This window comes from Sceloporus occidentalis, unplaced genomic scaffold, assembly GCF_023333645.1.
Source record: "Sceloporus occidentalis isolate IW3139 unplaced genomic scaffold, rSceOcc1.0.p SCAF_26, whole genome shotgun sequence".
NCBI classification, from domain to species: Eukaryota; Metazoa; Chordata; class Lepidosauria; order Squamata; family Phrynosomatidae; genus Sceloporus; species Sceloporus occidentalis.
This window is the reverse complement of record NW_028317006.1, coordinates 11,245,562-11,381,008: the sequence shown is the minus strand read 5'-3', so window position 1 is coordinate 11,381,008 and position 135,447 is coordinate 11,245,562. Positions and strand designations below refer to the sequence as shown.

Below are 135,447 nucleotides of genomic sequence, written 5' to 3'. Positions count from 1 at the left end.
ATTATTAACATTGTCATAAACAGTCAGTTTAGTGTGTGTTTAAGCATTGAAAGTCACTCGAAATATCATGACTAACAACAATGATGACCTCTTTTTTTATGTAAGAAGAACCTTAGGAATAATATAACTTTTCAGTTGCTATGGCAACCAACAACTGTTTTTGTGTCACCTGACAATAAGCTGTGCCTGTTAAAATTCTGAATGAAACATAATTTTACCTGATTAAAGAACCACATCTAGGAAGGGTTTGGACAGTACTAGGAATGAAGTTTCTAAATCTGTATTTAGTTACAGAAGTGTTAAGTCAGCTGAGTATCTAGAACAGCATCTTTAATTCATATTTTGTTCATTTTCATCATTAGGTCTACGTTCTGAAATGTAATTTATTTTCAAACCGAAGCACTCTTACATTCTTTTAGAATACTTTTATGTTTCTTTTTGTTTTTGCAGGGAAAGGCATTTTATAAATATAATATTCTTGGCGATGTTTAGAGCCTGAGTTGGTTTAATAATCCGCAGTTACGTTTCAAAGAGAAAAGAATGCTTATGAATAAAAAATAAAGACCAAAGGGAATTTGTGGGTGGAATATGTTCTGAATATGTCAATAATGAGTTGCTTATTTACGGTAGCCTGCAGGACAGCGTGTTCATTCAGAGCCAAGAAATAGAGCATGCTAAATACCAATGCAAACTTCTCTCAGCAATGAAAGTGCCTCTTAACCCAAAGAAGACACCCAGATCCTCTGTCTTACTATCCAGTCTATGGGGATCTGAACAGACTTTTTACAATGTAAAAATAAAGCAAAGCTTTTATTAATAAAATTAATTTATTAAATCATTGAAGCAACTCCCCAAACTTGGCTGAGTCCATGTTTAGTGTTTCCATAACCCAAAGTACCTTTTTAGGAGGTACTGCCCCTCTTTGGGACCCAAATCCGTTTTTCCCTCTTTCCTTTCTTGATGCCCCTCGTTTCTAGGAGCTCAGAATGTTTGCTGGGTATAAGTGTACCACGGTGTTGTACAGCTCTAAATGTGCGGAAAAACACATTTTTGTGTAAATAAAATATATAAAGCATCTAAAATTCAAAGGATCTCTCCGTAGCAATATCTTTATCCACATCCCCAAACCTAAAGTGTCCCATTTTGGCATTTTCATATGTTGGGAAGAATGTGTGTATAGAAGAAGTTCTATGTACTGATCATTACCTCTTCTTTTTGCTTGTGCCAGCTGCTTACCTGTTTAACAGGGATCTAGCCTATAGCATGACCGCGTTCAATGTTGAACTTAGACAATTGTGGAAGACTGTTCCACAAACAAACAGGATGGTTGGGAAGTATGCTGATAATATTTCTGTTGTGTAAATGTGGTCAGTGAGACTTTAACCCAATTCAGTTCTGCCATTTTCAGATATGTGATCCAGTGGAAAAATAAATACATTTCGTATGTTTTTTCCCCCCATTTTTTCCAGCTCTAGAAGTAACAATTCAGCTCACTAAACAGACCTAGGTAAGTTTACATACTAAAGTAAGGAATTGACCGGAGCTGCAATAGAGAATCTGCACCCTTCTTCCACCTCTTCTTTTTTGACGAGGGGCACCAAAGATGTAACCCATTGAAGGGGTGTAAAAAGATGTACAATATAAGATGACATTTTTAGGCCTGTATTTTGTTTCTTTTGTAGCTTCGGGTCTCTGGGTCACTGTAGGGAAACTCTGGGTCACAGGGGTGGTGTTGCAGCATGTCCCACACACCGCCCACTTCCCCTTCAAAAATGTTTGGCTAAACCCCCAGAAACATCAACGGGACCACCCACTGAGGTCAGCGGGACCCCTTACTCGCATGCAGCAAGGGGGGCTCTGGGTAGCCTGAGCCAGAGAGTTCTCAGGTATGCACATAACAATTTGAGTTTAGAGATACAAAAGGTGAGTAAGGCTCTGCTCAAATGAGCTTAAACTTCCAATTTGGAAGACAGATGATTTTTATTCTGATCAATAGGGCTGGTCCTTCATGGAATCGGGTATACAATCTGTGTTCACAGGTCTGAAAAATAAACTGTCTTTGAGTCCCCCAGAAAGCAGAATCTCAAAAGTTTGTGCAATGTTTAAAGGCTCATTTATATTTCTAAATCAATAAGAAAGCTGAGTCTGCCCTCCAGTGGGGATATGCCTAAATGCATGTATTTATCCATCCATGCGCATAGACCACAGAATACACAGTCACTCAGAAAGCTCACATTGTATGTGAAATCATGTGGCGTTACAAATGGCCTCCTTGTATAACATATCAAGTTTCGGTCTCGCACAGTATGGTGTGGATATGTGTATTGTGACTCAACAATGTAGCAGGTCTGTCATTGAGGCTTTAGCTGTATTATTTGATAGATATAATTGTGATTGCTATATGGCTCGGTCCAGAGTATTCCAGGCATTTAGCAGATTTTTTGGTATTGAGTTGTGGAAGTGAGAAAAAAAAATTTCACATACACATCCATGCTCACACACAAACACATACACATCCATGCTCACACACCAACATTTACACATCCATGCTCATACACACTTGCATATCCATGCTCATACATAAACACACATATACATCCATGTTGACACATTTAGCCATACACATTGATCATCACACACACTCACAAATACACATCCATGCTCACACACACTTACACATCCATCCCCACACATTTACACATCCATGCTCAGATACACATACATGCTCAGATACACATACATGCTCACACACACTCAAATACATACAGGCTCACACATAAATAAACTCTCACTTTAGTGTACATATAGTCATACATGCATTTTCCCTCCCTTACTCTCTCCTTCTCTCACTCACCCCATTACCTCAACTGCAGCTTTCCCTCCTGCTGTTATTAGCCTCGCATTTAATTGCAGGGTCATGTAAAACCTGGAGTTACATGACCCCTGGGCGTTGCTAGGTCTCCAAAAGATCTGGGGCTAGAGCCCATAGCACATTTAATAACAGTGGAGTCTGCTTTGGGATCAGTCGCTGCCCAAACTGCATATACAGTATATACATATACATAAACACACACATAACCCCGCACCAAGATTCAGAGTCTCAGGTCCCCTCTCAGTCAGGTCCAAAACAGTAATGTATAGACTGTCAAAATACACATATACTCTTACAAATGCCTGCCCATAAACACATACATTCACATGTATTTACCTTGGGTGCTGCCCTATTAAAAGACCCAAGGTACTGCCCCTCTGCGTCCGCTGTCCTCCCTACAGTGCTGGAATATAATGTAATTTCATTGTGTACTGCCGCCTAAAGTATTGCATACTAATGGAGCCTGTGCTGGTGGTACCAACGTATATTGCTTAGCCTGCCACTACGTCAAAGTACCCAAATTTGGCTATTTAATTTTTCATGGCTATATTGCTTAACAAGGACTACTTTGCATTTAAACCCAAATGAGACTCTCAATTACAATTCAGATTCCCGGATTTCTGCCAGAATAATAATGACCAGTAAGTACACAAAACAAAGCAAGAATTCAGCACATACTCAGCGAATGCTATTCAAAAAACACCTATCTAAGGCATAAATATTGTGGATTCTTTCACATGGTGTCCATCAGGCCCGGACTGGCCATCCTTAATGCAGGGCAAAAGGGGCACCTGCCCCTTAAGCCCGCAGCAACTGCGACCGAGCCCGCAGCTCTAGCAGCGGGCCCGCTACTTACCTGGTAGACGCGCGTGAGCAGCGTCTCTTCTACCGCCAGGGGGACGCAGGAATCCAACGGAACCATGTGACGTACGTCATGTACGTCACATGACCCTGCTGCGCGTTTGCTTCCCCTGTGCAGATCTGCAGAAGTCTGAGAGCGGCGTGTACATCATTAGTTCAGGTAAGGGGGTGAGGGAGGCTGTATGGAGTATGTGAGATTGAATGAAATAATGAATTAATGAGTATATGTGAAGGAGTGAGTGAATGAATGTTTGTGAATGAGTATATGTAAATGAGTATCTGAATGAGGGAATTAATGAGTATCAATGTATGAATGAATATCTGAATGAGTGAATGATTATCTGTGAATTAGTGAATAAATATTTGTGAAAGAGTGAATGAATACGTGTGTGTGATAGCATGGATGTGTAAGATGGGGGAAAAGATGCAACAGGCAGGCTGTTTTGGTGGCAAAGATGCCACAGGCAGGCTGTTTTGGTGGCAAAGTTGCCAAAGGCAAGCTGTTTTGGGGGCAAAGATGCCACAGGCAGGCTGAGTGAAACCGTCCGTGGAAACCCTCCGGATGTGGGTGTCAGTGTGGCAAAGCCTGTCCAGGTGTTTGTGATTGGGTGTCAGTGTGGCAGAGCCTGTCCTGTTGTGTGTGTTTGGGTGTCGGTGTGGCAGAGCGTGTCCTGGTGTGTGTGTGTGGGTGTCAGTGTAGCAGAGCCTGTCCTGGTGTGTGTTTGTGTATGGGTGTTGGTGTGACAGAGCCTGCCCTGGTGTGTGTGTTTGGATGTCGGTGTGACAGAGCCTGTCCTGGTGTGTTTGGTTGTCTGTGTGCCTGTCCTGGTGTGTGTATCTCGGTGTCAGTGTGGCAGAGCCTGTCCTGGTGTGTGAACACAGAAAAGAACCCCAGCACTCCAATCAGCTTACAATCCTTAGGTTACTTTAATCAAAGATAGCAAAACAAAAAAGCAACGTTTCGGCCAAACGTTGCTATTTTTGTTATGCTTTCTGTTTTTGTTTTGCCCTTTTTTCCTGCTAGCTCCCAGCTTCCTGGGAGTTGAGTGCTGAACCATTTCTTCTTTTTTTAACTGTCCTGGTGTGTGTGTGTGTTTTGTTGTCGGTGTGGCAGAGCCTGTCCTGGTGTGTGTTTGGGTGTCGGTGTGGCAGAGCCTGTCCTGGTGTGTGTGTCTGGGTGTCGGTGTGGAAAAGCCTGTCCTGGTGTGTGTGTTTGCTTATCTGTTTCCTTAATTTACAGTAGGAACTATTTCATTTTTACTTATCCAGAGATAAAATGCCCTCCTGAATTTGTAGTGACTTCAGGGGACAAAACATTCAAGGCCCTGAAATAATCTAGTGGAAAAGATAAGGTATTGTGTTATTTACTCTAATATTTTTTTAAAGGATTAGTTGTACTAAATTGTGGCTTCAGGCTTCCCATGTTGAATGACCAAGTATTATGTATATGTATGTACATATATGTTTTTTCATAAAAATGGGCTGCTCAGTCTGAAATGCCCGGGCCTATTTTTTGTCCCAGTCCGGGCCTGGTGTCCATAGAAGGCTTTAAATTGGTTGAAATTCTATTTTGAGTTTAAATTAGACTTGGGCACCAGGGGGCTCTTCGTGTTCGTCTTCGTGCTCGTCTTCGGGGGGAAAAAAACCTTCGTATTCCGCGAATATTCGCCCGTGCCTGTCTTCTCTTCGGGCGAATATTCGCGGACATTCTTCGTGCTCGTTTAATCTTCTTTTCCTTCCCGGTTGCCTAGCAGGGGTTAATACGGGGTTAACAACACATCGGAGCAGCAGCAGCTGCCTTGAAGGAACGTGTGTGCAACTCTATTGGTCGTTTCGGCAGGGGGCTGGTCTGGCATCAACAAGTGAATTGCAGAACGCACTTCATTCGTTGATGGCAGGCCAGCCCCCTGCCGAAACGACCAATAGAGTTGCACACACGTACTGAGGTGTACTGTACACAAAATGACCTAGAGACAAATGCTCCAAGGAACTTGGCCTCCGTTTATCATACACAGTCACACATCCATAGATGTTTAACCCCTTGATGACAATTGCCGGTCCGGGCACGTCACGGAAATTCATGTCGATAACGACAAATGACGTGCCAGGACCGGCACGTCATTAAACGGGTGCAGAAAGCGATCTATTTTCGCTTTCTGCACCGAAACAGCGTTGCTGTAATGCCTCGACCTCGAGGCATTCAGCAACGCCATTATCGGCACAAAGGGGCCATCTCTGGCCCCTCCCCGGGGCGTCAACATCCGCCATACTTTGTATGGCGGCGGACGCCCGTTTTAAAAGCGTTTAGGAGGCGATCAACGATCGCCTCCTAAACTTAAATGGTGTCGCTGGAATGCCTCGATCAGGAGGCATCCAGCGACACCAAACACTTACCTTTGGATGGGCTGTGACCGCTCCGGAGAGCGGTCACAGCCGCAGCTGCCGGTGATCTTCGCCATCTGCAAGATGGCGGCGGTCCGGGAAAATTCAATAAAGAAACAATAAAGTCTAAAAAGTTCGCTAGACGGTCTCCAGACCCTCTAGAGAACTCTGGCTCCACTTGCAGGTTGAATATAGGTACTGCATTCAACCATGCAAGTCAATGGAGCTCAGCTTTCTAATCACAGTGTGATTAGAAAAAATAAATTAAAAATAAAATAAAATTAATAATAATTAGAAAAAAAATAGTAAAAAAACAGTAAAATGTAAAAATAATTTCCCACTGATGTCACTATCAGGGGAACCTTCAAGTTGAAAAAAATGTTAAAAAAATAAAAAAAAAAGGCAAAAAAAAAAATATATATAAAAAATATATTTTTGTGAGCAAGTCCTAAAATTAGCATATTAGCTTAAAACAATTCTCGCATGGAAAGAGTTAAAATACTGGCATATTAAATGCCCATGGGGTGTCTACTTTTAAAAAATGTATGATTTGATGGGGTAAATTGAATTGGCTGGGTTCAACAAGGTCCCAATTAACACGGGGGGAAGGATGGCCACACATCTAATTTCCAATTAGAAAAATGCACACGTACCAAATGTGGCCTTTTAGTTCCCCCCAAAAATGACAAACCCATGCATGTGGGGTATCACTGTACTCAGGAGATGTTGCTGAACACATATTGGGGTGTCGTGTGACAGCGGCATATACCAGGAGCTGTAAATTCATACATAAAGTAGGTGTGTGTGGGAAAAATACACACACAAAAATACTACTGCAAACTTTAAAAAAATGCTGGTGGTAAAATGTGTGCATGCAAAGAGTTAAAATACCAGCATTTAAAATACCCTGGGGTGTCTAGTTTTCAAAAATATATGGTTTTGTTGGGCATACTGAAATGGCCCGGCTCAAAGATGTACCAAATAGGGCACAGGCAGTGGATCCCCAAATGCCAAAGTTCAACATTGAAAAATGTGCATGCCCCAAATGTGGCTCTTTTGCCCCCGAACAGCCAGGCAAAATCATTCATGTGGGGTATCACTGCGCTCAGGAGATGTTGCTGAACACATATTGGGGTGTTTTGTGATAGTGACATATACGAGAACTTTTTAATTCATACCTGAAGTAAAATGTGTGTGACAAAACAAATGGAAAAAAATGACTATCACAAAGTTTGACAAAGACTGGTGGTAGATATGGTGCATGGAAAGAGTTAAAATACTAGCATTTGAAATACCCTGGGGTGTCTAGTTTTCAAAAATATATAGCTTTATTGGGCACACTGAAATGGCCCGGCTCAAACATGTACCAAATAGAGCATGGGCAGTGGATCCCCAAATGCCAAAGTGCAACATTGAAAAATGTGCATGCCCCAAATGTGGCCCTTTTGCCCCCAAACAGCCAGGCAAAATCATTCATGTGAGGTATCGCTGTACTCAGGAGATGTTGCTAAACACATATTGGGGTGTTTTTTGATAGTGACATATACCAGAACCTGTTTATTTATACCTAAAGTAAAATGTGTGTGAAAAAACAAATGCAAAAAAATTACTACCATAAAGTTTGACAAAGGCTGATGGTAGAATAAGTGCTTGGAAAGGGTTAAAATACCAGCATTTGGAATACCCTGGGCTGTCTAGTTTTCAAAAATATATGACTTGATGGGGTAAATTGCATTGGCCGGCTTCAAAGATTCCCGAAATGGCACATGGGGGGAAGAATTACCAGATTTGGAAAAAATGGCTTTGAAATAGCAAAACGGTACCTGTACTTATTGCTCCATAACGTGCAGAAAAAAGCAAAAAAACATAAAAACATTGGGTATTTCTAAACTCAGGACAAATAGTAGAATCTATTTAGCAGGTTTTTTTATTACCTTTTATAGATGAGTAAAAGATTTTTCAACTAAAAGTTAGAAACAGTCATTTTTTTCTAAATTTTTCACCATATTTTATACTTTTTTTAATAGTAAATAATACGATACAATCAAAACAATGTCATCTAAAGAAAGCCCTTCTTGTCCTGAAAAAAACAATATCTAATGTGTGTGGGTTCAGTAAACGGGAAAGAAGAAAATTACAGCTAAACACGAGCAGCGCAGAAATGTTAAAACGGCCATTGTCACGAAGGGTACAAAAAGTAAAATCAGCCTTTGTCACGAAGGGGTTAATAAAAGAATAGGGATTATTTTACATTTTTAAATTGATTTTGGACCACTTGTAATACATGCCTAACATTTGCTACCTATTCACAATGGCATACTTTGCAACAACCCAACTTTTACTGGACAGGACTGGAAAAAAGCAGGACTGTCCACCAAAATCTTAGGTGTGTTGGCAGGTATGCGGATGGAAAAATGTTGGACAAGAACTAAAAAATAGCTTAGGGTTAATGTACGGTTATGTTTAAGATTAGTAGCAGTGCACTGGTTTGGTTAAAGATGTATTATGTCTAAATAATAATTTAATTTTAATTTTAATGGGTTTTAAAAAATTAAGGGGTTTATTTAAATGTATTTTAAAGTTAGATTTATTATTTAGTACTTTATTATATTTATTTAATGTTTATACTAGTGCTACCTACCGAGCTATAACTACCAACGTGTATTTGCATACCTAGATAGCTAAATTAGATGGGACAGGACTGGAAAAAAGCAGGACTGTCCCTGAAAAAGTTGGGTCTGTTGGCAGGTATGTGGATGGAAAAATGTTATAGTATGAAGTGTGAGTTATAGCGTTAATGCTAGTGAGTGTAGAAATGAAGGCCAGGACAAATAACAAGAGGAAAGGTCCTTGTGATTTGTGCATTGTACGTGTATGTGTTATGTGTGTTATGTGTGTTGTCACTTGTCACTGTGTTATATGTGTTATGTGTGTTATGTATTATGTCACTGTGTTATTTGTGTTATTGTGTGTGTTATGTTTGGTTGGTTGGTTGTGTATCAGAAGGAAAATAATGAAATGGAAATGGAAAAGGAAATGGAAAAGGCGAATGAGTGGGCAATTGGCGACCCACTCACCTGTTTCACCCCAGAGCAAAGCATCCAAACACTGTCAGTCCTAGACGTTTGGCAGTGGACTTCCAGAGCTCAGACACAAGGCCCTAGCGTAAGCTGGCCACTCCGGCGGAGGTAGCAGGCGTTGCCACACCGCAAACAGACGCAGCCAGGGGGGAGAAACTGCCCTTACCATTAGGGACATTTTGGGCATGACTCTAGCCAGGAAGCAAACTGGCACGGAAGAGATGCTGGCACCACCACCACCAGCAGCAGCAGTGAAAAATGGGAAAGGCGAATGAGTGGGCAATTGGCGACCCACTCACCTGTTTCACCCCAGGGCAAAGCACCCAAACACTGTCAGTCTTAGACGTTTGGCAGCAGACTTCCAGAGCTCAGACACTAGGCCCTAGCGTAAGCTGGCCACTCCGGCGGAGGTAGCAGGCGTTGCCACACCGCAAACAGACGCAGCCAGGAGGGAGAAACTGCCCTCACCATTAGGGACATTTTGGGCATGACACCAGCCAGGAAGCGAACTGGCATTGAAGAGACGCTGGCACCACCAGCAGCAGCAGCAGAATTGGGAAAGGCGAATGAGTGGGCAATTGGCGACCCACTCACCTGTTTCACCCCAGGGCAAAGCACCCAAACACTGTCAGTCTTAGACGTTTGGCAGCAGACTTCCAGAGCTCAGACACTAGGCCCTAGCGTAAGCTGGCCACTCCGGCGGAGGTAGCAGGCGTTGCCACACCGCAGACAGAGGCAGCCAGGGGGGAGAAACTGCCCTTACCGTTAGGGACATTTTGGGCATGACTCTAGCCAGGAAGCAAACTGGCACGGAAGAGATGCTGGTACTACCACCACCAGCAGCAGCAGTGAAAAATGGGAAAGGCGAATGAGTGGGCAATTGGCGACCCACTCACCTGTTTCACCCCAGGGCAAAGCACCCAAACACTGTCAGTCTTAGACGTTTGGCAGCAGACTTCCAGAGCTCAGACACTAGGCCATAGCGTAAGCTGGCCACTCCGGCGGAGGTAGCAGGCGTTGCTACACCGCAAACAGACGCAGCCAGGGGGGAGAAACTGCCCTCACCATTAGGGACATTTTGGGCATGACACCAGCCAGGAAGCGAACTGGCATTGAAGAGACGCTGGCACCACCAGCAGCAGCAGCAGAATTGGGAAAGGCGAATGAGTGGGCAATTGGCAACCCACTCACCTGTTTCACCCCAGGGCAAAGCATCCAAACACTGTCAGTCCTTGGCGTTTGGGAGCTGACTTCCAGAACTCAGACACAAGGCCCTAGCGTAAGCTGGCTACACTGGCGGAGGTAGCAGGCGTTGCCACTCCGCAGCAAGTGCAACCAGGGGGGAGAAACTGCCCTTACCATTAGGGACATTTGAGGCATGACACTAGCCAGGAAGCGAACTGGCATTGAAGAGACGCTGGCACCACCAGCAGCAGCAGCAGAATTGGGAAAGGCGAATGAGTGGGCAATTGGCGACCCACTCACCTGTTTAACCCCAGGGCAAAGCATCCAAACACTGTCAGTCCTTGGCGTTTGGGAGCGGACTTCCAGAACTCAGACACAAGGCCCTAGCGTAAGCTGGCTACACCGGCGGAGGTAGCAGGCGTTGCCACACCGCAAACAGACGCAGCCAGGGGGGAGAAACTACCCTCTCCATTAGGGACATTTAAGGCATGACACTAGCCAGGAAGCGAACTGGCAGAGAAGAGACGCTGGCACCACCACCACCAGCAGCAGCAGCAGCATTGGAAAAGGCGAATGAGTGGGCAATTGACGACCCGCTCACCTGTTTCACCCCAGGGCAAAGCATCCAAATACTGTCAGTCCTTGGCATTTGGGAGCGGACTTCCAGAACTCAGACACTAGGCCCTAGCGTAAATTGGCTACACCGGCGGAGGTAGCAGACGTTGCCACACCACAAACACGTGCAACCAGGGGGAGAAACTACCTTAAACATTACAGAGAAAAAAAATTAACTTTCCAAGCTAAGAGCTGGGTAACCCAACTTGGGCAGATTGAATTTAAGAAAGGCAATCTGCTCCATCAGATGAGGTGCCATGCATGAGCGCTGTGGAGTATGTTTCCAGTCATAGAAAACACGCGCTCACTTTGAACAGTGGTTGGCGGACATGATAGTAGCTGCTGCGCAACCCATGAGAGTGCAGGCCACACACTCTTCTTTTCATCCCAGTAGCTAAGAGGATCAACATTAGGCGCAGAAGGAACTTCACAGAGGTAAAGTTTGACCATTTCAGCAGCACTACTCTCCTTTCTGCTGCTAGCTCTGTCAGATGGTCCAACTATACTCCCAAGTGCCTCTTCCCAAAACGCAGCTGCTCCACTCAGCTGTGTTGTGCTGCTTGTGGCACTGCTGCTGATGCTGCTGCTAGGAGTAGCAGACCACATCATCTCTTCCTCCTCCTGCACCTCTCCCTCCTCGGACAGCATTCCCATTTTATGCTGCCAGTCACGCACCTTGTTGACCAATTGCTCCCGGTAGCTACTGAGAACATTAAATTTCAAAGCTAGCTTTCCCTTAATTCTTGGATCGCAAAGGCACGCTAGCATCATTTCGGGACTCTCTTCCATTCGTTTGCGAAGGTGTACTTTTAGTAGATCCTTCAGCTTCCTGGCTATGGCTGCTACGTCAGGATGTAGAGTGCCACCTTGAACAGCCTCACGGTTTCCAAGGAACACATCCATCTTGCTGCCTAGATGGGAGAACACTGGGATTACCTGGGCCAGACTGGCAGTGTTTGAGCTTAAATTTTCTGTGGCATCCCTGAATGGTTTAAGGACTGCCACTAGCTGGGCGATCACTGTCCAATCCTCCCTATTCAATGGAGAGGTAATCCCAATATTGTGCTCTGAGGCAAGATTATGGATTGCCCTCTGCTGCTCCAAAATCCTCTCCAGCATGTCTAACGTGGAGTTCCACCGTGTACTGACATCCTGGCGTAGGCAGTGTACGGGAAGACCTGACCTCTCTTGCTCTTCCCTCAAAAGTTGGCTAGCCTTAACACTATGGTGAAAGTGCCCAGCGATCTTTCTGCAGCGGGACAGAACTACTGCTGCCACATTAGTTCCTTCTGACATTGCTGCCTTCACTACAAGATGGATGATGTGGGCTGCACAGCGCACACCAACAATATGACCATCTCGCAGCGCTTTCACCATATTGGCACCTCCGTCAGTTACCACAAAACCAACTTCAACATTGGTGCCCGCCTCTGCTCCCACCCAAAGGCTAAACATTTTCCTCATTGCATGCAGAATATTTTGGGAAGTGTGCTTTTCATCCATCACTTCTGCATGGAGAAGGAAAGATCGGTAGCCTGCTGCAGCAGCTTCCTTAGACACACCGGGCTGCCACCAGTGTGCTGTCAAAGAAAGAAAGTCATGCTGGCCGCTAGGTGCACTCCACAAATCTGTAGTGAAATGAACAGACTGACCAGCAGCCTTGGAAAGCTCCTCTTTCACTGCTGCAACACAGGACCGATACAATGAGGGGACAATGTTCCTGCTGAAAGTGGAACGTGACGGAACTGTATATTGTGGAGCCACAGCCGCCATCAATTGTTTGAAAGGCTCCCCTTCGATCATAGAGAAGGATGCCCCTCCAACAGCAATGAACTGACCAATCAGTCGCGTTACTTTATTGGCCTGCTGTTTGGGCATTGACCTTTTGGATTGGAATGCCACAAATTGTTCCAGGGTGGGCTGGACATGCAGTGCTCCAACCTGCCTTGGTCTCTGGCTGCCAGCACTAGCTGCTGCTGCTGCTGCTGCTGCTGCTATTGGCTCAGAAGAAGAAGCTGTTGGGGTTTTTCCACGGCCACCAGCTATGCTGCCTGCACTAAGTTTTACTTCTGCATCTTTCCCCAATAGCACAGCGTTGTGTTGAGTGCTGAGGTGATGCTTCATGCTAGCACTGGTAAAATGGCCAGACACTTTCCCTCTGCTTATTAGCGTCCCACAATGTTTGCACTTTCCATAGCGCCCTTCTTCAACATTTTCAAAGTGCTCCCAAATTGGGGCGCGCATAGCCTTGGAGTGTGCCTTGGGTGCTGCTCCTACTGCTCGGGGTGGATGAACAGAGGCAGAACTAGTGGTGGTGGGACTGGTGGTAACAGTACTGGCCATAGTGGGACTGCTAAATGCTTTAGATTTGCTAGGTTTTGCTGCTGCTGCTGCTGCTGGTGGTGGTGGTGATGGTGATGATCGTAGCGGAGAAGGTGGAGGCTCAGGGGAAAATTGTGCACTAGTCATTTGGACACTGCTCCCTGAGGAATCTGATTCCTGACCACTCATCTCCTCTACTTCCTCTGGCTCATAGTCTAGCTCTTCATTAGCCAGATCGAATGGAATTCCTGCTAGGCTGGAGCTAAGACTGATATCGTCGTGAGACTCGTGACTAGTAGTAGTGCGAGCAGGAAGAATAGACTCTGCACTTGGCCTCTCAGTCTCAGGCTCCTCTGCTACCTCGCTAGGTGGAGTCCCACTATGTGTAGCCCTCTCTCTAACTGTCTTTACAAAAATGTTGTAAGGACTTGGTGGCTTGCTAGAGGTACTAGGAGGACATGGCGTGGCGGTACCAGTGGGAACAGTAGGTGCAGCACTAGTGGTGGTAGAGGCGGTGGGGGTGGTGGTGGTGGTTTTCCCTACAAAGGAATGAGATCGCTTTTGTTTGGGACCCCTCTGAGTCTTGCTGCTCATTTGGCTCTGCTTGGTACCTTGCATGCTGCTTGTGGATGGGGAAGATGCTGCTTGGGGCAAAAGGCACTTCTTTTTAGTCACTGGGCTGGTACTACTTGTGCTACCCTTTAACTTTGAACGTGCTTCTGGTGCTGTAGGCTTTCCGTAAAAAACCATAGAGCTTGTGGGCCTAGCCGCACTACTACTGCCTGCTTTTGGTGCCTTTCCTTTACTTGATGATCCTTCAAGCAATGCTTCCCCAAATGATAAGCGAGAGCTTGGCCTACTTGGCCGACTAGACTGACGCAAAGGCTGCATCTTAGAACTGGTGGTGGTGGTGGTGGTGGTAGATGGAGCTTGTCCCTCCTTAGTCCCAAAAGGAGGATCCATTTCAAATTTTGTGTTGTGTGTGTAGTGTAGTGTAGTGTTTAAAAAACTATAAAAAAAAAAAAAAAAAAAAAAAAAGGAAAAATGAATTAAAGACAAAAAAATTAGAGGAAGTTCTCTTCAGTGCTACTGCTTAAAAAGTAAAACTATGCACTACTGCACTGTGCTGTTGTGTGCAATCTGGCAAAGTGCTAAAGTTATTTAAATTATTAACTATTTAATAACTAGCAGTATTTTATTTTTAATTTGAATTTACACGGGCCTAAGAGCTTAGCCTACTACTATGCTAGCCTAAAGCTATATTTCCTTACTATAAGTCTACCTCTAGGCAGACGCTCTCAAACCCACTAAGCTAAAGTGAGGTTAAATCAGATTCGGTATGATTTATTAATTAATATTAAGTTATATAATATTAATAGATTAGAAATAATTTACTTATATATTATGTATTATAGATAGAAGAATATAGATTATGAATTAGAATTTAGAATTAGAATTACTTATATTATAGATTATGAATTAGAATTTATATTGTTATATATTATTTATAATATATTATAGATTAAGATTAAAGAAGATTAGAATTATTTTAGTACTACAGCTAGTAGCTTGAAGCTTTGCTTAGTACAGCTCGTCACAGTCAATTTTTCTTGAAAAGAATTAGAAATAAAATAAAATGTCACAGCAAAACAGTTAGCTTCACTGCTTGCTGAACAAAAACACACAGCACTTATGCGGCTGCACTCACTAGCCCAACAAGTTCACTTCACTGATGGACTGAGGTGAGCAAAACACTAAGGGTACTTTTAATAAAATTGAAATAAAATGTAAAATAAATGAGAAAATCTTTGCAAAACAGTTAACGTCACTGCTTGCTGATCAAAAAAAACCACAGCACTTATGCGGCTGCACTCACTAGCCCAACAAGTTCACTTCACTGATGGACTGAGGTGAGCAAAACAAATGAAATAAAATGAAAGATTATTAATTAAGAAAAATTGACTTGGTCTCTTGCTGTTGCTAAAACAAAGCACAAACTATAGAGCTGCAGCACCAGTACTAATAAGATTAGCTGAACTATACACTAGTAGTAATTAATTAATATTATTACTTTTATTTATAGCTAATTTAATTAACTATTAAGATAAGAAAGAATTATAGAATTATTGATATTACTGATTTTAGATTAGACACTAGTAGATGTCTTGAATGTCTACAGTACACTCTACACTAGTATACTATTACTAACTATAACTGACAAATATATATATAATTTTATAATGAATTCAATTATTAATTATATTAATTAATATTACTGATTTTAAATTAGACACTAGTAGATGAATGTCTACAGTACACTCTACACTAGTATACTATAGTATATATATATATATGACTGACAAATATATATATATATAATATTATAATGAACTATTAAATTATAGACTCTATTAAATTATTATTTATAAATTCTATTTAATTTATTTAAGCAGGACAGGCAATAGGCACTAGTGCCAGCCCAGGGCAAGGGCACCCCAGTGCCACTGAGACACTGGGTGCACTGTCAACTCAACAGCACTTACACTACAGTTGATGACAAATTAAATAAAAAAAAATTAAATTAATCAAATTATTATTATTAATTATATTAAGTAGCACTGAAGTGAGGATGAAGTACACTGTGAGAAATGGCAGGCTAAGGCTTACCAGTCTCACACAGAACAGAACAATCTCTCTGTAACGCTCGGATGCAGCACAGCAGTGTTGCCAAAGCAGTCACAGCGAAAAATGAATGGATCTCTCAGGCAAGCTCTGGTCTTATAAAGGCGCCTTCAGAATTCAAAAAACAGCAGCACAGGCATTGGACGAGACCCTTAGCGTGACGTCACAAGAGTGAGCTGATTGGACAGACGAAATCAGCTCACTCCTGTTTGAAATTTTGGCGGCTGCGCGGCAAAAACGAAGACGATCACGAAGAATCTTCGATTCTTCGTGGTTGGGAGTCTTCGTCTTCTCCTACGTTTTGCCGGCACTGTATTCTCTTCGGCGTGTCTTCGGAACGAACAAAAAAATGGCCTCTTCGTGCTCGTTTTCATGTTCGCCCGAAGACGAATGCGCAAGTCTAGTTTAAATGCAAAGCAGTCCCAAGATTCAGCTGCTTGCTAAGCAATATAGCCATGATCAAATAGATAGGACTCGGCAAACGTAGTGGCGGGCTAAGCGATATACTGCGAATGAGTCCCCAATATTTATGCCTTAGATGTTTTTTGAATGGTATTCACTGACTATGCACTGAATTCTCGTTTTGTTTTCTGTACTTATTGGTCATTAGTATTCTAGCAGCAACCTGTGAATCTGAATGTTTATGCCTTTTATGCTTTTCAGGTTGTGTGCTCCTCTATTCACATATATTTTTGTGCGTTTCTTTATTCCTTATCCAAATTAGGTGCTTGTAAACCCTCTAAACTTATCTGTTGGTCACCGCAATTGACACTTTTTGTTCCTTACGAATATATTTTAAATGTGTTCATAATGCATAAATACTGTATAAATAACATGATTGATACTTTTTAAACCATGGTTATTACATTTCCATTTACAATTTTTCTGTGTGACTTAATTACGAGCATGTTCTGCAGTACTATGTAGTTACAGAGTCATTTACAGTAGAAGACATGCACTCACTCCCATGACTTCCTTATAAAAGTGCACACGTTAACCTAGTAGATATCACATCAAAGAATGAAAATTCATCCCTTGACCTAATTACACAAAGCTCTCTTTTTCAGATTTATATTAAGACTTTAGAATAGGTGCTGAACCCCACTTTCAAAGCAAAACTATATGTCTGGGAAGAGAGATTAATGGAAAGACAGGCAGAGCCAAATATATTACTTTCTCTTTGATCTTCTTTTAATGCGATTAGTGTTTCTGTTATGAACCAAGTCAGCAGAACATTTCAGTCTGTAATATTAAAGGAGAACTATGACCATGCCTAGTGGAAATGGAGGAAAGGAAGAGGGGGTGGTCCATCTGCGTCAATGAGAATACAAGTGTTATGTCCATCTGTGTTACCAGTTGTTTGCTTCTGTTGTATGCTCATTGTTATTAACACCTGTTACAGATAACAATGGCCATGGCCAGTCTGAGTGAGCCAACGTCCTTCAAGTTTACCTTCCATAAATTGAGATTATTTCTCTCCCTGTGACTTGAGGCTGGAATTAGAGAAAGTAGGCTTAATTCACTAAAAGCCAACACAGGAACTGTCTTCCAATCGACTAAGCTGGTCCTGTAAAAGTCAATGGGTGAGGAGAATAAATCCCACTGATTTAAATATACATCACGCAGGGCCAATCACACTCTTTCTATAGCAGAAGCTCATTGGAGTTGGACGTTGAAAAATCTCCAGTCTGCTCTCCCTTTAGTAAGTAGATCCCAAAACTTGTGTAAGCGTACAGGCACGAAAAAAAATATTTTCTAAAAATACAATTGTATTCCATTAAGCATATTTTTTAAAAAAAGTGATTTGTAGTGAGATTTCGTAAAAAAGTATTTGGTCAAAATTTTCCCTCTGTTAAATATTTATAATGATGAAATTATATTTACCTCTTAACGACACTTGGAGTGCCAGGCACATCATAGAAAAACATGCAACAATTGTCGTGCCCTTATAACATAGCAATGCACTACTTGTTCAACTTGGGGGGAAAGCAAAAATAAAGAACATAAATATTGAGTATTTTTAAACTCAGGACAAATGTTAGAATTTGTTTTAATTTTTTACCATATTTTATTTAATTTTTATAGTAATTTAGATTTGATTTTATAATAATTAAGATTTGATATGATGAAAATGATGGTATCTAAAGAAAGTCCCTTTTGTCCTGAAAAAAAACAATGCTTAATTTGTAAGTACAGAAAATAAGAAAGAAGAAAATTACAGCTACACACAAACATCACAGAAATGTTAACAAAGGGTACAAAATCGGAAAAACAGTCTGGTCACCACGGGGGTTAATATGTGATGATTTGTTTATCGATGTCAGTATATTTAAAGATGATAACAAAAGTTCTAAAATGTTCACTAGTGCTATTGCATAAACAAGTTGCCGGACCTATCCAGCCGGGGACCGCAGGTACATTATTTGGCGGCCTCGTCCCCAAAGTGCCAGGTCTGCTTATTAATCCCCAGTACGGCCATGGGAATGTGTTTAACACAGGCACACACAAAATTATCCTGTTAGACATTTTCATTCAGAACATTATATTATTATTTTACTATATTTTATATTTTTGTTTTATTATATTTACTTTACCGAGAAGGTGGTAGCTAAATGGAATAGCCTCCCATCAGAAGTATTTAGAGGGAATTAAAACATGCATGGGATAGGCATATGACTGTACTAAATCTGAGATAAGACCAAGGATTGATTACGGTCTAAGTCTGTACATCAGGAAAAATGGGCAGACTAGATGGGCCGGATGGGTCTTATCTATGTTTCTGTGTGTCTATTGTTCCAGAATGGGATTTCCTGACATACGAGACAGGTCTGTCTCTGGGAATCTGGGACATGAACTTACTCTATGTAACAAACACCCAAACTATGAAAATAATCCATCAAATGATGTATTTAATATTAAGGCAAAGAAAATGATTTTGCAACAGAAGAATGTAGACAAGCATTTAGTACTGACGATAGAGCACAGTTCACTAGATGGCAGCATGTGACACTGGATTGCATTTCAGTTCCTTTAAACAAGACTAATTATTATCTTCCATAATGTATGAAGATCAGTGGAACTCCTGGATCTTGATAATAAGTTTCTATGATATGTCATCCGAATTTCATTAGGTGTTCTTGGTTGCAACACATTAATGGAAACTTTTTTGTTAGTGTTTCTAATTTGAATGCAGTTCACAAAAACTGTGGATTGAAGCTGCTCACTGGGGCAGTTTTTGACATCAAAGCATCTACAACTCTCACAAAACTAGTTTGAAGTTATTAGTAGAGTCACGCATCATAGAATTCTGTCACAAGAGACTCATTTGGCCAATGTCCCCTTGTCATTTGAAGCCCCTTGGATTGCTTAACAAAAACCAAATACTACTCCATTTCCTCAACAGTCTCAGATCCTGTGGGAAAAGAGAGTATATTATTTTACAGCTTTCCATAGACCATGTTAATCTGTATACCCCATGGACACCCAATTATTATTTATTCACAGACTTGTATTCTGTGGGGATAAAGGTCAAGGTCACCTATTTGGTTATAGGTGGCAATTTTAACCATAAATCTAAAGTGGTTTACTTGCAGCCACCAAACTCCAAACACCAATGACTGTCCGGCCCCCCTTTATATGGACCATTTACAGCTACTGTTACCCACATTTCTCAAGAATCGATTATGTCTTTACTGCAAACTCTCTAGTCTGCCAGATTGTGGGGGTCCATATTGTACCAAATCCCAATATGGATCAATACTAAGCTTGAGTTTCCCATCATAAAATCATCACAGAGGGGTTTCCCTTCGTCTTCCATCTGGCAAGTGGGATGATTATCTAAAGGAAAACTGTATTTACCTGGACAACATTAATCTTTTCATCTCCAAACCAGTTATCCATTAACAAGGAATTATCAGAGGCATATTCCTGAGCCTTCGGGTAATCCAGCCAAACAACCTAAAATGTATGAAATCCATGTATAATGCTTTACTTACAAAACAAACAGGTTTGACTGGATGGAATTAAGATAAAATATTATAAGATGCTACACTTGACTTTAGCTTCCTATTTTTTAGAGTTATAGAACAATATTATCGACGGTTAGCCTCCATGGAGCAATTTTTATGTTGAAAAAGTATAAAATAGTGATTCTTAAACCTGACAAATGTCAAAATGGCACAAAAGTCATAGCATGACTTTATGGATATGCAATTGATTGGTTACAGAATAAAAATATCAATATCCAGAAATGATCTTCGCAAGTACCTTGTTTTTACCGATAGGGCACAACCCATACTTTCATGGAGGTCTCCCAGAGAAGACTCATTCCTTGCTAGATGTGAAATAATCGGGAATAATCTCCTTGTCAGTTTTATGCATCCCACTATGAAACCATCAGAAATAATATAAAAAATTGTATATCTTTTCCCCCGTGTAGCTTAATAGCTTATTCAGTTCAGCAACCATAAGCAGACACTCAACTCTATTTGTTTACACATATATGCATAACACTGGACTTTCAAACCCACTCCTTAGGATTGGTGAAGTGGACAGCAGATGTTGTTGGTTATAGTATTTACTTGTGTTAAATTGCAAGACGTTTTGCAAGATACAATTAGCCATTACAGAGAATTGTCATTTGGCTGTTACTAAGTTTATTTTTAATTTTTAATGTATTTTGTCTTCATTGAAAGGAGATCAGTAGTACATTATTGACAGAAGACACCAATAGACAATACAGGTAAAATAATTCGACATACATTGCAGGGATTATAGAAAATGGTAGAAAGTGTGCCAAAGATTTTCATTGACATATTATGCCCGCATCAAAGCCATATCTACACCGATTGTCAAAAGAACAAAATAGGTGAAAGGCAAAATGAAGAACTAAGATAAAAGGAAGAAAGTAGCAAAGGAAAGATAGAGATAGAAAGAGGTGAGTTTGAGGTATAGTGCTACATGTGACATATAGGAAGTACTCTTCACAGATTTGCTTCAGATAACTCACAATATAACATTGATATCAGAATATTGGACCAATAAAACCATTTCAACTGATTTTCGTAGCCCTGACCTTTAGATGCCATAACACGGCCTTTTATTATTTTAAAACAGTTCACCCTGTGTAGCCAACATAAAAACCTCAGGGTGTTTTCCACTAGCGGCATTTAGTGAGTGAATGATTAGGGTTTTCTTATATGTCTTGGCATTCTTTAAATGTATTAAGAAAATGATCATACAACTGTAAGAAACCTCATTCTTAAAATGTAGTGCGATGTATTCCAGGAACTACTCATAAACTATTTAGATGGTTTCCACACAAGCACAATTTCCGTTATTACAAATTAAAGCAAAATACCCTTACACTTAATTACAGCCGTCCATCACTGGTTCCAGTCTATGAAGCCTTTTCTGCTACGGGGTCGTAAACAGTTTATTTTACAATCGTGTTAATTCTCTTTTATCTGCTGCAACACAAAACTGAAATGACATCATCAAATTTCTTTCATTTAAGTTATTTTAGTTCTTAACCAGACTGAACCCCTCTAGTGGTCTGCAGATTATGAGTTTTATCCAAGTTCTCTGTTTCCAGAAGAAACTAATTAGAGTTTAATTTGATCATATGGGGAGGAACCCCATGGGATTAACACAGTTCTATTACAATCATCTTTAATTAAATTCATTAATTTAAAAAAAGGTGTTCTATTTATTTAGAACTATTGGAGGCATAATCCTATTGTCAGAGGCAATGTTTTATCTAATTAGAAAAGATCTGTTAATTCTCTAGAAAGCTGTCATATTTAATGCAAGTTGGACAGCACAAGGTGAGTTTGACCAAGTCAGACTTTGTCCCGTTGAGCCATGAGCAAGGTTATTCTCAATCAGCTGCCAGCTCACTCATCTCTAAATACACTCCTGCCCGACATCTTCGTTCATCTGATGATCTCCATCTGTCCTCTGTTCTCAAGGGCTGCCTTTCTTCAAAAAATCCCTCAAGACCCACTTCTTTAAGGACGCTTCCCAGTCCCTCTCCTGGAATACTTATACTAGTGCGGCTGCTCCATCGCTAACAACGACATTCTCTTAAGTGTCTGTATAGACCTTTCACATGGCCAAAATCTTAAACTAGAGGAGAAGCTTCAGCTGACACTTGTCAAGACGGCCTGAGCCAGTTGCTGGGTTAAAACCGCCTATTCAGGCATATTTATCGTGGAACTTTCATAAACAGATTGTATTTTGAGACATATGTTCAATAATTCCGTTTTGTCTCGATCTTTGTAAATTCTGTAACATTGAAGCATGAAAGGGTCTTAAGTGAATCACTTATAAATCACAAATTGAGTTTTTCAGTAGGTGGATTTTATGCTATTATGAATGTCTTTGTAGTCCACAACTTGATTTATAATTTCAACCAAATTAAGACGGGTATTGTGTTGTTTCCTTGGTAGCTGTTTTCTAATTTCCCCCTCAAAATGAAATACTTTTAGAAATGCTGTTATGAGTAATGCTTGATAATTACCTACATAATAATAAAATCAAAGAAAAATTGGACAGACTCACTCCTTTTTTTTATTTATATGCCGTTAATAATAGAGCATATTCTTCTAGTTTGGTGCGTGCAACTATACATATTCCCCAACCTTTTTAATGTGGACCCTTATAAATAACTACTAGTGATGTCATTTTACAACTTTATCTAGCCTATTATGGGTGTGCATGTCAATACATTTCAAATTCTAAGAAAAAAAGATATGCATACATATTAGCAAGTAAACTGATGTATGCAGTTCTAGCACTTCAAATGCAACCGAGCAGGGTATTTGAATTGGAGTGCCTTCACAGAGACATCACCTTTCAGCAGAAAGCCTCTCCACTTGCCCCTCAGATCCCTGGGTTGCAAGTCACTGTCAGCCAGCTTCAGTCCCGGCTCACATACAATTTCCGGGGGTATAACAAGATCTTAACCACGCGTATGCACAAAAAGTCATCCATTGATTTGAATGAGATTGCTTTCCTCAAATTGATTGGCTGCTTCGAGCTCTAGAACCACATCTCCTCATTTCCATAGCTAGAGGAGCTTCCTCCTCCTTGAACCTCATGGTAGGTGAGGAGAGACAAGGATAGCCAGGGTGACTGACATGTGTGGAAGTTGTGGAAAATTCTGTCTAGAGAACATTTGTTTTGCATAAGAAATGTAGCACGCGCAATTTGCAAATAAAATCGCCTTTGCCTTCATTTGAAATCTTGTGATTTACAGTTTAGAATAAAATACTACAATAGGCTGTATTTGTTCTAATTCTGGCTACTTATATGGCTGTGCTGATCCAGGAGGCTGAGAGAGATGGGTTATGATGGATTATGATGTCATACCCTTGCACCTTGATCACTACTTTGAGCAGAAGATCTGCCATACCTGGGAATTCTCCGGGTTTCGATGGTTCTCTGGGTTGACACTCGAATCCTCGGGGTCCTGACACGGCCCACTCCCCGCCCATTTGCCCTTTAAATGGGGGGTGCTTTCACAAACGTCAGCAGGACCATCCATTGATGTCAGCAGGAACGCCCTCAACGTCAGCAGGACCCCCCATTGATGTCAGCGGGAACACCCCGTCAGTGGGCAGTCCTGTCTATATCCTGCAAGGGTAGGCTCCGGATGCCCGAAGCCCGCAAGTCCCCACCCAGGTATGCCCACTATACCGTTATATTAGTTTGGATCAATTATTTTTTGGTGTGTGTTAAGCACTTGTAAGTGTGCATTCAGCAGTACCCTAATGCTGTTCAATAAATAATATTATTTACATGTCCCATGATAAATCTTCGAGTTCTAGTTTAGACCATTGGTTTCTAACAGCCCTGGACTGGCTATCTGGCACACCAGGTGGTGTTCTGGGTGGGGGAAATACTTAACAGGGGCAGATCGAGTCCAGCAGTATGCGGATGACAGCTGGATACGAGAGTATAAAAACATAACGTGCAGCCACGCTGCTGGCCTTAAAGGGCTAGGGCTGTTTATTCATCACCCAGACCAGGCTTGGTTTTTAAACTTGTACAGAAGGACCAACCATAATTTAGAAATTACCCAGCTGTCTTCTAATAGGGATATAAATATCACCAGATACCGTTAAAGGCCTGTCTTCTGCACTAGACCACCAGCAAGAGTGGTGCAGGCCCTTTCGATCTCACTATGCAAGGACCCAGGGCTGCAAGGGTTAAACCCTGGCTATCATTGCCAGCTAGCCCTCTTCCAGGGTCCCAGGGAAGCTCTGCTACGGCCTGTTGCTGTCATATGGCTCTTTGTAAGTATTTTTATCCCACAAGAACTGGCTAAGACTTTGTTGCAAGAGGAACTGTTTATTAGGGGAAAACACAAAGCAAATGAGGGCAATAAAACTAGCAGATAAGGATTCAAATGGAGAATTCAGACGAGACAACCAATAAATAATGACAGGTTACACAGAGGGCACATTAAATGTCACTGGGTGTGTGATACCCAATAGGGGAGAGTCCTTTCTTTAAACAGCAACCAATTGCCTACCTTCCATATATGCAATGGGTAAGGGCAACCAATCATGTTAAGCCATTGTGGGGGCCTTTATTGTCGAGCCCTGGTTCACAAATGGACTCACTTCCATCATGCCCATTCTCTCACATTCACCTCCGACAAATCTGCATTCATTAACATTAAGAAAAAAACGACTAAAAAATGATTGTCCCTGTGACATTTAACGTGGTAGCCAATATTTTTCTCTATAATTATACATCTCAGTGCGTGTATGAGTCAGAGATCTCTGTATGTATCAGTATTTATGTGAGTCAGCCTGCTCCATTTTTATTTTATACATAACATAACGCACTGGGTCGTATTTATTTTTATTAAGCTACATTTCTTTGGATCTTTTTAATCTATCTTCTGCCCTTTCCTCACAACAGGCCTGATGTGTGATAATGAGATCCAATTCTCTGCTGGGTATCTTCACAGACGTTTTAAGCTCTTTTAGAACGAAGCGCGCGTCGCTGTGGAGAAGTGTCCGGAGGGGTCTGCGATCAGCACATTCTAAAATGATAGAGGGATTATAGGCAATGGCATTTACTTTCTTCACACAAAAAAAAGCTGCTATGAAAATTCCAACATTTTATTAATTTATGTATGAAGAGCCTATATTATTTTTCACATCACGTTGGCTGAAAAAATACAGATATTTATAGAATAAATAAGAGTGGAACAACATGCCGCATCCACGCCATTGTTGGACTACAACACACATAACACTTAACCATGCTACCTAGAAAACATCCCATCAGTCTCGGTAATTAACCAGGGCCGGACAGGCAATGACAGGGTGGCCCTGGCCAGCGGCCCCCTGATGACATCAATGCCATCATATGTACAGTTTCATGGCATGTAACACAAAGATTTTCAGCATTTTTGCTACATCTTTCTTTAACTGTAATTTCCCACTCTCTCCTTTATTATACCCACACAAACCATATATTAGGACAACTAGGGCTTTCTTCTAAAAAATCCAAACTGTTTTTCCAAGTGTAGAGTTTTCAGATTTTAATGTAACTAATATTTTTTTTAAAACAAATAGAAAACCCAGTTTCCACTCCAGCATCTTCCAAAGTTGGTGGTAAGAAAATAAAATCTTTTTTCAGACTAGATATAGATATATGCATAAACAAAAAGAATCACAATGTGTTTTCTTGATTTTAACAATGTTCCACGTGCATAGGTTTGGCATGGGCACGGGACATTACATGGATTAAATTAGAGCATGCACATTTCTCATTTCAAGCTTGAAATTTCTATCAGAGACCCATTTTTTTATTGTTTTCTATGTGCTTATTTGTGTTCCATTCCAGTTCACGATGGAGAGTGGCAGAGAACAGAGACAATGATCCTTAACATGGTTTTTCTCCATAGAAGGTTGCCATTAATAATCGATCACGTGCACACAAGAACTCTGGATGGCCCAGCGGATCACAGAGGAGAGCAATGCTGGAGACGACCAACTCGCAGGACGTACTGTTATGTCCTGAGTCCTCAACAATTACAGCCTGTGTTGCAATGGCGTTAAAAGTACCTGTAGTTTATGTTTCTGTAAAGTAAGTGCAATTGTTTTGTTTTATCAGGTTACAATATTCAGTGAGTAGTGGTGTGTACTGAAGCAACACTGCGACTTGATATATGGCTCAGCCTACTATATCAGGTATAGAGGAACAGTAACATCAAAAAGATTCCACAAGTGTTCCTTTAAGTTCCTCTGTATAAAAAAATGGCTTATCTGTTATCTATTAAAATATGATTTGCGTTGTTTAACCATAATCAATAAAATGCTCTATTTAAGCCAATCCCTTATGTTGACTTTTCCCAAAAAGTGTTAACATTAACCTTGTGCGCCATTTATGTTCAATAAAGTTAAATATGCCAGGGCAGGATTCCGTTGTTTAAACCTCATTGTGCGTCATTGTCCCTGTATGCTCTGTAGACAGAGGTATTGATTGTTAATTGATTGGTGAACTTGGGTCTGACCCATCTTTGCGAGGAGAACTCTGATCTTACACAGATCAAAGATGGTGTTGGAAAAGTTCACTATAAGTTTTAAAGTGCCTTACAAAGCTCTCAAAAGTAACTATATGTACAAACCTCACTGTACTAACTAACCTAATCTAGAGGAGCTAATTCTAGCGCGCAGAGCCGGCCTTAGGCGTTGTGGCGCCCAGTGCGGACTACTCCTCTGGCGCCCCTTCAAACTACCCCTCCCCTCTGCCCCTTCAAACTACATCCCCCCCCCCCCATTTACCTTGTTGCCGGAGTCCTGCGGTTAGAGCGGGAGGCATCCGTCTTCTCGCTCTGCCACGGTGCCGGCATTTCATGTTGAGCGCCGGAATAGTCCGGCACTCAACATGAGATGCCGGCACCGCGACGGAGTCACGGAGAGTAAGGGGCGCCGAGCGGCTGCTGAGAACTTCACGAGCAACCGCTCGGCGTCCCTGCCAGGGACTTAGATTAAAGCATCGGGATGTTAAATAAAGTTTAAAAAAACCCAAAAACGATGTTTCAAGTTAAGTCCCGGGCAGGCGCCCCTGCTACCATGGCGCCCTGTGCGGTCGCACAGGTCGCACACCCCTAAGGCCGGCCCTGCTAGCGCGCAAGACGTTCTTGTTTCTTGGAGATCAGAACACAGCATGGATCGGGTCACGTGACTCTGTGCAATGTAGCCAATGTAAAAAATGAATGGTACAAATGGAGTTAAACATCCTTACGCAAGCCACTTATTGTCACAAAAATAGCAAAATGCTCTGTCTGAAGTTCCGCTCGGACACATCTGTAGACAACACTGGATGTATTGTCTGTAAATCACACCGGGAAACACAAGCTAAGGAGGGAAAGTGTTCCCCTTTATAATCCGGGCACAAGTCCCTACCCCGTAGCAGTCACAAAATTGGCATCTCCAGTGGAATATTTCAATTCCTTGACAGTGTCACTGACCTTTCATGCAAATAACATATTTCAGAACAATGACTCACAGCGAGTGAGTGTTTGTGTGTGTGATGCAGTGTCTGTTTGAGTAAATCAACACAGATTAACTATTAAACCGGCCCCCCAACAGTCTCATAGTGATCAGGAACTGGGAATCAGCCCGTACCAGCCACATACACCATCAAATGGGAAGCAATAAAACAATCCACTATTGTTAAAAATGTAATTGATGCCATCTGTGCGGATTTTCATTAACATGTATAATTACAAAAAGTACAAAAGCTACCCAGCATTTAGAGGACACTGTTATATATGATTATATAAGTAACATTTCTAGCAGGACCATTACATTTTAATTTAAAAAACATAGTAGATTCTGTGGCTTATTTCTGATGTTTATAATAGCCTTCACTGCAGCAGTGTGTCCAGAGAAAAAAAATGGTTGCTTTCATCTTTTAATACATTTTACATTTTTATTGTCAGTGGCAAAGCTGCATTAGTCACCGTGAGACGGGCTGTTTGACATACCCTGAGCCCCAACAATCATTTGGGTGCCACTGAACAATAGCACATGAGCTGGACCAACAGCCGAGGAATAAACATGTAACTCAAAGAGGGAAATGGCTAATAGGTCATAAGATGATGTCATAACAGGAGATCAAGGATTTATGACAATGGAAAGACTAAAAGACAATGTCCATCAATGGCTTATGGTGAATGTTTGTTGCTAAAGAATAGTGTACATGTTGCATCTATGCAATATTCTATGTAGTGTGCTATACCTTTATACTACAGGTTTTAGATGACATGCACCACACCATTGCTGGGAAAGGATACTTTTGTTGCCACCATGACAGACACAGCAGGACTAGGCTCTCAGGTAAAGGAGGTCTGTGTTTTAGTCTTAATGTTCCCTGGAGGTCAAGATAACAAAGAAAGCATAATTTTGCAATACGTTGTGTTCAATGTAATCCATCCAACATGGAACAATACTGTGTGTATATGGCTCCTCCTAGGTAAAAGACATGCCTTCTGTGTTTGCATATATTGTATAGGTGGTGTAGCGCTATAAACTATGAATAAATCCCATACATGATACATTGTTTAGTACATCCTATGTACATGTGTTATATATCTCTATTACATATTAAATCCTAATCATCTCATTCTGAGCTGATTCTTATAACACATGCTTTGCGTGGTCACGTGGAGCTCTCCCACAGTAAAGGTGATCTAATGATCTAATCCTGCAGGTCTCCCTTGTTACTTAATTCCAGACAATATAAACTGGCCCTGAGGACATTGATCTTCAGGACCCACAAAAGGTCATTGCACCAAATAACAGTGATAGAAACTAGTAGAAATGGGCTGATGGTCACGAGCTGGTCAGTCTTGCACAATAATAACCACTGAGTGACTTATTAAAATCGACAGCCACCTAAAATTCATGCATTTGCTGACTAAAATGTGGCTACTCTGGGAAAAGCGTTGTTACCAAGCTCCTGGCCTTAATAGCCAAAATGTGCTTGTCCATAGCCAGCCATGGTGTATATTCCCGGGGTCTTCTTATATTGTGTTAATCTGTTAATCTATTCCAAACTGTAGGTTGATAAAAATAGCAGAAGCCTAAGGCTATCCATTTCTAAAGTGATAACAGGGACAATAGCCAGCATTTAATAATATCTCTGCAAGGGTTTAGGTTATTAGTCCATTTGTTATGTTACATGCCACTTGTTATTGTCTACCCATTGTACAGCACTACGGAATTTGATGGCGCTATATAAAACAATAAATAATAATAATTAATAATTATAGTCTTGGAATGGGTCGAATGGTTCTGATCTGCCGTCAAGTTCTATGACTGTTTCTAAATTTTAGAAAATCCATGGCAATGTTAATATATTGGGTAAGCAACACAGTACACAAAGCCCATGGTAAATGGTACAGTTAGAGAAAATGTATGTTTTAAATGTTTAAAGAGTGCTAATTATAAAGGGACATAGCATTGACAGCTCCTTACTTACCATTCCTAAGAGACTTGTGAAATATTTACATAGGTAATCCATGTGGCCCAAAGCACGTTTCTCAAATCGATAAGTTTTTAGACACACATTCTTGTTAAGTTATATGATAAAAACTATTGAGAGTAAGGGGCTGTTTTTAAAAGAAAATAAGTCTGGGTGTTTGATGTTAAAAGCTTGTAGTCCACAGATTTTGTGGTTTCCTGGATAAACCAAACTTCTTCTAAAGAAGAATGGATATTACAGTATCTGTATTACTATTTCAATCCCTTACACTATGTTTATTTGTATTAAATTATTAAATATAAATGAAGACATCGCTTGAAAGTAGGATAATAGTATTTTAGGCATTAGTTTAATTCAAAGTAATCATACTCCCCATGTGTGACGGGCACCACATTAGGGCCCACTAGACCCCTACACCCATCAAATGTCCAGTTGGCCTAGGCAGACACTTATTAATAATGAAAGTGGTGTTGTAGGCAGGGATATGTCAGTGCATATGGTCAAGGCATATGATCCCATGTGTTGGGGCAGATGACAAGGCTGTAAGCAAAACTTGACTCTGGCTACCAGTTATTGGCCAGTTGTAACATAATACTCTAGAGGATCCATTACCAACCAAGGGGCAATTAGGCATGTAACATATAAGAACATAGGTTGCAAATAATTTAGTTTAGCTTATCTTTGATGAGTGGTTGTAAGTGGAATAGCCTCCCAGCAGAAGTTGTAGAGGCTAATATGGTGGTGGTTTTTAAGCACGCATGGGATAGGCATACAGTTATCCTGAATCTAAGACAAGACCAAGGACTGATTAAGGTGAGACTAGATGGTCTGAATGCTTTTTACCTACCATCAAATTTTTATTCAGTTTCTATGTTATTGTCAAAGATTGATACGTCCCTAAGAACTTATAAAGGACATGTTGTATCCGTATTAGCAGGGTAGATGAAGGGTAAGTTATTTAGTTGCAGTGGCCAACTACAGCTACAAAATCTAGGAATAATTGTTTGCGCCTAGTACAGGGGCGTCCAACATGCGGTAAGCCCTGCTACTTACTTGTGGGAGGGTCTTCTGGACTGCACAGAGGAAGCGGAGTTCACGTGACATCCTACTTCCTCTGTGCTTTAGCAGAGAAGGCAGAGGGAGGCCGCGCCCCCTGCTGAAGTCTGTGAGCGGCATCGAGGAGCTGCAGTGCAGGTAAGGGGGTGGGGAGGGTGTTTGAATGAGTGTGTGTGATTGAGGGAATGAATCTGTGAATGAATGATTATATGAATAAATGAGTGTGTGTGTGATGTGTATGTGATAGCATGGATGTGTAAGTGCTGGAACCTAGGCATGATGGGACTGTGATTGCTGTTAGCAATCACACTCCTATCATGCCAAGTCAGCCAGTACATGCTGAAACCTGGCCAGCTGCCCCCCTTGTGTAGTGATGCTGCCAGCAGTATGGGGTCTGCACTTACAGCCACCCTGTACCAGCATGTACTGGCTGACTTGGCATGATAGGAGTGTGATTGCTAACAGCAATCACAGTCCCATAATGCCTAGGTTCCAGCATTTACTGGATGGATGTGTAAGTGCTGGAACCTAGGCATGATGGGACTGTGATTGCTGTTAGCAATCACACTCCTATCATGCCAAGTCAGCCAGTACATGCTGAAACCTGGCTAGCTGCCCCCCTTGTGTATTGATGCTGCCAGCAGTATGGGGTCTGCACATCACTTACAGCCACCCTGTACCAGCGTGTATTGGCTGACTTGGCATGATAGGAGTGTGATTGCTAACAGCAATCACAGTCCCATCATGCCTAGGTTCCAGCATTTACTGGATGGATGTGTAAGTGCTGGAACCTAGGCATGATGGGACTGTGACTACTGTTAGCAATCACACTCCTATCATGCCAAGTCAGCCAGTACATGCTGAAACCTAGCTAGCTGCCCCCCTTGTGTAGTGATGCTGCCAGCAGTATGGGGTCTGCACATCACTTACAGCCACCCTGTACCAGCATGTACTGGCTGACTTGGCATGATAGGAGTGTGATTCCTAACAGCAATCACAGCGAGCACAGTTCCATTATGCCTAGGTACCAGCATTTACTGGTTGCCTGGGTATGATAGGAGTGTGATTGCTGTTAGCAATCACACTCCTATCATGCCAAGTCATATTGCTAATTTTGTCCAATTGTGTGTTACCTACTTTTATTAAACGTGAGTTTTTATTATTATTTTTAAAGGTGGGGGTCATTTTCGGTTTTGGCTAAGTGAACCCTGAATGTTTTGGTCCAAAATTTTCATTTTAGTTCATCCCTAGAATAAATCTAGGGAATCCTGAATTTGTAGTCGCAAAACTTTCAAGGCCCAGAAATCAGTGAGAGGAAGAGTAAAGGTTTTGTGTCATTTTACTTTATTTTAATCTGCATATTTTATTAAAGGCCATATTTTTTGTCACAGTGAAAAATGAGTGCGGCCCGCGCACGTATACAATTCTGATGAAGTGGCCCACTGCAGAAAAAACTTGGACACCCCTGGCCTAGTACTTGACCATAAAGAAAAAGAGGCAACCAGACTTTTCCTGGTACCTTGTAGAATTGTTCTGATCCTCTCAAAGAAAGCTGAGCATCTTATGCACCCTCGACTTACTCGATCTACATAAACATTTTTGTATTATTGCTTGGAGTAGATCTGTTCCAAATTATATATTTGCACATATCTAAGAACTAGAAGAGACAGCAGCAAACCATTACATTACATTTATTTATAAAGCGCCGGCCGATTCCGCAGCGCTGTTACATTCATTAGAACAATTTATAAACAAACACAATAACACATACAATAACAAACTGGTGCAAAGGAGAAGAGGGCCCTGCTCTTGCGATCTTACAATCTAGTGGGTGGTTGAGGGGAGTGAGACAATAGGAGAGGACAGCTTGGGTGAGGATGAGTTGATCTGCTTCTGATGTGTTGAAGCCATTTGTTCCGATGGCTGTAATTGGGATGATGGTTGGGAGTACTGTAAAGCAATGTTGTACGCTTCCCTGAACAAGTGGGTTTTCAGAGAGGTTTTGAAAGTTGTGTACGAGGCAGAAAGTCTGACTGAACGGGGAAGGGGATTCCACAGGAGGGGAGCGGCGCGGGTGAAATCCTGAATACGGGAGTGGGAAGAGGTAACAACAGTAGAAGAAAGCAGCAGGTCGTGACAGGAACGAAGAGGGCGGGTAGGGATGTATTTGGATAGGAGGGTAGAGATGTAAGGGGGTGCTGAGTTGTTGAGGGCTCTATAGGTCAAGGTTAGAAGTTTAAATTTGATTCTGAAGGGTATGGGGAGCCAGTGAAGTGATTGGCATAGTGGAGCAGCAGATGAGGAGCGGCGGCAGAGAAAGATTAATCTAGCTGCAGTGTTGAGGATAGATTGAAGCAGTGAAAGGCGGGAGAAGGGGAGACCGGTTAGTAGGGAGTTGCAATAATCCAGGCGGGATATCACAAGGGAGTGGATTAGTAACTTGGTGGTATCTTGTGTGAGGAAAGGGCGGATTCGGGAGATGTTTTTCAGGTGGAGGCGGCAGGATTTGGTGAGGGACTGGATGTGCGGGATGAAGGAGAGAGCAGAGTCGAGGGTGACACCAAGGCAGCGAACCTGGTCTGTTGGATGGATAGTGTAGTTATCAACAGTAATATAGATGTCAGGAAAAGTGGACATAGCAGATGGCGGGATTACCATGAGTTCGGTCTTAGAGATGTTGAGCTTTAGGTAACGGGACGCCATCCATGATGCAATTCCTGATAGACAGTCAGTGAGGTGAGTTAGAAGAGAGGGGGGAAGGTTAGGAGCAGAAATATAGAGTAGGGTGTCATCTGCATATAGGTGGTACTGGAAACCAAAGGAAGAAACACGTTTTCCGAGTGAAGAAGTGTAGATGGAGAATAGCAGAGGCCCAAGAACTGAGCCTTGAGGAACACCAGTAGATAGGGGAGCCAAAACATAGACATCTAAGAACTGTAATTATCACAGTATAAATAGTTCCTGTTAACATTAACGATTAATTAATTATTGATTAGTTATCAATAATATATATGCTAATTAGTAGTGCATATGAAGGTTATTCTTCAGTGGAGAGTGTCAGTGTCAGTGCTTGTACAGGTCACATCAGGATCTAATACCTATAGAAATGCAATCTGATAGGGAGAAATTATGGTGAAAAAGGAAAACATTTTCATCTTTACATCAGCAAAAAGTGGCTAGAATGGATGGTCTGAAAGTTTTTATCTGCCCTCATTCTATGTTTCTATGTACAGTCCTATTAATGATCAGTTAATTGGAGAGCGGCTGCTGTTGTCCCCGTGTGTATTTGTATAATGATATCATGTCCACTGTAAAATGCATTTTCTCTAATGTAAACAAATTCAGCTTCTCATCTCTAGCCTAGATGAGTCCAGACTTGCACTGCAGATTCAAGGTAGGGTCTTACCAATGACTTATTTTCCTCCCATGACACAATACACTTTCTTATACATGACAATATCTTGCTGGCCCTTGTAGAAGCTGACTGACATTGAACACTGTTGCTAAATGTATTGGGTACAATTATTCCCAAATCCTTATTTTCATAACACTACCCTATGTATAAGTATAATTTGCACATTTCATTATTTTCCCAAAATGCATAACCTTGCATTTGTCAACAGTAAATCTCATCTGCCGCTTGGTTGCCCAAGTTCGGGCTGTATTATCTAATTTGTGTCAACTGTAATCAGCAATATATGGTTTTCAATACTCACTGGAAGATTATTAATAAATACATGAAATAACAGTAGGCCTAGGACAGAACCCTGAGGAACTCCACTTACCAGTTTTGTCCAGAATTTTCCATGGACAACTATCTAACCTCTATCTTTAAATCAGTTTCCAATCCAGGTGCCAACAACATTGCCTAAGTCTAAACTTTTTTGAGAAACCATATTGAATGCTTTGGAAAAATCTAAATTGGATATTGGAACCACGTCTACTTTATGCCGGTCTTTTGCTACCACGCCAGACAAGAAAGGTTACCTTAAGATCAAAAGCAATAGTCTGGCTATTTCTTGGGTCAATTCCCTAAGTACATGGGCATGTATTCCATCTTGCCCTAGGGCTTTATCTATTTTACCTTTATGTAGCAGTTTTATCATCTTGTCCTGTGTCACATGATTGTTGTAAGCATTTTGTAGTAAGAATTTGCACACCTGCAGGATGGCTCTTCCTTGGTATACAAAAAAGCCCTCTTCTTACCCTAACCAACCAAAAATTCCAGACTTTAATGGACCAACTGTTTCTTTCTGTTTCGGTCATTAATGTATTTATCTTGTTATTGGCTATCCGATTATATTTACACCTTAGATAAGCGTTTTTTGAATGATATTCGTTGGGTACACTCTGAATTCTTGCTTTGTTTTGTGCACTTATTGGTCATTATTATTCTAGGCTCAACCCGGGAATCTGAATTCTTGAATGACGTTCGCTCAGTATGCGCTTTGTTTTGTGGCTACCTGTTCCTAATTATCTACTTTAGCCATTCTTATTGCCCTTTTTGCAATTTTTGTTAATATCTTTGTATTTTATAACTGAGGCTGCAGATCTTTTCTTCCCACTTCATGACTGACTGCTCTATGAAACCCCATTGTTTTTAATTTATACTCGTTACCCAAAGGGACATGTTTATGAGCGCATTTCATTAATGTCGGTTTGAAGATATTCCACTTATCTTCTGTGCTTCTTCCTGCGAACAATTTATCCCAGTCAAGTAGCTCCAGAGACGCCCTTAACCTCCGGCCTTCCTAAAGTTCGGTATTCTGGTGGGGGGCTAGTTGCATATCCCTAAAATTACTGGACTGCCCCCCTTCTGTGCAGATTTCTACCCATAAGGCTTTGATATATAGTAACCAGTACCCACATATAATACTTCTTTAATATTAGGCCTTAACTCAGGTCTAACTTAAAGGCAAATTAAAGACCTCAGTATTTACTCAGTCCTTCGTAAAAAGTGTATAACCATTAAAACCATTAAAATAATCCAGCCACGTTTCTGTGATACCAGTTAGGTCACAGTGTTCATCACTTGCCAGAAACTAGTTTGTTTCACAAGGTCCTTGCATTTGCTATCAGACATGTCAGGTTACCAACAGTCTTTGTTAATTTGCTTTGTGTTGAGTAACTTTTAACATGTTGTAGTTTAGACACTTCTTTATCTCTGCCGATCCCACCATTCCCTTAATAATTTTCCAAGCTAAGCACTGCAATGAACCTACACTACATTCTCATTTAATTCTGTCTTCACCCTCCTCCCATATCCAAGATCAAACACTTCTGTAGAGTCTGTAGCCAAGTGCAAGGTCTTCCCAGTTCTCTGCTCCTCTTAAGATAAGTATCTGATATACACTGCCCAAAATAATAAAGGAAACACTAAGATTAGACATCCTAGATCTGAATGAATGAACTAATCGTATGACATACTTCCGTCTTTATATAGTTGAATGTGCTGACAACAAAATCACACAAAAATTCTCAATGGAAATCAAATTTATCAAGCCATGGAGGTCTGGATATGGAGTCACACTCAAAATCAGAATGGAAAACCACACTACAGGCTCATGTAATGTCCTTAAAACAAGTCACAATGAGGCTCAGTAGTGTGTGTGGCCTCCACGTGCCCGTATGACCTCCCTACAATGCCTGGGCATGCTCCTGATGAGGTTGCGGATGGTCTCCTGATGGATGTCCTCCCAGACCTGGACTAAAGCATCCGCCAACTCCTGGACAGTCTGTGGTGCAACGTGGCGTTGGTGGATGGAGCGAAACATGATGTCCCAGATGTGCTCAATCGGATTCAGGTCTGGGGAACGGGAGGGCCAGTCCATAGCATCAATGCCTTCCTCTTGCAGGAACTGCTGACACAGTCCAGCCACATGAGGTCTAGCATTGTCTTGCATTAGGAGGAACCCAGGGCCAACCGCACCAGCATATGGTCTCACAAGGGGTCTGGGGATCTCATCTCGGTACCTAATGGCAGTCAGGCTACCTCTGGCAAGCACATGGAGGGCTGTGCGGCCCCCCAAAGAAATGCCACCCCACACCATTACTGACCCACTGCCAAACCGGTCTGCTGGAGGATGTTGCAGGCAGCAGAACGTTCTCCACACTCTGTCACGTCTGTCAGATGTGCTCAGTGTGAACCTGCTTTCATCTGTGAAGAGCACAGGGCGTCAGTGGCGAATATGCCAATCCTGGTGTTCTCTGGAAATGCCAAACATCCTGCACGGTGTTGGACTGTAAGCACAACCCCCACCTGTGGACGTCGGGCCCTCATACCACCCTCATGGAGTCTGTTTCTGACCGTTTGAGTGGACACATGCACATTTGTGGCCTGCTGGAGGTCATTTTGCAGGGCTCTGGCAGTGCTCCTCCTACTCCTCCTTGCACAAAGGCGGAGGTAGTGGTCCTGCTGCTGGGTTGTTGCCCTCCTACGGCCTCCTCCACGTCTCCTGATGTACTGGCCTGTCTCCTGGTAGCGCCTCCATGCTCTGGACACTACACTGACAGACACAGCAAACCTTCTTGCCACAGCTCGCATTGATGTGCCATCCTGGATGAGCTGCACTACCTGAGCCACTTGTGTGGGTTGTAGACTCCGTCTCATGCTACCACTAGAGTGAAAGCACCGCCAGCATTCAAAAGTGACCAAAACATCAGCCAGGGAGCATAGGAACTGAGAAGTGGTCTGTGGTCACCACCTGCAGAACCACTCCTTTATACCTCCCCCGGGTTAGCCCCCCCATATTAAGAATTTTTACAAAAGATCATTGCATTTGTTAGATCTTTGTTAGATCAGGTTTGATCAACTGTTTTTTTCGTTAGATCTACTCTAAAAAAGGCAATATTAACAATCTTTTTCAACAAAAATTTCACCAAAATGTTACTGATTATGATAGCTCTGCGTTAGATCGGGTTTGATCAGACAAAATTTTTGTTAGATCTAGTCTAATTACTGAGATATTGCATATTTAATGAGGGGGGGCTGGCCCCCCCTCAACTGAAATTTTGAAATTTTTTTATGGATTTTGGTAGATATTCGTTAGATCCGGTTAGATCAACAGTTTTTTTTGTTAGATCTATCACGCAGGAGGCGGTATTCACAATCCTATTTTGTGTGCGGGGGATGGGTATACATACGAGTTGGCCCCCCCTCAACTGAAATTTGGATTTTTTTTAATGGATTTTGGTAGATATTCGTTAGATCCAGTTAGATCAACTGTTTTTTTCGTTAGATCTATCACGCAGGAGGCGGTTTTCACAATCCTATTTTGTGTGCCGTGGGTGGGTATACATATGGGCTGGCCCCCCCTCAACTGAAATTTGGAAAATTTTTATGGATTTTGGTAGATATTCGTTAGATCCGGTTAGATCAACTGTTTTTTTCGTTAGATCTATCACGCAGGAGGCGGTATCATTAAATATGCAATATCTCAGTAATTAGACTAGATCTAACAAAAATTTTGTCTGATCATACCTGATCTAACACAGAGCTATCATAATCAGTAACTTTTTGTTGAAATTTTTGTTGAGGGGGGCTGGCTACGGGTTAGCCCCCCCTGAAAAAGATTGTTAATATTGCCTATTTTAGAGTAGATCTAACGAAAAAAACAGTTGATCAAACCTGATCTAACAAAGATCTAACAAATGCAATGATCTTTTGTAAAAATTCTTAATATGGGGGGCTAACCCGGGGGAGGTCTCCTTTATTGGGGGTGTCTTGCTAATTGCCTATAATTTCTACCTGTTGTCTGTTCCATTTGCACAACATCATGTGAAATTGATTGTCCATCAGTGTTGCTTCCTGAGTGGACAGTGTGATTTCACAGATGTGTGATTGACTTCGAGTTACATTGTGTTGTTTAAGTGTTCCCTTTATTTTTTTGAGCAGTGTACACTACCACATGGTGTGAATGATCAAAGTCTACCTACTCCTTTAACAACCCAAGTCAACCCATCTACCTATCATATGTCCTTTATAACTACAGGCAGAGAATGTTAACGATGTACCCTCAGAGTTCCGCTTGTGCAAACGGTGCTACAAAGATAAGACACCAGAAGCATTTATGTAGTAGATAAGGGGTCTCCAACAGGGAGCTCACTAGCTATTGGTAGCTCTAGATGACCGGCGTGCTCCTTATCCAGAGGAAGGGATGTGTGTGCATACATTGTAGGGCAATTACCTTTTAATTGGTGGGGAGCGCTCTGCCCTTTTGTGAAAGTACCTGGATAGCGGAGCTGATAGCGGGGAAAAGCGGATGAAGAAAGAAGACAGAAGAACAAGAAGAGGCGAATAGAGCTGCAGAAAAGGAGACAGGAACTTTGCCATTAAACAAAAGTAGCTGTCGATAAATGTGAGTCAGAGACATCTGAAGCCCATGGAACAGCGCGGCTTAGGTGGAGTGGGCCTTGACAGAGCTAGGTGGTGTGCATAAGGAGTGATTTTAATTTAATTGGTTCAAAGTTGTTATGGGTGGGGTTTTTATCAAGGTATATAAGTGGCAACCATTTTGTAAACGGTCACTTAACTGCTTTTCTAAATCCTGGTTGTCCCACCCTCCCTCCCTTTAATGGTGGGTTGTGGGGGTGACTACCCCGTTTGGTCACAGCGGTGGGGATAGTTGGGGATTATTGTTACGTACGGTGGTTTTTTATGGTTTGGTTTACTAATTTGACTTGGTTAGTTTGAGCTGGCCTGTGGCTCAGAACCTGGGGTGGTGGAGGGGTGTCTCGGTATGCCCCTGCATTGGTGGTTTGGTTAAGTTGGTGGTGTAGGGGTGTCTCGGTATGCCCCTACATGGTTTATAATTTGGTTAAACGGTCTGGTAGGGGTGTCGTGGTATACCCCTATTGTGGTCAATGTGTTAATGCGGAGGCACCTGGTATGTGTTGGTGCCATTGTTATACGGTTAATGTATTTATTATGGGACGTCATTGTTATTTATGTTCTGACCGGGGTGGCTTGTTTTTAAAAATTGTACAATTTAATAAAGCTGTGGAAAATATATTTGCACCTAATAAAGTGTGTGTGTCATTATTGGGTATGGGGTACGGTCTTCCTGGGCAAAATCTCAACTATGCGCTTGTCATGCTGTAGTGTAGCCATCTTGTCAACAATAAGAAAAACATACCAGCCACATTTTTGGTTTTGTAGGCCTATTGCCGATGTTTCATGTCAACATAAACATTTTGCACATCATCTGTGAGGCAACTTAACACCGGAGAATAACCAGGTGGATTCCGATATAACAATGGTCTCCTCTCTCCAAGGTCCTATTACCAGGCCTTTTGTATAATGATACACACTCTGGGGAAAGGTTTCACTAGTGAAATATTTCCCCGGGTACCAGCAGCCCTGGCAGGTGGATGCTTTCATTTTGTGTCACTTTGGTCCATGCCTATCATTGATAGTAACCTGTCATTATCAAACGTGCTGTAATTAAATGCAGTATTAGAAAAGTCTTAATCCGTACTGTTGAATGCACAAATAATGATAATTATTTAACTTCATTGGTGCAGAGGGCCGGATTCTGTCAGACTAACAAGCTGGGGGGCCGATTCACAGAAATGCACTCACTAGCACATTCATACACTTACGCACACTCACACATTTACACGTACACACTAATGCACACTCACACATTTACACGTACACACTCACACTAATCTACACTCACATTAAAACATCCTCACTCTCACCGCAACGCCACTGCTTTACCTTGTCGGGTGCTTGCAATAGAATATTACCATGTATAGGGGGGGTTACACAGAGTATTACGTGACCTCCCCCTCACGTCAGCCCATCCCTGCTGTCTATCTTGCTTGTAGCTCTCAGTCCTATTCTAGAGAATTAAATGAATGTTTTGTCTAAGTGGGACAGCACCTTTAAAATGATAAACTTAAACATACTTTAATGAAAAGCATTCCAAAATGTACAAACATATCAAGAGCCCAATAATTGTGACGCGCATGGTTCCGAATTTTAACAGACATACTGTTCTCAGAGCTGGCTGAGAATATTGAGAGTTGCAGTCATTAGGATGATTATATAGTATCTGGATACATTTCTACACTGTGTGCCAGACTATAGGTTATATTGTATGGAAAAGACGAGAGCATTTTATCAAACAGGAACAGATCAGGTTGCAGATACAGAAGGAGGGAGAGAAGCAGACTCTCCGCCCCAGGAGGACACACCACCTCCACCCAGACTGCGCTCATTTATAAACGCTCCTCTCCGCACCGGGACATCTTCTGCCCCTGATCCCGAGATCTGCCGCAGGTGAGACGTGCTTGGTGGGGTGGGGGGTATCTGCACCTGGTAAGGGGATATAATATATATATATATATATCTGAAATCCGCTAAGGACCCAACTTCTGAGTTCCTTAATTCTTTAAGTGGCTGAAGGCTCGTTATTGTGCAATGAGTAGGAAATACTTTGCTTTCCTATTTTTTGCACAAGCTTGGCGTGGCTTGCTTCGTTCAGGAAGCAGAGAATAGTTGAGTGTGCAGCTGTAATGTGAGGGTGGTAGGTAAGTGGAACAGCCTCCAGGCAGAAGTGGCAGAGGCTAATACCGTGAGGGAATTTAAACATGCACGGGACAGACATAAAGCTATCCTGAATCTAACACAAGACCGAGTCCTTACATCAAGAGAAATAGGCAGGTTAGGTGAGCCGAACGCTTCTTATCTGCAGTCAGACTATGTGTCTCTATTAGGTAATCGGAGGTGAATGTTCGTTAAAGTAGATGCTTTTATTTTCTAATGACATAACGGGCTGCACCTGAGTGCAAAACAGAATTGTGCAATGGAGTCTCTGCTTTGGCAAGTCTGCGTACAGCACTGAGTACATGGGCAGAGTAGAAAGTGTGAAAGGTTGGATTATAACTGAGCGGAAGTGGGGCTGTCAGTAGAATTACATCTTTCATGAACTCTGTTTCAGGTGAGAGTGTTGTGGAGCGGTCACCTGAGAGGCCAGCCAAATCAATGTTTTTGTTTTTTTTTCCCCCTCCATTTTATTGATCCAAAATTCTGCTGGAAAAAAGATAGAATAGTGTGGATTCTGTACAAAGTGGAGCAGAAACAGCCCACTTGTTGCTATGGTAACTGCACCGCTCTGACCTAGAATTGTCACACTGGATCAGTGTGAGGGGTTCAGAGGCTAGTGCCGTGTATATTCCCAGTAACTCCACAGAATAGAGAGCGTCTGCTCTGTGTGCAACTTGTAAGGGGGTGTGGTTCTGTGCTTATGGCTGACATCACCGAGAACACCCTCGGGGTTTAAGAGGATACAGTGGGGTGGGGTGTCCTCGGACACATTGCTGCTCTGCCAAGTGATCGCTTGCTCTCCCCCCTCCCTGCGCATGCTCGCTCGTCTCACCCGTGCAGAGATCAGACACAGTTATGTTCTGTGTACACAGCAAACAGTTACACAATAACCAGTAATCATTGTTTAAACTGGTAGCAAAGCAGACTATGCTAGATTAATAATTCATTCGCTTTTATGTAGTTCTTTACATTGTGCCTCTAGAGTCCATTCCCAGGAGAAGTCACCCAGGGGATGTGACCGCAGATAAGACCCACTCAGCCCGTCTAGTGTACCCGCTTTTCTTGATGTAAAGACTTGTTGATCTTGTCTTAGATTTACGATCTCTTTATCCCATACGTGTGTCGTTTTCCTCACTGAATTAGCCTTTACCACTTTAGCTTGGAGGCATGTATCTACCACCCTCTCAGTAAAGTAAAATTTCCTTATATTATGTCTCAACGTCTGATCCTCCAGTTCTACATTATGGCCTTTTGTACTAACATTTCTCATCCTTTGGCATAAACTTCTCTCCTGTAATGTTTTAAATCCCGTTATGTAGAACGGTGATATTAAGATTCTGTAAAATACTTTACCCTCGAGATTGTAAGCTTGTGAGCCGAGCTCTCTCCACCTCATGCATCGGTTCTAGTTTTGTCAGACCCTTTGAAGATCTGTTCTGTCTGGGGCTTTTGTGTCTGTTGTTGACAGGACGTCACACTTCTAGGTTTTAATGCCTTGGAGCAGAAATTCCCATCGAGTCTTTGGGGATCCAGTCGAGGTGAACAGACGGGCAAAACCGGATATTTGCTGCTATTAAGACCAGCAAACCGAAATGTAGCTTTGTTTTACATATGTAACCATTTAATGGCTTTCAGAACAGGGGAGATGCTGCGTTAACTTCCTTACAATATCTAAAACTGTAATTTAAGGAAGTCTTAATTCACTGAGAGGGTGGTAGATAAGTGGAACAGCCTCCCATCTGAAGTGGTAGAGTGTAGAGTCTGCTACACACCATAAAGAGGGTCATATATTACATGTAAGTTATAATGGGCGCCATAGACCAGTACCTTCTGCATGCTAAGAGTCTACGAGGAGATGGGGAACCGCATGTACGGGGATAATCTGACGGTGATGTGGAGATAGCTGTACCTCATGCCCATTAGGTGGCTTTGGGGCATTTACTAAAATGTGCTTCACAAAACCTATGCGTGCAAAATTTAGCATAATATTATTTTTCCAGGTGTGCAGTCAATGGGGGGGGGGGGGAAATAGAAAGTAAACTGTTAAAAGGCAGTGAAGGGGTTAATTCACACTGCTTTTGTTTCATATGGCAGATTCCCCCCCCCCCTTCTCAATCTAGTAGAAAGCACCTGAGACATGAACCTGGTGCTTATCAGTAGCTTCTGTTACGCACGGACCTGCCAGATGTCTGAACTGGCCCAGCTGGCACGCGCCCATTAAGAACTGGCACAAGTACAAGAACTGGCACACTGATTCAGTCTGTGCTTTGTCCAAAGGGTCTGAGAAGGATAGCAATGATGGCAGTGACCTGAAATAAGTGTGAATAACGTGGTTCCTGTCAATGGGAGCATTAAAGAGCATGCACAGGAAGTGTACTTGAGTATGCTTCCTGTTTTAGGGACATGCCACCAAGAAAAGCATTAAATAAGCCAGAAGTCTAACTTTCAAACTCTGTTCACATCACCTGCTGTCGGTAGAAAAGTGTGACATTGTGAGAGGTATATTCAGTATTCTAATAACTTGAGCGCTGCAGCTTTCTGCATACACATTCTTTTTGTGTTATGGGGTTAAAGAGTAACTTTCACTATTTCCCCTTCCGCTCAGCCCATTGTAATAAGGTAGGAGTCGCCTTGTTTGTGTTGGAGTTGTAACCGGATTAGGACGTTTAGGGAGGCTGCGGCGGCTGCTTTGCTGTTTTGAGATCTCAGTTAGTCGTCTTGTTGCAGTCTAACCCGTGAGTGGTTTTTGCTGTTTTTCCTGTATTTTTCTTTTATGCATCTAGAAAAGGTTTTACCAGGAAGAAAACACAGAGATTCCAAGTTTTATTTTAGATAGTTTTTTTTTTTTTTTTTAACTTTCCACTTTAGGTTGTAAAGCTGTATGAGAGGGTTTTCAGAAATGATTCCCTAAATAGCGTAATAATCCTAATTCACAGTACAGCAAGAGGTTTTCAGCTTTAATGCTAACGCCGTCCTGTTATGTATGTCCGTCACAACTTTTGCTTTTCAGCTATGAGGGAGCAATAGGAGGAGCTGTAGAGTATGGAAGGCCAGGGGGTGCGGGAAGGAGAGGTTTATAGGGGGCACTTATGGTATCTTTCGTTATTAGAGGTGTTTTCTCTCCTCAGTGCCAGGCAACGCAGCTCTCAGTCTAAACCACCTCATACAAGCTTGTAAGGCGGCAGCCCAGCCCCGGTGCCGGCCTCTGCCAGGAGTGTAGGAGTCGCTCTAAATTCTTCTAGCAGATATTTTCCTGGTGTTGGCAACATGTTGTTTCACTATTTCCCAGTTTGGCTTAAGGCTACATTTCCGCAAAATCTTTCTTAACTATGGGTCGGTCTTGGCTTGGAAGGATTAGCCGTTTATAACTAGACACAAAACATCTACAAAGGCAGATCTGCAATGTAATTCATTGTCTTGGATATGCAACCTTTGGCTGAGCTTGATTGGAGTTGTAATCCACAGCGAGTGGGGTGCCAGAATGAGGGGGATGGTCACGGGTGGAAATTGTCGCTCGTTTTAACCCTTTGTCGCCTGGATACAATACTCCATTTAATTGTTAAAGGACTTTCAAAGCCATGAGACCCGTAGATGTATGTCCGGCATTTTTAGAGATCGGCCCCCGTATCGCTCCATTCGTAGTGTGGCTGTTCCTGATTATGTGACGGCAAATGGAATGTCCGGATTTTAGACCCGAGACCTCAATAAAAGTTCATACGTTAAATATTATGGTTATTATTTGTAACAAAGTGTCATGCTACATTTATGTAAAACAAATCGAGTAATCCGCCTCCATACAACAATACTTTATATATGGGTCATAGAAACATAGAATTTGACGGCAGATAATAACCATTCTCTCCCCCATCTAGTCCTCCCGTGTCTGCAGGTGCCGTATGTCTATCCCATGCATGGTTGAATTCCCTCAATGTTTTAGTTAGTCTACTACTTCTGCTGGAAGGCCGTTCCCTTTATCTACCACTCTCTCGGTATAGAAAAACGTTCTTACATGACATCTAAGTCTGATCACCTCTACCATTGGTCTCTGTTATTGTTTACTGGCTCTGGGTGTATATGCATGCGCACAGATTGTCCTTAATCCTGTAATAGCCACCTGCATCTTACTCCCATAATCCTTTGTACTCAAGAGGCTGACGGGGTTCATTCTGTGCTAGTTAAATGTCCGGCAAAAATAAATGAAGGGTCTATTTATTTAGTTATTATTTGTGGTATTTTTATGGCAAACCTAGGTAGCGGTTGTGCTCCAACTCCCACCATGCTCAGTACTATTGCACTTATAGCGCATAGCCGGATAAATAAGGGGAATATATCATATCCAGATGGCTTGTACAACTCTAGATGTATAAACCATACAGTCTTATTCTATAGTTCTTTAGGTTTTAAAGGGAACATAAAAATAAATGATACAATTTGTCATTTATATATTTAGAAGGCCAATGCACACACAAAATTATTTATTTTTAAGCCCTTTTCAGGTGCTGGTGCCTGTAAGAGGCCACGGCAGCCGCCAGTCTTCATCTATGGGGGGTCGCACTGCCTTAAGAGATAGGAAGCCTGCAGAAGGGCCGAATCTTCATAAACTACCCCGGGGCTTCATCGTGCCCTTAGGCTTAAGGCCAGAGGATCAAGCTTTCCCTCTCCGCAGGTATTCGCGTCCAAATGAGCGATGCACACAGAATATCTTAGCCGAGGGCACGCTACCTTATCAATCTATCCGGTTTAATAAATAAAAACTGTGCACAGGAACTGCTGAGGTTGATGGGAGTTTCTGTCCTCAACAGAGAGAACCATACAGGTTGCCTTTAGTCTATATTATGAACGGTAAATGAAAATGCTTGTTTCTGCAGAATAAGCAAAATAAGTCAAATTTGGTAAATCCTTCCTTTTTTATTTGCATGCGTGATGGGGGTACCTGGAAGGCCTAATCTTCACTTCCTTCACTAATCCTTCACTATAGCGAGGAATTTGAGATTCAAATGAGATTTTATTAGAAAAACATCACCCTGCCATAGGTGATTGGCAGTTTAGGGCCCACAATGACCATCAGGAGCCCCGTTAGAGGATGGAATGGGGGGTGATATTCGTGTGTGGTATGTATTCTTCATAATTGCTCATCACTATATAGAGTTCTCAATGGAAACATATACATTGTGTGTGTATATGCACTACCGTTCAAAAGTTAGGGGCCACTTTTCTTTTGTTTTTAAAACCAGGATATTTTTAGCTGTAACATAATTACAAAGGGTTTTCTAATGATCATCAATTAGCCTTTTAAACTAACTTAAACTTGGATTAGCGAACACAGGAGTAATGGGCATACCTGGGAACCGGGTGAGCACCCCTTCTCCGGGTCGAGACCCGAATCCTCCGGGTCGCGGGAGCAGGATCTTGACATGCCCTGCTCCCCATCCATTTTCCCTTTAAATGGGGGTGACATCAGGGGGACCTCCCACCGACATGACGGGACTGCCCGCTGACGTCGGTGTGCAGTCCTGGCTGCGTCCCGCAAGGGGAGGCACCGGGTAGCCGGAGCCCAGAAGTTCCCAGGTACGGTGATGGGAGTGATAAAGGGCCTCTGTACGCCTATGAAGATATTACATTAAAAATCAGCCGCTTCCACTTAGTCATTTTTAACATTAACACCATCTGTATTTCTGATCCATTTCATGTTATTTTAATTGACAAAAGTATCTTTTTACAAAAAACAATTTCTAACTGACCCAAACCTGAGCAGTAGTGTGTGTGTGTGTGTGTGTTCGTTAGTAATTTGCAGTGTAAAATCCATTCATTGTTTTTAAGGACCCTGGATATCTAGGATTTGTGATACCGATAGAACTAGTTTAGCAGGAATAGAAAACATGAGTGGACTCAATGCCCTGGCTATGTTCACTCCACAGGTTGGGGTGTGTGTAGTCTGAGCTGCGGGGTGAAGTTGGGGTGCAGATATTCTCCACTGAGAGGGATTTGTGGTGATACATTTTGTGTTTGTATTATGGTTGTGGTCATTAAGAGGCCCTGAGAACAATCTGTGTTAATTATTTATAATATATTTTTTATTCCAGGAGACATCTGTTTAAAAATCCACTAACTGTTATCAAGTCATGGCAACCGTGAGTATTAACTGCCTTCTGGTGCATATTTAACAAATCCATATGATAAGCATAAACCCACGCTATCGGATACTGATAAGAAGGCAATGATTTCAGATAAGCCGTCCGATCTCCGGCCCATGGCCTCCTGTTACTTACCTTGCACACATCTGTGTTTGAGCCATCCTCATGCCTTCTAAGAACAAAATTGAGATCTGGTCGTTTAATGGCAGGACCATTAGGCTTATCTCTCCGAGAGCATATGATGTTTACACGTCTCCGCCACGGCCACTTTATTGCAGAGCCTAAAATGATTGAGCTTTATTATCCATGCGTTTCATATTACTGTTGGCCCACATCAGCAGTAGAGATAAGATCTTAGAAATGTTTTTATAAAAGCAGATTTTTAATTTTACAGATTGTTTGTTTGTTTCTTTCTGGTTTAGGTGGGGAGTAAAGGCACCATTAAACCTTATGCCAACTTTAATGCAGCTGAAGATGTTCAGAAGTTGAGAAAGTCCATGAAAGGCGCGGGTAAGTACTCGATAGTTCTGATAGAATAAAGAGTAGACTTGGGCGCCGGCCAACTCTTCATGTTCGTCTATTTGGGGGAAAAATCTTCGTATTCCACGAACATTCACCCGTTCCTGTGTTTGGTTTGGGTGAATATTCGTGTACGTTCTTCGTGTTAGCTTGGCACCAGGATTTTAAAGGTCGGTACGAGCACCTGCACTTCAATGGCCGATGGCAGACGAGCCCCCTGCTTGCGACCAATAGAGTCACTCGTACAGACTTTTAAAATCCTGGTGCTGAAACTCGGCCAGGGGAGACCAGTGGTCTCCCTGCTCCAGAAGTTAAAGGTCCGTACGACTCCTGACGGCAAACCTACGGATTTCCGCTCCCATTATCTACGCAGCATCGCAGGGGTTAACGGGAGCGGAAATCCGTAGGTTCGCCTTCAGGAGTTAAATGTCTACAAGTGCGACTCTATTGGTCGCCGGCAGGGGCCTCCTCTAGCATCAACCAACTGGTTAGATGGGAAGGGGCCAGGGAGATTAGTATACGTAGACCAACACGAATATTCTTCCTGTTGTGTGTCTTTGTCTTTGTATATGTTTTGCCTGCCGCCATGTTCGTTTCTTCGGTATTCGGGCTGAACAACGAAAACGCACCCTTCGTGTTCGTTTTCATATTCCCCGAAAATGAATGCACAAGTCTAATACAGAGTCTAGTTACAAATTTCAATGTATGAGCATATAGTCGCATAAGTTGACCATAGAAGTTAATGGTAAAGAAACAAACTCTATCCAACCGTTTCTAAAATGAGGAAGTTCCTTAATTTGCTGGCTGGTGATAGTTGTGTTGGAAATAATAATACTTTGTTGGGCCCATTAGCCATAGCAAGCATTGTAAGATGGTTCTGACGACATCACAGCCACCCACATTTGAAGTGTGCATTTGCATGCATTGGGTCCCAGTTTGGCGCTTGACCTCCCGTGGACTCCTTAATGGCTGGGCAGTCGCAGGTTGGGTTCCATTGCCTTCTTGCGAGGTGTACCCGCATCTCACCCCATATCTCTGTCTAACAGGCACTGATGAAGATGCCATTATCGATGTGATCACAAACAGAAGCCTTGCTCAGCGCCAGGAAATTAAAACCGCCTACAAAGCTTCTGTGGGCAAGGTAAGGCGAGGGAATTAGGGACTCTGCGGGGACTGATTATCCTAATCTTGCCTTCGATGAGGTCAATAATTATGATGCATGTGCTTGATTATATTGTTCTGTATGTGTTTTCATATTAAAGTAATAATGATTAATTTCCTGTTGGAGGCATGTAATCTAACAGAATGTAGGAACACATTGCTTAGTCTGAAGTGACATATATTTCATTCTATTTAATTCTTGGCCTGGTCTTTGTTGTTAAGGTGACAGTCGAGCCTCATTTTTCTTCAGAGATCTGAGCAAAGCTGTTAGTTCATGTTACTGGTGGCTGCATTTAGGCTTCATGGCCACCATCAGAAACTGGGGCTCAGTACAAACTTAAAGCCCCCCCATCCTTGTAATGAGGCCACTGTGCCCTAAAGCTTGCAATTTGCCCATCAGGCTCCCATCCCCAGACAGGGGGTGTTAAGTGCTGTTGTGCAAATGGACATGACAAGCGCATAGTTGAGTTTGTGCCCAGGAAGACCGTACCCCATACCCAAATAATGACTCAGACACTTTATTTGGGTGCAAAATATTTTGTCCACAGCTTTATTAACATATATACAATATTTAGAGGTCATTGTCAACCCAGCCACCCCGGTTAACATAATTAACAGTTTACATCTTATTAACACTGACAATGACCTCACATAACCAATAAATTAACCATATAACAATGGCACCAACACATACCAGGTGCCTCCACATTAACATATTGACCACAATAGGGATGTACCGAGACACCCCCACCAGACCGTTTAACCAAATTATAACTATGTAGGGGCATACCGAGACACCCCTACACCACCGATTTAACCATACCACCAATGCAGGGGCATACCGAGACACCCCTACACCACCCCAGGTTCTGAGCCACAGGCCAGCTCGAAACCTAAACCAATAACTTGAACCAAGTCAAATTATTAACCAAAAACATAACAAAACACCGTATTAGGCAATAATCCCCAACTATCCCCGCCGCTGTGACCAAACGGGGTAGTCACCCCCCACAACCCAACTTAAAGGGAGGGAGGGTGGGACAACCAGGATTTAGAAAAGCAGTTAAGTGACCGTTTACAAAATGGTTGCCACTTATATACCTTACCAATAACCCCACCCATAACAATTCTAAACCAATTAAATTAAATCATTCCTTTTTGCACACCACCTAGCTCTGTCAAGGCCCACTCCGCCTAAGCTGCGCTGCTCCATGGGCTTCATGTGCGGCACCCTCACAAAAAATGTAAAGACTATTGTCCTATATCACCCGGACCGTCCTCTACAGTCCTTTTTATCCTTCATATATTATGTTCTGACTCTTATTGGTGCTGGTACTCTATAAAAAAATAAAAATAAACAAAAGAAAACAAAAAAACCCCATAATATTGTGTGTGTGTGTGTGTGTGTATATATATATATATATATATGTATATATGTATATGTGTGTTAATATTGTTATTGATTTTTTTTGTCTAATTTTGGTGTTACTTTTAATAAAGTATTTTAAAGTTTTTTTTGTTTTTTTTTTTTGTTTTTTTATTTTTTCCAGTTTTTGCCAAGTGAATGCAGAATTTTCAGTTTCAGTCCAGAATTTTCATTTCGTTGCATCCCTACTATATACTATGCCAGTCACTAAAGTGGTAAGCCTACACCACATCAATGTTTGGCTTAGTATATAGTGATAGGGGTTGTCAGTGTCTGGCTCAATGTATAGGCACACATTGACGGTGGTACCGCATAATCCCTAAGTATATAATGATAACAAATATGCTGTACCCCTGTCAATGTTTGCCTAACCATAGAAACTATGCAGTTTTAAAGTGTGTGTGGGGGGGTGCCACATACAGGGTCTGCCACAGGTGCCAAATACTCTAGGTACCCCCCTGCATCATGCGGCTGTCAGACCCAATGGCCATGCCTCAGCTCCTCTTCCCACGTCTTAAAAGTGGTGGGATGAAGAGCTGAGGCATGCGGTGCGTGCACGCCGGCCACTTTAATTTCATTAGGCGCTGGTGGAGTGACTGCCGCACGACGGCCGCTTTCAATGTCGCTCGCAGCCGCTTTGATGGTGCAATGGGCCAGTTGACTAGACTTGCCCCCAGGCCTTAGGCTGCCAGCCCTCCCCTGCGCACATAGGTACATGTGGGTTTCCCACGCTAAGATCAGCATTGTATGCCACTTTGGGAAAGTTTTCTAACTTGCTTTTGAAGTGCTGGGCCTGGTGCAGTGCAGACTTTGGCGCCCCCTATAGGTAGCCCTGCTAACAGCATATAGTTATTGGCGCCATTCTACAAATATGCATTCTCCGCGCCTCTAGATGACTAGGGAGATGCCACACCAAGCTGTTTAGTCTTACCCCACTGTACAACAATGCAAAATTCAGTGTAGGAGACGAGTAATTAGACGACGAAACAAAATATTATTATTACCAGAATAACAAAAATGCTGCATATTTTTGAGGTTAAGATTATTTTAATGTGGTGGTGACTATTACTCTTACGTGCTTTTATCCTTTGTCCAAAATTATATTTCTTCTGATGATCAGGCAAGGAACTGACTCCATTTTTATTTATTTTTTTCCATTTTTGTAATTTTTCTTGCACTTTTCCTTATGTGATCTTCATGCTGGAGTGGCGCTGCTTTAGAAACGTGGGAGTGCTGACGCATCTGGTCTCTCTCTTAATGTGACATGGTTGCTAAATTAAGGGAATCCTTTGAACTGCTAGCCTCTTGGGGATTTTTTTTTTTTTACTTTTTTAATATTTTTTATTTTTTGTGTCTAGGATTTGGAGGATGATTTAAAATCTGAGCTCACAGGAAACTTTGAGAAAGTGATCGTTGGCCTGTTGACCCCAATTACTCTGTATGATGTACAGGAGCTCAAGAAAGCCATGAAGGTGAGTGATTATCTATTTTGTGTATAGTAGGAATTACCCCCCCCCCCCAAAAGCAAATGCATTAAACCGGCAATCCTTTAAATTGTGATATAAAGAAAAAACAGATGGTGAATTTGCGAGCCGGGCTCTCTCCACCTATTGTATCGGTTTGTCTTAGTCTGTCGGTTCTAATCTTGTTATACCCCTTGAATATATATGTATTGTATTAAGCACTGCGTACACTATTGGCGCTATATAAATAAAAGATAATGATGATAATATCAATCTACCCCAGGACGTGTATCTGTTTTGTGATGTTGTGACGGTGACCACATGAATACTAATCAGGTCTTCTAAGCTTACTCCTAACGCATGCTACGGCTTTGGATTGTTTCTGTCTAATGTGTATTTAAGTATGTATATATTCAATGTTTATTGGGTACCTAGATTATATATTCTGTTATACCGGGTATGTTTGTTTTCAGGGTGCCGGCACAGATGAGGGGTGTCTGATTGAAATTTTGGCTTCTCGCTCAACAGAAGAGATTAGAAACATAAACGTGACTTACAGACTGAGTAAGTTGGACTCTCAGCAACTCGCGTCTCTCTATAGTAGATTTGCTTAACTATATAAGTTCCATTTCTGAGCCGATTACTTTTGTCACCCATCCTTCTGCTGCTACTAAGAAAGCTTACATGAACACGCACAGGGCATGTTAGTAGCGTGTTACGGTCATGCTAAGGAGGCTTTGATGAGGAAGAAGAGTAGTAGCGGGTTATGCGCTGGGCACATAAAGTATATACATGGGGGCCATAATATGTAATGGATTATCTGTCTGATGCTCCCTCCCCAGCCAAATACTGCAGACGCACTGTATGAATCTTTGTGATTAGTTGAGAAATAACAATTTCTTAGAAATCTAGTATTAAACATTTTATTTAATCTTTTCTTTTCTTGGTTCATCCATCGGTTTCTCTGTAGTGTGTTGGTGTAATGTGCTGCACGGGTTAGCTTGTGATTGTTCATATACCAGCATCTCTTGTTATCACGCTGCCGGTGACCGATCTTTTATCTTTTTGTGCTGCTTTGCAGAATGTGGGAAATCTCTGGAGGACGACATTTGTTCTGATACATCTTTCATGTTCCAGCGAGTGCTGGTGTCTTTGGCTGCTGTAAGTAAAACCGTCTTTTCAAGGAATTGTAGTTTTATCTATATATGACTGTGTATTCGCACACCTTAATTCTATAATGTTCACTCCAGAAAAAAGGCTAACTTCGTGTAGTGATGATGATGTCATCACCTTCACATAATGCAGTCATCTGACGAACGTAAATAGTCGGGGGGCCTGGAACTAGTGATGACGTGAGATTAGTATGCATAAGTTTCCGCTAGCCATAAAGGCTCTCATATGCTCTAGAATGTTGGTTCTCCAACTACTTCTTCTATTGGCCTCCGATGCATTTGTCATGATCTGTTGCCATACACATTAGTCTATACAAGGTGTTTTGTTTTTTTGTTAATTTGTTTTATAAAAACAAATTACAATTTAAACCACATGGCACAGTCGCATAGTCTCCCATATCGATCTGTTTATATGTTATATACATGAACATACATATATATATATATATATATATATATATATATATATATATATATATATATATATATATACACACACACACACCCTGTGCTCAGAACACACCCTATTTTAATTGTATTTATTTATTTTTTAGCTCAGTAGGGACATTAGATTACATTTGTTTGTTTCTAGATAATGTTACTGTAACTTCATTACATACTTTTTTTTTTTTCCCCCACAGGGCGGCAGAGACCAAAGCAGCAATGTAGACGAATCCCTGGCTAAACAAGATGCTAAGGTTAGTGTCAATCCAGCCATAGGTATTTTGAGTTAAAAGCTAAAGGGCAATATTTAAAGTTAGAGAATGGAAGACAAAGGGGTAATGTGACAATTCTTTGCTACAGAAGGGTAGTACATACCTGGAACAGACTTCCAGGAGAAGTGGTACAGGCAAACACCTGTAAAGGGATTCAAGAAAGCTTGGGATGTGCATAAAGCGACCCTAAAGTAAAATGATTCCAGAAGGGTAGATGAGATGAGCCAGCTGGATATCTTTTTAGCTGTACAACGGTTTTAAAATTTCTTAACAGTAGTATCAGATGTCCTATCCTATGAAATACAAATGACCCCAAAATAAACTTCCATTATCATTTAAAGTAACTGCATTTTAGCTAAATGACCTAGTGTGTGTGTGTGTGTGTGTGTGTACAGTGTATGTGTAATTGGTATAATTGAACTAGCTTTCTTGCTCCATAATATGATCCACAAGTATTTTTCTGTTTACAGTAGTTGTATTATGTATTTATTACACCCTAATATAGTCTGCGGTGCTGTACAACTTTAATATAATGAAGGTTCACGCATACTTAGGAGTTGAGGACCCTCAATCGGGGGGGGGCTGACCTTGGATATCCGCTCTATAAGATTTTGAGAGATATAATTGCACTTTAATCAGAGCGTGGGAGATAAAATAGTTTTTTTTTTTAATTAAATTATACAGCGCTCAAAATAGTTTGGGGTTTTTTGTTTGGAAACATTAATGCTAAGTAAGGGAATGCGTTGAAATGCAAAAATGGAGTACAAAAACCGTGTTAAACTACATATAAAATATAGCCGTTCTGTGTAACATATTTAATGATGAGGTTGCACCTTGTAGAGGGAGGATGTTTCACTTATAGGTGAAATATCTTATATTACAGTGCAGACGGTTAAATATTACATTATAGTGCAGTTGGAGAGCAGACTGAGTTTCTGCATTTGGTGCCACGACCATAGTCCGATGCTATTATTATTATTAATAATAATAATAATAATATACTGCTTTTAAAAAGTGAAGCCTATTGTACCTTGGTCAGTGATTTTCCATTTGGCTTTTCCGGAACCTGTCATCCTTAGAATGGACGGTCCAGAGCGGCGTATGTACCTTGAACACTGCCCTAACCCTGACCCATGGCACCTGCCCCCCCCTCCCAACTTTTAACCACCGGGGAATGGGGCTTGGGAGGCAGAGTGTCAGCGCTACAGTGCATGCGCACCATTAGGTCCTAAATCCCGCTGTCCTCATAAAGTGGAACAGAGGTAGATTTGTGTGGGACAGCGAGGTAGAGTATAAAACTGGTACCGTCCCACGCAAAAATAATGTATGTAGAGAATGTCTCCATCCAGCTTTATTTCAAGTTCCGTATAACATTCAATAGTTGTCTGTGAATTAGTGATATAATTGGCATTAGTCAATGCTGCATATACATAATTCACTTGGTGACAGCAGGAATCCATGGTATGTAAAGATCTTTGGTTCTGAATAGAATCTGACGTGTTTCCCCGTTTCTGAAAATTCATGGTTTGGCACCGAGACGCGTCGGATACAGACACATGCTGTGTTTTACAATACACAAAGGAGTCAGCTGGTTTCTTTTCGCTTAACAATTCTCTCTTGCTGCCGAGAACGGGGGGGAAAAAGTCGCTTTTTAGTTTCATACGGAGCTTTGTGCTATGCTTTTTGGCACTGGAGGTGACATTTGGGTTGGACGCTGGGCAGCGCTTTCCATACCTTGTTTTCAGACCTGTTTCAATCTCAACAAAAGCTGTGAATAACCTTAAAACAAGAATGTCTATTTCATTTTTCTGCCTTTAAAAATAAATAAATAAATAAAAAAATATAATATATATCTCTTCTAGAAAAATACTGGTATCTGCTGTTTTCTTTCAGTGACTTCCAGATTGGCTGCTCTTGGATTCTTTTTGATTAATAATATATTAGAGCCAATATATTTAATATCTTTCACCGCTGTGGCACAATCCTTGGGAGTGGTGATATAGTGTGTGTGTGTGTGTGTGTGTGTGTGTATAAATGCAATTATATATATATATATATATGCGCTAAAACAATATGGCGGACATGCTTTTCCTCCAGGCCGTTTGCCTTGATTTTTGGTACAGCTTCTGAGTGAGTGAAAGAAGGGCAACTGTAAAATGCAACTGTCTAGTTTAAATAATCTTTTCAGCAAAAGCTCTTGAGTAATGTTAACAAAGCTCCTGATTGTAACAAAATGTCCGGTTTGGAGAGGACTCTGGGGAGGGAAAAATGTTTAATTTGGTTCTTTGTTCCTAGGATCTTTATGAAGCTGGCGAGAAGAAGTGGGGAACAGATGAAGTGAAATTCTTGACCATTCTTTGCACTAGAAACAGAAAACATTTATTAAAGGGTAACTACCGTATTTTTAACATTATTGCCCGAATGTTTTATAAATCAGGCTAGTGAGCTTTGGGCAGAACAAGTTCTCTACTCACATTTGGGAAGAACGGGGCTGTTTTTGGTGCAATGTCTCCCTGTAACTGATGCTGCAGCTGCCCAGCATCTTCTGAAACTGGGGCTTCATGAATATACCCAATACATGTGTGTTCTTATACAAAACATTTAAGTCGTACACTTAAAAATCTTTGCAGAAGACTCTGAACCAACTTGACTTTGTCTCGTACTCGATATATAATTATTTAGAATTCTTTACTATATTATCCATCTTCCAATTCAGCTGGAACGTCTTGGGTTCCTACATTACATCTAAGACGTTGTCAATGAATGCTACACCCTTATGTTATTTTAAGCACAAAATAGTTATAGTCTACTTTTTTGATACGCTTGTCCGATTTTTTATTTTTTTTTATTTTTTTTTATTTTTATTTATTTATTTATTTTTTTTTTATTTTTTTTTTGTTTTTTTTTTTTCTCTCTCTCTCAGTCTTTGAAGAATACAAAAAGATTGCGAAGAAAGACCTTGAGGCCAGTATAAAATCTGAAATGTCTGGACACTTTGAAGACGCTCTCCTGGCTATCGGTATGTGTTATTTCATTTTATGCTAATTTTCATTGTGTACGGATTTGCTGAAGAAGCTGTATGGTTCTGTCGCGCAAACCTTTAGAAGACATTGTTGGTTGCAAAGGTGGAGGATGAGTAACAGGATAGCGTTACTTTGTAGTCGTGCACCTGACTTAACCGGTAGTATCCATGTTTTTAGGTAACTTTGAAGGCATATTCACAAAAACGGTGATTTCTAGGATGTAACAGGAAGTATATATTCTATAGTTTGTCATACTGTGTAGTGTAAGGGGAAGCCCAGGGTATTGGAGAGGCATTACTCCAAATTCTGGAGCAAGTACATATTATACAGAAGAAGGCCTAGAACTAGGACCGCATGCAATAAAAGCTTTTTAACTGTTCTGGAGTCAAAACTCTCATCATGCCCAGCTTTAGCATCCTGGAAGAAAATGGCTTTGCACATGCCTAGGTAAACAACACACCCAAGAACTACCTGTAGTTCATTTTCAGCATTAAAAAAAAGATATATCCTATCTATAATCTAATCCATATCCTAAAATGTCATAGGGTGACCATTTCAGTCTATTTTTTTTTTTTTAAAAGGTTATTTATTTATGCTTTTAGTTACCGTGTAATTTTATCTCCTTTATTTGTCTTGCAGTGAAATGTATGAAGAACAGACCGGCCTACTTTGCCGAAAGGTTATACAAGTCAATGAAGGTGAGGCTTATATATTAAACTCTGATGTAATTCATTAATAAGCTAGTATTGGGTTAATTTGTTGACAAATGGGTATTTTATTAAAAAAAAAAAAAAAGGCTGATTAGCTCATTATCCTCCCATATCTTAACCTGTTATACCACATTTAAAAATATTACCTTTTTTATGTCTTTCACTATGTGCACCAGGGGCTAATTTATTGCGTTTAAGATTAAATCAAGTGACGCGAGAGCAGCTAATGGATAAACAGAGGCTCAATCATTTTCTAATATGTGAATTTCCATAGTAACAGTGGATTATTAAACAAATGAATCTTCCGTGTATGATGAGAACACATTTTGTTGAGTTACGCAGGTTAGTCTTTTTTTGCCAGTTAAACTGTTAATGTTTTGCTTTTTCTCAGGGTCTGGGCACAGATGACAGCACGCTGATCAGAGTCATGGTTTCCCGCTGTGAAATTGACATGCTGGAGATCCGTTCTGAGTTCAAGAAAGCATACGGGAAATCCCTTCATTCCTTTATCAAGGTAAGAATTCAATCAAACAATGCTGCATCTTCCAGAACTACGCCCAAGGGCTATGTATGAAGCGTTTCGCGCTGAGAAATCTTCTTCTTTTCCTATTTATACATAAAACCCCTTTGGTTTTCATAGCACTTCTTTTTATTAGGGGTATGCCAGGCCCCTATGCTACCAGAGCGCAACACATTCCATTTAAAAAACGAAATCTGAGTGATATTACACAAAAATCTACAGGATTTCAGCTTTACATCCAAGAGGCTGGTTCTGTAGATCATTTATTTATAAAATATTCGCCCGAAATAATCCATTGAGCTGATTTATTTCAAGTATGTCCTCAGGAAAATGTATTATTGCAGGAAGATGATTAAAAGCTTGCATATTGTAACAAATCCTTTTAGCTGAGGGTCACTTTTCAGATCTTAAAGCCCATAAACCTCATGAACCGCAATGTTCTGATGAACTGAGATTTTTATTTGCAGGTGAACATAGCACCCCTAAACAAAATCATAAAGTAAGACTAGCTCCCAGTTTGGGCAACCTCTGATTTATACTTTGCTGAGGAGCCTAAGTGTCTACTATCTTTATCTTCTCTGCCAGACCCAACTAAGCCAGGCTCTGGAAAACCTCCCTCAGTCTAGGCACTTATTGCCTCGCTTGGCGGGGCTTTAACTTACCCTGGGAACACAGAGAAGCATCCTCTCCCCTTAGACCCCCTGAATGTTAGATTTCAGGGACTTGTCCATGGTCTGCATCTGTTTCTTGAAGGTCCTGGACTGGACAGTCAATGTTTTATGGTCTTTCTCCACGGTGAAGGAGTCTGGAGCATTGGCCCACCCTGATCTCCAATTGCTTTACCCCAGGGACCCATATTCATGATGTGTACAGCACCTGTGCACAAGATACAATGAACAAAATCACCTTCCTGGGGCATCCAGTGTCACAATATATAGACCATTAAATACAAAAAAACTATCAAATTTAACAATTCATACACTGGCAAAGAGATGCATAGAATGCCGGGTAAATATTCTTCCAACGAGTAAGTGCACCCAGCAGTTATGGAGTGAACATGTTGGATTGAAATGCCTTTAGAGTTTCTTAAAAATAATAAAATAAAAATATTTTTTTTCTTTCCAGGGAGACTGCTCTGGAGATTATAGAAAAGCTCTCTTGAAACTCTGCGGAGGAGAAGACTGAATGAATGGAACTACTGCGTCCAGAATACATCTCAACCTATAAACAAACGACTTGATTACAAATAAATCGCTGGTGCCTTTTTATGATTATTTGATTCTGATTATTTTATTTACCCTCTGGGAACGTGGCACTAAACGTACAAAAATTCATACTGGTTTCTATATTGAACCACAGTGCAGTTAGCATTCTTGGGACAGGAATGGCTTCAACCCTATATAACATTTTCTAATATCTTGAATATTAATGGGTTTTACTTTTGCGTGATGGGTAAGATTCCTAAACCTCTGAGCAAATGGGATGGCCAGCAAGCAAGTTTGTGCTGGGGATCTTCTTGCTGAGGGGATCTTCTTGCTGAGGGGATCTTCTTGCTGAGGGCACCATCTTTAGAGGTATAGAGATGACCACACAAGGTAACCGTGAGCTTCATTAATGAGCCGTGTAGACATGCGGCAGATTCGAGCCCAAGATGGCTCCAGAAAAGGCTGGCTTATATTGCCAGTGATAAATTGGCCTTCACTAATTTGATTCCAGTTCTTCCATAGGCTGCAGTATAAGTTATGGATTAGTTTTATAATGCGCTATAAAATGCAGCTTTAATGCTCTTCTTGTCTGGAATTCAGATTTCCCTACCTATGTTCTGCAAAACAAATATAATGACATTCTAGAACCGCAGTAGACTCCATTGTGCTATAACAATGAGAGGATCATTCAGGATATGCACATAGAGGATATAATACATGAGCTAACTTTGATGTCATACTGCCCTAGACTGGGTCCTACTGAGCTGGGGGCTGCTACTGGCCTAACACCATCTGCGGGCTAGGCCTCTATCAGAAGGACTTGGACCCCCGAGCGATGGCGGAGGGGGGACTTCCAGTCTCCATTATCTATGAACACAAGCCATAGATACAAAATTGTGGCCCAATCCGCTAACAAAATATTTTAAACTGCAGCTGGTCTTGAGCACCTACCGACATTCTGGATTGTGGGGGCATTTCTGGATACTTTCCGTATAATGTTTTCAAGAAAATTGTACTTCTTGAGTGAGTAGGCTACTTGTTCGTGCAGCTGGAGGAACAAAGCATCTTTAATATGAATAGTCGCAGAAATAAAGGAAACGAGCATGTTTAGTTTAAAAACAGAAACATAATTGACAGAAATAAATGGAAACAATTGCTTCTCCAGATTACTTTTAGAATAATGCAGCATTTAATGTAGCTCTGCGAATTCCGAGGAGTGCGACGTGAGAAGAATGTCATCCACGTTTTATTTAATGAATAGTATGATCGCGTGCATGTATAAAATAGCAGAACTTAACAGTGTATTATTTTAAAAGGATAGGGGAGTTGGGTTTACAGGAGTAACTAATCCTCATACACATAAATGGCACATCACTTATGCTTGGCCAGGCTGTTGGCCCAAAGACCTTTCTCCGCGGCTGACATGCAATGCGTCGGGACATTACATCACACCCCAGTGGTCAACATGGTAGACGGCAGCCGCGGAGGTTCGCTAGGGCAGAGCCCAGCCAAGATCCATCTCTGGATATATACTGTACGTTGTGTAGTAGGACACTACTCCATACCTCCCAAGTGTCAGAACGGTCCAGATTTCAGACACTGTCCAACTGACCTATCCCACTTCCCTGTTTTTGTGGGCAGAGGTGATGGGTGACAAGGAGGATCTGGAGATGTCCCTTAACAACCCACTTTGCTGTATAATTAATCAAGGTCCTCAATCACAGCTCTCTTGAGGCTTCCTACTTTCTCACAGCGCCTCCATATGATGAAGTCTTCCTGGCGTTCTGATCAATCCAAGGTAACTAGACAGGTAAGGAAGGTTGGTGGTTCTGGCTCCTCCGAACACCTCTAGCTATGACTACTGCCCCCGCTCAGCGAAGATGTCCTGCTGTGGGCACCTGAAACGTTGATGGATGTCCTGCTCCATCAAAATCCAGAGAGGTAACTTCATGATGTGGAACCATAATACAAACATAACGAGAAGAGCCTTTTAATAAACTGCGATTGTTTAGGATGAGTAAAGAAACTCACTCTCAGCTCTCATTTCACCCGTTCTGACCCAGAATATCTGTTCTGGGTATTGTAGGGACGGAGTCAGAGATGGCCCCTGTAAATATTATGTTCTTAGTGCATTGCAGACCTTCGATGACATTTTGTGTCACAAGAGGATGCTGGTGTTGGAGATACTTTTCCGGTTATGATTAAAGAGACATTCACTGGAAAAAAACTAATTTTCTCCACGAGCACAAACCCCATCGCTGCATACAGTGCTGTTGTTTCGGCATTTACACAAATGCCAAAAAGCTCCAATAAACGTTCTTTATATCCAGACCTGGTGGCCGCCATTGTTGTCAGTCATGTGATATTTTGGGTGACTTCCTGTTTAAACACCGCACTGAGCTGATTCTTTATGGCAACGGCAGCAAGATCAGTTGCTCCCTACACATTAGTCAGAGTGTCTGACTGTGTGATTAAGACGGAGCCATTCTATTGCTTCCCGCAGGCAGTATGATGAGTGAGGGTGTTTGGTAGACACATACACATGCCTAATATGCAGATCTCTGAAAACATTATCACCCAAAACAGATACAATGCATAATATTTCCGAAATACAATGGCATGCAGGCATGGAATGTATGAGTTATCCTGGGCATACTGTCAGCCATTGCTGAGGAGTCGACCCCCGGCATTACCGCGGCCGCATGTCACTTTAGGACAAGAACTATAAGCGATCCATTGTTTACAAAGTTAGGGGCGTGGCCTCATGAATCTCCACCTCCTTTTTTCTTACGACACCATGGTATGGGCGTGCCAGGCGAGAGGCGAGCAGTTGGTTTTCTACGCTACTCCGCCAGTGGTTTCGGAAGTTTCCCGGAAGTAGCCGAAGGTTTAGGGGGCTCACGACCGGATGGACCGCTGAGGGCAACGGTCAGGAGAGCAGAACCCGGATAGGACAGGGGATAGTCGGGATCCGTTTGCCGGACGGGAAGGGTGGTGCGGAGAGGATATGAGAGGAGAGGAGGCAGGGTGTCGGGGAGTGTTATAGAGAGTGACCCGAGCTGCTTTGTAATCGAGTAACGCGGTGTGAAATAGAGGTGGCAGCGTTTTGACCCAGAAGGTGAGGAGGGAAGTAGCCACTGAGTACTGACAGCCCTTGTTGAAGAGTTCCCCGATCTGGGTGACGGGAATACCGGGATGTGTTGGATCGGATAGTGGGTGACCCCCTCTCTGTCAGCTGCTGTATAACTCTTCATGGCTCCCCAGCCTGTGACACCCGATCTGACCCGGAAGCACACAGGTGGGTGACACCTCCGGGGAGCACTTACCACCTGTTACTGTACATGAGAGGCATCTCCCCTGCAGAATATCAAGCCTACCCCACAATGCTCTGTCTATTGTAAACTTTTCTATGTGAGTATTCACTCACTCTCTCACTCACTCTCTGACTAACCGTGACCTTACTGTACATGAGACTATTTTTCATGTCACCAGGGATCCCTTCACTACACTTTGTGTTAATCATGTAAGTCACAGAGAGGCAAACACCGGTAACAGGAGGAGACACACTTTGTAAAAAAAAATTTATGTGTGTTACTATAAAACACTGGTTGATGTATTGTTGTCTGTTTTGCACACAGTTCGGGAGTTGGCGTGTTTGTGATGTCTGTGTGTTATCTTAAACAAGCGCGCAATGTCCTTTCCATGCGAGTGACCGCGTGACCGATAGAGGTCTGTTGGGTCATCGTTGGCTCCGCCATTAATAAGCTGAGTGTCCTGAGTCCCCAAATGTCACATTACTACCTGCAGTGGCTGCCTCCAGGTTTGCGGAATACACCCTAATTCCCTCTAGATTGTAAGCCCTTCTCACCTGTCAGGTTGTTATGTCATACATAATTATGTCCTGCCTACCCTTTGTACAGTGTTGTGAAATCTAATGGTGCTATATAAAACATTAAATAATAACCTACCATAAAATCTCGGGTGTAATACGGTGTGTAATAATAATACGCTGGTATACCTTTACTGTAATTTCTCAGGTGTAATATGCTGTGTAATATTATGCCAATATAGATTTGCTGTAAAGATTTGGGTGTAATATGCTATGTAATAATATGCCGATATACCTTTGCTGTAATGTCTCAGGTGCAATATACTGCGTAATAATATGCAGATATAGCTTTACTATAAAGTCTCAGATGTAATATGCTGCTTAATAATATGCCGATATACCTTTGCTGTTATGTCTCAGGTGCAATATACTGCGTAATAATATGCAGGTATGGCTTTACTATAAAGTCTCAGGTATAATATGCCGATATACCTTTGCTGTAATGTCTCAGGTGTAATATGCTGCGTAATAATATGCCAATATACCTTTGCTGTAATGTCTCAGGTGCAATATGCTGTGTAATAATAATATGCTGTAATGTCTCGGGTATAATATGCAGGTATAGCTTTACTATAAAGTCACAGGTGTAATAATATGCTGATATACCTTTACTGTAATTTCTCGGGTGTAATATGCTGCGTAATAATATGCTGATATAGCTTTGCTGTAAAGACTTGGGTGTAATATGCTACATAATAATATGCAGGTATAGCTTTACTATAAAGTCTCAGGTGTAATATGCTGCATAATAATATGCAGGTATAGGTTTACCATAAAATGTTGAGTATAATACAAAGCGTAATAATATGCAGGCATATCTTTAGCTTCAAGTCTTGGGTGTAATACGGTGCGTAATAATATGCCAGTATAACTTTATACACAGGTATGATATGCAGGTATAGCTGGTGACGTGAAGAGATGTCTGGGGCTCCAAAAGCTTACGTGACCCTATATATTTTTATTTTCTTATGTTGGGCCGCTAGACGGTCTCACCTTCATCAGAAGTCTCCGTCTTCTCTTGGATTACAGCACATCCATGAAGTGTCCCTCAGTCGCACATTACATTGCACATAATAAATACATGAAACCCACCTATCGGTTATTACACCCCAAAATAACAGAAATATCTCTTCCAACAAACCATAAATCATATCATGCTCCACTGAAAATAATACAAAGCTGCCTTTTCGGTCACTTTATTAAGGTAGAGATCTCTGTCCCTTGTGTTATCTGGGCAGTAGAAAGAACTATTCTTGGGGTGAGAATAAATATTTTAATATTAATAATGGATTTAATATTTCTTCCCATTATTATGACTGATGTGGCATAAATGAGGCCAAGGGACTGAGAGTCGGCACCGCTCATTACCCCAGCGTAGTAATCACATTTCTGCGTCCAAGATGTTGAAGCAAATTGAAAACCTCTTTATTCTAAGAGAAGATAAAGATAAAGATTCTAGTTGGCCGGGTTGGGATGAAACAGATTTTGGGACTTTCATCAGATAGAAACGTCTTTCACCATCTTCCTGAAGAAGGGACCTCTGTGGCCCTTGAAGCTTATGGGGCTCTATATCCTTTTCTATGTTGGCTTCATAAAAGGTTTCAGCTCTGACTAAAGACACCATAGTTTGCTGAGACGGGAGGTTTGTCACCTACGGCGATCCCTTCCCACGTCCTTCTCATTCTCTGGCGTGTTTTAAGGTGCTTCTTGGTGGAAACATGCTTAAGCTGCACTTTTGAGAATACCAGAGTACCTGCCATTAATGAAAGCATGTGAAGTCTGCTGTTAGAACATCGTGGGCCATCGGTGTAGGTGGAGATGAGAAGCGTTGCATGCGCATACAAGTGCCCTCTTTTGGGGTCAAGTGTATCTCCGGTTTTGCTTACATTGCAGCGCTCTCCTCTAAATTATAATCATCCTCTTTGCTGGCCCACCGGCTCATCTCTGTGCTTTTAGCTCCTACCAGTGTCTTCGGTACGTTTGCGTTTTATTGGGGATGAACTTTTGTTTAGGTCACAGAAATGACAATCATTATTTTCTATTTGTGCTTCTCAGCATTTTAATGAGAAGCTGCATGCAAAAGCCTTGAGATTGCTGGCGGTGGGTGATGTGCGGATGTGTTCACGCGCGGATGTGTTCACGCGCGGATGTGTTCACGCGCGGATGTGTTCACGCGCGGATGTGTTCACGCGCGGATGTGTTCACGCAGGAAGGACATTTTGGTAATAATACCTTTGTCTTTTGCCGCGGATGTAATGCGTCCGTGTTACACACCGGTAAAAGAATCCGAGTTCACACGCAACATTCTAGTTCAGCTTCTCTCTCTAACCCAATCCATCGCTACAGTATAAGAACCACAGGGGGGTCTGTGCCGCTCTCGATCGTTAGTTACAAGACATACGTAAGGAGTTACGGAATTTCTCCCAAAAATAGGACCTTTCTCGATATAAAGCATTTGAAAATCAGGCTGTTCTAATGCCTCTGTCTCTCTTTTTCTTCTGTCTCTCTCATACCTCACCCTCTCTCTCCTCCACTCTCTCTTTTTCTGTCTCTTCCTTCACTCTCCTCTATATTCCTTCAACTCTCTCCCCCCCCCGACCTCTCTCGCTTCTGACCTCTCTCGCTCTCTCTCTTTCGCTCTCATCCGACCTCTGTCTTTTACCCAGAAACGGATCCATGCTTTAGCGATTGTATTGCAGAAAGTTAGACGTTTGAGGAGCCACGGCTGCTCGCCTTATCCCATGGCTGCCCATCTCGAAGCTTTTCCGACATCCTGCTTTATTTTTTTTGTTTTGGAGAGAAAATGCTCTTAAGATTAGTTTGTGTTATGCTCCCCGTTGTCAGTTGTGGGCTGCTGTCTTCTTCCCGTCGCACTAATGTACGTGTTGCATGTTTTAGGCTCTGACTATGGGCTCTTTGGGCACTAAGCTATTGGGCCAGAAGGCAATCGAACAGCCGCTTGGCTCATGTGATTGCAGAAAGAGGAAGAGAAGCTTGGAGTGTCCATGTGACAGCGAGACGGACGAGGAGACGGAGAACTTGCTGAACACTCCGCGGAGGTATTTATTCTGTTAATGTATTATTGTTATTATTATTTTTACTATTTCTACTTGAAGTGTTTATTAGATTTAGAAAAATTTCAGAAAACGTTCTCCAAGGGAAGCGTCGGAGCATGGCAATTTCTTTACTTCATTACCAGGCTGCTCCCGTCTGTTGTTTTTGTGGTTTGGAATCATTTATATTGGTCTGTGTTTAGCATGTCGCTGTATCATTTTTCCACGGGACATTGCGCATGGTGATGTCTTCTCTGGGATTCGTCGTATTCTGTGTTCGTTGTTTCAAAGGGAATGGGTTTAAATTCTGGAGGTCGCTTAAATTCTGGAGAAGCTCTCAAGCCTTGCGCAACAGCTGTTATTATTGTTACCAAGATGAATGGATCCACAGGATCTGAACCAATATTCTATGAGACAAATGTGTATGTGGGTGATACCCGGAAATTAACGTTAATACGATTTATTTTATGCCCCCCCCCCCCTGCTCCCACAGGAAGAAGTTGAAAAGCACATCCAAGTATATTTACCAGACCCTCTTCCTTAACGGGGAGAACAGCGACATCAAGATTTGCGCACTTGACCAAGAATGGAGTCTGCACAAGATCTACCTCTGTCAGGTATGACTGCTCTTGCTTTTGTCGTTTCCTAATCATAAATAGATTTGTTTAAAAAAAATAATAATAAACACCCAATATTCTATGGCTTTAAAACTGTAAAGTTAGTTTATTTTAGACGTGTGTTAATCACGTGGTTGGCCTATATAATGTGCCTTTCTGGAAACAATAGTTCCACTTTTTCTGTTCTGTCATTTTTTTTCAACTGAATTGTTGAAGTTTACTCCCGCCATACATTTTTGGAAAAAGTCTCGTGAATAGAAACTATCTTTTATTTCCACGTTTCGTGCGAGTGCTCACCCGCTCCTGACGCGCCTGCACCACGAGCACGTAAATATTCACGGTGCTGCTGGACGTTTTGTCGCAGAAATGGCAATATGCATTATTTGCCACAATGCTCTGGCTTGACGTACGGTGCATTTGATCGGGTCAGGTGAATCGCACCGGGAGAAACTCCCCGCAGAACCTTATGAATGTCTTCCTGCTCTCCTGCTTCAAATAACAAAATCCTACTTGGCGCCCGCTACAAGTACCCCACTGGCAATATGAATGTCGCATACAACGTTCCCCTTGGGTTTGGGCCGAAGGCAGATTACAAACACAGGTAGCTGATGCAACGATCCATACCTAGTATTCAGGAAATAAATGGTGCGGTCGTTCTTCTAGCTGCTATTTATAAAGGTATCCAAGTACCCTGAGCTTTCTCCAAACACAGTCACTCCAAAATGGGATTATGTGTGAAGCCTGTTTGCCGGTGTTGGATTGAAATAGTCTTTATTGTGATGGGTGTCCTGCGGTGATATTCTGTTGAGTTGATGAGTCATTTGTTTGGCTTAACATATACACGGAGAACGAGTGCGACCAATAACTACTAATATATAACACATAATATACAGCTACGGGCACATTTTGTATCTGTATGACATGGTTTCAATTGTGGCCCCTGGAGAACAAGAAACTATCGCCATAAGAGTGGCGCTCATTACTCAGTTACTGAACCGGTGGGCTGATGGGCCCGTAGGCACTTATGTAGACTTACGTTTTAAAGTCATTTATATTGAGATTTCAATAACCGGATGGTATTATTTTCTTCTTCCAGTCTGGGTACTTCTCCAGCATGTTTTGTGGTTCCTGGAAAGAATCCAGTATGGATGTCATAGAGCTGGAGATTCCTGATCGCAATATTGATGCAGAAGGTAAGAGTGCTCGTGTTACCCCAGGCATTTAACCCCTTAAGGACAAGGGCGATTTTACACTACAGGATCAGAGCGTTTTCGTTATGTCTTTATTCAGCCGTTATTTCCCTCTGTGCGTTTGGCATTTAACGGTATCCATGAATGCGGTTGGCTGTAGAAGCGGTGGCATGCGTTCAAGCGCAGGGGGATTTGCTGTAGACTGACTGCTCCAGTCGGTTACGTTCTTGGCCCTCTTTTCATGATGTACCTGGTAAGTCATTGGTCACAAAGGGGTTTATGTGTGCTTGCCACAGGCCTAAAACAAGTTGCGGAACTGAAACTGCGGAATGTCTGCGGAGGTGAACAATGCTGCGTGCGGGGCTTCCAGAAGAAAAAATGTGCCCTACGGGAAATAGTCAGACCAGGGGCATGATCGCTCACCTTATCTGAAGAACTGCCTCACAGCGCTTAACTTCAGATTATATTATTTTAACCCCTTCGTGATGAAGGCCGTAGCGGTTCGTCCCCAAATCCCTGCAGTTGGTTCCAGAGGATGTACTGTTACGTCACTCGTTACTGTGTGATCGGAAGCAGAGAGATCACTGTAGGGTCCAGGAGGAGCCTGTGGTTGTATGAAAAAATTATAATAAGAAAGTATACAAAAAATAATGAAGTGTACAGTGCTCTAAGAGCACTTTGATGGGAAAAAACGCTGTAGTCATGTCATCATGACATCACAAGGGTTTCCCCGTTTCAAAAAGACCCCGTGTGGGATCTCTAGCTGTAGTGCAAAAAAAATACAATTTTTTTTTTTTTTTTATATTTAAAAAGTTATAAAAGGGACAAAATAAAATAGGAAACCCACAAAAACAATCCTTGATGCATGTGGGGCATCGCTGTACTCTGGGAATGTTGCAGATCACAATTTGTTTCTCTAGGTGGAAATACCCAGGGCAAGAAATCCAAAGCACCGTTACGAAGCTTGTTTGAAAAGTCGATTTTTATTTTATTTTTTTTGTTTTTTTGTTTTTTTTACTGCTAATTTTGGATGAAGTTGTGGGAAAATGAATACGCTAAACATGTCAAAATGACCATAGTGCAATACCCTGTTTTGTCTGCGTTTCAGAAACATGCCATTTTATGTAGAGGTTTTGAGATCTGTGAGCCTCAGTTGGAGCCAAATTTGAAAATATTACAGTTTTCAAATAAAAATAAAATGCACACCTTTTTATATTTGCCGTAAAACTGCCAAACTAAATGAAAATCTTGGGCATATGAAGTATATGAATGTATTTAGTTTTTTTCTCATTTACTTTGTGATAAAAGTGTAAAAAAACAAGAAAATGCGATTGGATTAGCAGCCCTTTATTACGCATACTATTAGAAGTAGATTTGGAAGGAACTTGATGTCGTTAACGTAACTCTGCCGTGTATTTAACCTTCCTGTCAGGATCAAAGTAAAAAGTGTATTTATCTCCTGGTTGGTGGACGTGAGACCTTTGCTGAGAGGCCAATTACCCTGTGCCCGCATTAAATGTACTGACGTGATTTCATAAATCATTTTTAAATGCTTTTCTGGAGATGTTGTAGGAAGGACTGTAACATATCATCACGGCCGGCCCAGGCAGGGAAATGCTCGTGTTTGGGGGGGTCTCTTGCATGGGGCAGTGCTAGAGGCTCCGATGAATCTCTATTGAGTTGGGTAATTCTAACAACCGGTTTTGCGTTAAAGTGCACGTGAGGGCCGGAGCGTAGGTTTTACGTAAATCCCTTTCGGAGCGGATGATATGCGCATTAATGCATATGACGTCTGAGTCCTCCCTTTATATTTATGCGCCCCCCTTGTAAATGCATGGAGAATCCCCCCCCCCCCGTATACATTTGTTTCTTTCCTGCCCCTTGAATCCTGAGTTTGGCCACGTCTCCTGCTCGCTAAAGCACATGCGCGTTTAACTCCACAGCTTGCTTTTGTGTGAGTTCCAGAGGGGTCTAATGAAACCCCTCACGCGCAAGTGCGGAAAGTGCTTCCATTGGCTTCAATGGGAGCTGCTTTGTGCTGCTTATTGGCGGCATACAGGCAGAGCTCCGACCTCTCCTACAGGTAAGTGATGCATTATAATGAATAGAGAAATCGTATGCTTTACGTATGTTTTTTTTTTTTTTCTTTTAAATCTCAGATATACCTTGCATGCCTAAAGCAGAGGCTGTTGCAGAAAAGAGTTGTTTTTTTTGGATGCAGGGCCGCTTTTTACCGTAATAAATGTGACATTTTGTGGCGTACCGTTTCCGGGAGGTGGGGGACTGTGAAGTTAGGGGCTGTAAAGCTCTTTTCTCAGTATTGAAGTAGTATTATTATTAATATTATTATTATTATATTTATAATTGGAATTATTATTATTCTGCATTTACCAATTTCTTTTGTCTCTTGCAGCTCTGCAGGTGGCCTTTGGCTCGTTGTACAGAGATGAGGTCCTCATAAAGCCCAGCCGTGTGATTTCAATCCTAGCCGCTGCCTGCATGTTGCAGCTGGTAAGGGCAGAAATATTGCCGTTGCCCTCGCTTATTGTGGGTTTTCGCTCTTATCTCTTACTGATAATTTCATGTGATTTGTAGTTTCTTATCTACCTGATGCGAAAGCGTAGACACAGATTGTATGCTTCTCATATTGGATACAAAACTTTGGATTCTAGACTTTTTACATGAACGGTCTGCCAGGGGATTGTTCCTTTTCAAAGGGGAACTCTACATATTTCTTTATTACTAGTATCAGTATAAAATATTGAAAATCAAATGTTTCTGCATATTATGTTTTCAGGTAGTTGCAGTTAAGCCATGTTTATATGTTCTAGCACAAGCTACTCGAAAAACACCCTGGCATTGTTAAACAATAGAATGGCTCAGTCTTAATCACAGCAATGAAAGTCTATGTAAAAGCCGACTTCATTAGTACTGCCATAAAGCATCAGCTCAGTGTGGTGCTTGAACAGGGAAAGGCAACCAAAATATCACATGACTGAGAACAATGACGGCCGCCAGCTCTGCAGATAAATGAAGATTATTGGAATTAAGTAAAACCAGGTGTTTTTTTTGCTGCCCTACATTACCATGTGCAGCGCTGAATGTTATACTTGAGAAAAATACATTTTTGCATTATAAGTCTCTTTTAAGGAAACAGAATAGCGATTTCCTTAGTGTTTGCGAGAGAGAAAAATGTTGTTTTTCGTATGCTATAAGCTCTCTTATATAAAAATGATCCGGTATTCAGTTACGCAGCGTGTCCTTTACTCTTTACTGTGCTTAGGATGGTTTAATTCAGCAGTGCGGTGAAACAATGAAAGAGACCATCAGCGTGCAAACCGTTTGTGGCTATTCAGCTGCGGCCAGCATCTACGGATTAGACAACGTGAAAAAGAAGTAAGTACGAGGCGCCCGTTCCCTGCCGGACCTTGTGTAGCTTCACAGATCTTTAAGTGCTGATCAGAAGGGTAGGTCGCGGTGTCTTAATAAGAAGGGAAGGTGTCGGATTTTCTGTGTTTGTTGTATAGCGACAAAAGCTGGCCGATGATCTGTTAGTATAAGGTGATTAGCGCGATCATTTGGAATCGGTCGGATCTGGTGTTAAGATTTGGGAGTAATTTGGACGTTCAAAGGGACAGTCGAGGGGGGGGGGAACGGTCATCGTCATAGGTTTTTGGGATAACCAAGTTTATTTGTAAAAGCTATTTGAAGCTTGTTCTTAATTTTGTCGGTCATTAAATGTTTAGTTTGAAGGTTTGCCTTGTGGAAGCTAAAATTGGAGGCAGCCTGTGGCACAGCTAGCATTATCAAATCAATTTCCTGTCCTGACTTCCCCCAGCCTTATAACACTGCCCAAATCAAACCGCCTAACAATAGGAGCATTTTCCATACATGCGCAGGGGTGGTCTGAGCAGACCCCCCGCCTACAGCGCTTTGCCATCCGGCCCCGGAGGCGAGTATATCTGCCTCGGAGAAAATCGCTGCCGGAAGGGCCAAGTGCATACGAGTGGACTCTACGGAAATTAGAGACCACGCAGCTATCATATGCATCAAAGTGAGTGGAGTGTCCCTTTAATGGGAAGGAATAATATGTAAACACCTTTGTATATTTGTATGTAGGGTATAGAACCTTCAAATGGATTTGCAGAAAATGGCATGCATGCCTGAAACCATTTATTTCCAGTTCTTTGTAGCAGTAGCATTCGTATCGGTGTATTTGAGGCATTTTGTTCCACTCACCAGTAGATGGCAGTACAATATCACATTTTGAGATCTGAAACCATCATTTTACTTCCCTTTTTAGACAGAATGTTGAAGAAAAAAAAATTTGTACGAACCAGCGAGATCTAAGAGAGTGTCTTTTTAAGGCTGTTTTTGCCCCAGGTTCTCTCTCTGCCTGCAGCACGTAACAGGGTGATTGTGCTCCGTCTTATGGGTGATGGCAAAGTTGTGGAGAAAATAAAGTAATTTCTATTAACCCACAAACAACGTTCAGCGGTTAGAACTCCAGAGGCTGCTGTCCAGCAGGAATATTGATGAGCCTCCCGAAACAACGAGTCCGTCTGTCACCAGTGATTTATATGAATTCTAGAGGAACTGAATCTGGGTTTGGCCTCTTGCGATGTGCCTGACCATCTTACCTGCCGTCCAGGTGCTGTCACTCCATCCCCCGAGTTATGTGATTATCCGGTGCCCATTCCAGCGGCTGCCTTTATTCAGGCTTCTCTGTTTCTTTTTTTTTTTTTTTTTTTTTTTTTCTTGTGTTGAACCCAAGTTTGTACTCTTCTGTGACCTATTCCTGCTCCCATTCACCAACTGTTGCCCCAACAATTGCTGGAGTCGATTATTAGCTCTTGATGTAGTGTGTATAATGTGTGATCTAGCCGAGTACGGACTGCTCCACATGCTGGCAATTGGTCATCCCGGCCAGCAGTGTCCAACTATGTCCAGGCACCCTAAGGATGTGGTGAGTGCCCACCATCAAACACCATCTTTACCGTCAAAGGATGGACTAGCCCAGAATGTCATGTGACTCGCCCGTATGGTTACCCCGTCCTTCCCCAGACTATATGATTAAAAGCATTCTGCCCACAAACGGTTGGTGTTCTCCTGTGGGCGCAGAACCGTTGCTGTGTAGTTTTCCATTAGATTATAAGTACACGCTTGTTTCTGAAGGCGCCTATTCCTTATCGTCCACGCATGCAGCAGTGCCTTTTCTGTACTACAATCATCTCGCTTAAGCTGTCCTCTCCTGCAGTCTCACCTCCTCTTCAACAACCTAATAGATTGTAAGCTCACAAGAGCAGGGCCCTCGTCTCCTTCTGTACCAGTGTGTTTTAACGTGTAAATGTTATTTTACTATTGTCGCTGTCCCTGTACTGTAATAGCGCACCAGAATCTGCTGGTGCTTTAAAAAAATAAATGTAATGTTATTGCAACGCTGGATCGCAGGTAGGTGAGTACTTGGGTGAAATAAATTTGAAATATAACATTCATATTGCCTACAACAAAATTGACACCACATTACAGTGAAGTGCAAGTTCTGCAAGAATATCATTTGCAGCACAATATGCAATCAACAGTTCGTCGATAAATTGCTTGTTGTGCTTCTCATTTCTAAGTTGGTCACCCAGAATAGATCCCATTCTCTCTCATTCCAGGTGCCTTGAGTGGCTTTTGAATAACTTAATGACCCATCAAAGCGTGGATTTATTTAAAGAGCTCGGGTGAGTAACGGATAAGCTGTTTAAAATGTTACTGCTTTTATCAGACCACAGGGACGTAAACATTTTGCTTCGGTTTTCTGCAATATTATCAGCTTTGCCTGTTAGTGAAAGGTTTCTATCCTGCAGCGAGTCATTTGCGTGTTTATTACCCCGCTGTGTTAGTATATCATAGGTTTACTTTAGATCTCTCCAGCATTATATACACAATGAATAGTTTAGTTATTACTCAGATGATTATAATATATATATATATATTTATTCTAAATACTTGGTTTCTAATGGAACTGCCGCTTTGCTGTGTCAGACAGTTAAGAATGCGGGTGAACACTTCTCCGGTACCAATGAACTGCCAGTGTAAATAATATTTTGACAGCGATCTGTGCCCTGGCAGTGAACATCATCATTTACCGTTTTGCTAACACAATAGTTTTGAAGATTTGTGACACTTCCAGAGTCCTTATTACTGTGTTGGCCAATGCACGTCATCTTAGCTGCTCTTTGTAGCTTATGTGCCGTTGCTGTGGGATTTGAAGTCCAGTGATGGTCAGACCACCATTTATAAATGTGTCTTATAATATGGTCAGATCTTCATCGAAGTTATAATAATGAACAAACACAATCTGTTTTAACTAATAACACACAAATTGAATTGTCTATATTGAACACATCCTTCAAACATCACAGTGTGGGTTGGAAAACATTATGTGGACCCCTAAGCCAATCATTTTAACAAAAGCTAATTGGAGTCAGGAACCGAGTAACAGTTGAAGGCTTGAAGGATCGTTGGAACCGGTTAACATCTCTGTTCACGAATCTGTAAAACATTGAACAGGCATGGAGTGCATGGAGCGACACCATGGAGGAAGCTGCTGCTCTCCTGCATTGCTGCGTGCCTGACGTTTGCCAAAAAGCATACTGACACTGCACAACACTACTGGGAAAAAGTTTTGTGGACTGCGCTACGTATGGCATAAACAGGGCACCTCATACCAACACGAAAACATCACCCCAACAGCGAAGTACAGTGGAGGGAGCGTCATGATTTGGGGCGGCTTTAACGCATCAGGGCCTGGACAGCTTGCTGTCATCGAGGTGAAAAACGAGTTCCCAAGTTTATGAAGGTATCATACATGGTAACGTCGGGGTGGCTGTCCGTCAGCTGGAGCTCAGTAGAAGATGTGTAATGCAGAGGAACGATGACCACAAACATCAAAGTAAATCTACTACAGAGTGATTTAATCCGCCATTTGGAGTGGCCTAGTCAGAGCTCAGACCTTACGCCATTAGAGATGTTGTGAATGACCCCAAGAGGGCCATTCCTATAAATATGGCCGAGCTGAAGCAGTTCTGTGAAGAAAATTCCTCCTAAACATTGTGCAGGTCTGATCCGCAGCTACTGCTAGCCTTTGTTTGCTGCCAAAGAAGGTTCAACCCGTTATAAATCCAAGGGTTCGCTTATTTTCTCCGCCATCGCTGTGAATGTTTAATGGGTGTGTTCAATAAAGATGTCAAAGATTGTCATTGTTTGTGTGTCATTAGCTAAAGAATATTGTTTGTCTATATGTGTGACTTGTCACATTTTATGAACAGAAGAACCTGTCCGGTTTAATCTACTGGACAAATACCCCGAGACCTTGTATTATTGCCTTGTGCTAATCAATAGAATGACCCAGTTTTAATTGCCCAGCCTTTATTCAGTAACGGTGTGACGGCAAGTTGTGCTTTTAGCGCTGCTATTTTGCGAATTTATTACGAAGGGCCAACACTGGCGAGTTTTTTCAGTGTGAAGGGATGAGCTAGCCCTGCATAATGCATCATTTTAATTTGTAAAAAGATTTAACTATGCCTTTTTACAAGGCCCGCCAAGCTCTTGCAGCAGAAGCTCACTGGGATTGGGTCTTTTATAATATATAGTGAAGTCAAGGAGCTGAAACCCAATTCTTCCACGAACTCTGTCGACTGTACCGTCAGTGAAAAGTGTCATTTGAGCCGGGTATCCACGAAGGATAAAGTGGGGCTCAATCATATATACCTTCTGACTTATACTGTGCATGTTAGATGCTCCTTGACTCGTTACTTTACCAATCAAACCCCCAGATCTAGGGACTGCTGTACTTAAAAGCACAGAGAGCAAGTCCATCTTATATACGGTATACATGGAATATTTTAACTATTAATGTTCTTTTTATTCTCCTTTCAGTATCAATATGATGAGACAGCTGATCTCCTCACACGACTTACTTGTTATGCAAGTAGAGATGGATGTGTATACAACTTTAAAAAAGGTACAGGACAGAAGGTTCTAATTTTTAAAAGATGCTCATAGTTTAATAATCCGAGTATCACGCTGCCCACAAAGTACTGTACCTTCCGTGGAAAATCCTGCATAGTCTAATGTTTTGAGCTCACAGCTGGGGCATGTAATGTATCACTTGGGCTCGGCTAAATTAATGAGATGAATTGCCACTCATACTCCGTCTCGGCAAAAGTCTCTACGGGAGACGCAGTGTAACTCCAGAGCAGTCTTATTTAACGGTTTATAGTGTTGACAAGTCTGACCTCCAGCGAGTGTGAATAAGCTTATGTTACATTCATGAAGTCCAGAGACGCAGCTATGGTATTCGCAGCTTTTACCGAGAGGTTTATTGATTTTCTAGTCTGTGTGTGACCGCTTGCTGTATTGCCGACTCATCACTTTGTGTTGCAAGCAACAATTTGATCTATACAAAACGTGCACTTTTCCTATGAGCTGTCACATATGTCTTCATTCTGTTACTTCACTATAAATCTTTGACGTAGGTATCTTCACGTTCTCAGACTGCACCCTTGTGCTTTCAGACCTTGCCCTCTCCCTTCTCTTTATGCTCTCTTCTCATTTTTGTGGCCCCCAAGTTCTTTTCTATCTGGCATTAGCAAGCATTCCCCTTGATTTTTCTTTAACTTTGTAAAAAATTGCTCAATCCATATGGGTATAAACTCAATCAGCTAAGTGTCTTTACTTTTAATAACCTATCTTCTCTTAATGAGTTTTTGTGTCTTATTTCCTTGCAGTGGATGTTCCTGCAATTAGTGCCTTCTTGGAACGGGTCCTTAAAACATTTGCTGACTGAAGCAGATACCTGGTTCTCCAAACGCAGGAAAGGTCAGTATTTGAGTGTCCTGAATGGTGCAGTGCTGGATTGTTTGCAAGCAGTCATTTGTTTCATTTGGTTTTGCTAATTGTTGTGGCAGATGAAGGTGGGATAACAAACCTTTAGTGTGTAACATACATGCTCTCTATGGCTACAGATGGACCACAAATGCTACCGAAAGAACCCTTACCTACTCTGTAAACCAGTTACTTGTTGATGCTCTGACCTTGGGGTTTATTCACTAAGCTACAAATTACCAACCCCAACCAGTTTCCCCAGTGAGAGCCCTTCATAATGCATGGTTAATGTAGGGAGATTTCTTGATCTCATACATTAAACATGGCCAGCGGTTCCTGCTCGAGAAACTCGCTGGGCTTGGCCCTTCATACTCCATAGTGAAGTCTGGGTGTTGAAATGTTTCAGCAAAGTAATATTTAAGCAAATATGCCTTAATGTTATAAAAGAAATATCTAACTCCAGGGCCAGTTTTCACAAGGGGGTAGTGTGAGCGTATTTTTTTGGGGGGGTCCATAGGGTAATTGCTCGTGGTGACACCATTTTAGGATGATTTGCTTGCCAAGACCTTTGTGTTTCAGTAATAGTCTGTTCAGCAAGCTGGATACAGGTCTCACCTCGATTCAATCCAGCACAAAGCAGCAGCTATCGGGGAAAGCAAAATGAGCAGCATGACACACTCCCTGCTTACGTGAAAGAGTAGTATTGTACTTGGCTTTAGACTCCTTTTTTGAAAAGGTCACGCTGTATTGCTTATTTATTCCAGAGGTGCCCCGCTCCACTCCGTGTGGGCTGGAAACTGACCATAAATATTTAATTGAAATGCTTGCGCTCAACACCGGTATCGATAAATATGGATATCCCAGCCTGAGCGCAAGCATTTCAATCAAAAAATCATTAAAACTTACTTGTTTTAAGACAAGGGTACACAGAATTCCAGGCTTTTGTGGCCCTCTGGGACCGTAGTTGTGCAGCCCAGCTCAACTAATTAGATGCTCGTCTGCACTTTGTGAACAAAATGAAATGCACGATCGTCTAGTTTTAGATTGTGACCCTGAAGTTTTAGATTGTGACCCTGAAGTTTTAGATTGCGACCTGCTGTTCTAACAGTTCTCCTCTGTGCTACTACGAGAAACACTTCCCTCCTGTACTGCTACAAAAAGGTTAACCGCACATAAAATAAGTGCAGCCCATAAATTCTCAAACAAGGAAATAATTCAGGGACCTTTCGATTTCTGTAAAAACCGCTTAATTTCGTAGCAGATACTGAGTGTTTCAGACACGCTGCGTGTCTTGCAATGAATAATGTAGGTATTCATAATAAAGTACGGCATTTGTAGCACTTGTATGTCAGTCATCTGCAAGGGGAAGCATTGAGAATTGGAATTTTTTTGTATGTTCAAATATATATAAATATATATATATATAAATATATTAAAGAATCGTTAATATATTAACCAAGTAAAATTGCATGTAATGTGATGATACCTTTTTAAATTTCTTCCCGTTTTGGGGTGTGAGGGAAGAATGAGTATTAAATCGCTGACCTGCCAGTTTGGCCTAGTATTGTGGTACCTCCATTTTTGTATTCTCATCGCTTTGTTTTGCATTCTTATGCACTCTCGTTCTAAAGTTTTGTGATCACTTTTTCATGGAAAACAAGGACGTTTTTAGCTGCAACATAATTGCCAAAGATCAATTAGCCTTTTAAACTTAAACTTGGATCAGCGAACACAACGTGCCATTGGAACACAGGAGTGATGGGAGTGAAAAAGGGCCGTTGGAACACAGGAGTGATGGGAGTGATAAAGGGTCTCTGTACACCTATGAAGATATTCCATTAAAAATCAGCCGCTTCCAGCTATAATAGTCATTTACAACATTAACACCTTCTGTGCTGTATTTCTGATCTGTTTCATGTTGTTATTTTAATGGACAAAATTATCTTTTCTTTCAAAACCAAGAGCGTTTCTGTGACCCCAAACTTTTGAACTGTAGTTCAAATATAACATTTTGTTGAGGCAGTGATTTTCAGAGGCTGTCTGAATAGAGTCCTATCACCCTGTTACATTGTAAAGAAAATTATTTATTATCTTCTATAATATTCCGTAGCGCTGTTATTATTGACTATAAAATCATACTTAAAACCGAACACATGAGCCATGCAAACACGAAACTTATCTAGGAGAACGGTTCTATGAATGCGTTTACAAGACACGTGCTGATAGACACCCTCTCTGGCTTATTAATTAACACAATCCCCTTTCCATATCTTTCTAATGTGAGGTTCGCACCGAATGCTTCGGCTTCACCCAGAGTTCAGAAGAATATATTGAAAACAATAACAGAATATCAAAGACTCCACAATGCTGGCTATCATGAAATCATAACTACTAGATCATTTAAAAATATAAAACAATACAAATTACAATTTAATCTCCAACATTAAAAGGCATACACTTAAACATATATGTTTATATTATATTATATGTATATGTATGTTTATATATATATTTCCTATCTACAAATATTGAACATGCATAATCATATTTACCTGTCTTGATATCTCCACGTGTGTGATGTTTCCCTTCGCTTGTCTCTCTTCTTCTTTCCTTTTCCTTTCGAAGCTGGCCGCTCCTTGATATGGGAGAAGTTCCCAGTTGGGTTTAATGGGAAGACATTTGATTGGCTGGTTTTGTTGTGTAATATTTGTTCCCTGTGGCTAAACAAAGCTCCCTATCACCCCCTGCGGTCTTTACCAACCTTACATTTTGTCCTCTAGCACTCCTCATACATACCTGCATATATACTGATTCCATTGAGACTGCCATAATTAATTCCCACCTATATAAGATGAAATAACACATCATCAATTTTCCATAACACGCGCAGGAGGAGGTAGTGTGTGTAGGCTGCAAGCACATCGCCTCGAGGGGTTCATTTGGTGTTTTGTGTGCAGCGGAGTGTTATCCAAGTGAAAAATAACTCCAGAATAGAAATGAGGACTCCCTGGACTGCCTAGAAGGGACAGTAAGGCTTTAGAAGAAAGCTTTGATAAAGTGTGCTGGCATATGAGTCCTAACATGAACTTTTTAAATTAAAGTATAGAAATAACATTCTAGACAACCCCAGAAACAGGTGATGTAGATCATTACTATGTGGGTAGAGCCAGGCATTCAGCCATATACCGGTGGGGCTTTATAACTCCTTTATCTTGACACTGATTAGGTGTACATGAGTTTTTAGGTGTCAGACTACGTGACGTTCTGCTACCCCATTTAGAACTGTAGGACAGGCTCTGCTACATGGACTGGCATTTAATATCAGCTTACTTACTGTGTTAGGGGAGTAACGATCCATATGCATATAAACATGGTCTTGTATTGTTAATGGGATTGGTTAACTCGCTGCTTTCATTTCTCCTTCAGAATTAGAAGAGAGTGGCATCGGTTTCCTGGAGTGCGAGCAGGGTTGCCCATTTGTGCCAGTTTTTAGACCCTTGAGGTTACAATACATCATCAGCGACCTGGCTTCAGCACGAATTATTGAGCGCGACGCAATCATCCCTACAGGTAAGAATAATCTCTCATGGGGATAGAGAGCCGGTGATATTCAGCTCACTCTTAGAAATGGTTAGATTTCATAATCCAAGATCGTAACCCAATCTCACAACACAAGAGGTTGCGCCTGCAAGATATGCAGAATGGACTGTGTGTTCCGATTGTTGAAATCCGCCTCTTAAGTTTATTTTAAAAAGTTGAGTAAAAAAATGTACAAAAAGTTGGTTTTTGATCTATTTTATTTATCCTTCATACCCAAATATAGACGAGAAATAGGTGAACCGTTCATAAAAGAACGCAACGGGTGAGATGTGTGCCGAACTGAATTGACGAGAGACCTAACATTACAATGCGACTGTAATGGTCATTATATCCATAACCTATTACTTATGAGTCACTTGCCGCCGGGACAAATGCCAGTCGTCTCTGTGGATTGGTTAATCATAGAGGGATCTACTGTTCTGCAAGCATTACATTGGTTGAATGAAAATCCCTGCAGTAGTTGGTCTTAGCTCTGTTGGTCCTGTACTAACCAGTGTGAAGCCTTCCTTTCTAGTAGGTTCCAAAAGAAACTTTTTTTTTTTTTTGTTAAGAGCATTGGCATTCTATTCATCTTTCATACTGCCATACATCGTGACGGGTAGTTATTGGTCCTGTTGTCTGTTTAGCAGCAGCACCTCTCCTATGCTTCAGCTTTCTGCTTTGCCTAGAGCTTGAGGTCTTACGTAGCCCTTGGGTGGCCCAATTCCCAACATGGATTTAGTTGCTCTAAACTGTGGCAGGCACTAATTGATTGCATACAGACGCCAATCAAAATAGATATACTTGTACTCTGTTATGGGAACATTGGCTTCATAAAGAAAGAGTAATTATTACCGGTGGTTTGACTGATAAATGTCTAAAATGCGTCCATTATGAAGGCCTTCAGTCTTTGTATAGCTACAGCGTTCAATATGTGACTCGGGAGGGAGAAAGTTACCGTATTTAATGGCGTACCAGAAAGGCTACAACAAGTTCGCTGTAGCTGAGTTTCTGAAAAAATGATCTAAACTCAATTTACTCTGCCTTCTCCCTGCTTGGTAATAGGATAAATAAAGCATTGCCTGCGATGCGGTTATAAGAAGCCGCTGCTAGTACCGATGTTTAATATTTGTACTCGTTTTCTAATTATTGCTACAAGCGTCGAGAGAGTTCCTGCCACCGCGGAGATACAGCAGCTGCTCGTGGTGTTTTTCTCACAACCTGCATTACGTAAAACAATCCTCGTTCCAGAGTTTTAGGTGATGAGTGCCTTTTCCTTTATCCCCGGTGCACACAGGTGCTGTTTGGTTGGCCACATCTGGGCCAGGCCTCTTCTTAAGCTGTAGTCCTATATTTTCTTGACAGTTGTAGTCCATTTAAGCAAAATGTAGACTGGTATGTGAAGATCTCCTGTAGCGATGAGGCTTTTGCCATAGCTGTGCATGCGCTGCTCAGCCTGCATATATCAAGGCTGTACAGCAACATGGTCTGTGTATAGGCAGCAGTTATCCGTTTTATAATAGTAGTATTTTTAGCATCTTTTGTTTCTCTAAGTCCAAATTGTTATGCAAGCCATTACTTGTTATGTGCCATGCTGTGGAATATTATGAGGCTATATAAATCAATAAATAATAAGGTTTAGTAAAAATATTTAAGCCCAGTCTCAACGCTACACCACATAGCTTGTCATCAGGAGATGCAGGATAGCGTGATGAGCACATTGATGGAGCACCACTGGCTTGAGAGGTAGAGGCAGCCACCAGCTGAATGACCAACCATAATACTTTATCATACAAAATAGAAGTAAATCTAAAACTTCTATGGCTGTAATGTAAAATGAGGGATCAAATGGTTTGAAACATTCAAAGAATCCTATAACTCTCTTAGAACATTATGCTTCTCTTTTTTGTTTACAATAAGACGTACCCGTCTCCCAAGACTGCACGCAAGGGCCCAATATCGTTGTTTGCAACTGAATGACAAAGACAAAACTTCATCTTTTAGACATCACAGTGGTAATTGTAGGGGGATGTTGAGATGACTGGATGAAGTTGGTTATGTAAAATTCCCATACATCCACCAAAATGGTCAGTTATCCAGAACAACATCAAATTGGAAAGGTTTTTCCAAATAAAAAATCATTTTGTATCACTGGGAACATGAGATGCAGTGTATATAAAAGTATTATGCTTGAAGTAAAAGTGCCACTTATTCAGTAATAATAAACTAAATTAGCATCAGTTTTTGTTACAAATGGAACAAGGTCTGTATATGTCACGGACATTTCATCCATACATGAGGACAGGATGTGGGTCTCGCCATATTACTGAGAGGAGGAAAAGAAAAACCAGCTTACTGGCCGGACTCGGACTATAGGTAAACATTTACACTGTGACGGGGTGAACAATAATAGGGGTCATTTCGATGAGGGTTCTAAAGAGAACCTAATTTTATAGACTAATTTAAATTCTTAACTGTCAATTAACTGCTGTGTAAGCTTGCGAGCAGGTCTCTTTCCACCTAATATATCGGTTTGTCTTAGTCTGTCAATTCTCGTCTTGTCAGACCCCTCGAATGTATGTTTTGTATTAAGCGCTGCGTAAATTGTTGGCGCTATATAAATATAAGATAATATACCAAGAAGATGGAGCCCAGCCACAACCAAACTAAACCGAAGCATTTTCCCTGCAGCGCCCCTAGAGACAGAAATGCATATTGCTCTTATTTGAGAATCGCATTCTCAGTATTTGTATTCCAGGATTTGCTTCAGGTGAGAGAACTTGCAATGATTTGAGAAGTCTTTCAAAAAGGTCTTCAGGTTATATACTTTGAATACCATGAAGACCCCCCCCGGGCTTCCCATCTCTAATCTTGTGTAGTGTAGGACACAGAGTCACATAAGCTTTCTGGACCTGAGGTCTCCTTATGATGAGGAGACTTTTGAGATCCTGAAACTGTTACATCGTTTTTTGTTTTTTTTTATTCCTTACATTGACCCAATAAAATGATCCAGCTATATCCATTTCCTTATCAAGTGCTTCACTGGAGCCTTAATCATCCTTTAATGTAGTAATAAAGGCAAGTGTATGGTATTATTGAATGGAGCCGGTAGAGCCGTCAGCATATTTCTGTTATGATTAATGTAAAGATAGACGTTTCAGGGATAAGAATGACATTTGTGAATTTGGGGGCCCGCTGCGCAGTAAGCTGCTCGTACAAGCCTTCAGTACATTTTAAAACTTTAATATATATTTCACAGATCCATCTCTTTACTTCCAAACAACTTTATCCTTATCTCAGGAGTAATAGGCTTGCTTTCTTGACTAGGATGTGCGTAGAATTTGTTTGTCTTAATTACAACTGTGAGCGTTGGCTGCCTGGATCTGTCACTCTGATAAGTGATGTCGCGCGAGGAGGGCAAAGCCGATCCTGTCATCTTCCAAATATCTAGAACGCGGCTGATATAATATTTCTCGCTGTATTAATCTGCTGGCGTGTATTTCTGTATTGTGATTTTCATTGTTCATTTAAAGCTTAAGAATGCTGTAGACCGATCTCATGTAAAGTCTAGACAAAGTAACGACAAGAAGGCATGGAGTTCCCCACCGTGAAGTTACAGGGACCTCTCGGTGCTCTCTGTACGGCTCCGCTCAGAATCTGACGTGGGTAATTTGTCTAATGGACCGGCGCACGTTACATTTCCATTCCTCCTCTGTCAGTGACAGACTGTAGACTTACTCAATCTCCTAGAAATCCTAGAAGAATCCTTCAAAGCTCCTGCCGCCCATAGTTTGAGTTCGAGAACACCATATATTTGAACGGGGGGGGGGATTAAAACATATCTGTATGGGCAATATTAGGTTTTTTGTTTTGTTTTTTTTGAACCTGTGTGGTGGTAGTTTAGATAACGAGCTATAGCCCTGTAGGTTGTAATCATTTTAGACATTTAACAGCATAGATCGTATTCTAATACAGCCACATTCAGAGCATTAAAAGTCAAAATAGAAAATTAGATATACCCCAAACCTTTCCCAATTCAGGACTGGAGAAATCTGTTTACCGAAGGCCGGTTTGCATACGTATTACGAGCTGGGAAGGGGCTGATTGGGGAGAGAAACTTCCAATGGAGTTGTATGCAACAGCTGTAAAACTGTAGGAGCGGCGGCCATCTTGTTCTCGGACTTTGCTCTTTTTTTTGTTATGGTTTTAAAACCGAGTCTGAGGTATTTCAACAAACGGGGTGTCCCTGAACGGGCTGCATACTTAAGGACCTTAAGTCCGTGTTATCTTGTGTGAGATGTCTTCTCTGGAGAAATATGTCAGGCGAATAGACCAGGAGCTTGGAGAAATTGTCTCCATCTAAAGTGCTGTAAATTGCAAGAGAGGCTGATGGATTCCAATAGTTGGCAATAAAACTGTAGCTCCATTGATAAGAGTAAAATAATAGAGGTCCGTAAGACTGAGCAGAGATATTTCAACTAAAGAGAAAACGTTAATACCCTGCCAGCACTATTTCTCATGTTCTTGGTTGCAGTACGTTGATGTTTGCCAAGCCAGCCATGGCTTTAAAAGAACATTAAACACCATTCCAATGCTCGTCATAATTTGAAGATGCACTTCAAATGTCAATTACAGAACCTACAAGGTTGCTTTCTCCAACACAGATGATGATCTGAAGGAACGTGTCTGGAAAAGATGGTTAACCTGTCCTCTTCTATACTAAAAGCAACCCTACTCAGCTATACGGTTATACAGCTGACTGGTTAGAATACATATTACTGTAAATAATACATAATATTTCAATACCAGATTTTAGGGCCCTACTAGCTCCAGGTCTTAATCATTCCTCAGCTCAGCCCATCCTTCTCTTTTCAAACCCTCCATTAGTTTGAAGGCAACTATAGTCTGTTTGACCTCCCAAGTTATTCTTGAGCTACAGCATTCATCTTGGTTAACTGTGGCCCTGGGTATTCGCTCCCTCCCACTAGTCGCATTTATTCAATGCTTTCTGTTTTCCCCATCACAATCACTGCTTCTAGCAAGGACTTGGAGGCAGATAAGACCCATCCGGCTCATCTAGTCTGTCCATTTTTCCTGATGTAAAGACCTTAATAATTGTTCTTCTGTTAGATTCAGGGTAGCTGTATGCCTTTTTCATGCATGTTTCCTTCACTGTATTTGCCTTCACCGTGTCTGCGGGGAGGCTGTTCCATTTATCTACTACCCAGTAAAGTAAAACTTCCTTGCATTACATCTAAACACCTAGATTGCTAGTTGCTGCGGGAACAGGGCCCTTCATTCATCTTGTATCTGTATGTCAATTGCTGTATTGCACTTGTCATTATCTGTAACATTTTCATCTTTGTACAGCACTGCGGAATCTGTCAGCGCTTTATAAAGAAAGTATAATAATAATATCTGTCCCTCTAGTTTTAGATTGACTTCTTATTCTATCATTTCTCTTTCTAAATAAAATTCCCTCCTTTACTTTGTGAAATCCCTTTGGGTATTTAAATGTGTCTATTAGACTTGTGCATTCGTTTTCGGGCGAACACGAATAGTGCGTTTTCGTTGTTCAAACCGAAAAATTAAGAAACAACGGTGGCGGGGGCAGCAAAATGTAGACACACAACATGAAGAGTTTTCTTCTTCGTCTACTAATCTCCATGGTCCCTTCCCCATCTAGCCTACCTTATCTACGCTGCATCGCAGGGGTTGACGGACGCAGAAATCTGTAGGTTCGCCGTCGGGTTATGGGGCCTGACGGCGAACCTACGGATTTCCGCTCCCGTTAACCCCTGCGTTGCTGCGTAGATAACTGGAGTGGAAATCCGTAGGTTCGCCGTCAGGGGTTAACTTGGTGCAACTTGGTTGGCAGAGACCACTGGTCTCACTGCTCCAACAGTTAAAGGTCCGACCAATAAAGTCGCTTTGAACGGACCTTTAACTGTTGGAGCAGGGAGACCAGTGGTCTCTGCCGGCCAAGTTGCTACACCAGTATTTTAAAAGTCTGTACGAGCGACTCTTATTGGTCGCCAGCCGGGGGCTCGTCTGCCATCAACCAATGAAGCCAACTCCAGTGGCAGGGCCCATCATAAGTATTTGTTTAGCAGGCCAGTACCCATTTCATTCCCCTCATTCCCTTCTCTGCTAGTGACCAACTACCAATGGGTAAAATGGGTAAACAGGACGAGTAGTATATAACATAATAATTAAACTTACAGAAACGACAGGTGAGGAGGTCCCTGCTCATACGAGATTGCAATCTGCCATCTAATTGAATCATATACTATATAAAATGCCTATATGAATGAATAAATACAAATTAGCTGATAACCCGGACCCTTATCCTGGCTGGGAATGTGTAGAGATGTAGAATGCCGAACTAATACTTTCTATGTCAAGCAAATGTTACTTTTTTTTTTTTTTGATTCATAAAATTCATAAAACCAAAAGCGATGTTCCTCTTTTTGCAGAATGGTTGTCTTCCATTTACAAGCAGCAGTGGTTCACCATGCTCCGTGCAGAGCAGGATAATGATACCGGGTGAGTGCACAACATTCGGCAACCTGCTATAAGAATCATTTAACTAGAAATGTATAGTAATTCTTACTCGAGACCCTCCATTGGCACTGCAAGTAAAACACACAAAAAAGCATGTGACCGTGGCAAAAAAAGTAAGCAGCACATTTACGTTAATTACGTTTCCGTAGCCTATATATTTTATTATAATAGTTTAGCCCACATCCAAGGGAAGACTGTTCTCTTGCAAGGGCCGTTCAGGCTAGATTTCTTACTGTACATGCGTTTTTTAAAGTCCGGAAAGGTGTTATGATATATGTAGAAGAGTCACATTAGTGCTATTAGTTTGAGTCGTTTATGGAGTCGCATAAAAGGAGGGCCAGAAAGCTTCTGTTTCAGATAAATCCTGCACTATTATTGGTTAAAAAAACCCTATTGCTAGCACTATTCCCACTTTAAAAGTTTATGGAAATCCAAATCAGGAGTTCTACCCTAACGTCCGAGACGAAGCTGCTGGCAGAAGCCCTCTCCCTGGTCGTTACACCCTGAAGATTTTTTCACCGGACCAAATCCATATCTAGGTGACTTTGAACTTTTCAGCTACACAGGAGGACCTCTCGCATCTGATCCGTTTATACTGTGCAAAGAGAAAGGAAAATGATTCTCGAGCTGTTTAGTAATAAAAGCTGTTCCGCCTGTAGGCAAAGCTCTTACTTCGTGAATAATTGAAAGACATGAAATATCATTCCACTTTGTTAAACACCACTTATGGATTAGATTTGTGCCTGGCTTCCGGCACGGTCTCCTCGGCTTCTCTCCCTGGGCTTGTCTGCCTAAAGTTGTGTTTCTTTTCTTTCTGAATGGGGCTGTTGGTTTAGTTACCCAAGGCATTCTCAGAGCCAGTTGGGAAGGCCAGCCCTGTGGCACAGACAGAACCTCCTTAGCTTTGCCTATGCGTGATGCATTCATTGGCTTGGTACTGGGGTGGGAGAATGCTTGGCTGTCTATTTAATCGATAAATAGTACGTGATGGGACTTCAAATATTTCTGACTTTTAATAACTATATCTGAAGTTTGCAGCTTTGCTCCTCAAGTTAGTTTTTTTGCCAAGTTATCTTAATAAACAAACAGCTTAACAGCCATTCACCCTAACGCCGTGTATCTAGAATCTAGATCCTAGTCATACCGTCATGATACACGTGCAGCCCATGTCAGTTGTTTAATAAATGATTGGGCCTCCGTACCAGTCTTTATGGAAATGTGCAGTCTCCCCATGGGCTCCCGAGCCATACAGTATATTACCGAGTCAAGCACACTTCAGAGGAACGAGTTATAACATATGGAACAATGGATCTAGGGCTTTACACTAACTGGTTAACATAAAAATTTAGGTTGGATGTTGAGCCAGAAGAATTTAAGCAATATCCATCTGTGCCTCAAAAACGGGAATATTTCTTCTTGACTCCAAAATGGCATTAACCCTTTAGAAGTATGGGGTGTGCCTTAACTGGTCGTTTAAATCATGGTCTATTGAATCTTTTCAGCCATATGTAATTAAAGGAGTTATCGACAAGTATCAGAGCAGTTTGGTTAATGAATGGAAGTGTCCTACATACGGTAAGGAGATAATGGGATCAAGGCACGGTAACGATATCTAAAGCCAGTATTAAAGCTGTTCATTGTGTCATAATATGCATCAAGGATGCAATTTGGTTTGCGTGTTTCAGCCTTTCGGGACCTTTGTTGTCCATGCACCCCTGCTGTCTACATGCCAAGCGCATGTCCATTGCGGTCATTTAAGCTTCTGTTTTATAGACGGTGCTTTTCATTGGGCCCCCAATGCAGTGCGTTTATAGTGATGTCATTTTGTCTGATGCTATGTCACCGAGCTATTAAAAGACAATAACCCCATCGTCTATTCACAGGCCTCTGGAGATCAATAAAGATGAACTGGAAAGCAACAGCATGAGATGCGGCAGGAAACTCTCAAAGGATGGGGATGTAAGAACGCAAATCTCTGCGGACTCACAATTACTTGTGTTTATTTTAAATTGTCGTGCTAATATTTCTGCTACACCGAGCCAGATTACCGGCCTTTTGGCTTCCACGTTCCTCTTCAGTAAAAATTTAGGGGGGGGGGGACTGGTAGTTGAGCATAATTGCCCTTACTGTACAACGGCAGAACTGTCATTATCTCAAAAAGTGTGTATCATATATACAGAGGATTTGGCTCTTTTGTATTGAGACCCTAAGCATATTTTGGTCAGTCACAGCCCATGGGGGGCCCGGTTGGACAGCCTGGTATTGGCTTTCTAAGAGCCTGGGGTAAGAGCAGTTGCGGCATGAACACCAAAACAACATCTACTTGCACCACAAAGAGTATAACTGTTTCTACTTTTTAATGATTTTAATAGATTTACCGCGGTTTAATTTCTGATGCCTTTTCCGGGTATAGTAAAAAATATACGTTTTCTCTGCTGAACGTGTATTTTTTTTTTTCTTTTTCCTGAGTGCCCCCTCTCAGCCTTAAACCGGAAATCCTTTAAATATATTGATCAAAGGAAATCTACCCAGGTTGTTTGGAGAAAGTAGATCAGATATCCGGCTGGCATTTATATAGACATGATCCTGCTAGAACGTATTCCATGGCAATCATTTCAAGATGCCGTGTTTAATCCTTAAACAAAGCTGCGCGAGAATTGTTTCCATTACGTCCCGTCCCAGGCGAAACTCCCCCCTGATTCACATCGGCTTTGCGTTGGAATAGAGCGACCCGATGATAGTAGCCGGATTCTCGGATTGCGTGCAATGTATTATTTTAAAAAAAAAAACAAAATACTGTCTGCGCTTCTCACCCTAATAAAGTTGGCAACAAATATATAAACATAATATAAATGAGAGGTTTTATATTATTTTATTATTTTAGCACATAGCTATAAAGCACTTAACGGATATGCCCAGATCCCTGTGTCCTGGTATCAGCATGTGCTTGTGTATCCTATACATACGCGTAAAGAGAAATATATACAGTGTACACAAGCCATCCTTTTAATAATAATAATAATAATAAAAGAACAAAGTATGAAATGGGTCTGAAGCTACGGTTCACGAGAGGCCACTCTGTCACCCTCGTTAGCTTCCACATGTCTTTTTATGGGTCACTTACCATCGTATCGATTATAATACACAATAAATAGGTCACAAAGCTATATACGTGTCCTTCTGGCATTGATTTGTCTCTTACAGCAGCACGTCATGTCTCAGAAGTCCCATCACGAAGCGCTCCTCGGCCCTCGCGTGTGCTGCTGTCGGATGCGAGTACCTTCTTATGGGAAAATGTCTTTGGCTTCTAATAACCGTGGAAAATGGGGGGAAAAAAATAAAATGGGGAAAAAAAGTGGATAATGGTTTATTTTCTTCCGGATGACTGAATCCCGCTCTAAGATTTGATAAGAAATGGTAATTGCGCTGGGAATGTGAATGGAAACTCTGTGGGTGGCAGTGTTTTGCAATATTAAGCCCAGCACCTAGTACATTTATTTCTAAAGGCGTGCAGCCGGCACACGGCAGATGTATTAAGGGGTACGGCAGAGTACTGCGTCTGCAACCTCAGCCACGCCGTCCTTTTCATTATTGCATTTTCTGCCGTAATAACGATCTTAACCTGCGAGACCTTTTATGAAACGGCAGAATTTGACGGCACATAAGACCCGCTCGGTCTTATAAACTTATGACAATTGACAAGGCGGTTAAAATGCGCGTATTGTATTTATGCGTTAATGGATGCGTCCGTATGAATGAGTAACGCATTTTTCCTGGTAATGGGGCCACTTATTGAAACGATTTTCCGAGTGTAGGAGAAAAGCAGTAACGTGACGTACGCAGAAGAGTCCATCTTAAACATTAAAATGAATGAGTCAGGACCTACCGTAACCAGTCCTCCCGGCCATCCTGGCGTAAACGTTACGAGGAACGTGCCGTAGCTGGCCGTGGATGTAAACGTTTATTCTGCAGGGAGGAAAGGGGCATTTCCACCAAGGATGGCAGTTTTTCCTCCTACCTCTAGTCATTATAATTGTGTAAGCAATAATAGAAATATATAATAGATTTCTGTGACTTGCTAGCCATGGGGAAGATCACCTTCAATATATTAGAGTTGTCTTGTTACATTTAATGTCTTTTAAAGTAGACTATTGTTGATTTTCTTTAGATGCGATGTTTGCTCATATTCTGCTTGGGTTCCTTCAGCCATCACTGTATCAGTCAGTAGAAACCTCTGATCTTTCAAGTCTAGTTGACAGAACCATACGTTTGCTTCCATGTAATTTGTCCTTCTTTTCTTCCTCCTCCTCCCTGTTTTCTCCTGTCTAGTACTGCTGGAGATGGACCGGCTTTAACTTCGGATTTGACTTGCTTGTCACGTACACAAACCGCTACATCATCTTTAAGCGTAACACGTTGAATCAGCCTTGCAGCGGTTCTGTCAGCCTGCAGCCCACAAGGAACATCGCGTTCAGGTACAAAAAACCCACTGCAGCAGCCATCCGCTCGCTAGAGCGAAGACGCGCCGCGTTGGAGAATGCACGGAAGCACAGCCGTGCCGTCTGAATACTTTACCAAAGCCTTGGCGTGCTGATGGATCATCCTTCCCGTGTAGGCAGAAGGAGAAACCGCTCTAAGGCAATGCTGTGCTACTAACCCACCACATGGTGGCCCTTAAGGTCCATTGTGGGGCTCCCAGCTCTCATTATCGTCTTACATAAAAACTCCGTAGTCTAGAATGTGTTGTAAGCTTGGAAGCGGGACCCTATTTACCTGATGCTTCGGCTTGTTTGTGATTCTGTGCCAGGTAATGTGTTTGTCTATAAATTAGAAGTTTATCGTGATACATTACATGAGTAATTAGCCATTTTAATTGTATGTGGCTTCATCATAGGGATTTTTGCTTTAGTGTAAGAAAATGATACTAGGTAATATGTGGCATGTCCACACATGTAGAATCCGGAAAGTCTTGAAGGCCAGCAGTTTCATATTATTCCTTACATTTTGTACCATTAGGTTACGCTTGGCCTCCTTTGATAGCAATGGAAAAGTTATTTGCAATCGGACGAGTGGCTATCAGATCCTCAGCCTTGAAAAAGATCAGGTATGTCATAGACTAAAAACAATTATATATCTCATACTCTCCGAGGTGTGTTTGGTGCTGTTCTGAAAATAACAATGACTGGAGATCTTGTTTAATGAACACACAGGGGTACGCAAGGATAGCTAAGTGTAGTTACTGTTCAGTGCTGTGTCTGAATAGATTAGAATTGTGTTTTTATCAACCAACAGCAATTACGGCTTCATGATTATCATGTGCCATGCCTGGCCATAGTCATTGTGTGGCTGTCCATCTACTGTTTTGGCCTTGCCGCAAAACCAGTGGGGGCATATCGTTCTCTTGGGTGGTCAAGCCCCCTGGTGTGCTTCTATTCAATGGGCTGGTTACAGGGAAGATCTCTGATCTCCCAAACCGGCCCATTTACATTATGGACCTGACACAGCCTGCATAGGCGCTGTGTGCCAGGATATGACGTTATATCCCTGCGCTTCGTTGTGATGATGGTGCCCGCTGCGGGGAGCTGCCCTGGCTCAGGCCAAACAAGTGCCAACAGGGCTGGAAAATCAAGACTGTCCCCCCGTGCTACAGGGGAGCTTGTTAATCCATGTTAATCCTTGTTACAGTCAGGTTGTTTGTCCGTCATTTAAAATTTACCGTCCAGAAGTGGAGTTCACACCGAAAGGACAGAGGTGTCTATGAAATGGACTGAAAAATTATATTTGATAAATTATAAAGGACAAATGAATTCGTAGCTATGTACATATTCTGTACCCGGGGACTTCATACTTCACTCTGTTTCATGTTTTATTCAAGGACTATTTCTTATGCTGTCTGTCGTATTTCAAATCTGTTTCCGAAACCTAATATAAGTGGATGCATGATTTGTTTCTTTCAATGCACAGGATAGAGCTTCCTTTTTTTTTTTTTTTGTTATACTTTTTAGAAAAGCCATTATTCCTCCTCCCCCTAAAAAGTTAATAAATCTTCAGAATGTGTATAAACACACCGTTTCTTTAAATCAGTACCCTTTTGTATCTTTGAATATTAGATGGAGCAGGGAGCGAGGATCAGCCTGCAGATCTCACGCTCTGTAGGAATTGTGGAATTTCTTTAGCAGAAATTCCCTGTATAGCAGTATTTTGACCCAAATAGAAACCTGGACATCTTTATAGCTATGGTTTCTCAGTCACATTGTTTAAGTGCTTCAATATGCATTGTTAACCTGCACATGAAAAAATAAAGCTCCTTACCTCTTCACGCTGGTTTGGCCGCTTAAAAGGGATAATCGCTTTAAAATCAGGGGGTGCACTTTTTGCTGGTTGGAAATATAGAATGCACTGGTAGACAGAAAATGAGTTAATACGCATCTTCTGCAGCCCAAAGCACTGGGGAATAGAGACACAAGTGCAAATGCAAAGAAGGGGATTCTGATTCCCACCATGAATTTGCACTAAAGTCAAAGTGAGTATCGCATGCTAAAGCACATATGATGGCTGAGGTGTCCCTTTAAATTAAGAAATTATTACAGCAGTTAGGGCTTGTGTCGTGACCCCTCCAGGCTGACACACATCCCTGTCTTATTAAGTGTGTAATAGCCCCAGAGCTTGGAATGATGATGTTAAATTGTATGATTAGCCCCACGTAATGAAGAATAGATGCTGGGGATGCCCGTGGCATTGGCTATGACCAAGAGGTTCAAAATCCCGTTGCTACCCTACTAGGTCTCTTGTTCAGTGGCATTTCCTTTCGATGATCTTGAAGCAAAGAATATCATCACCCCGGTCACACAGCGTCTTTCTTGTTCATGGAGTTCTGGCTTATAGTTATTAAGACTCTGTTACCAGTTTTCTTTCTTGATGTTTTTTTTCCCTCTATCGTTAATTTGTCGACCAGGAACAAGTCGTGATGAACTTAGATAGCCGACTGCTCTTGTTTCCACTTTATATTTGCTGCAACTTCTTGTACACATCACCTGAGAAGAGGATGGAGGCTGAAGGTCAGATGGACAACCCTGAGAACTGAACGCATGGAGACCCAACCAGGGGATCTCGTTTTTGTGACTTTTCCAAAAAAAAGGGAGTATTTGCTTTGCTTTGCACTGCTTCGCCATCTGGTTTCGTTTGGTCCAAAGCCTATGGTGCTTAACGCTAGAAACGAGCCTATTGTTCGTTGGCAGGGCCTGAGACACGTGGCTCTCAGAATGTAACCAGCCTTCTTTCCCGGAAGGCCTTGCTGCAGGCTGCCTCGTCGGCTACGTATAAACGGCCACAAGTGCTTTTTTTGTTTTTGTTTTGTTTTTTTTACATAAAGAACTGATTATACACATCTCCAATTTTCTCTTTATGAAGAGTGACAGCAAATGATTTCTGTAATGTAGCATTTCAGAGCAACTCACATCTGCCATGCAGATTTTTTTGTTTCTTTAGTAGCTATGTGTTTTTTTTTGTTGTTTGTATGTTTTTTGTTTCTCCCCCTCCCCCCAATGGCATTTCTCCTCTGGGAACATTCTGAAATGTAATCTGTATATATTGTAAAAGTCATTTGCAGGTGATGTGAAAAGTCCTTCATTTAGAATGTCACCGCTGCATTCTGTTGCATCGCACAACTAGATAAGTTATTATACATATGGCCGTGTTAATAACCATATAACAAAGAAAAGTGAGCTTATTATAGTTCGCCTAAACGCCTTAAATATCTTTTGTTAATTACCTCTTTCCATAACAAAAAGTAATTTATACTCTTATGGATGGCTGAAGAGGAAAGCAGAAGCCTTATAGTGACCTAGCATCGAAGCTAGAAGAGTTTAACAGACCTCATGCACAAAATCCAACGTTTTGTCAATTCCTGGCTACCTCAGCTTTCATCTTCGAGTAAGATCAGACATTTGACCGGAATCAGTAAAAAAACTCTTCGTTAATTAATCATTATTCACCATTTAATTTACGTATTCTTAGAGACAAATAATAGATGAAGCCCCTTGATAGTCCTGGACTCTGTCGGTGGCATTTCAAAGTATGCCTGTCACTCGCACTGCTTTGCTTTGTGCCATACCACTCAAAACGTACAGTACCGACTCTCTCATCAGATTACTAAACACATATACATATATATATATATATATATATATATATATATATATATATATATATATACATACACGCACTCTGTCCTAATTCAGAAATCCATGTGGAAAGCCTTTTTTTAGTTTATAAATAAAAATGTACTTTTATATAAAACGCTTCTTCTCCCTGTTAGTCGTTTGTCAATGTCACAGGAGTGGAGGAGATGGCGCTGCCATCCCAGTGGTTTCATTAGAGATTCTCCAGTATAATGTCTCCTAGACAGAAGGCTGTCGCTTACGTGCAGCGTGACGCCTCCATAACTCAATATACATATTCAGTATACATATTCATACACGTTCTCGCTGTTCACCGAATGTACGGTTAAACGGCGCGTATATTATTAGCCCTTTGTTAATGAATAACGGTCACAATTCTGTGGCTCTTGTTACATAAAGCAGAATTATAATGTTTTCAAGACTTGTTTTTTTTATGATTGTTTTGTATAAGCAATGGATCGAAGTTTAGTTATTAGTATTTTTATAGCTGTTTCTGAATATATATATATATATATATATATATATATATATATATATATATATATACATGGCTGAAATGACTGTTAGGCCAACATAAATGGCAATGTTTTTGTAATATGTCATTTTAACTCACAGGCTGTGCACGTTAAAGTATATTTTTTCTGTTTACATAAGGGATCTCTTTAAGATTCCCAAAGTTTAACCTGTTGTACGTTAAAATTGTTCAAACTAAATGAAAGTTCAATAAAGTAACATCACTTGCACTGTTGCAGATTTCTTTCATAATGGAAATGTGTGACATGTTACTGTGCGACATACCATGTATTGGGCCAGTTTTCAGAAAACTCGGTGATTAAGCTCTGGAGTATACCGGGCCAGCCAAGCTCTTCCTGCAGCAGATGTTCACTGGGGTTCTCCTTTCATGATGTATAGTGAAGCCACAGCTCTCCCGCAAACTCTCCCATCAGTGCTTCATTTGTAGAGAAAGAACCCCCGTAATTTATGTATGGGACATCAAATGCCCTTGTGTGAAAAAGTCACCTTACGCTCAAACCTTTGATAGCGGTAATGCTGCTCAGGTGGAGTGACTAACATGTCTTGCGGTTAATGACCAGTGTCTAAAAGTGCTATGGAGGCAGGATGAACTGAGTTAACATGTTGGTGGGTTTTCAGGTTCTGCGTTTAGGTCTAGATTTTGTTAAGGTAATTTAAACCATTACATTGCTTGTTCTTTAGGATCTATGGAGCGATTTATCCAGATCGTGACTGATGGCCACTAGGCAAATGCTCCAGCGGTAGATATGGTACAATGTACTGTGCCGCCAGTGGCTGCATGTGCCCAGCCCTACCATGGATAAGAATGTAACACATGGCCTTCATATCCATCTGTCAGCCACACTTACATCACTTGGTGGCCGCCAGCCTAAAAGTGCCAAGGTTGTTTCGTAATTTGTTCACAGCAAAGCAGACTGATGTCACGATCGCTTGCTGCTGTTCCAAGGAAATGAATCGTGAAGAATAACTTCACCAGATTCCAAATGAGGTATTCTGTGCCCAGCTTATTAACTCAGCTCTCAGATCTCTTCACAGGCAAGTGGCACAAAAGCAATCCTGGGGGGGCAGTCACTATGGAAATCACCATTACCGAGGCGAGTAGGCTACAAGCAACAAGGGAACCTGGAATCCCACAGCTGGCAACTAAAGAGACCCAGAACGGCTGATAGTCTGAAGAAATCCGGATAGCAAGTGAAGCTTATCTGGTAAATAGACGAGGCAATGCTGAGATGAGAAACTGTTAACATCTATCTGTTTATGGGTAACTGACGCCATAGCGGTTCAGTAAAGAGTTTGGTGCAACTCCAGCTCGTGACCAAGGTGCGATAGAGAACCTTAATATTTATCAACATTGTTTTTGTCTTCTGACAGTATCTGTACGTATGCTTAATTAAAAACAAAAAACAAAAAAAACAATCATGCGCAAAGCAATTAGCTGGCCTGGTGTCTGAGCAACCAAAGGGAGAGTGTAACGGTGAAAGTATATATAATACCATACTTAATATATAATGACTAACACCATTACACCAACCTGGGAAATTTCAACTACAAATGTACCTGATATACAATCAAAAATGTATGCTACCTAAAAATACCTACAGAAGGTTTTTTATTTTCATAGGATATAGATTGCATTTCTTACTAATATCTATTGCAGACTTATTAGGATTTGACATCCCAATTGGTCGGAAGGAGTTTTCTCTAACTCTTTTTGATTTGGCCTCTCTTGTTCCTATGTGCTAATATTTATTTCATTTTCTTTTGTGTATTCACTTTGTGACTCAATTTAGTATATTTACCACCAGTTGGGAAAAGGTTCTGTTAAACCTGGTATATACCTTTTGTGGTTAACCCTAGTTTTGGAATAACTACATTTTTGAGATTTTTCTGAGCAGCAAGCAACTGTATTCCCCTAGGGTGCTGCTGCTTTTCTTAAATATATATATTTGCATATAATATACAGAAATGTATCTTATCATCGTTGCCCTATTGTACAGCATTGCAGAATATGATGGCACTATATAAAACAATAAATAATAAGTATGTACCCACATTGTTGGATTATTTGTGGTCTCCCATTACATTTTGATTAGGCAGGTTAATGGGGTAGCGATTTACAATGACCTTCTATACCTGAGATATCTTTCAATCGTTTAATGCTTCATAAAACTGTTCTTATAAGGTAGCGTTAACCATGTGGGATGGTATTATTTAAAAACAAAAAACAGGCAGACAAATTAAGTGTTTACATTTGTCTTTCCAACTTTCAAACAGAAAGTGACACTTTTTAACTAATTGTAGCATTATAAACATTGGAGGCTCTGGGTAAAGTGCTGCTTCCCTGATTCTCCAGGTCATAATCCTTGTTCTCTGGAGAAGCAGAGCAGTGTTTAGCCACACCCACTGCCACCCAATTCTCCTCCCACTCCCAACCTATTGTTCTCTGGAGGTAGCCCCTCCCATATCTAGGCCCATCCCCTCGAGTATGCTGTAATCTGATGTCATTCCTCTTACTGTTTATAGCTAAAATGTGAACTTTTTATTTGACATTTTCCCTCATTCATATTTTTTTGGGGGAACAATTGCCATGTGACACAAACACAGGCACTGGTAGGTTACAATAGAAACCAATTTCTCTCTTCTGCATTTGTAAAACTTCCGAGGAAAGAATGAACCAGGTCTGCTAATTTTTTATTTACTTGACACTCTAAAGTTGGCTTGTCCAGGTTGAACATCATCTTTAAGATGTGCTAAGAATATAATATACACAAAGAGGTATTAAACATTTTATGTTCATATTGAAGAAACCTTTTTTTTTTTATTGAAGTCAGTGGTGGGAAAAAGTGCTGGTTAGACCACAATGGGTCGCCCCAAATCATCTTCTGGTGCCACATTCCCCCTTAGGAATATGGAAGAAGTCTATTTTCCAGATGCAGACACAACTTCCAGAAACGTATCTGTTGTATGCTTAGTTGTCTCTGATGCCTCTCTTCCAGGGGACCGGAGGTTCTCCCAGATGCTACTCTACCGGATAGCTCCTCGGTGGTTCCCCTCTGTCACCCTAGGTTTACAGGAAACGTCTCATCGCAGGACCATCGATGGTCGCTCAGGGAAAGCAGCTTGTGTCTTCAAGCGTTCATGCTGTTTTATCATAATTGTGAGTTGGATGTTAACATGCACTTTAATGTATGCAAAAAAACACTCATTTAGCATTGTGCAGGTTAACCGTGGTGGCCCTTTATTTGTTAAAAGATATATCTGCTGCAGAGAGACCAGACTAGGGCTCCTTCCCCAACCCTCAAATCTTGACATTACTACTCTTCAGGGTTATTCCACTTGAGAGCGTCAGAGCCCCTCAGCAGGACTGAAGATACAGTTTCTATAGCGCTCTGACAAGTGGCAGATTTTAAATCGGCACAAACAACATTTCTAGGTTCTAGAAATTTAGAGCATTTCAGCTTACCGACTTCATTACGTGTCATGGAGGGCCAGCCCAGCAGTAAACCTCTCTTCCAAGAAGGTTTAAGGTGATTGTAGTGTTTATGGTTGTTTGTGGTGTCCTGTCAGCCCCATTTATGTGATTTGTGTTAAAGTCTATGAGCATTTGGACCTTTTTAATCATTTCCAGAAACCTTAAATAATTCAAGTGTGAGGACTGCCTGTACAAATAAACAATGTAAGTGTTTATTTCTCTTAAATTCTGAAGTGAAATATTTATATCCTCGCTTGCTCTCTGGAATGTCTCTCGGAATGCAGGCAGCACATTATGACCGCTTGCAGAAGAACATTTTTTATGTGTCCCTCGGATTGTGGAGTACTTAAGGCTCAGATGTTTATTGTAGGTGAAGTGAGGTGGAGGGGGGGCTAGCTAATTCTGATTCACATCAAAACCAGTTGTGATAATCCGGCCAAGGCCTTCTATAAGGTGTCACACCTTATGTTTGCATTTCTGTCAAGGTAATAAAAGCCAATATTAATTAAATCCTTTCACTTTTTTTATGTGCCAATTCATTGTACAAGTGAGGGATGACAAGAGGTGAGAAATTGCTTTCTGAACCTGAAGATGGCCCTGGAGGTTAACCATTATAATAAAAGAAGAGAGCCATCCATTCATGGTAGACCACTGCCAGATGCTGCAAAAGGCATTCAAGGGTTAAACAATTCATTGCAGACACCCCATGCATTAATTACACAGTGTGACACCTACAACATTTACAGGTGGACCTGTCATCGGGTCATCAGGATGATGCTTAAAGCAAAGCATGTGTGTGTATATATATGTGTGTGTGTATATAATATATATAATCTTTGCTAAACGACCACAGGGAAGACTGTGTTTGCACCCACTGTACTCTATTCTGTCACGCAATGTTGCGCATGCATAGTGTGCCATGATAGAGAAGAGGGTACAGGGCGTGTGAGAGGCCAAAAATCCGAGAAGTGCCTTATTTCTAACAATATAAAAAGGAGTTCATTTTTTGATGAAGTTTTCACAAGGCACAGTTCTAGGTCCTTTTGCTATTTAAGGCATAATTTCTGGTTTTGGAGATGACCGCAAACTGTGTAGGGTTAAAGATTCAGCTCACAAAGTATGCTTGTTGCACAATGATTTAAATGAATGGGAATCGTCAGAGATGTAGTTGATCAGATTCAATATTAATAAATGTAATGTGATGCGTTTGTGCAGTAAAAACTCATCGTTTGTGAGCTAAATGGTAGAAGATTGGGCCATTCGCCACTGGACAAAAGCTGTGGAGATACTCGTAGACTCAGTAACCATATGCAATATGAAGTTGCAGCTAGTAAGGCAAACATTTACCGGCATATATTCACAAGGGTAATGAGGTATGAGCTGAAAACGTGACTGAATGGATAAGATGACTGATTTTTACAGCTCCATATCAAACTGGGAAGAACATTCTTCATAGTAAGATCACTCCAGAGCTTCGTGTCTCTATCTATGGATGTGGTGACTGCAGGCACTATAGAGGATTAACCCCCCCACACACACCTTCGCATGGGTAATTGCAATTAAGGATATCTTGGGTAGGTTAAGATTAACTGACTTTTGTCATCCACACTAAGAAAGATGTAACTAGGTAAAAGTATTCAACAAAGATAAATAGAGCCAAAGGCTTAGATGTAACATAAGTAAGCTTTACTATACTTAGTAGTATAGAGTAGTAGAAAAGTGGAACAGCCTTTCAGCAGATGTGACAGAGGTTAACACAGTCGGATAAAAAGGTAACATTTCACCTATACATTGTGCTAGCAAAACAGCACTCTGTTTATTGGCGTCTTTTTATCAGTATGGTATATTTGTCTTAGCAGTTGACCACCATTCATCTATGAACACATTAAGCTTCCTTCAAACTCCTCTAAAACTCCTGATGGTGAAGCAAAAATAGCAAAAATCAAGAAATTAGCAGCATGAGTTTTATGACATTTACTGCCAGAAGGCTGTCATAAAATTAAAGTGCGAGTTTCTGATTTGCCTACCATTACCCACGACCCACGCCTAGCTGGAGATGCTATTTTTTCTGTGTTTGCTGTATAGTCAGCTTTTAGCTCTTCGGAGAGAAACTACGTGATCATCTTGTAGAACCAGCAAAATCTAGAAACTATTCCATTTTTAGATTATTAGATCAGAGTTGTTAGGCTTTATATCGTAATTTTTATGATCAAATATTCAACAATATCGCCCAAAGCAAGATTTTATAAAATTGTTAGAAGCCCAGGGCTAGTATTAGCACCAGGCAACCCAGACCTTCCTGGAGAAACAGGGCTGAATAGGTGGCAGCCCCTGACCTGCTCTTCTAGGGACAGATTGCCCTTTTATAACAGATCCAAGAGTAGCCTTGCCCATGTACAGCTGCCTGCGGGCCTGTGACGGGCCACCAGTCAGCTCCAACACTGGCTGGCTGAGAGTCCTAGAGTCCTAACAAGAAATCGCTAACATTAATTTCTAATCGAGTGATTTTCTGCCACTGATTGGCTGATTTAGATCGCACGTCTACTTTTCTTATTTTCTAAATAATGTCAGGTAGTTTTAGTAACTTGACGCTCGCCTATCACCTTAAGTGATTTCTGCAATAAGATCATTTATAATTTAAAGCCTCGCTGCCCCGGCAGGATCATTTATGGATAAAATGTATCAGAGCAGTGGCCGGAGTTACTGTACTTAATATATTTGCTTAGATGGATACATTTCATATAATAACATCTCATGCTCGTTTTCTCCTTTTAATCAATGTGATGATCTCTTGTATACCATTATATCAAAAACGTACTTATATCAAAATGAAAATAAACATTGTCTCTGTCTAATCTGTGATTTATACTTTATTCACAATTTTTATTCTTATTTTATATCCGTGTATTTTATTACAAATACATTAAAGAAGGCATACATTGTCTTATTATGGTCTAAATATTTTTATTGAAATACCTCCTTGGTGCTAGTTGATGAATATACTGACCTGTATTTTAATGTGGAAAAATATTGCTCCCACCTCTTGTAACACTTTGGAAGAAAATGTGTTTTAATATATTTAACAAAGTACAAGAGGGAAGTTTATTTCAAAGTAGGAAAATGCTTAGAACAAGAGGTCATAATCTAAAACTATAAGGTCAGGGGCTTAGATGTAATATAAGTCAAATTCTGTTTCTATGTGTTGCTACAATTATTATAAGGTGCTATTCTTAAGCACCTGATACTGGTAGGAACATGACCTTTGGAGAAACACAAAACTGGCTTTTTTATGGTCTTGGCCAATTATGTCTGCAAGAGGAGACCCCTGTGTCCCAGATAAGGAAATACAATTATCAGAGTTGTACACACTTTGGAAAGTAAGATTCAGAAACTGCTCTTGAGATCTGGACATTGTCAAATGCCTTACTGAAATCTAGATGGGTGATATAAACTGCCCCTCACTGGTCAAGCTACCCATTAAAAAATGGTATTTTAATAAGAATCCCCTATTGTAAACCCATTTAACAATCCTATCCTTTATCATGGTTTCCATTAATTTGCCAGCTACTGATGTAAGACTTACTGGTCTGTACTTGGTCTTTCCTGCTACCATTTTTTCTAAGATACATGAATTCTTTATCCTCGACTGGCCTTGTCTATTCCGAACTGAATCCAGGCAGGGAATTCTGTGGTAAGAGATCTTTTCAGTCCCATATAGCAGAGATAATTTCTCCCAGCTTGCTCCCAGCTAATTCAGCTACATGCAGTGAAAGAACATGGCCTTTGATGCATTATGGAAAAAAAACCCAATGGTAATTATACACAAATAATTCTAGATTGCATCAAAGGTAAATAAAGCACTTAGGCCAGTTGGGATTCATCCTTAAGTAATTGCCAGACCTTTATTATTAAGTATTCTTTTGTATTTTGAGATGCACTGGACATCTCTAGACTAGAAGGAAGATAATGTAATGTCACTACTTAAAAAAAAACAACAAAAAACAACACATTGCGAGCCCAGAAATGATTGGGGTTTAGATGCCTGACGTATGCTGGGGCCAAATTAAAATACATAGGTTTGGGGGGAAATAATTGTGCTTGGATAAAGAATTGCTGGAAATACAGAATGTAGAAAGTTTCCATGTGTGTGTCAGTCAGTGTGTATGCAGGAGGGAATGTCATGAATGCATGCGGTTTTGTGTCTATGTATATCAGTAGCAGAAGAAACAAAGCAATATGTCTGCTAAAATTATATATATATATATATATATATATATATATAATATATAAACATTTTCATATAATGTGCTAATATAAACATTTTACAAGAAGGCCCTTGGAACAGGACTGGGGTCTTCTACTTTATCTTGATCCACCATTGGAAACTGGTAGGAAGAGGACCCCTGGAAAACCAGAAATTCTATTCTATTTCTATAGTCAATTTTTTCTGCTAGAACTGAAGCCAAATGTGTGGCACTACAGCCCAATGTGTCCTAAATAAACAATTATTGGAAATGCACAATTTTTTCTGTAAAGGATTCAGATTTGGAAACCCGTCCAGGAGTTGACAGAAAAAAATGTATTGGAATACATTAAATACATGAAATATGTTTTTTCACTTCTGTCCAAACCAGTCCAGATTTTCAGTAAATAGTTTCAGAACAATTAAAGCAGAACCCCAGAGATTTATTAGTATCTATGAGCTGTGTTTGTGTGTGTGTGTGGGGGGGGTTATTTAATTATAGTTTCAATATTTTATAAGTTTTTGCTCAAGAAGAAAAAACATTTCCAAGATATTAATGCAGGTAATACTTTACCATGATGACATCTTTAGTACTGCAAGAGATAACAGTCACAAAAAAAGAACCCAATAAACAGAAGAAAATCTTCATAACGTATGTCGTCCTGCAATATATTTTCAATCCATTGCTCTAGATCAGTGGTTCCCAACCCGTGTATCCTCAGGACCCACACTTGTCTTTGGTCATTAAGTCGCGACCCAAAAATAATTTAATTTCCGAAACATATTTTATTCCATAAAACAACTTGTGCTGTATTCCACATGTATATATATATATATGCACTTTTTAAACAGTAAACAAACAAACGGATACATTGCACAATTAATAATGCAGTAATCACAGCGCTACTGAAGATTAATTGTGCAATAATCACTGCTCTAGTGGAATGAAAGGCAAAAACCCAATAAATAAAAAAAAAGTCACTGAAACATATGAGGTAGAACTAATGGGAAAACTGGGGATGCTTTTTGCTTTTGAGCAGCGTCTCAAAGTCTGGGCTGATGGTAGACAAAGCAACTCTGAGGTCATGTTCAATGTCCATTCTGTTTCTATGCTTTGTCTTTAGCTGAACCAGAGTTGAGAAGCCACTTTGATGGCATGGGTTGAGATGGAAGGATATTCAGCCATAACATTACACCAAAACTGTAAAAAAAATGTAGTATCTGATCGCATGAAAGCTCTACAAGCTCTCTCTCTTCGTTGCTTGGCAACATGACGCTTTCCAAATCAATTCCAAAGGGATTGCGTATCCAGCCGTCATCCCTGTGCTGCTCTGGGAAGTAGTCTTTAAAACGTTCCTGCAGCTTTGTGAGATGGGCTACTATAGTGTTCTTCAGTTCATTTCTGCCTGTGGAGTCCAGGTGTGTAAGCATTGGGGAACATATCAAATCTCTCTTTGGAAACATGACTTGTCCACAATGCCATTTTCTTTTTTGAAAGCCTTGATTTTTTTCAGTCTGCGCAAAAATATTGTGTCCCTTCCCTTGCATAGAGACATTTAAGGAGCTCAGCTGCTCAAACACATCTGCAAGATAAGCAACTTGTGCAAGCCACATGTCACTGAAGGCCGCGATTTCCGTTCTCGGTTCGTGTAAACGTGAGAGAACTTTGCCCCTGGAAAGCCAGCGCACCTCTGCATGATCAGTTGTGATTCCGACACACATATCCCATATCAGGCACACTGAACCCAAGTATGAATCCAAAGTACTGAAAATGTCCTCTGCAGTAGTAGTGGTGGGAAGCTCTCTACTGCAGATAAACTGCTCCTGAAAGTCTCCTTCCCACACATGCCTCACATAAACCAGGAAAATGGCATGGTTCACAACATCCGTGGATTCATCCAATTGTAATGAATAGTATTTGTTAGTGTTGATGCGAGCTGTGGTCTGTTGTTTTATGTCACCGGACATTTCTTGAATCCTCCTGGGTTTCGTGTCATTGGATAGTGGAATTGTCTTCAATTTATCTGCAGCAGATTGATCCAGGACCTCTCTGGCCATATCAATGGCGGCAGGTAAGATAAGGTCTTCTGCAATAGTGTGGGCTTTCTTGCATTTTGCAATACGATGAGCTACGTGGTGAGATGCTCGGAGTGCCTGCTCTTGCTTTGAACAAGAAGATGTTAGGCACTTTTGTGATGCCCTCATCTCTTGTAGCTTTCGTTTTGGCGGTAAAAAGGAATTTGGTGTGGTAACAGGGGCTGTGTCCTAGTGGGGGACAGGCAATAGGGACAGCAGAGCAGATAATATATATATATAATTAGTACACTAAAAAATATATACTTACCTCAGCTCTTTATTCAGCTCCCACTAGGAGCAGACAGCGACCAAGCAACTTGCTTTGCGGTCGGGGAGTAATACTAAAGTACATGCCGGACCGTGGTCCTGACAGCCTGCAGCTCTCGAATTGCCGCTAGAATGTGTAAGGCAGCCCCAGGAAAGTGAAATTTTCCCGGTATGCCTCCAGTCCGTCCCTGACCCACTGAAGACAGGGTCGCGACCCACCTTTGGGTCGGGACCCGTGAGTTGAGAACCACAAGTCTAGATGGAATCAGAATGTAAAACTGGAGCCATGCTCCATGAGAGAGCTTTTGAAAAATGGTTCCCTCTTCTACAATAACCTAGGCTCAAAAATGTGGTCTCTTCAAACTTTCTCTTACTTTGAAATGATCTCTCTGTCATACAGAAAATAAGTTATCGCTCAAATATTGTCTTAAGGGTCTTACAAATTAAGGTTAAATCATGTGCTGTATTTACCTTCTACACTAACCCCTTAGCCTAATTACAGTGCCCCTCCACGCTGCCTTCCTTACTGCTGAACCAAGAAAAAAGAAGGGTTCCTTCCTACAAACCAGCCAGGAAGTCCACAGTCTCCAAGTCTTCAGTGTTTACTCACACCAAGTATATGCAGACAAAAGCTCCAGGCAGTGGGGTATTTACTAGACTTGCGCATTCGTCTTCGGGCGAACATGAAAACGAACACGAAAAGTGTGTTTTCGTGTTCGTTCTGAAGACACGCCGAAGAGAAGACAGCGGCGGTAAAACCAACAGAGTCGCTCGTACAGACTTTTAAAACCCCAATGCTGCAACTTACCCTGCAGATCCCACTGGTCTCCCTGTTCTATCAGTTAAATGTCCTTACGAGCGGCTTTATTGGTCGTTCGTACGGACGTTTAACTGATAGAACAGGGAGACCAATGGCATCTGCCGGACAAGTTACGGCACCAGGAGTTTAACAGTCTGTACGAGCGACCCTATTGGTCGCCAGCAGGGTGCTCGTCTGCTGCCGACCAATAGAGTTGCTCATACGGACATTTAAACTCCTGGCGCCAGAGCTGCTGCGGTACGCGTTAACCCCGTATTAACCCCTAAACCGGAAAAAAACGAACACGAAGAATGTCCACGAATATTCGCCCGAGGAGAAGACAGGAACAGGCGAATATTCGCTGAATACGAAGATTTTTTTCCCCCGGAGACGAGCACGAAGACGAACACCAAGAGCCCCCTGGTGCCCAAGTCTAGTATTTACCTTCGGTGCCGCCTGAGACGAGATCCAGGGCAGTGCCCCCAAACGCCCTCTCCACAGTCGCCATTCTGAATGCAGTTCCAAAAGAGGGGGTATTCAAATGGATCCTGTGACGCCACCCATTGGCTGGAACACTTGCAGGAGGCGTTCGATGGGCATTTGGGGTGGCATTTTTGGCCACCCCTGAAATGTGCCACCCAAGGCAGTTGCCTTGTCTGCCTTGCAGCAGATACAGCACTGGCTCCAGGTTCTCTGTCACCACTTCAACGCCTTTAAGAAAAAAGGAAGAGAGTATGAAGTGTGTGAATGTGTACGTGTGTGTTAGTGAGTATGAATAAGTGTGTACACATATGTGTGCCAGAGTGTATGTTGAGGGGGGGGAATCCACAGAAAAGTGGTTTGGGGCAATGATGGCACAGACTAGTTGGAGGGCTCGGGGCAATTTTTCCACCAGGGCCCTGTAGTTTCTACTTACGCCCCCTGTATCCAGCCGTTGGCAAGACTTATGTCATCTTCACCCACTCCAAATTTAAAGAAAAAAAAATGATATAAAAAATGGAGGCATCCAAAAGGCATAAGAAAATGTCATGCTGCTAATTTTATTGTTGTTAGGAGTGCAACCAAATTAACATGGTAGCTAAAAATAGGGAACTGACAGTGCTAAGAGGCTCTAAGCGTTTTAAAACCACATATTTATGCTTATGGATTTCTAAAGAGAACCTACATCAAGTAATTGTAACACCACCTTCTAGTGGAAATAATAACTACTAAGTGGAACCACATGGATTCCCTAATGGAGACAATATATATATATATATATATATATATATATATATATATATATTCAAAAATAACACAGATAATAATAGCCCATCCTTTTAATGCTCTGCTATAATATAACCTAGATTAATTCCTGAAACAAAATTGTAGGTCAACTAGAAAAGTTCTCTTATCTACTTCACATCATCAAGGGACAGTTAACCAAGAAGAATAATATTTAAGAAGTATAATATCTATCACACTACTTGTCACATCTACTTTTAGGACATGAACCCCTTTAGGGTTGCCTGAAGCGGTAGAGGCTAATTCAGCAAGTGAGTTTAACCATGCATGGGAAAGACATACAGCTAACCTGAATCTAAGACATGATCAAGGGCTGCTGTGAAATGGTATTTGCCCCTTCTTGATTTCTTTTGCATAACTGTCACACTTAACTGTTTCAAAAATAAGCCAAGTACACACAAAATGCAGTTTTTGAAACGTAATTGCCCCTTAGTTATTAAATCAACCAATTAACCAAATGTACTTGATTTTTAGGTTAAATTTCACTAGACACACCCAGGAATGATTACTACCAACCCTGTTGAAGCTAAACATTAATTAAACAGAATATGTCTTGAAAAGTGGAGTCGGCTAAAAAGGTCTCAAAAAGCAGCACATGATGCCGCAATCTAAAGAAATTCAAGAACAGATAGGAAGCAAAGTCATTGGCATCTATCAGTCTGGAAAGGGTTAAAAATCTATTTCTAAGGCTCTGAAACGGCAGTGAACCATGATGAGAGCCATTATCTACAAATGAAGAACACTTGGAACAGTGCCTTTCCCACGAGTGGTCAGACGACCAAAAGTCCTTCAAGAACGACGACGACTCACCCTGAAGGCCACAAAGGAACCCAAACTAACATATGACATGTGCAAAAATGGCATCCATGGGAGAGATGCAAGATGAAAACCACGGATGGCCAAAAAGAAAAGAAAAGGCTCATCTCACATTTGCCATAAAACATCTAGATAACACCAAAGACTTTTGGAATACTATTCTATGAACTCATGAGTCAAAAATTGTAATTTTTGGAAGACATGAGTCCCCATTAGATCTGGGGTAGAGCTAGCACAGCATTCCACAATAAGAACATCATACCGACAGTCAGACACGGGGTTGGTGGTGCGATGGTCTGGGGGTTTAGGATCTGATGCTTTAGGATCTGAGCAACTTGCCATAATTGATAGAACCACAAATTCCGTTCTCTGTTAGAAAAGCCTGTAAGAGAATGTCCGACCATCAGTTTGTGACCTAAAGCTCAAGGAAAGTTGGGTTATGCAGCGGGACAATGATCCGATTGGGATGCTGTGGCATTACTTTAAAAAGGCAGTTCATACTCAAAAACCGTCCCTCATTGGTGAATTAAAACAATTCTGCCAAGAAAAATGGGCCAAAATTTAGGTTTAGGGGCAATGACTTTTTTATATGGGTGATGTAGGTTTTTAAAATGATCATATTAAAATTAGTTGGATGATCTGTAACATTTATATGTGACAAATACGCAAAAATATCAGAAATCAAGATATATTTCAAGCAAATATTTTTGTACGTCAGTTGTCTTACCTAATTAAACAGCTGATGAACATAAACCTTGCACTGGTAAGAGAACTTTATAACCAGAGTTAAAATTCAGATTCTGCACAGCAGGCAGGTACCACCCAAAAGCGATTCAGATTACTTTAAGACCATATGACTTCAAGACTTCGTTCTCCTTTTGAAAAAAGAAAATATTAATAAAAGCACATAGAAATTGAATTATTTTTCGCCTGCAGATTCTGCTGGTAAAATACTTTATTCCATTTGTGAGAAAAAAAAATGTCCAGCACTGTGTCAAGGGCAAGAATAAGGTAAAAAAAATACAAATATTCATTATATTTTTTCAGCAGTTTCATGTTGCCAAGGACAGAATAGCAGGACCAGACAAACCTATTAAATTTGAACAATGAACCAGACGATGTCTGCTTTGGAATCAATGCCCTGTTTCCTCAATGTTTCCTCAATGTACCCGAGAACACATAGTGAAATGCTGAGTTGTCTGAACTTTTTGTTTGCAATTTGTGTGTGTGTGTAATTTTAAGTCCTATGCAAGCCTGTGCAATTTGGAGTAAAAGTAAAACATCTATGGCTCCAGTCCTCGATGGATGCAAGAGGTCCTGGAAATTTGTGGATTCTTGGCCGAAACCAAGTAATTAATGAATTGAATATTTCAGTGGGATGCCGCTACTAATGCTGGGACATCAAAAACATAGCATGTTTCTTGAGTACTGATGTTGTAAACCACCGTTCTAAAGCATGACGATGACCGGAATTCTATCTACTTATGATTTTACCTTCCCCATGGTGTTAATCTGTGATCTCCCTTTTAACCAGCAGCAGTTGAGCTACAGGGAGTCTGACCACCCAAAAGTGCAATTGGGTCCCTGTTATGTGCAGAGGGGCTGTTGCTGCCCTAGGTCTAGGCCAGAATACGTCGCTGATGATGATTGCAATAAATACTATTTTTAAATATCTAGAAAATTCTACAATGTGCTTATTCAAAGAGTCAGATTGTTGTGTATGACCCTCTGGGACCTGAGAAGTTATAAAGACTTAATGAGACCTAATACACAAAAATAAGTAAGTTGTACAAAATCACTAATATGTATGCTGCGTGTTTTGCGGAGCCTTCTTCTCTGACCTGTCTATTCACAACTGAATGCAGACAGGGAATTCTGCAGTGAGAGGTCGTTGTGTTCAGTCCCAGACACTAGAGGAGATTTTATAGATGTTAATATAGATCTCCAATATCAATTATGGTAAAAGCAAGGTTTTCGCACTGCATGGGACTGAGAGATAGTTGATTGCCCTTCTTCTCCCAGCCGTATGAACTGTGAACCAACAAAGAAAAAAAAAAGAAGAACCCATAATATTTTCTAAAGATTCCCGTATTCCAAACTCATTACGCTCATAGCATTCCGCTCCCGCCCAAGGAAAGGATAGGAATTATTTCCCCCCTATTATCAGAACGCTTTCCTTTCTTGACCAGTCATCTGCAAAATAGTAAAATAAAACAAATTACAGGCTTGTTATGTCTGTCAAAACTCTGAAACTGGCAATGCTCAGAGCGTCGTTTAAATGTATCTGCATCACTGCTTACATCCGTGCCATTAATAAATGATATGTACACTTTTATATAAACGTGTTCGGAGCAGATTCAAACCTTAGCAGATACATCAACAACGTTTTACATGAGCAGCCAAGCCACACATACCTTATCCCAGCAATCTAAAAAGGGAGAAACTGAATATATCACAGTATCAATTATCCGGGCTTTCCCCCTGCTTTAGAAATTCATTAGAGGAAAAATATGAAACATATTACTATTACTACTATTTTTTTTTAACGCCGATTCGATACGATCTCCTATTTTGTTTTAAACAAAACTCAAAATGTAAATGCATACTGCACATAATATCTTTTTGTTCTGCTGACGTGCCATATTTTTCTGTAAGCTAACCTATTGTTAGAGTCTAACGTTATCTAATTAAAGTAGAAACGTAGCCATAAAAATAATGTGTGTAATAATTTTTCACAACCGATTGTATAAATTTAATTTCTTGACACGTCACCTATTAAATTATGTCTCCTTCCTCCAGGCAGAAACCTACATCACTTCTTCACCCAAACCTTTCTTTATTGGGCAGTTTCTTTCGTTAATAATGACTGCCAAGACGTATCAAAATCTGACAAATGTTTATCTTATTTCTATTCATCTGTATCAGTCTTCTGTGCTCAGATTAGTAAAGGTCCTATCAGATGAGACTCCTTTGGTACTAAAGGTATTATATCTTTGAACTTGGTAAATTATTATCTCCTATGTGCTACATTCTCCTATTCAACCCGTTCATTCTAGTCCTCTCCACCCATGTGCCGTTATCTCCCTGATTTTATGGTTACTTTGTCTATTTCTACACACAACTTTTATTCATATTCTGTTCCTTCGGAGCTATTATATTTTCTTGTCTTCAATCACGGTTAAAGAGGATTTGTTATTGTTCTGAATACAGAATTGTATGGTACAGTGTACTTAATAGACCAATGAAATACCTATATTTATACAGGCCCAGACTGGCCACCTGGCACACCAGTGGGAATGCCCAGTGGGTCACTGGCCGATAAGGATGCTGCAATATGGGGCAGCTGGCTGGATATACCAGATTACACGCAGATTACACGCTGCATGGGTATAAAAACATAACGTGTATCAAGCTGGCGTCCTCACGTATGTAATTTGTTGGCTCCTGGCCTTAAAGTGCCACGGTTGCTTAATCATCCCAAATCCGGCCCTGTAAACATTCATTAAAATCCACCTTGAAGAAGGTGAGAAAGGAGAAGGAAGGAGATAATCTATATATCCAATCTATTGGTAGCTTTAAAAAATAATTTATATTAAAAAAAACTGTGCAGGTAACAATTATTCTTTAAGCAGAATGAACAATACAAAAGGAAAAGTGAGATCCACAATAAGGGATTTGAAAATGTATGGGTCAGGCATTAATTTCTGATTACAGAATGTTTGGCACAAAAGTTACTTCGTAAAAAGAGTACCTTTATACACATTGCAACGTTTCAATCCCAACATAGTGGGTCTTCTCCAGGGTTATCAATGGAAAACAGGAAATAAAACTACTGCAAATGACATCATCAGCATGTGGCCCATGTGTGTGTTCTATGTAACTAATATGTATGAAGAAAATTACTAATTAATAGCAAACATGAAATGTGCAGTCCCATTCTTTTAGTGTAAGTGTTGGCAAACAGTGTCCTTGGATTTTTATGTCCTAGTTATTTTACACTTGGCTACAATGACCTTTAGGTCCCAATGGTGCTGGAATAACCCATCAAGACATATTCTACAAGCATCTAAATGAATGAACTACATTTAAAATATGCTGCCGTGAACTCACAATATATAACGCTTAAATAAAACATCTCTCCTGTATGTGGAACTGTATCTGTATGAGCACATATTCACAATAATGATGTGATCCTCAACATCCTTGGCTGGCAGAAGTAGAATTTCGGTGTCTTCTTGTCATTCCCTGGAGATCCGTCACTCTGCATCTCCAGCAGAGGCATGTTTCTTAAATATCCTGACCCTACCTTGGGCAGCAGTGATTTATGATCCCCTGGCAGTGCCATTGGCCATTACACTTCGGTGTTATGCAGAGCTTGCTGAAGTTGAAATCACGAGGGAAGGATATATTCAAGGTGGACAACTTCAGAATTAGTATCTGTGAAGATTTGTACAAAAAAGTTACGAAATGACTCTCAGGGAATAAGCGAGTATGGCTTCAGTGCTTTCAAAATCTGCCGGCGTTCACATACCATTTAACCCTTTCTATGGATCTCTATAGCTCAGTAAAACTTTCCTAAGGTAATTAGGGCCAGAGGGACTTCTCCTGTAGTCCAACCTGGAAATGTTGTAATTAATTAAGATGCATGCTGAGTAATGTATAATAATAATGATATATCTATTGATATGGAGTAATGTGGAGTATATGGAGAATGTTGCTTGGCTCCATTCTCTTTGGATCCATCATTCATTATCTTTTAACATAGAGGATGCTGCTATGAAGAAAAAAGCAATTGCAGTCTATAGCGTTTACATAAATACTTTTACTTGAGTATTTGAGTCTCCTCTCCTATCAAGATGTGAATTGTCCGTCTTTTTTGTCCTGTTACTCACAGTTCTTTTACCCATTCCTCCAATGGATGCCAGGAACACGTCCTACATGCTCTCTATGCATGGATGAAAAGAGCTAATAAAGCAAATTCTGTTCTTTCCAGATAAAAAGGGGGGGGGGGGGACATGGTGCTATGTGTAACCCTGTTTTAGATCTTCGCTATGTCTTTACATCCTGCAAGTGTGCTAGGAAGGAAAATGTTTGTTTAGTTTGTCTCCAAACTAGAGTAGGCTTTGATTTATCCCTATTTGTTGGGTGCCTGATTTAAAGACCTTATATAGAATAAATCACAGTGAAACCATATCCGAATGGCAAAGTGTATACCTTGAAGATCGCAACGGGACCAACCTGTCACTATATATATGGGCTTATAGAGACAGAGAGAGATCATTTTATGAAGACTATATAAAGCAGTCTCCCTTAACCGCACACAGAACGTCTATCATTACATCGTAGCAGAGTCTTCAATATACTGAATAGCTTCAGTCAAGCGTTGTAGGTGTCAGGATTTTTACCTGTAAAAATTCTCACTCTCCTCTGTCACAAACTGACTGGGAGATTGTGTGACGTGAAATCTGATGGCTTTACCAGCAGACTGGAACAAGCATGATTAATCTCCAGCAGCTCGCTTTTTTTTGCTTCACCTTGTGAGTGAATGGAAATCTTTAACCCTTCAGACTGATTTCAAATACATTACATTTGCGTTAAAAGAAAATGCCATATGACCAGAGTTCATTCTGAGCTCGGTGGATCAGTGGGAAATATGCTGATTGCTAGATTGCTCGCTAGAAAGCTGCTTGTAAATATGTAAAATAGATTTAGGAATACTTCTTTTTGGAGCATCAATTGAAGAAATCCATCCTGCTCCTGTGTGGTTTTAATTGAAAGTGTTTAGTTGTCAGTTCAATAAATAATGAAAAAAAAGGATTATAGGGTAGAGGGGCAAAAAGATGGGCAAACAGGGCACATCTCTTCTGCTTTCCCATAATAAATAGCCTACTGCCTTCCTTACACCTCCAATATAATCATACCCACCCGAGAAATGTTCTAGATAAATTGAAATAGCAGAGTTTTAAATATTGATTAGATAGAATAAACCACAATAAATGATATTTAAATTGACAACATCCTAATAAGTTTGACCCTTAACTAAACTGATGTAAACCCAAACACCTTGAAGCATTTTCATCCGAAGTGACGCGAATTCAAACACACTGTCCATACTCAGCCGAACAAACACACTGTACTCTCAATTAATGTTTGTAAGATCATGTGGCATTCTGCCGGGCATATCCAGCTAGTGGACACACACTACAGAGACATGGTTGGATGATAGCTATGACTGGGAGGTTAACATACAGGGGTATAGTCTATTCAAGAAGGATCGGAAAAAACGAAAAGGGGGAGGAGTTTGCCTTTATGTAAAGTCCAGCCTAAAGGCCACACTGCGGGAGAATATATGTGAGGGAAATGATAATGTGGAGTTATTATGGGTAGAAATATATGGAAAGAAAAATAATAAAATACTGATCGGGGTTTGCTATAAGCCACCAAATATAATGGAAGCAGCAGAAGATCAATTATTAAAGCAAATAAACAAGGCAGCAAATCACAATGAGGTGGTTATTATGGGGGACTTTAACTATCCCGACATAAACTGGGAAACAGAGACCTGTGAATCTCATAAAGGAAACCGGTTTCTGACTATAAGTAAGGATAATTATCTGTCCCAAATGGTACAGGACCCGACCAGAGGGGGCGCCCTACTGGACTTAATATTAACCAACAGACCTGACAGAGTAACTAATGTGCAGGTCAGGGGGCATCTAGGAAATAGTGATCACAATATGATACATTATAACTTGTCCTTCAATAAGGGAAGTCTTAGAGGAGCCACAAGAACTATGAACTTTAGGAAGGCAAAGTTTGATCAACTAAGAGAAGCCCTTAACACTGTAAATTGGGAAAATGTCCTCAAAAACAAGAGTACAGACACTCAATGGGAGATTTTTAAGGATATCTTAAATTCTCACTGTGAAAGGTACATACCGTATGGGAATAAAAGAGTCAGGAACAAGAGAAAACCAATGTGGATAAATAAAAATGTAAAGGGGTAATAAATGGCAAAAAAAAGGCATTTAAGCTACTAAAACAGGAAGGCAGTGAGGAAGCACTAAAAAGCTATCGGGAAAAAAATAAAATATGTAAAAATCAGATAAAAGCAGCAAAAGTGGAGACAGAAAGACTCATTGCCAAAGAGAGTAAGACAAACCCCCAAATGTTCTTTAACTATATAAATAGTAAAAAGGTTAAAAATGAAAGCGTTGGCCCCTTAAAAAGTAATGAGGGAGAAGTTATAGACGGGGATCAGGAAAAAGCTAATCTATTAAATATATTCTTCTCTGCTGTATTCACAGAGGAAAATGAAATGCCAGGTAATATACAGCAGGATGAGATAACTGCCCCAGTACATGTCACCTGTCTAACCCAGGAAGAAGTGCAGTGCCGCCTAAAAAAAATCAAAATAGACAAATCACCAGGTCCAGATGGCATTCACCCCCGCGTTCTAAGGGAGTTAAGTAATGTAATAGACAGACCCCTATTTCTAATATTCAAGGACTCTATAGTGACAGGGTCTGTTCCCCAGGACTGGCGCATAGCAAATGTTGTGCCAATATTCAAAAAGGGGACAAAAAGTGACCCGGGGAATTATAGGCCTGTTAGTTTAACTTCTGTTGTGTGTAAACTGTTTGAGGGTTTCCTAAGAGATGCTATTTTGGAGTATCTCAATGAAAATAAGTGTATGACTCCATATCAGCATGGGTTTACAAGGGATCGGTCCTGTCAAACTATTTTGATTTTTCCAAAGCATTTGATACGGTGCCACATAAAAGGCTGGTACATAAAATGAGAATGCTTGGGCTGGGGGAGAATGTGTGTATGTGGGTAAGTAACTGGCTCAGTGATAGGAAACAGAGGGTGGTTATTAATGGTACATACTCTGAGTGGGTTACTGTTGCTAGTGGGGTACCACAGGGGTCAGTTTTGGGTCCTATTCTTTTTAATATATTTATTAATAACCTTGTAGAGGGATTGTATAGTAAAGTATCAATCTTTGCAGACGATACTAAGCTCTGTAACGTGGTTAACACAATAGAGGACAGTGCACGATTACAAATGGATCTGCATAGGTTGGAGGCTTGGGCTGGGATGTGGCAGATGAGGTTCAACACAGATAAATGTAAGGTTATGCACATGGGGAAGAAAAATCCAGGCTGGGAATATGTATTAAATGGGAAAACACTGGGGACGACTGACATGGAAAAGGACTTAGGAGTTTTAGTTAACAGTAAATTTACCTGTAGCGACCAGTGTCAGGCAGCTGCTGCTAAGGCAAATAAAATCATGGGGTGCATCAAAAGGGGCATAGATGCCCATGACAAGGAAATAATTCTACCACTGTACAAGTCACTAGTCAGACCACACATGGAATACTGTGTACAGTACTGGGCACCAGTGTACAAGAAAGATATAGTGGAGCTGGAGAGGGTTCAAAGACGGGCAACCAGAGTAATAAGGGGAATGGGAGGACTACAGTACCCAGAAAGATTATCAGAATTAGGGTTATTTAGTTTGGAAAAAAGACGGCTTAGGGGGGATTTAATAACTATGTATAAATATATAAGGGGACAGTACAGAGATCACTCCCAGGACCTATTTATACCCAGGACTGTATCTATAACAAGGGGACATCCTCTACGGTTGGAGGAAAGAAGGTTTCTACACCAGCACAGACGGGGGTTCTTTACAGTAAGAGCGGTGAGATTATGGAACTCTCTGCCAGAGGAAGTGGTAATGGTAAACTCAATAAAAGAGTTCAAAAGGAGCCTGGACGTGTTTCTTGAAAGCAATAATATTACAAGTTATGGATATTAGATTAATAGGGACAGAACGTTGATCCAGGGATTTATTCTGATTGCCATATTTGGAGTCGGGAAGGAATTTTCCCCCTGGTATGGGGCAATTGGCATCTGCTTCATAAGGGTTTTTTTGCCTTCCTCTGGATCAACACAGTAGGGACACAATATGTATATAGGTTGAACTTGATGGACTTTGGTCTTTTTTCAACCTTATGAACTATGTTACTATGTTACTATGTTACTGTGCATGGCGTGATATCGGGCAGCGGCCCAGTGTGCCAGATGGCCAGTCTGGGCCTCACTGGAAGCTTTGTCTATGTTGTTACCTCCTTCCGCCTTCTCCACCACTTATCCACTCTCTTATTTTATACCTGTTATTTTTCTTTGTTAATTTCCTCACTTTTCACTAATCTTTGTAACCCATAATGGAGATGTATATGAAATACCTCAAAACGTTTTACCTATATTAAAAGTTATGTTTTCCCTGAAAAGTCACAGGAACCTACCTTTCCCATCTATTTCTTCTGTGCTGAATTTTTAATAGGATAATGATTTTTCATGTTAATGTCCCTTTAATGGTTAAACAAGTTATTCTTTGTCTCAGTTGTTACCTTAAGTTACAGACTTTACAGACTTACAGACTTAAGTTACCAGCCGTTGCTCATCGGCAGAAGCTAATTACCCAGTCTAATCATTCTAAAGGCTGGTAGTCAGAACATCCATTGATTTGTATTTTTCATCTTCAGACAAAGTGGTTTCAAGTACTTTAACGTCTCTTAAAAAGTCATTAATCATGATTACAACTGAAGGAGAGAAAAAAATACTCTGGAAATACAGAAAAATGTGACCTCCTGGAAATAAATGATTTCATTTTTTGTGTTACTAAATTTTCTTATTCTTGTGCAATCTAGAAGGTCTATTCAAAAGATAAAAGGACAATTACGTCAGGACGTTTAATTGTCATCCAAAGAGAGCCCTTCTGTATTTTACATTACAATTAAATGCTTTTTAAAATACCTCTTCGTTGTTTCCATTCAGCCTTTGTCAAGTGACAGCACCTACTGAGGTCAATTAAGTTAAAAAACCCTTCAATGCAGAAAGAATTGGTAATACCTGCCAGGATACCCAAAGCCATGGACCTGTTTTACTACATAGTCTATTATTTCCTGGATCGTTAATCCAAAGAGATGAGATATTCTCTAGGTCTAGGATACGTTCAGAGAGTTATTGGGTTCTATATATTTGACCCATTGAAACAAATAAAACTACCTTTCTTTTCTGATTTAGGAGAAAAAAATATACTCCATTGGGATAATAAGTGTATTTTTCGGTAATTGCATATGTGCCAGGATCAAGATTACTAGTGAGAAAGGTAATTGTTAAAAGCCCATTTGCCCACTGTTTCTAAAATGATTATTTTAAACTTAAAATAGAAATAGAGTTTAATATTTTTTTCCGTTTTTGTAGCACAGAACTGCCATATTTTATGGGCTGTTTTAAGAAATTCTCGTTTCTTAGGTGGGGAATTCAGAAAATGGAAATTTCTTGCAAGTAGTAACTGAAATATGATGTTAGGTATTGCTGAGTATTTTGTAAAGGATACTTCTAAAAAGCTTGTATGTTTGGGTGTGCTATGTCAGCTATGTCAGAGGGTCTCAAGTCTAACCGCACCCAACAGTTCATTTTTCTGTTTCTTATCACCATACCTGGGTACTCTCCAGGTTTGACCTGGAGATTGCCGGGTGAGCACTGCTTCTCCTGTTCTCCGGGTCAAGACCCGAATCCTCCAGGTCGGGGGAGCAGGGTCTTGATACGCCCCGATCCCCACCCATTTTTCCTTTAAATGGGGGGTTTTCCTGCTGCTCCCATTAACGTCAGTGGGACCGCTCACTGACTTCACGGGACCGCCCACCGACGTCAGTGGGCAGTCCTGGCCGCATCCCGCAAGGGAAGGCTCCGGGTAGCCGGAGCCCAGAAGTTCCCAGGTATGCTTATCACATAAGCAAATGTGACTCTTTAATTAGGACACCTACAAGAAATTACATTTTCTCAATTTATTTGAGAAGATCCTGAACATGAACCTATGGAGGTACTTGAGGTCCAACAATGAGAAACTATGGATTTGTTTATTGGTACCGGTCGGGCTATTAGAATAAGGTAGCTTCAGAAGAGTCCATGCATAGGGCAACCAAATGCCTCAGGTCTCTGTAGTCACATACCAGTTATCTCATTTAAATATTCTAGAATATATTGTAGGTGTGCTAACTCAGGTAGGTCTTCTATCAAGCATGCAGCAATAGAAAAGTTTTTTAAAAAATTAATTTAAATAAACTTGATTGCACCACATTTAGCATTTTCAATGTATGTTTCCATCTCCTAACATCTTACCATTTTCAGAATGTATGAGGTCACATTCTGAAAATGATACACAATGTGTCCACCTTTCCTGGTCCCCTCGATCTGCTCTCACACCGACAGTAAAGAGACATGAATAACAATACCTTATAGATTTGCATTTTTAATGTCAGCAAAATGGAAAGGCTCTTCCATTGGTGATAAATAACAGCCAGTATTTGTAGAACTAAAATTATGATTGCATTATGGTGTGTAAACAACTAAGTGTCAAAAGTCTCTAGAATTACAGGAATTAAGAAGTCATGAAAAAGGAACATTGGGACCTTGAGAAATGTCACATGGTCATAAAGCTTTATGCCTGCCCATAACTAGATTCTGATGCCTGATTTATATTAGAGTCCTGCTGCTAAGTTGATAGGAATTTCATTAGCCTTTCAGACTTGGCAATGAAATGTTCAGACAAGATCAATATGGAGCATCATAAAAGCACATAGAATTTGTTTGAGAAGATCCTGAACATGAACCTATAACTCATATATCTGACATAGATGTGACACTTGTTGCAAAGTGTCCCTTGTGTTTTTGGTGCTGCAATCTATAGCTTCTACCATGCTTGGTCAGAAGAGATTTGGTCCATAGCAGTTGGGATATTAGATGTTTTCTATTCCAGAGTCTTGGTAGGGAACTTGAGTCTAGTGAACCTTGTGGTTGTGAAAGACAGATATTGCACCACAAAATAACACATCTCTGTGGGAAGTATTGTCACCATATCTCTACCCAGCGTGCAAAGAAGAGAGGGTCTGCCAGATTGTGTTGTGTGATGGAGGGGGAACTGGCTGCCACATAGAATTGAATGGTCTATCTAGGATGGAAAGGGGCTACTGGAGGGTGCTGTGTGAGTGGGGAGGTGCTACCAGATAGTGTTGTGTGCTGGGAGATGAGGGGATAGTGAGAGAGAAGACAGGGAGAAAAGAAACAATGAAAGAGATAGACAGAGACTCAACTAGAGAGAGAACAAGAAAGAGGTAGAGTGAAGGAAAGGAGAGAGTGAAAGAGAGAGTAAGAAAGAAAAAAAAGAGAGGAAAAGGAAAAATGAAAAAATAAAATGTGTGTGGCAGAGAGGGAGATAGACGAAAGAGCGAAGGAAAGAGGAAAGAGGGTTAGAGAAGACAGAATAATAAAGAGAGGAAAAAAGGAGGGAGAGAGAGTTCTAAATATTATTTATTAATACAACAGTACAGTTAATTTATTGTCATTAGTCATGGAATTGGCCAGATTTCCATGTAGTCGAGAGACTGAGCATGTGATTTGCCATATGTGGCTTCTTATTATTGTTGTGTCTTGCCTTGAAATACTATTTCCCCAAATGAAAAATGCATTCTCTTTGTAAAGTTTTGTTCCTTACATTAAATTGTACAGTCAACTACTAATTTTCTGTTGGGTGTGAATGTAATTGTGTTCAGACTGGAGATGTACAAGACCTGCTGAGATATATGTTGTGGTGCCTAATATCAAAGAAAGCATTTAAATGTATGACCTTTTACTACACATGAAAAAGCTACCAATTTACAACAATTTACAAAACCACTTGAAGCATAGGTTATGCCTTTTTTCCCTAATGGCAACATTTCTTATACAATGTGCTAGAAAACTCCCTTCAGACTTTCAACCTAAAAGAAAGCATATTTGGAAAAGTTTATTTTGACACTTGATTATTCCAGGTGTATTTACTGCTTTGGAAGTCAGAATATTTTTGTTATTCCAGAAGAAAGAGAATTTAATATACTATGTTTCCATTGTACTTATATAGTATTTTTAATGGGTCAATATATTGCTAAAGTGTAATACTACATGTGAACCAAAACAATAAACATTTTATTTAGTTTTTTCTCCATTAGTATTGCGCAGAATATTCCTCGGTCTCCGGAGTGTATGATCCCCATGACTAATCTTGGAGCTGACATCATAGCCTTTTAGAATTGGAAGCACAAGCTAACATTCCATAAACAGAATATTGTGAACATTGATTTCCCGTACGTGGTGAGCAGGCCTATATTCTATTCACAACAAGCCAACCTGCTTCCCGATGTTTGTACTGACGTCTGAGACATCATGGTAAGCCTTGGCTACCAAGATCTACTAGGTCTTAAGAAGCATCCTAGAACTGTTATGCATGCAAGTAAGCAAATAAACAATACACCACTCAAACACAACACTGTATGAGTGTCTATACATATCCATGTATGTTCTGTCTACATATTGATCTTTCAAGAATAGCTTAGACATTTTTCACGATGCTTTTATCAGGGCAGTCGGTATTCATATAAAAAAACGAAGAAGAACAAATTACAAACATACTTTTAATAAACGGGAGGCTTTAGTACTCACGTCTCACATTATGGAATCCCAGTAGAGATAAGGCCTAACTTAAATACAGTGTCACCAAACCAAAAGAACATCGTTGAGCTTCCAAACTATGTATCTGTAATAAGAAAAAAGACATTTAACCTTGTTGATAGGTAAACAGGCTTGCAAAAATTAAATCAAAACAGAATGAAAAAGAAAAAAATATTCATCTCCATGAGATAGCATCCTGCGTTACTCACATGTAGAAGTGGAAGATCTTGCCACACAGAGCAGTTGCTGTAATCACTCAGTTCCCCAATGAACCCTTATTTTCTTGTTACTCTCATATGCGCGGTCATAGCCTCTTGCCAGTAGTTTTATAGCTCCTTAAAATATTTATATGTATGGCGTTTGGCCAAATAAGTAGTTTATGCATAAGTACCAATATTCTAGTCTAGTTAGGTTTTAATTGATCTTAATGTTTTGCTTTTTTCTAAAGGTAGTTTGTTTTCTTATTTTGGCTATTGTCTGTTTCTAAGGCTTTTGTTCAGTCGGTACGGAATACGAATGTTATGATGAACTCACCTGGCAGGGGGAAAACACTTTGAAAGCAACTACATGCCTAGAAAAGCTCTCCCTCTGGCATGCAACTAGAACTGTTTAAAAAAAAAATTACTTTTTAAAACTCATTTTGAATCTGATACAGTCCAAATTACTGCTTCCAATGGCAGTCCTAACGTTTGCGAGCAAATGATGTTATTGGGATACAACAATAAAAAAATACAAATCTATTTTTCTTCGGTACACTACAGATCCTTTAGCGGATGCTGTATTTAAAACGCAAAGAAAAAGATTTATTTTGGTAGGTCTTCTTCTTTAATTTAAAGGCATTAACGTCAGCAGGCCAGCATTTATCGTTACACAGCCCTGCATTTATTATTTCATGAGCGTTCTTCACAAAAGGCAATGTCTGGCCACCTTATCTATGTCTGCCCCAGACATTCCTTCTATGTTTCTACATTGCTCAGCACTGCTCTTTTGAACATCAAAAGCAATTATTTAAATCGCCTAAAAAACAAGATATTTTTTGCTCTGATAAGGGACAGCTCATTTATCTGTAGATATCTTACCCTTGAGTTCTAGCACATAACTCAGAATATATTTATACTCGGAAGTATAATCATTTCTACTTGAGAGACAGCATTCATCAGTGTGACAATAAAAACTAAGAGTTCTGAGCTTGGGGGTACCACATGGCTCAGCATTAACAAATATGAGTCATGTTCTGCTGCTAGAATAGTAAAAAACATAATTGGGTTCTTATATCCAGAAAACAGTGCAAATACTTGCTTTAGACCCTCGTACTAGTACAGAATGGTACTGAGAGAAAGCCAAAGTGTGGGTCAAAAAAGATACTGCATGATGTGCTTTAAAGGGGAAAATGAAACACTTTCCTTTTGGTATTAACATATATCTTTCACTTTCCCCAAATCCTGCATACAGTTCTATTGGTGAGAGAGAGAGGGAGAGACCAATTCATAAAAAAAAACTTTTTTAACTTAGATGTTTGGCAATTGGGAATATACACAAATATACAATTTGACTCAATTACTAAATTCTTTAGGGCCCACATTTTTTATTCAGTTCTTTTAGAGGGTGAAAGAGAGGGGGGGATATGCAAGTTTTTGTATTGTTGAAAAATATAGTCTTTTCTATGGTTGTGAAAATATGAATAATATTCCATTCCCTTCTTCCTTGCATAGAGCCCGGTTTTTCATGTATAATTACTCAGCATGCTCGAATTAAACAAGTGAATGTATAGCATCTGGCTACAGTTGGCATGGACTTGAGCTCTCCTTTGAGTTCTTTAGGCCACTGACTTTTCCACATCACCCTCCTTATGGGATGCAGTTTGGCGGTCCCACTGATATCAATAGCAGGATACGCTCTTTTGTTGATCAGGAAGGTGGACGTGCCATGACGTCGCTCCCACAACCCAGAGTTTCCCCCAGGTGACCCCAGAGAGACAGTAAAACCCAGAGATCTCCCACGAATGCTCATGGCCCAATACCTGGCACTGGGACCTTCTGAATGTCATTGTTAATTTTCACTGTACCCTATGGTAATAATGCTACGGAATCTGCTGGCGCTTTAGAAATAAATGTAATGTAATAACATAATGACCTGGCTGGAGAAAAGTGGAAAAATTGCCTTCCGCTGCAAACATTTATGTCCTGTACTGAATGGGTTGGAATCCTTGTAATCAGTATATTGTCAGTTATATTGGCATGTGGCTGCACGTTAATGATAATACAAGTATGTTCCTGAACTAATATGATGTAAGACAATACAAGGAGCAGGGAAAGAAAATTGAGTACCTGCTATAAGATCTATAAAGATAATCAAATAACTCCATGCAAAGCCCTTGTGTAAATAGCATGGCGGTAAGCTACACTTGAGATCAATATAAAGGAGGATTTTATTTCTCTTATAAACAAATCAAGTCTCGTAATAAACAGAACTGCCAAGAAGCAATTCATTGTACACACACTCTGTGAATTATAATGTACTGCAGAGACGTGTCTTAGGGCCTCTCCATATCTATATCATAAATGCAGGTTTAAAATCTAATGCATAGTAAGTAATTCTCAAACCCAAAAGTATCAGATAAGAGTCGAGTCTTTTAATTTTAAGGGCTTTCTGTATTATGTTGACTGTTTTTGTATTTCCAAATCCTTCTCTAAGGGAAATTAAGTATATTTGTTTACATTAATATAATTTCTTTAATCTATTATTATATAATGATATACAAAGCCCTAGACTTGTGCATTCGTATTCAGGGGAACATGAAAACGAACAAGAAGGGTGCGTTTTCGTTGTCCAGCTCAAATACCAAACATGGAGTGTTTGTCTTCGTTTACTAATCTCCCTGGTCCCTTCCTGGACTCTATTGGTCGTTCCTACGGACCTTTGGTCTCTCCTGGGCCAAGTTGCGGCACCAGGATTTTAACCCCTTGATGACAATTGCCAGTCCGGGCACGTCACGGAAAAACATGTTGTTTACAACAATTGACGTGCCAGGACCGGCACGCCTTTAAACGGGTGCAGAAAGCGATCTACTTTTCGCTTTCTGCACCCAAACGGCGTTGCTGTAATGCCTCGACCTCGAGGCATTCAGCAACGCCACGATCGGCACTAAGGGGCCATCTCTGGCCCCTCCCCGGGACGCCAACATCCGCCATACATTCTATGGTGGCGGACGCCCGTTTTAAAAGCGTTTAGGAGGCGATCAACGATCGCCTCGATCAGGAGGCATCCAGCGACACCAAACACTTACCTCGGGATGGACTGTGACCACTCCGGAGAGCAAGATGGCGGCGGCCCGGGAAAAAAACAATTAAGATGAAAAAGTTCGCTAGATGGTCGCCAGACCCTCTAGAGAACTCTGGCTCCACTTGCAGGTTGAATACAGGTACTGCATTCAACAATGCAAGTCAATGGAGCCCAGCTTTCTAATCACAGTGTGATTAGTAAAAATAAATTAAAAAATAAAATAAAATTAATAATAATTAGAAAAAAATAGTAAAAAAACAGTAAAATGTAAAAATAATTTCCCACTGATGTCACTATCAGGGGAACCTTCAAGTTGAGAAAAAATGTTAACATTTTTTAAAAAAAAAGGCAAAAAAAAATAAAATATATATATAAAAAATATATTTTTGTGAGCAAGTCCTAAAATTAGCATATTAGCTTAAAACAATTCTCGCATGGAAAGAGTTAAAATACTGGCATATTAAATGCCCATGGGGTGTCTACTTTTAAAAAATGTATGATTTGATGGGGTAAATTGAATTGGCCGGGTTCAACAAGGTCCCAATTAACACGGGGGGAAGGATGGCCACACATCTAATTTCCAATTAGAAAAATGCACACGTACCAAATGTGGCCTTTTAGTTCCCCCAAAAAATGACAAACCCATGCATGTGGGGTATCACTGTACTCAGGAGATGTTGCTGAACACATATTGGGGTGTCGTGTGACAGCGGCATATACCAGGAGCTGTAAATTCATACATAACATAGGTGTGTGGGAAAAAAATACACACAAAAGAATACTACTGCAGACTTTGAAAAAATTCTGGTGGTAAAATGTGTGCATGCAAAGAGTTAAAATACCAGCATTTAAAATACCCTGGGGTGTCTAGTTTTCAAAAATATATGGTTTTGTTGGGCTCAAAGATGTACCAAATACGGCATGGGCTGTGGATCCCCAAATGCCAAAGTTCAACATTGAAAAATGCGCATGCCCCAAATGTGGCACTTTTGCCCCCAAACAGCCAGGCAAAATCATTCATGTGAGGTATCGCTGTACTCAGGAGATGTTGCTGAACACATATTGGGGTGTTTTGTGATAGTGACATATACCAGAACCTTTTAATTCATACCTGAAGTAAAATGTGTGTGACAAAACAAATGCAAAAAAAATGACTACCACAAAGTTTGACAAAGACTGGTGGTAGATATGGTGCATGGAAAGAGTTAAAATACCAGCATTTAAAATACCCTGGGGTGTCTAGTTTTCAAAAATATATGGTTTTGTTGGGCACACTGAAATGGCCCGGCTCAAAGATGTGCCAAATAGGACATGGGCAGTTGATCGCCAAACGCCAAAGTTCAACATTGAAAATGCGCATGCCCCAAATGTGGCCCTTTTGCCCCCAAACAGCCAGGCAAAATCATTCATGTGAGGTATCGCTGTACTCAGGAGATGTTGCTGAACACATATTGGGGTGTTTTGTGATAGTGACATATACCAGAACCTGTTTATTCATACCTGAAGTAAAATGTGTATGAAAAAACAAATGCAAAAAAAATTACTACCATAAAGTTTGCTAAAGGCTGATGGTAGAATTAGTGCTTGGAAAGGGTTAAAATACTAGCATTTGGAATACCCTGGGCTGTCTAGTTTTCAAAAATATATGACTTGATGGGGTAAATTGCATTGGCCGGCTTCAAAGATACCCGAAATGGCACACGGGGGGAAGAATTGCCAGATTTGGAAAAAATGGCTTTGAAATAGCAAAACGCTACCTGTACTTATTGCCCCATAATGTGTAGAAAAAAGCAAAAAAACACAAAAACATTGGGTATTTATAAACTCAGGACAAATAGTAGAATCTATTTAGCAGGTTTTTTCATTACCTTTTATAGATGAGTAAAAGAATTTTCAACTAAAAGTTAGAAACAGTCATTTTTTTCTAAACTTTTCACCATATTTTATACTTTTTTTAATAGTAAATAATATGATACAATCAAAACAATGTCATCTAAAGAAAGCCCTTCTTGTCCTGAAAAAAACAATATCTAATGTGTGTGGGTTCACTAAACGGGAAAGAATAAAATTACAGCTAAACACGAGTAGCGCAGAAATGTTAAAACGGCCATTGTCACGAAGGGGTTAAAAGTCTGTACGAGCAACTCTCTTGGTCGCCAGCAGGGGGCTTGTCTGCCATCAACCAGTAAAGTGCCAGTATACTTCATTGGTTGATGGCAGAGGAGGCCCCTGCCGGCGACCAATAGAGTTGCTCATACAGACATTTAAAATCCTGGCGCCAAATCTGCTGCGTAGTACGTACAACTCTCTGCAGTTCCAATATCGTGATTTTCCTTGTTATTCATCTACTTTTCTGTAAAAATATAGTGGAGGGGGCACAATTTTCGATTCTTGCTTCAAGCACAAAAAGTAATAGCTACATATTTAACCCTCCAACTCTGCGGCATCTTTAAAGTCAGAGTGCTGGGTGTCACTGACACATGCTGTGTAATGCTGCTTGGGGGCAAAGGAAGCATATAAAGCATATAAAACAAAATGGCACTGACAAGTTGATTGAGGGACAAAGATGTCTCTGACAAGCAAGGCACTGGTGGACTGTTTGATCACAAAAGAAGGCACTGGTGAACTGTTTGGGCACAAAAAAAAACACACTGAGAAGCTGGGGACAGTGATGACTCTGGTGAGTTTGAAGGACAAATATGACACTGGTAAGTTTTTCTGGTGCAAAGATGACACTAGTAAGTTGTTTGGGGGCAAAGATGGCACTAAAGTTGTTTGGGGCAAAGCATGCACTGTGTGAGTGTGAGTGTTAGGTTGGGGAGTCCAAAGAGGTGGAGTGGTTGCCATAGAAAATGGGAGTGGTTTAAATGGTTATGTTTGTTAAAGGTAGGAGTTTGCAATATAGCCACACCCACCTGGGAGCACCCAAAAAAAAACTTGAGTAGCAAGGAAGATTTGGCTAACTACACGCCATAATTCATCCTTGCTATTATTTATGATTACCTGCTTTCATTACCCATGATGCCTTAGTGACAACTGTCTTGGAATCCAACTGTCATTCTCAGAGGAAAATATAGCAATTTTCCTGAATCCTACCGGTATTAGCAGAACTGGGCCCAAGTCGCTAGCACTAGAGGTTATATACAGTTATACAGCTGTGCAAAGGTATTACGACAAACAATCTAGGGCCAGACAGCAGTTTAAATAATACAATAGAACGCACAGCAGTCTCCTACATATGTAACAGAAAACGTGACAAAAGAGATGAGAAGGAAAATCTTTTTTTATAGGTGAAACGTATGGAATGTTTTTGTTACACTTTATAGTTGGAGACTGGTGGGCTGGCCTCTTCTATGTCCCCCTGTCCAGGGCCGAAATTATTGGTGCATAGAAGATGTGCAAAGCTAAATGCCATTGGATCAGATATTTCCACATTATGGATAATGTTTTATTAATTAATCACATATTTTAATCAGGAATCATAGAATTAGTGCTTCATAATCTACCTTGTCCACGTGGAGGCCTAGAAGATGTGGGGTTGGTGAGGTTTCCGCTGTAAAGGTCTCTTAAGACGGAAACCACAATACTGCCTTCACGTCACAAAAGGTTATTTAAAAAATGGTGTGCAGAAACACTATATAATGCTTTATGTTTGTGCAGAAAGAATATAACCAGGCAATAATAAATCAGAATTTTATTTTATACATTTGACAATTTTTTTCATATGATTCTTGATTCCAAAAACCATCATTCACATAAAAGGTCATTTGCTGTGTTATACTGTGTAAAACGGACCAATAATTACACTCCGGTAAAGCTGAAAAATACCTTAAATAAAAACTGAATTTATAGTTAATTGGCAATTGATCGTGGTAATGTAGAACTGTTCATATCTGTGTGTTACAAGCCCTGAACAAATATAAATAATGTTGCTGCAGGTCTGAAGTTTATTGAGTTTGTTTGTAACAGAGTGAAATCGGACTTCTGTCTGATTTCTAGCCTCTGGCATTATTCCCAAATAACGATTCCCTTTCGCCTAAAATATTAGTGAATCATTTAACATAATCCTACAAATATATGTAAATATATATTATATATTTTTATGATCCCAGAGGTTGACACCTTTGTAGAACATGATGTCCCAGATGGGATTTGGGCTTTAGAGAGGGAATGCCCCTGGGAGGTATGCATATTACTTATTTAATAATTATGAAAAAAACTATAAGCATATTATGTGTATAGCATTGTAAAATGCAGGATTTGGGAAATGTGACCCCCCCCCCAACACACACAGCCCCCAGGTAACCCCTCCACAACCCCTTATTCCTACCTTAAAACAGTTTCTTTTGGAAGCTACTGGCGTAGACTTATTTCGATCTTCCCACACAGAGGTATATCGTGCAATGTCAAGGTGACATCATGACATCATCACAACTTGCAACACAGAAAAATGGAATGATTTCCAAGTGGCCACAGATATTAAAGGAGGAGCACTCAACAAGCACAGACAATAACAGTAATACACACATCCAGACGCTCATACTAACATACACAAACTAACACATCTAACACACTAACACATACACACATATGGACACCCACACTAAAAAACCCAGACACTCGCAATAACACATATACACACCAGACACAAACACTAACACACATACTAACACGTATACACAGCCATTCATTCTAGCGCACACAGACACTCACACTAGCATACCCAGACACATACGCGCTAATGTACCCAGACCCACACAAACACACACAAAAACTCACACCGGCCTCAGTTGCCGGCGCACACTGGGGAGGAGCTATGAAACTGGAGGTATGTCATACTGTGGTGTACCATCACAAAAAAATCCCTGTAATTAACTATTTGTAATTAAATTATGTTTCCAATATAACCATCTTTTTGTAATCATTATAAATGCCTTTCTACATTCTAGCTTCCACGCAATTGCATTCAACCTTTACAGTGACAATTAAGGGTTTAGGAATGTACTTTTTTATGTAGTGTTAACTTTATTTTTTTTGTTGAAAGAGAAAATCATACATGAAATGTACAAAAGGTTCCAATTTCACAGTAAGAAGAATGGACATTGTTAGTGATTCATAGAGGATGAATATAAGGGAATATAGAGGTAATTGCGTCTAGACTCTATGTAATGGTGGGTGAAGTGTAGTTCTGCAAAGATAGCTGTCTGAAATTGAAAGCTTTATTGACTTCCCAGCAAGTGCAAACTTCTATACAATATATGAAAAGAAACCTGAACAAGTTTGGCCCTCTGGGGCCACCTGAATATCAATGGCAAGAATTCATTCCCTGATCATTCTATCCTGAGTACTCTTTCCCTCTTCCTAAAACAACTACTCCATCTAATATTCTAACTAAGCAATGAAAAATATCACCCTTCGGTTACCCGTGTACTCTACCCTTGACAATTATTAACAGGCACTATAAGACATCTTCCTCTAGCTCCAATTCATCACATCTGAGAAGCTCTAACCCCAAAAACGCCAAAAACAGCCAGAGACCCCATAACTCAAGCAAATAATCTGGATGGCTAAGGGCACTGATCTGTGTTACGTTACTAGGTTGCCTTATCGTTTGTTATAATGGCTACTGGTGTTTACCATACATCGCACAAGCCATTAGGAGAATGTAAAATCTATTTGGAGGAGCAATTCGGTTCAGATAAAAGGATTAAACCGAACCTGATCTTTTATGGCTAACAGGAAAATGGATATTTCATATTGCAAAAAATATTAAAGGCATTGAACGTCTGCGACGAGAAGAGGAATCATTTTTCTTGTTCACTTTCACAGCTCTTTCTCTAGTAAAGCTGTTTATGTGTTGTTTTAATAATGTTAACGCATCATTTGGAAGCTGTAATAAAGAATTTCACCTATTAAGATGCTTTGGGCACAGTGTACATTCATCTAAACGAATTCATATTTCTTGGGGTTTTTTGCACCAGATATAAAACGTGTTACAAATAAGTAAAAAGTTATCATAAGTATCTTTAAGACTCTCATATGGTGTGTTACCAAACCATAAATAATAGCAAAAGTTATACCAAACCATATAGAGAACTCTATGTGTTTGTAACAGTGTCACTTTAATTATAACATCCCTGTCAACATTTTCATGAACCAATATGTTGTATTAACCATGTTAAAAACACGTCAGCAATTTTAATAACTTTGAACTTGGGGCACTTTTTGCCACTGTGCTTAACTTTTTGAATACATTTCTTCTTCCTGATCCTGATTGGCTGCTCATTGTGTACGTATGAACACATATATGTATATATAATAAATCATTCTGTTTTATAAACAGTGTAAGACTAGAGATGACTAAGTAGCCCTGGCACTTTAAGGCCAGCAACCACCGAATGAAGCTATTCTCGTGGTGTGCAGCTGAGCATATCCCTTCTGCGGCTGCACCCTGCAGGACCGGATCTGCCGCTGGAGGAGCAGTATTGGTAAGTATGTGGCCCTATTGACCACAGTGCCAGCTGGCCAATGTGAGTCTGCTTACGAAGGGAGCAGTGTTTCAAGGTTGGTATTGAGTTAATTTGCATGCAGCAAGCATAAAGAGGTCCTAGGCAGTTTGGTAATATATATTATGACAAATATAAACAGCTGAAATGCTACAAAATCTTCAGCATCACGTATAGTTGGTGTGCTTGAGGTTACCTTTCCATAAATAAATTCTCTTCTATCGCCACTTAGTCATTAAGCCGACTGGCCATTTGTAAGATTGTTGTTTAGTCATTATGCCGATTGGCCATTTGTAAGGAGGTCCTTGTGGGAGTTCACCAGGGGGTAAGTAACAGATTCCAGTTTGGCTGCAGGTAACTGTTCACACAGTCGAAGCTCCAAGTTCTCCGCACTGAGGTGACTGTGGGCACTGCGCCCTTCTCTCCGGCTGGGGAAACCAGAACCTCCTGCTTTGGGTTTATCCAAATGCTGACTGTCCCTCTTGTCAACAGATTCTTGAGCTCGAAAGTGACAGAAGAGTATTGCCACCAAACTCTTCTTAAAATTTTCATTCATGAAGGTGTAAACCACAGGATTGTTGAATGAGTTAAAAAATCCCACTGCCTGAACAATGGCCACAATCATCTTCACAGTGACATCATCATACTCCTCCTCTAGATCATCTGTGGATAGCAAAACAGATGTCATCATGACAAGGGCCAACAACCAGTGACAGTCCCCCTCCTGCTAAACTGGGGGGCAGATCGCACTATGCGGCCTCCGAGTGTCCCGGTTCATTTATACTATGGAGGCTGTACCAGATCAGCCTCAGTAGACTGCATTAGAAGGCACTGCACACCAGGCACCGGGATGTGCCGTTTGTGTGTTTTTATGTTTTATTTATTGGAGGTGCTTGACATGTATAGGTGACAACTACCAAATTACAATGGCTGATCAGGCAATTATTACGGTATCTGTTAAGTCTACTTGTTCCTGCTTGTGAATTTGCGATGTCTTCAGGAAATTAGAACACAGTGTCTATAACCGATTGTTATGTTCACAAGCCGTCAGCAAGATATCTTTGATGATAGCACAAATGGTAATCGCTGAAGTTGTTACAGACTCCATATGCATATCAATAACCTAATGAATATGTATTCTATGTGTTCTAACTATCCATGTGTAACTCTGCATGTCTGCATCAAGGCAGGCATACAAAGTGTTAAATGGTCCAACAAGTTAAGGTCTGCTTTATCATTGTGCTTTATCAAACAAAGTATCTTTTTTAACACCCATAGGATTTGGAAAATAAAAAAGTCTTTTGAAAAGTGTTGAAAATTAAGCCATATGTAGCGTTCCAGAATACAAACAACATGCAATCGTTAAAGACAGGATGGAAGTGACAATAAAGACTCCCACCCCAGTGTATTCCAACAACTTACTGTATTCAAACAAGATGTGGACCACATGAAAAGGTGCCCAGCAGGCAGTGAAGAAAAGGACCACGATGACCATCATCATCACAGCTCGCTTCTTTTTCCTGCCAACATAGAACATCTACGTCACCACAATATATTTGTCTTCCCAAATCTTAAATCAAATTCGTCTAATTATACCTTTTATAAGTGGAATAATGTAACAGATCAATATGTATCATGAAAAACATGTTTAAGAAAACAAATAATATTGCATTTATAGCTAAAATACTAAAAAATTTAATATATTAAGATGTCAATCTCAGTAATATTTGGCTTCTGTGAACAAGAAGGAGGCAAATAAATGGAATAACCTTCCAGCAGAAGTGGTAGAAGTTAATACAGTAATGGAATTTAAACAAGCACAGGATAGTAATACAAGACAGGAGCAAGAACTAAAAAAAGTTTAAGGTTTTTATAGCAGGAACAAAATGGGCTGCATGGTTCTTTGCTGCTGTCACATTCTCTTTCTACATGTACTGTACATAAAGATTGTAATCAGTTGACAATGCATGTTTCCTAGTATGGTAACTGCAAATCAGTTAAGGCCAGATTTAAAAGCCTCCTAAAACATAATAATCATCTCTCAGAGCTGCCAATCCGCTGAGAGCCAAAAGGCGGCCACCACCGAGGCTACAGACACTCAGGCGTTCGAAAGGCTTCTTCGTGACAGATGAATAAACACTTTTGTCTTTCTGACAACATCAACTCCTAACCTCACGCAGGCAAAAAAAAACCCTCGGAGACCCAAAAACTTCACCTCTTCAAGCACTAAGCTTTTAAGCCATTATCTCCTAGGAAATCTAGTGAATAAAGTCAGCATTCGGGTGCCTATGAAGAAGTGTTGTGCCACTTCCAGCACTATCTTCAAATACAGCTGAAGGAGCATCCGTTCCCACAACTGCAAATCGTAATCCCCCAGACAATGCAGAAGCCATTTCTACTTAGATTTACCACATTCTTTAGTATGGCACAGTGTTACATTTTTTGTATTTGTTACTGAAAGAGTTAAACAACATGGCTGACCTGGATAGCTGAAGTTGATACCTTTTATTGGGCCACTGCAGAAGAATATGTAAAGACCTCAGCCGTCATTTCTTCAGATGAGAACATAACATGCAGTGCATTGTTAATACATATTTTTTCCTAAATTTAAAAGTAAACTCAAATACATGTGTTTCTTTTTTGTATGTAAAAGGAAAGTGAGACATCCGCTTTAATTAATTGCTGTTAATATGGGGAAGAATGTTCATAAAACATCACAACAATCACCCTATTTAACATTAAATATTATTTTAAACTGTTACAATATACGTTTCTGATTTTCTGGTAAATATTTATCACAGTACTCCTCTTCTTACCTAGTTATCTTTGCCATCTCATTACGGCTCAAAGTGTTCAGCACTGAGCAGTCCCCAACACGTTTCTTGATCCATAGTTCGTAGCCAATGCAGGAGTACAAGAGCAGCACCGCTGTGAGAGGAACCAGGAACAGGGCCACCAGGATGAAAATAGCATATGCCCTGCGCAGGCTGACATCTCCCCAGGATTCTAGGCAGCAGACATGGTATAAGTTGTATAGCAAGTCATACTTTACCTGCAAAAAGAACAGGTACGTTTCAGAGTATTATTTAAATCCCTGACACTTACCTTATCTTGGGGTTAAGTTCTGATTTCAAGATGATTAGGGAAAATTTAATAATATATATCCTCTGGCAGAAGAAGAGATTCGTACTAAAAAGTAATACATGTATTGCCCTCATCCACCTAATGGCAGTAAATGGATAAGTTATACTGCTCTCAAAATAAGTGTTCGATAATATCGTGCTGATTTATTTTTGTAATAGTTCTAGTGTTTGTATAATATGTTTTCTGAGACTTGCATATTAGCCATTTGTATGTGTTCTTAGCCTAATCTAGGCAAACAATCAGAATCCTTATCAGAGCAAATTTTCCCTGAATTTTTCCCTGAACCAACCACACCAGAAGTACGTTTGGGCCTTCATTAGCCTTATCAGTGGAGCAAAGAGGTCCACA

The 135,447-nt window shown here is 40.8% G+C and overlaps 3 protein-coding genes across 5 annotated transcripts; 2 read left to right on the top strand and 1 right to left on the bottom strand.

The window, feature by feature from the left end:
- The first annotated feature begins 47,241 nt into the window (after nt 1–47,241).
- LOC149300163 (annexin A4-like) lies at nt 47,242–59,148 on the top strand. The gene is made up of 12 exons (XM_089485699.1): nt 47,242–47,250; nt 47,676–47,763; nt 48,819–48,913; nt 51,718–51,831; nt 52,296–52,386; nt 52,904–52,983; nt 53,636–53,692; nt 56,006–56,099; nt 56,634–56,729; nt 57,373–57,431; nt 57,835–57,957; nt 59,089–59,148. The coding sequence occupies exons 1-12, from the start codon at nt 47,242–47,244 to the stop codon at nt 59,146–59,148; spliced, it is 966 nt and encodes a 321-aa protein (XP_089341825.1).
- Nucleotides 59,149–65,964: 6,816 nt separating this feature from the next.
- On the top strand, nt 65,965–94,018 carry LOC149300162 (germ cell-less protein-like 1). 3 transcript variants are annotated; one of them, XM_089485753.1, is made up of 14 exons: nt 65,965–66,116; nt 66,604–66,727; nt 67,824–67,920; nt 70,331–70,428; nt 71,201–71,313; nt 73,578–73,643; nt 75,844–75,928; nt 76,695–76,785; nt 80,218–80,361; nt 86,847–86,916; nt 88,818–88,893; nt 91,264–91,409; nt 91,951–92,038; nt 93,890–94,018. In XM_089485753.1, exons 1-14 carry the CDS (start codon nt 65,965–65,967, stop codon nt 94,016–94,018), a joined length of 1,479 nt encoding a protein of 492 aa, XP_089341879.1. The 3 variants fall into 3 exon arrangements, with proteins under 3 accessions (XP_089341879.1, XP_089341880.1, XP_089341881.1); XM_089485754.1 differs by having other exon boundaries at nt 66,043–66,116; nt 76,695–76,789; nt 80,231–80,361; XM_089485755.1 differs by having other exon boundaries at nt 66,103–66,116; nt 80,224–80,361.
- A 10,452-nt stretch (nt 94,019–104,470) lies between these two features.
- On the bottom strand, nt 104,471–105,568 carry LOC149300161 (protein ZBED8L-like). The gene has a single exon (XM_089485578.1). The coding sequence runs from the start codon at nt 105,566–105,568 to the stop codon at nt 104,471–104,473; it is 1,098 nt and encodes a 365-aa protein (XP_089341704.1).
- Between the last annotated feature and the right edge of the window lie 29,879 nt (nt 105,569–135,447).

Bases quoted from the DNA above. Each gene is read 5' to 3' on its own strand.
- LOC149300163 (XM_089485699.1), top strand. The intron at 47,764-48,818 runs GTAAGTACTCGA...TCTGTCTAACAG, and splicing joins AAAGTCCATGAAAGGCGCGG to GCACTGATGAAGATGCCATT. The intron at 57,432-57,834 runs GTGAGGCTTATA...GCTTTTTCTCAG, and splicing joins GGTTATACAAGTCAATGAAG to GGTCTGGGCACAGATGACAG.
- LOC149300162 (XM_089485753.1), top strand. From the start codon at position 65,965: ATGGGCTCTTTGGGCACTAAGCTATTGGGCCAGAAGGCAATCGAACAG. The intron at 91,410-91,950 runs GTACAAAAAACC...TTGTACCATTAG, and splicing joins ACAAGGAACATCGCGTTCAG to GTTACGCTTGGCCTCCTTTG. The intron at 92,039-93,889 runs GTATGTCATAGA...TTTGTCGACCAG, and splicing joins TCAGCCTTGAAAAAGATCAG to GAACAAGTCGTGATGAACTT.
- LOC149300161 (XM_089485578.1), bottom strand. From the start codon at position 105,568: ATGAGGGCATCACAAAAGTGCCTAACATCTTCTTGTTCAAAGCAAGAG.